Raw genomic sequence first — 121,918 nt, 5'->3', positions numbered from 1 at the left:
TTTTCTTTTTTTAATGAATTGACCGTAAAATGAACTTGTTGATGAGCCTTATGAGCTGTCCACAGAGCCACGCCCCGCTTGCGAGCCGCCTCCTTGGCGTGGTCATTTGCAATAAAAAAGGATTATGAGCTGAAGGACAGTCCCGAAAAAAGAACCACACAAACAGGATGTAGGAGGAAATACACACAAACATGGAGCATATAAATATTTATAAATGTGTGCGTGGGGTGAGGGGTCAAGTGTCAGTGCCATTTAACAACTTGCCACACACCCACACACACATGCAAACACATTCACTGTGAAAAAAAAGGTGCGTCCCTCCCATTAGCCTCGCCATTTGGCCTTGAACCCAAAAACGAGGAGCCAAGACCCCAGAGAAACAGCCACAAAAATATGGCCAACCAACCAATTTACAAAAAAAAAAAAAACAGAAAAATATAGAATAATATAGAATTTTCCAAAATTAGTAATGGTAGTTTTAGGAATGTTCAGGATAATTTATAGATCTGAATACTTGAACTGAAAATAAGGAAACTTTAAGGTACACATAAATATTCTGCAAAACGTACAGAATTTGTAAGGGTATTTTTGTGCATATTCAAAATAATTCATAAATTTGAATATTTAAACTAAAGATAACACAGGAACACAAAATTAAACTTTGTGAAATTTCCACGAACCATTTCAAGTTTTCCATGATATTTGGGAGCTCCTGAGTAAAAGTCCCATACAAAATTATTTTACATCACCTACAGGTTCCGCGGTATAGCTAAGAATACAAAAAACCGATGTTTGTCGACATTTTGAATTACGTGGCCTATATAATTGGACCAACCTTTATTATTTTCGGTAGGACCTACTCTCAATACATCAAGGCATTCCTAAAAAATAGTCCCCATTGTGAACCATTGCCCATGTCTTTGGAATTCGACGCCAAAGTTGAAAATCCCAAAATTGTAGAGATTTTTCTGATGGAAAAACAATTCTGAGGATTAAGTCTTGAATGGAAGTAATTTTAACTATTCATTGTATCTATTGTTCATTGTATGCTTTAATTTCGGTTTACAGCGTTTTCATGAGAACATTTTATTGGATTTCTTATACTAATAAAACCGATTTTTTTATTTCATTATCTACTCCTAAATGTTGTCAAATTTTAAAAAAGTCAAGGCATCCTACAGAATGGGAGTAAACATTTACTTTTCTCTGTGTATGTTCAGTGAACGTATTTTAGTTTCTTAGTTTTAGAGGTTGCCATGACTTATTCAAAATTTGACAACATTTAGGAGTAGATAATGAAATAAAAAAATCGGTTTTATTAGTATAAGAAATCCAATAAAATGTTCTCATGAAAACGCTGTAAACCGAAATTAAAGCATACAATGAACAATAGATACAATGAATAGTTAAAATTACTTCCATTCAAGACTTAATCCTCAGAATTGTTTTTCCATCAGAAAAATCTCTACAATTTTGGGATTTTCAACTTTGGCGTCGAATTCCAAAGACATGGGCAATGGTTCACAATGGGGACTATTTTTTAGGAATGCCTTGATGTATTGAGAGTAGGTCCTACCGAAAATAATAAAGGTTGGTCCAATTATATAGGCCACGTAATTCAAAATGTCGACAAACATCGGTTTTTTGTATTCTTAGCTATACCGCGGAACCTGTAGGTGATGGAAAATAATTTTGTATGGGACTTTTACTCAGGAGCACCCAAATATCATGGAAAACTTGAAATGGTTCGTGGAAATTTTTGGCTGTGTACCTGTGTAATGAAACTTAAGGCTACACATATATATTCACAATTTTTTCTTTACAAAAATGTTTTGTATATAAATGAAGAATTTTAAGAAAGGTCCAAAAGGTGTTTAGAACTTCCCTAATATTTCGGGGTTGGGAAAATTTTCTGCATTTTTTATTAACAAATGTTTTGTATAAAAGTCTATAAAAGTTCCCTCATTTTCCTCATAATAAATTTAAAAAAAAGTTATAGAAAACTTTGATTGTAATAAATATAGTTTACCAAAGAGCATTTGGGTGCGGGGTGGGAAAAAGTCGCCCATTCCTCAAAGTCTCGTGGCCTTTTAACCCCTCAGTGGTAGACTGTGCGTGCTTAAACATTTTGTGGGTCTGAATTCCCGACTCGTACATCACCGCAACATTGTAAACTACAGTTGAGTATTTTTCTGTTATTGAGCAACGCCGCCCCGTGCTCGATCGGCAGGATTTTGTGTTTAATTTTATGAAAATGCCTGCCAACGTCAGCGGCGCTTTCCTCATTTTCCCGCCGGATGTTTAGTGCAAACTTTAGTTTTTCCACACTTTCCTCTTTTTCGGCCCCTGCCTGCTGTTCGGGCTTCAACTTCAACTTTTTGCCGGCTTCTGTCGTGTTTCCTTCTGTTTTTCCCTTAGATTTTCCACTTTTTCTGGCCCTGCGCAAAATTTGTTACGCCTAATGGCCAGGGAAAATGGGCTGGGTGCCACTATATAAATACAATGAGTTTTATAGTTTTTCACCAATTTTTCTCGTCGGCTGCCAAACATGAGCATGAGTTGCTTAAAAATGCAAAAAACAATACCCGGCCGAAGGTAAAAGGAGCGGGCTTAAAGTTGGCGAATTTAATTGAAAATAAAGGGATTTCGCTTTAATGTTTGCCCATTTATAGTAATGTAAGTGAACATATTTAAATGTAATTCCATTTAAATTTATCTCATTACCACAAGTAAAAATCAGTAAAATGAAACAAAAAGAAAATGAACTATATTTTAGATATAAGTAAACCGAATCCAATAATATTTTGTGTTGTTAGAAATTACGCAAGAAGTAAAAAAAGTATGTGATTAAATTTAAATGTAATTTAATCTTAATTTATCTCATTACATCAAATAAAAATCAGTGAAAAATAAATAAAACAAGAATACACCATTAAAGAAAATAAACTATATGCTAGATATAAGTAAAACCGAATGCAATAATATTTAATATTGTTGGAAATTAGGCAAAATGTTAGAAAGTAAGTAAACAAATTTAAATGTAATTTAATTTAAATTTATCTCATCATCTCAAGTAGAAATAAGTAATAATAAAACAAGAAGAATACCATTAAAGAGAACAAACTATATTTTGGGTATAAGAAAAACTGACTGCAATAATATTTTGTATTGTTCAAATGTTAAGCATGCTGAAAAAAGAGTTTAAGGCATTTTTAAGGAACATTTTCGGAGGTTTGCAAACCTGAAAAGGGCATCACACTTTTAATTGGAGTCTATAAAAGCATTCCACATTCTTGGGTTTCCCTCGGCTCAGTGCTCAATCTAGCCAACCTACGATTTTCCATTCCACAAAATTTTCACTTTACTGAATCTCGCTTTTCCCTGTCCCATCGCTTTTCCTTCGCCCTTTCTCAGGCATTCGTTACGTGAGTCACGCAAGTGGAGGCCGATCCAAAAAATCCAAAAATGAGTGGCAAAAATGCATACAGTGCCTGTCATTATTTTTGTGCAGTTTGCAATTGCAACGGAGTTTGCTCCGTAAAAGGTTAAAGGGCGTGATTGAAATTTCCGTTTGCTTAGGCGGGCAAACGGGGCGTATGAGTGCTTTTGCTCTTCGCATTTCAGCAGGCGGTGCGGCCCAGTGTATTAATTACATGGCCTCCGAAAGGAAGGAAATGGAATGGGAACGAGAACGGGAATGCTCAGCAACTCATTAATGTCATCAAGTTCTTGAGAAATCAAAGTTTTTGGCTTTTGGGGTTTTGTAATTATAAACACGAAGCTGTCACTATCAATGTCCAGCATTCATTTGTTTGCCATTGGCTAGATGATGACACCCAGCTGTCCCACTTGGCTCATCCCCCCGGGGAGGCGAGGCAGCCCTGGGATCCCTGACCCCTGACCCTTCTGGTTGATTAATGAATGTGGCGACAGCCAGCGATGACATCGATTCCTGGCACTCTCCGCCGGATCCGCCAGCGGTTTTACGTAATGCGAGGGCAGCCGGAAAAGGAAAAAGGAAAAGCAAGACCAGACGGCATTAAAAGTCAACAAACACAATGACATCTGCCGCAACGCCTTTGGATGCACAGCCAGAAAATGTGGCCTAATTCGAATTTAATTTGTTAATTAAATAAAAATTATGTGCACTTCCTAAAAAAAAAATAAAAAATTGTTCTCTCATTTATTTATAAATTTTAAAGTTTTTTAAATATTTGTATACCCCTGTTAATTGTTCTCTATTTTATGATGTTTCTTATAAAAAATGTATGAACTTTAATAAAATAAAAACTACTCTTACCTCATTATAAAAATTCATAAAATATGCGTACAACATTTTTCAAAAACTATTTTATCCTCTTTAAGTCTTTTTTTCTTTTTTTCTTTGAAATCATTTTTAAAAACTCTCAAATAAAACAGCTCTATAAGCATAAAAAATGTTCCTTTTTATACAAAATAAATATTGTTAGATAGGTCCTAAAAACAAGCTAGGAAAAAACATTTTTTTTCGGCCAGTGTGACCGTGCTCTTGTGCAACTTAATGCCCGGCCACTTGACTCCGCTCCTGCTCCCCCTCGGCGCCCCTTTGAGCCCACTCCGCCCCTGTCTGGACGTGGACATTCATTTCGTCTGGCAATTATTTGCAACACTTGCAGCAAAACAAAGACCAGGATGGAATAGGATGGAGTGCAGCAAGTGGAGGGCAGTGGAGGCCAGTGGATGCGAATGCGGATGCGGAATGGAGTGGAGTGGAGTGCACTGGAGTCGAGTGGAGCGACCACATTGCGCAACAAATCTTTTTGTGGCCGGGCACGTGACGAGGGCCGGATCACGTGGCGTATGCGTAATGCTATTTTGGGCCAAGGCAGCACGAAGATACGGGCCCCCGAAAACCGATCGAAATGATAAATTGTTTAAAGTTTGCACCGCCCCCCTGATTGCCATTCAATTTTGAATTTTTAGTTGCCTCCCTCCTTTTTCTCCTTTTTTTTCTTGGTTTCGGAAATTTGCGACACATTTTCGGTGGGCCACAAACTTTGGCCAAGTTCTTTGCGGTCAAAAAAAGCGATGGGGCAAAAAGGCCCCAAGCCAAAGACAATTAATTTCGGGTTAAATCATTAGAAAGAAGTTTGGCTTTTGGCCCAAGGGCATAAGAAAATTAGTGGTTTGTTTATGGTAGTTTGAAGAGATTTAAGAGATTTAATTATCTTTAACAATAATATTCGCATGATCTATTATTCCCTTCATATCTGGGCAATTAATTCTCCATCTATTTTAAACACCTTATCTTAATTTTCAATATAGCTTTCACCTACACTATTTCCCTTATATATTTCCACCCTTTTTCGCGCTGTCTTCACAGATCGCTCTCAGATTTCATTCGCTTACTTGCCAAGGAGTTTCATTAAATTCCCGCTTGACTTTTATCTCATGGCTAATTATTCTTCTTGTTCGTCTTACTCCTTTGCAGCAAATGAACTTCGTGTAGAAAGAGAGGGGGCTAGATGGGCGGAGAGAGAGGGACGGGGATAGCTCCTCTCATCTGTCTCATTTTGCTTTGTTTTCACTCTATTTTTGTTTGGTTCCCTCATAAAACTCAAGTTGAAGAATCCTGACAAGATTGGGGGCTTTTCAAAAGGAGTAAGAAGACAGGGGGGGGGGGGGTCTTTCAAGACCCCCTCAAAAAAGTAGTGAGAGGGGGGAGGGGGTTTCTTTGAGTGTCTGCTTCGATATTTACGACATGGCTGAGATTTCAACTTGGGCAAAAGTTTGCCTCAAAAACTTCGTTGCCTTCAATTGTAGTTGCTCGTTGTTGTAGTTGTTGGAGTTGCTGTAATTGTTGTAGTTGGTGTTGTTGTTTTCGCTGCTCTTGTTAAAAATTATTGTTGTTGCTGTCGCTTTTTGGTGTTCTTGTTGGTGTACAAGTTGTTGTTGAAAGTGTTGCTGAAAGTGTTGGTGTAATTGTTGGTGTAGTTGCTCTTGTTGCTTTTGTTTCACCACTCGCTTGTGTTGTTGTTTTAGTAGCTATTATTGTTGTTGTTGTATTTTTCACTGTCGTTGTTGTTGTTGTAGTTTAAATGTTTGTTGTTTGACTACAAAGTAAGTGATGGCTCCCGCTGCAATGGAGCCGCCAAGCCGCAACTTGTCGTTCATTTTCTCCCTTATCTCCTTGCGTTTTAATTGTCACACATACTATACTTATATAAATATATATATTCTGTATATAAAGCGCACACCATCGCATATGCACACACATATATGCTTCAGCCACGCCCACACACATGTAATGCCATACGCCCACTTGTTTACCGCTCGCTGACATTTTGTTCGCCTACCCGTTTTCCCCAACTCTCCGCTTTTCTTCGCCGGAATTTTCTTCTTCTTCGAGGTGGAATCAGGAGTGGGCGTGGCAGACCGCCCTCCAGAAACCACCCACCGCCCGCAGCCAAGAATCTCAGTGTCTCAACATGTGTATTTGCACTTGGCAACTTAACGCTGAGGTTTCGTTTTAATAAGTTTAACAAGTTTCTTGGCATAATTTGCGGTACGTCCTCCTCGGCTTCTTCCTCCCCCTTTTTCACTCTCCTGCACGGACTTTCCATCCACCATCCATATCCACTTCCTGCTCTGCACTGCATTTTCCTGGCCCGCTGGCCGCGGGCTGCGAACTGTCGGAGGATTCTGCAACAGGTCCCAACTCGAGAAGCAAGTCTTGAGTTTCTCACGTAGCCAAACACGCCTGAAATGCGAGACCAGAGCGGGTGGAAAAAAAAGGAAGCTGGAAAAACAATGGACACCACTGTGGGATGAAATTAATGCTGGAAGGCTATCGAAAATATATGCGAATATACGAAAATATTTATTTTAAAGTAGTAGTAAAGTTTAGTGCAATACAGAAATTAATAGGATTTTAAAATCGCTTTTCTAAGGTGTCTAAAAGTATGCAGTATTATTTATTTGTTGCATACTTTTGAACACCTTTATTCGAGTACAATATTTTTTCTAATTTTTCCAACGCTGGAAAGTGTGGAAATCCAGAAAATGTGGTTTTAGCCCGAATACCCTGCTTTAATCTCGCCTCTGGCCACACTGTGTCGGTGTTTTATAATTTGAAAGACGCCACCACCACACCATCCTTGGCTGTTTTCCCCTGATCCCGGTTCTTTGGATCCTGGATCCTGCCCTTTGCCCCCCGTCCACCCCCGCTCCTCCTCCTCCTCCTCATCCGCCTTGTCGAACCAAGGGAAATTCCATGCGGCGAGCATACTTTTGTTCTTATCAGGCTGTCGGGCTGCTTTGAAGTCGCCTCCGCCGCCATAATTCAATTAAAATGGCAGCCGAGGTCCAAGGCAGCCACATCCTGTTTCATGCGACTGCTGCACCCACTCCTAATGTGCCCGCCCACCTACTTCCACCCACTCCCAGTTCGTTTCTGGCGAGGACATTGTTGTCGGCAGGCGATTGGCTTTAAGTCTTTAAAGCAATTGCAAGTGCTGGCGAAGGGGGTGGGGATTTTTGGTGGGAACTCCAGTCGTACATAGGCTGCTCGGAATTTGCATGCAAACAATGACATGCATAAACAAGTAGCAGAAACAAGGACCAACGATGATGGGACGCCGACATCCTCATAACGGAGGAGCCACGCTCGGACACGCCGAATGGTAGACGGTAGATGGTGGATGGTGAATGGGAAATGGCAAAAACAGGGCGGATGGGTGGGGAGGTGAGAGGAAAGGAAAAGCCGGTGGTCGGAAAATGGGGGAAAAGCGTCTGCATCGCATTTTGGCCATTGTCCTTGACCAGACGCTCGGAATGGGCATGTGTCGAATTGCCGGCATCGCGCTTATCACAATTTTTCAGGGCTGACTAGAAATCACAGTGACTAAAAGTGATTTCATAAGGATTAAACAGGCATGCTGCTTATGATCAAAAATAGTAGATAGACTTTACCCAAACATTTACTTCTTGAAATATTCTATGAAACTTATCTATATTTGTATAAAACTGTACTTAAAATTATTAAGAATAAAACTAATAAAGCTTCTTTGTTCCTATTTTCAGGAAATACTCTAAAAGTATGCAGTGAATTATAGATAGAAGTCTTCCTGTATCAATTAATATCACTTTTGGACTAAAAATATATTGTTGCAAACCTTTAAACTATTTTGACATTTAAAGAGGATTTAAACTACCATCTTAGTGCTATTTATATATTTTACAACTGTTTAAAACTAAAATTATTATTTTAAAGTAATTTATTTTTTTAACAGCACATTGATTTTTATAGAGATATTGCATATATTGCCTAAAATTTAAACAAAAATAGAATGCAAAAGTTTTATTTATTTTTTAAGGGCATTTATTTTCTTGACGATTTGTTAATTTTAGCTCATCGCAGTTTCTGACTTTCGTCATCTCTATCAGGCATATCTGAGTTATAGATTCGTACCGGGCCTATCAGATTCCAGCCATCTTCCCTTCAAAGTCCCCGGGATCGAGATTAGTTGGATGAATGATGGCAACGGAGAAGGACACCTTTGATTCGGGTGATTGGGGGATAATGATAATGACGGCGGGACATGGATGGAATTCGATTTCCAATTTTGTGCTGCGTTTGATTTCGAATCGTGCTACTACAAAGTTGCCACTAGAAACGAGACAATTTTAAAACTAATGTTAAATATTGAAGGATTTACAGTTTTTTATTCTTTCTTTGATATTTCCCCAATTAATTTCTGGTTATTGCATATTAAATGCATATTTGCTTTACGTTTTCCCTAGACTTTTTACTTCTTGTTACTTAACGCTCTCGGTTTCCTCATTCGCCTGTTTTTTTGAATATCAACTTTTTCGTTATTCCACTCATTGCACTTGGCCAAAAGCCCCCACAACTTTCAATTCCCCTGCGAAACTTGAAGAACTTCAATATCAAATCCCTCGGCTGCCATGAAATTCAATCAGGACGTCGGGGGGAGGGGTTCAATGGTTCGATGGGTGGTCGCTGCCCTCCCCCCAAAATTTCTAAGCCAAGCGGAACGCGCCAAAGTCGAGAGCTTAGCGAGAATTTAAATATGCGAGCTGCATACTTTTAGGGGCAGGCAAACAGTGCGTGCGAAAAAGCAGTGGCGGCGGTGGAAATGAAAAAGGGGGTGGGGGCAGGTGGAGCAGCAGGTTCAGCGCAATGTTTTCGGCATTAGAAGGCCACGTGGCCGCTGTGATTGTTGTTGCTGCGATTTTCAAATCAATTGGCAAACAGAACAACAAAAGCGCAAACACAAACAGGGAATTTAGTGTGTGTATGTGAGCTTGTGTGTGTGTCTGGCTGAGTGAATACGGTGTGTCTGTGTGCGTGAGCACTGCCAGAAATTGCTATGAATTTTTTAAATTATTTTCTGTGAGAATGGCAATTTATTTTATAATTTATTGCATTTATTATGTCATAATAATATTTAATTCATTTGTCATTTATTTTCATTAAATTAAATTATTATTTAATATTATTTCATTCTTCCATTTTTTATTATTTAAAATATTAAAAAAATGTTATTTCAATAATTATTAACTTGTAATATTTTTAAAACTGTGAATTATTTATTTCTTTAAATCAATTGCAAATTTTTATTGGCAGTCCTGAAAATTTTGTAATTTCCTAACCAACCACCCTTTTCTCTCAGTGCCGTGTGAGTTGTGCTTTGGCGGCATTTACTCGGTGCAGTAACATAAATTACCGCAGGCGGCGACCGCAGCGGATTCCCCTCCGCTGACCCACACGACATAATAAACGGGACAGGTCGCGACCGCCAAAGAGGGCGGCTGAGGGCGGCGGTGGGCGTGGCTGCGGAAGGGTGGCGGAAAGGGGGAGCGGGAAAGGCAGCCGCAGACGAGCCACTGCAACGTTTTGCGGCTTGCAAATTATTTACTTAATTGCCAACGAAATGTGTCTAATGAGCCAAATGGCGAAATGCAATGAATGCCAATGCGAGGTCCTGGAAATGAAAATGGCACAAAGGATTACCGTTGCGAATGAACACGGCCATAAAAGTCGGCCAAAGGGAAATTCAGGAAAATTGTGATTTCAAGGTTTTCGGAAATTTATTATTTCAACTTACAGGATTTATTTCCAAGATCCAAGCAATTATGTGTATCAAACATTCCTAGTTCACACATTTCTATTTTCCCCGCAGAGCATTTAAAGTTCGTTATTTCGCTGCGATTGTTCCGCTTTTATTCTTTGCTTAGCTGCAAAATAATTTCCGGTAGACAATGGACAATCGAGAATCGAATTTTTCGGAACGTCAACGGCAAGGACGAAATAAAGGAGTGACTGGTGGGTGGAAAGGCGGAGGGGTTCTGGTGGCATCGTAGCAGGACGACGTTCAAAATGGTCATGTTTGCATATGTCGCTTGTGTTCCTGCTGCACACAGGGGCGCCGGAGGAAGGGGGGCGACGGCTTGCCGGGGGGCGTGGCCATATCGAACATTAGCTAAAACTCAAGTGAGCCGCAACGAATTGAAACGAATCGAATTTCTAGCCGGGAACGATGCAAGGAATGTGGGGCACACCAAAAGAGACACCCCTCTTTTTTCGGCCCCCTTCGATAGCCCCCTCTAAGCGCTTAGACACTGGAAAAAATATCCAAAACAAAGGTGCAAATAAAATAATTGTATTTCCTTAATTTAATTTTATTCTCTTTTAAAATATATTTAAAACGTTGGGGATTTTACCGGCCATAAAAAATATATAAATAAGTAATAAATTAAAACCTAAGTTAATGTATTTTTATAATAATTACTTAATGCTTACTTAACGTATTCGCAATACTAATTCTTAGATACGTATACGCACTGTATAATTTTATTTAATTTTAGTCTCTGCTTCAATAAATAAAACACATACGATTTTTACCATCTTTTTCAAGCCATAAAAAAATAAGTATAAAATTAAAGCCTTATTTAATGTATATTATAAAGATCACGTATTTTGTATATGGCAAGTGGTAACAAAAATAATAGTTCCTTTCTCCTAAATAACTTTTTACATTTTCTAGTCTTATTTAATTTATTTGCCACTATTCTCTCAGTGCATTGGTGGGGCGCAGCATTTTGCGGCGTGTTTGTGCAGTGACAGCAACAGCGACAAAGTTGATTTATCAGTTTGCTGGCCATTAATCATCGCAGCGACAAGTTGGACAGCCAGCGGACCAGCTGGGGTCAAACACGCCCCCCTTGATCCCCCCTTGAACCACCTAAAACCCCCGCCTTAACCCATGTTGCCCATGGTCAACAATGTCGCTAACGCTTCAGCGCTTTGCCATTTTCTCGCTCGTCTTGTTATCGTTTTTTTGTTTTCCAAAATTTCCTTTATATTTTTTGTTGTGCGGAAGATAATAAAACAAGTGCTGGGAGATAGATCGATGGGGGATATTTGTTTGGTGTGGGGAGGGGAAAGGCAGAGGGGGATTTCTTAATAACCTAGGAGGACACTGGCTTAGCAGGTGACACCACACCCACCAACGGTGCCGCCCACTTTTTCACCTCCGCCTCTCCGCCCTTCGGTGTGGCTTTGCATTAGAGCATTTTCTTGGCTGCATTTCAATTCACAGCACATAAATCGACAAATCGCCGTTGGCTGCGAAACTTTTGCGGCACTTACAGTGGGAGCCTTTCTGGCCCTTCATGATTTCCCCCCCTCTTTGTCTCGAAAACCGTCAACCCTTAACCCACAGTGATCAACAGTTTCTTTGCTAAATTGTTAATATTTTTTAAAGGCCTTGAAAAGCGAAAAACAAATATATTAGAATATTAAAATAAATAATAAGATATTTTCTTAACTAATTTTCATGAGAATTTAAATATTTCGTTTTAATAATTCTAATGTACCTATATTTAATTCTTTTATAATAATTATATTACAAGATATTTAATTCTAATAATTTCAACTGCTCACTGTTATTTAAGTATTGCCTTAACTTGTAATATTTAATGGTAAACGGTTACAAGTAATTAATTCTAGGCTTAAAATTGGATTATTGGTTAATTACAAAATTAGTAAGAATCAATATATGAAATGTTATTTAACTTGGAATATTCCCAATTCACCTAAATGGGTTAAACATCCTTCGTGTCGTATCCTAAGTTCTTGGCCATTTATCTGAGCTGCACAGGTGACACGCAGTGGAAAATGTGCAAAATTGCTGGACATATATATTGATCTGCTACTGCTGCTGCTGCTTCTTCCCCCGCTTCACGCCTTAACCCTCTGCTGCCCGAAAACCCGAGGCGATAGATGTTAAACGGCCAAATCGATGGCAACACATGCGAGCCAAAAGCCAAAGAGAATTCGCTGCCATGGGAGTCGATTCCTTGGCTTGGCTTTCGACGGTATCCTGCTGCTTTTCAGCTCACCCCCCTAGACTCTCCCCCGCCGCCCCTGGCAGGCACGCCCATGCCAAGGCCCCCTCCCCCCGCCGGCAGCAATTAAAGCGGCGCCAGTTAAAGCCGACAAAGCGAATGCAAACAAGGAAATCAGCCAACGATCTTGGCCAAAACGGTTTGGGAATGCTCTATAATTGATATCAGTTGATTTTTTAAATTATAATTTAGTATACTAATATTTTTAAATTATTTTAATTATTTTATGGAACAAAATAAATCTATTCTAGTTTTTTATAAACATACATTTACATACAAAAAAAATATAGGAAATTCTCGGGGTTTAAATTTATGTTCCAAACAATTTATTTATTAAAACTTAAACTTAAGAAATAAAATAAGATGTTATAATGTGGAATAAGATGTTATAAGATGTTATAAGAATAAGATGTTATAATGTGGAATATAAACCTAACAAAATTAATGAAATTTAATTTTAGTTGTTCTAAAATATTTATTAAGATATATCAATAAAAAAGATAATAAAGAATAAAATAAGAAATTATAATAATGAAACTTAATTATTATAATATTAATATTGAAAACCAACAAAATCAGTTGGATTTGATATGTATTATTATATATTGTGAAAAACAACCCATATATTTTTCGTAAATCAAAATCTGTGAGATAAAGCTGATCTTCGCAATATCTCAGGGCTCGTGCTCGATGGATGACCCTAGCATCTTTGGCACGGACCCCTTGCAAAGAGCATATGCTAAACCAGCTCATAAACCATTTGTTATTCGCTGCCTGAAAAAATGTGGACTCCGAGTAAGTTATTTGCCACCCAGCGAGAGGGGGCTCTGGTTTTAGTCAGTTAGTCTGGTGTTTGTGCTGTGTGCCAGGCATAAATAGCACATGGCTATATGGCCATATAGCCATATAGTCGAGACCCATGGCTATCCTGACCCGTCCTATCCTCCCATGACATCCTATCTCCGCACTCGCTGTGTGGATATTGCGTATGTTTACACAGGGCCACAACCACTGAAAAGGCAGCCGATTGCGAGTGGTGCAAATGCCAGTGGGTTAGTGGAGTTACAGCCAGAGTCACAGTCACAGCCAAAACTAACACCACACATGGGCACTAACTGCGTGGAGATGTATCTTTTGTGTGCTTAGTGTAATTTCAACTAATTGCTTAATCAATAAATACATAGTTCAATTACTTTTATGACAGCCCGCCAAGAGGTTGAGCGGGCCTATCTCTGGGGATTGTCCCTATATCACTTTTCCGTGGAACTGTTCGTGATATAGAGAATACTCCTTATTTTTAGTCTTTTTTCTAACTTTGAGCCATCTTAAAAATCTTTAAAAATTATTGTTATATAAATTATTAAAACAAACATTTCTGTAAACTTTTATTTATATTTACAGAATTTATTTATACTCTTTTCCCTTCAAATATTTTTTTTTTATAATTTTTGATTTTTCTTTACAAAAAGTTCAATATTTTTTTGTTCAGCAAATGAGGCTGTCAAAATTTTAAGCTGAGCCTGCCTAATTTTTGCCCCAAGCGTGTTGCCTTTAATTTTGGTCAACGTTTTTAGTTTTTCCCTTATTTTTTCGTGGGGTTTTTTGGTTTTTGGCGAGGGGCGAACAAGGGGTTTTGGCCGTGTTTTTGGTGTGAGGAAGTTTTGGTCAAGCTAAGCGGCTTAAAATTTCGAGCACACCAGTTGGCGACGTCAAATGGCTGCCATCAACGGGGATTTTCGGGCCCGCGGACTTACCAATTCAATGAACCCGCCTCCTGCCCCCTCCAGCCCTCTCCCCGCCCTCGGAGCAGAATTTTCCAGCCCCCGGAAAATTCCCTAACCCCCTAAAGCAAGCCTTAGCCAAATGCGATCACACAAAAACCCAATTAAAAAGTTTGCATTTTTATGCCTCAGCCCCGCGGAAAAAAAAACGAAAAAAAAGATGTTGCGCCAAAAGGGAAAAGCGCGAGCGGTGGAAAATGAAGGGAAAGCGCCAAGGAAAAACGCGTGCGGAAAACTGTTTGTCAAATAATTTTTCACAGGCCAATCGAGAGCTTACGCTGGGGATGTGGTATGCTGATAAGGCGGCGAAATGATAGAGAGACAGGAAAAGTGCCGGAAAAGCGGAAAATGGGCGGCCCATTAGGTGGGCGGGGCGGGACTTGGAGGCGGGGCCAGTCGAAGAAAATATAAATACGAAAAATAAATGGAATTGTGACGTTTACGCGTTTTGCGAGCTTAGAGTGAGTTAATACTTTGGCACGTAGCGCGGAAAAGCGCGAAAAATGGTTGGAAAAATCATGGGGTGTGGGTGGAAAGGGGGTCAAAAGCAGCTGTCACCGAGCCGAGTGGAAAGGCGGAAAAGCGGGAAGACGACATCTCCAACTTACTTTTCCCAATTTTAATTATTTTTCTTCCCGTTTTATTATTTTAATTTTTTGTTTTTCGCCTTCTTCATTTCATTTTGGTCTTGTTTTATTTTCATTATTTTTTTGTAGTGTTGTTTTTGACTCTCGCTTGCTGTGTATTTTATTTTTACATTTTTAATTAAAACGCAATTTGCACTTACTTAGAAAATCATTTGGACTCTGTTTCTTTTGCCTTTGTGTGTCTTTTGTTGTTTATTTATCTTAGCTGGCTCACTTCGTCGCCAATATATTTCCCTTCCCTCTTCATTATTTTTCTGCAAGTACTTGGGATTTTTTCAAAATGCAAAAATAAACATAAATTTTTTTATTTAAAAATATACATTAAATGTTTATTGTTCTAAAAGAACTTACAAAGAAAGTATGAAGATTTTTGTAGTACTGGAAGCCACAAAAATGAATAACCACTGCATGTTGTAAGAAAGTAATAAATATTAAAAGATAAAGTAAGTCTCTTTTGAGTCTCAGAGTTATGGGAATCATAAAATAGTTATAGCTCCTATTTTAACCCATTTTAAATGGCCTGCGACTTTGGTCCACTATTCGTTAATCAAGCTTTATGACCAATGCCGGAATCTAGGGGCGTTGGGATGGGCAATCAAAAAATTGGCAAATGCAATAGAGGGAATTTCCAACTGTTTATTACACTGTTGGCCATCAAATAATCACAAAAGCCAACAAATTTAATAGCAGCTCTCCCTCTTTCGATGCCCAAAAAGGTTGGCCTTTTAATTGTTCGTTTGCCGAAAGTGGCAAAATGTTTGAACACTGCGAATTTAGCACTGAATGCGAGTGCATAATTAATATCGAGAGTTGCCACGGAAATCGGGGAAGTCGGAGGCAAACGGGGCACTGCGGACCTCTCATAATTCTCCTAATATTTGGTCGGGTCTGTGGGTCTGTGCGTTCATGGCAATTGGTATGTGCCCCTTTGTTTTGCTGTGTACATAATAAAATATATTTTATCTCATTGATCGCAGCATGGGTGCATGTCGAGAAAAATAAAATGAGTTTCAAAATAGTTATAATAATTAAACCATACATACTGGAGATATAAATTAAACTAAATTAAATTAAATTTTAAATTTGTATATTTCAATTAATAAGTATTATAATTCAATTTGTATATAGTTTTCTTTAATTTATAATAATAAAGTTTCTAGAGATATTACATCATAAATATTAATTTGACAGATAAAAGTAATATTTTTTTGTATACATTTTCTTTTAAATTCCTACTGCATATTAATCTATAAATTCATAATTTTTATAAAATTTCCATATTAAATTGCTGTTAATTTTCTTTTAGTGTATTGTCAAACAATGGAAAATGCCAGAGGTAAATTCCGAGGGGAAAGGTGATATTCTTGCTATTCAAAACGGCCGCGAAAACTGAAAAATATAGAGGGAGAACGGAGTAAGTACAGATAGCATGATAACAATGGCGCAGACTGTACATAAATGGAACAATGGAAAGATGAAGCGGAGGGGTAGAGAGAAGAGAAAAGAACGCAAAAAAATAATTTAAAATTTAAGTCGGAAAAATAGGCTGATGTGTTGGGAACAATTGAAAAGGAGTTTTTACTAAATTCCAAATTGTGAACATGTCTTAAAAAGAAAACAAATAATTATATATTTATTTAAGTGTACTGATTAAAATTCCCTGAAATTATGACATCCTTTAAGCCAACCCTATTTCATTTTAGGTCTATCCCAAGCTCAACTTGAAAAACAGCCCCTATTTTAAACCAGCAAAGTCCCTTAATCTTCTATAACTTATTTTTATCAGCAGGCCTCTTACTTTCTACACTCGCAAAATAAAATAAATCCCTCTCATAAAGTGCTGATGATTTTCGGGGATCGTTCGTGAGGCGTTCAACTCGGCAAACAATTTAATTAAAATATGTCAGTAAACCAGCCGAAAGGAAAAGCTCCACCCACCAGCCATCAACCCACCACCCGAAAAACAAAACAAAAGCGAGACAAAACAACAATTGTCGCTGGGATAAAATGGCAAATTGAAACATTTTGCAGCCGTGACAGAAACTGGTGACAATTTTGCGACTGGACAGGACGAAGGCCTCCTTTCGGTGTTGCCATAAAACTTTGCAGCCACTTGCTCCACATTTTGAGTTGAACCCCCTTCACAGGGCGGCACCCATTCCAACCCCCGTACACCCCTCTTCCCACCCAATCACCAACAGAAAAAAACCCCCTTTGTTTTTGCGTTTTTAATTTTGCTTTGAGACAATCTCTCTGTTACTTCTCAGGATCCTGCTCCTCATCCTGCTCCTCATCCTTGGCACTTCTTTATTTTTTCGCAATTGTCAACTGCCTGTCGGAAACGCCCCACCCCCACCCGCCACTTGGACTACACCCTTGTGTTGTCTTCATTTGTGCAATCTTTTCTTTTTACTTCGCGTCGCCATTTGATAAGTTTGACAGCGGCTACTTCTCAGCCTCCCCTCGCTGCCAGCCACTCCTCAATGGCTGCACTGGCAGAAAATTTTCAACCCAAAAATAATAATAACATTGGTTCAACAGATTATTATATTTAAATATTTTAATTTTTTTTTAAGATTTTCCTTGATTTTTACTTTTGGGGATGTTTTACATATTTATTTGGATTTAAAATAAAATAATACTTACAAAAAAGGTAATAGTTAAAATAAAACCATACAGAATATATTATTATTTTGGTTATTACTTAAGTATGTAAAGTCAAAGCATTTTTATTTTTTAACTAGTTTGTAAGCATTTAAAAATGTTCAGAATATATATTCCCCAAATATGTTTTTGAATTTAGTTTCATTTTTTATTTTATCAATTTAATTTAATAATTTTATTAAAGACATCTAAAGTATTTAAACTATAGGTTATATTTTCCATATAATATTCCCACGCTTTTTCTCCCAGTGCCTCCTTCGACACTCTTTCTGCTGTGTATTGTTGTGCAAATAAGCAGCGCTCAGGCGTCAAACTGAAAATAAATGAGCCAAAAGTGGTGAGCGACTAAGGGCCAAGGAAAGTGGTGGAGAAAGGAGAAAGGGGCCGAAAGGGGGTGAAAGTGGGCAGCCAGGGGATTGTGGATGATATTCTTGTTGCTGAAGTGAAAACAAATTAACTATCTCACGCTGGGTTTTTGTTACCAGTTCGGGAGACTGAGAATAAGAGAATAATAGGAACGGGGAAGAGGGGAGAAAGGACTTGCCAGGATGCGGGGACAAGGACGCAGTAGCTAGGCTCAGGGAAACGGGCAAACACTCGCCGAAATGGCTCCGAGAATTGTCCAAGTTGACAGCTCTGTTGATTCAGCATTACGCTCGAAAAAAAGTATCTCGGGGCGGGAATCCTGAGAATACGTCACTATTAAAATATCTGGATTATGCCAGTCAATGTTTAAGATCAAAAAGGATAAGGGAGAACAGTATCCCGACAGCTAAGGCTATCCACATATTATTGGTACTTGTAAACCTAGATCTCTTCTTATAAAGACCATAAGCCCATAAATAATTTAATACTTGAGTAACTGAAATAAAATGAAAGTTCTGCTATATTATTTTGTTCATTTTGATTTGGGTTTATACATTTAAAAACTTAAGGTATTCCATATTTATTGCCATATTTGTTTAATCGATTTCTCTTCCACAAAAGCTCAGTGTATTTTTAACATTTGGACATTGCTTTCTTTGCTCGTTCTCTCACTTTTATTCCGTTTGTCTTTGGCACTTTGCCTCATTGCTTTGAGCTGTCGTAATACTCTATTACATTCTTGGGTCCATAAAAAAATTGGGCATATAAAAACATCTAAATTGTTAACATTTTTCCCTGAATAAATAATTTTATAAATGTATGGCTGCCCTAGAAACTGAAAACATTTCCATCAGCACTTCGAATTATTGTTTAATTTGCTCTTTAATTTCCTGTTTTTAGGGCATTCAAAGTCGAACTTTCGATTCGACTTCTTCGCTGCTCTTCTTTTGTTGTTTGCTGTCCAATTTCGCTGTTCGCGATTTGGTATCTTTTTCTACTTTTTAGGGACTGCACCTGTTGATGAGCTGCAAATGAGATTTGGCAAACACTGAGGATGATGATGAAGCGAGTCCCAGAAACGAGATGACGACGGGTAAGGGGAGCTGGCAGCTGAAGTGGCGTTTTATGTGCACAATTTTATGCTAATGCCTTGCCATGGAATTAGCAAACAAATCTACGCACAACTTTAAGCCAGTTGACACTCACACACACACATTTGTTGGGGGGAAAAGAGGGAAAATGTAGGGTCTTTCAAGGAGACACACGAATAGAAAATATGGAGGGTACACTGGGATAAATTTGTAGCGTAGTCCAAGCCAATTTAAAGATAAAGTAAAATATTTAAATAAATTATTGCCATTGTAAGAAATTAAAATTAAAATATATTTAAGATTGTTATCCAAAAATCGCAAATATTCGCCTAAAAGTATGCAGTAAAAAAGGAACTTATATCGTTCTTTCGGATTCAAAATATTTTGTGGCATACTTGTAGACACTTTTATAAGAGATTTCCAAATTGTAGTTTTTGTTTAAGTACGACAGCAATACGTATTCATAACTCTGTTTTTTCCCCATGTACTCACACAGGACTGCCGACTATCCAAAGGGGGATTTTATGGACAAGGGTGTCTGGGTGAGTGGGAGGGGGCTGTAAGGTGGGTGGTACTGCCACCCATCCAAAAGACGAAGTCAACTCGCTAAGCCAGTTGGCACCAGTAACAATAACTTAACAGCCAGCAAACAAGGAAAATCTGCTGACGAGCCACCCTCACAACCACCCCCCTTATCCCCTTTTCCACCCACCCATGTCCACCCTCGAATGTAACATTTCAATTGAAAGGATTTACATTCTGTTGTTATGCTTTTCAACATTTTTGTTTTACAGCTAAGGTCGCCCAAAGACAAGTCATAATTGTGTGGTCTGCAGTTTCTGTTTTTGGATTTGGATCGGGATTTGGGACTTAGGATTTAGGGGACTGTGGCCCCCAAGACAAGCCATAAATGGAGGGTTTGTCAGCCAGTTGTCCCCGGCTCTATTGTGTGGGCGAGAATATTTAAAAGTAATTGGGCAGTTGAGTGATGTCGAAGTGAAGTGCATATAAATGTATTTAAATTGCAGGGGGAACTTAAGCATCTGAAATTATGGTTGACAAGGAAATTTCGTAGGGGACTGACTCTATAAATAAATCGCACGAAATATGTACTTATATTTATTTAAGTTAAATATCGAGAAAAAATATTTAAAAGTATTTCTATTACCTGTTTTAGGCCGGAAAATACGGAAAATATCCGCCGCCATTCGCACTTCATTTTCGACTGATTCGGCGATGATTTAAATCCATTTTCCGACAGCTTCCACGCTCCGTTGGCCATTCATTTGGCTCAGCTCGCCCGGATTCATCTGAACTCGACTCGAAAATTTAGCCCCGGGCCGCTCGACTGATTCACTCATTTATGCAGTTGCTTGTCTAATGGCATTTTAATTGTCTCATGCGAGTTTGCCCGTTTGCCATAGCCATAGCCATAGTCATCATCGGCGCGCGCCACCTAGCGGCGGCAGCCCGCACTCGCACCCGCACCCGCAAAAGTTCCGCCCACAAGTTCGCAACCAGAAGTTTTTATTTCGAAAATAAACTCATTTTAAATACTTTTGCCAACAATTTGCCATAATTTGGCTCATTTCCTACAACACACGACGCTGCCAGCTTTGTCACCAGTGGTGGGGATTCGGTGGGTTAAAAGGGGGGTGGAATGGAGCGGGGCGAGGGGGTTAAAGCGGTGACTACTGCAAACTTTTGCGTGTGCTGTGCCAGGGGGCGTGGCAGAGCCACCACTCCGCCCCCTTTTGTTGCTTGCACATTTTGGCATTGTGTGTTAAGTTCTTAAGCGCTGCCAAAAACTTGAGCCCGTGCAGGCAACCCTAAGGCGGCAGCCCCAGAAATGCCACGCCCCCCTTCCACGACGCCCGTCGCACATAAAATAGTTAAAATGCGACAGTGGCGAGTGGGGCAGAACCGACTCAGAAGAGACCCTCTAAAGAGGGGGAAATATTAAGAAATATATTGATTATTAAAAAATTATTTTTGTTTTAAAATACTTATGTTATTCGGTGTTTTTATAATTTTGTAAATAGTAAAGTCCTTACAAAAACTTGGTATTAGTTTACTTTCGATAGAATTTCTTTACATAAATGAGATTAGGTGGCTACCCTGGCCAAAAATCCATAGATTTCACTTGCGAATTCCTTATTTATTAGTCAAATTTTTAGTCAGGTGAACTTGGGAAGATATAGGTGAATTTATTACCGCTTTTTCCAGGGTATCCAGGGCACAAAAAGTGCCGCCTATGCAGTTATAACAAGGTGGGTGGCAAGACGATTGGGCGGCGGTGCAGTTGCTACTTTATTACAGGGCAAAAACCGAGTCCGGCGGAAGGAGCAGGAAGAGACATCTCATTCTTGTCTAAGGCCCCGTCGTTTTTTGGCCTGTTTGCATAATTTCCCAAAGAGAAGCAACAATTGGGGGTGGCAAGGGGTTAAGCAGGAGCAAGAGTGGGTTAAGGACAGTGAAAGAAAAAAATGTAACGGGCAGATTGTTTATAAATATTTTTATGAATTAATTTTTGGTAATTATGTAAGTTATATTTTCTTCTTTATAAAAAATCTCCTTAAAATTGATTGACGCCTTAATATTATTTAGATAATATTTTTCCCAAACCTAAATTTTCATAAAAATATACAAATATTCTTTTCTCTGCAGTTGACTGGGTCTGGCTTGTATATATATTGAACCATCTATCCAGCAGACACAAGGGTTTACTTCGGAAGAAGTTAGGAGGCCAAGTTGAAAGGAAAAAGGGACAAAGAGGAGCAGGAAACAAAACGCAGGATAAGGGTGGCGATGGAGAGGGGGAGGGAGTGCCACACAATGGACTCCCTTATGTCTTCAAAAATTACATTTTAAGTTCTGAAATTACAATACAAAATTGAAATATCTTATTTCAGCGCTGCAGTTGGAGGCAATTTTTCATGCGTATAAAGGGGGAAGGACGCAGGACGAAGGACGAGAAGCTAACGAGCCGCATGGCAGACAAAACTTTGCTGAATTTATCAACGAGTGTGTGTATCTGTATCTTTTGCATTTATGAAAATGTAATAATAACAAAAGACGCAATGCAGACGCGGCAGAAGTAAACTGGAAACAAACACAGGACCTTCAGGAGGAAAGCGAAGGAGCGGCAACCAGGATGTGCGGCATATGTGTGCGTGGCAACCCTAGACAAACATATGGCTCACCGAATGCACAATGTATCTGCATCCGCAACTGCATTGGTATCTCTTTCTGTTGCCGTTGCTGTCTCTGTGTCTCCGTGTCTCCAGCTCGCAAACTTCTGCCAACGAAATTTGCAACTTAAAAAATTTGTCAAAACAAATTATCATAAAATGCTCATCAGTCGGCGGAAAATAAAACAATGGAAAGGAAAGTATCTTGGGCAGGCCAAACAAAAAGAGCAATTAAGCCCGTGCGTGTGAGATGAAAAATCCCGTGGAAAAAATCAATGAAAATATAAACGTCAGATCCAAATGATATTTTATTAGAAAACAAATTACTTTGCTCCTTGCTTATCTTGTCTAATTGGGCAATTTAATTATACTTATTTAACACAAACAAATTTTAAACAATTAAACATACCTTGTTAATTAAAAAACAAATATGTAAATCATCTTCTAAAAACATTTTTTAAGAGTGCAAAATTCAATAGGTATTTAATCAAGGCCAAAGCTAACAGATTAATCATTTTAATATAATAGATAATCCATAAAATGTTCAAAAGTTATTTTTGGAATTATTTAAAAACGTAGAAACTGATGTTTTAAATCAGAAAACAAAGACTAACAATTTCTTGGTGGTTTTCAATTGAAATTTATTCAAATATAGTTAATTTAAGAATGTTTACCAATTATTAAAAAATAATGGCATTGAATTAAAATTTCTTATGTTCAGGATTTAAGTAAAATCGAATAAGTAGTGAAGACTATTATTTCCAAAAAGTATTTAGCAAACTAGCGAAAAGCTTAAGGCCTTTGAATGCAGTCCAACATGAGCATTACTTAGAAATTAGAAATTCTAGTTTAAGGCATTAGGTGGGAATGTAATTAAATTGAACTTGCCCTGAAAGGGAAAGCACTCAGAGCGCAGCACCAAAGTGAATTCAAATAAACCCGTGTGTGTGGGACGTTTACCTCTGCTTCCTGCTCCACCTCCTCCTCCTGAATATGTATATATACATATGTATATGGGTGTAATATATGGTCCCCCCTCGAAAGCAAATGGAACTCCAATTAGCAGCACAAATCAAAGTCAGACAGTTACGTTGGAAGGACAAGTGGCATCAAGAACATCGGGAAATGAAACCAAGCCAAAAATAAAATATAAAAATACAAATACTAAAAAAGTTACAAAAAGTTAAAGCCGCGTGTCCAGAAAAGTTGCGGGCATTAAATTGATAGAAAAAAAGAGGGGCAGAAATGGAAATGGAAGGGGTACTTTTGAGAGTTTTGCTGCGATATTTTGCCTTTGATAGAAAAACAATTTTTCTACTCCATTTCACGCGTTCAAGGCAGAACCATAAAAGCTGGCCAGAAAGAGAGGGGGAGCTCGGTGGGACAGAGAGGGGTATATGGGGGTATTTCGGGGGAATGGGAATCGTCAGCGTAAAGATGCCGCCAGACCGATAAACGCTAGAAATGAAATAACAATAAAAACCAATTTTTTATATCGAACACCAAACTGAAGTTCAGCCCCCTCTTTTTCCCGCTCCCCCTTCCCCACACACATACAAACTCGCTTTTCTCTTTCCCTTTGGCGAAAGTTGGTGTGTGTGTGTTGACCCAATTTACTTTGGCCTTGTTGTTGTTACCGTTCACTGGTTTCTTGCAGTGTACAAATTTCGATTCGCAAACAAAATAGCAGGCAGAAAATATACGGCTCACCATTGGCCACTGCGATTTTAAGTTAGGGATGCGTAAAACGATCGATAAGAAAGCTAAACTAATTTTCATAAATGTACTTACGTTTTGAAACAACAAATTAAATAATAAATACAATTATTAAATGAAAAAATTGTATAAAATCTGTTTTTTAGAATATAATAATAAACCAAAAAATTATTAAAAAATATTACGACCCTTGTTTCTGTCTGAGATATTTAATAATACTTTATATTTGTTAAACGATATTTAGTACATATATTTTAAATAAATATTTCTTTATATCTAAAAAAGTACCCCCTGTCGCAGGTGTAAGTCCCATTGTTTTGCCTGTCATTAGCAACTCAATTAATTCATAAAGGGAAGCTGAGGCTGCCCACCCGAAATATACAGATGTATCTACAAGTTCATTAGCTAGAACCTGCTGGCTTAATTTTATTCCACACACTCGCACACTTTGTTCTGGGGACGGGTTTTTGCCAGCCCCTTCTGCCCGAAAAGAGCGCTAAAAACTTTTGTCAATAAAAGAAAACATTAACAAATAAAGAAAAAAGAAGAGTTAAGACGGGTTTTTTGTTGATGCTTCTATTTGTTTGCCTGTTTGCTGACCAAATGTGGAGGCTGCTGTTATTTTTTTGCCCAAAAGGGGGGTGGCAGATGTCCAAAAAAGGGGCAAGAGGGGCGGAAAACGTGGCGCCCAGCGAATGGACTCCAATTGACCTACAGCGCGTTCATTTGAAGTTCAAAACTTGACCATGAAGTGGCAGATGCTCGGCGGAAATCAAAACCGAAACTATGAGACGGGGATTCATCCGAATAGCCACTTGTGCCGAGGTCGATGATGGGAATTACCCAGAAAAATTAGAGTCATTCAGAAGATTTTAGCAAACACATTTTTACGGTTTATTTATGGGGTGTTTAAAGCGAGATTTGTTATCAAAAAAAAATTAAATTATAAATTATGTTTATATAAGGAAACTATTATACCCTTAAAATAATATAAGGGTGTGTTTTTTTTTTGAGCTCGTAAGGTAAAAAGTGGTAGTTACGCAAAATTTTTGAAAAAAAGAAAAATATAAAAAAAAATAATTTTAAAAATAATAATATTAAATTTTAAACATTTTTCCAAGCTTTTTAAATTATTTATTTATTTCAACAGATGGCCTGGGTTTCACAGGTGGGCTTTCTCTGTTCGAATGGAGAGTCTTTTTAAGTAATTCAAATATATGCCCGGATAATCAACAAGCCTTTCTCTCCATGCCAAAAATCCCCGGCGATAGAGATAGAGAAAACGCTCTAATGATGCGGGGAAGCCTCCAAAAAAATTACCAATTCGAACTTGTGATCGAGACAGGAAAAAACCAACATCGAAAAGTGATCAGTGTTCGGTTATTGTGTTCCCCCCTCCCAAACGAGTTAAACGTGAATTTTGTTTATCTATTTTCGGGGGTCTGTCGCATCGAACAATGGCCATTTTGACGGCTGGACGTCAAGTCGGGCGTTAATTATTGATTAGTTTAAAGCCCGATTAACAAACCGGCAACGGGCTTAGAACGAAACGGAACGTCCGACGCCCAACAACTTCCATCGCGCTCTCCGAAAAACGCGTTAAAAACAAGAAAAATCAAGAGAGGTACACGGAGAAAAATAACAAAGTGTTATATATATTTTTTTTTCATGTGACTAAACGAATATACTATTTTGTTTTTTAATTCGTCATAAAAAAAATTGGGATTATCCCTAAATAAATGTCAAAAGCTTTAAAGAAAAAATGCAACTTAAATGCCTTTTAGTTATGCATTTAAATAAATTGTTCTGCATTTTAAAATAATTCAAATAAATAATATTATGCGACTCATTAAATATTTATTAAATTTAATGAAAGTTCAAGAGTGATTCGGTTTTTTTTTAAATTAAATGAAAATTCGAATAAGTTTAAGAGTATTTCAAATTCAATTAGAAATAAAAGATGACAATATAAAACTAAAATTATTTTAAAGCATCAACAATTTTTCGAAGTTCTTAAAATAAAATAAAATATCTTTTTTTTGGGAGAATAGATATTTTTTTTATCGATATAGATCACCATACATCTATATGGAGTGAATAGCTTTTTTCAGTGTAGCCAGAGAGGAAGAGTTGTAGAGAAGAACCGGCGGAACAACAAACTGAACAGCGACACGGCGAAAAAAAAACACGGCGGAGAAACAATAAAAGTCGGCCAGCGGCCAAAAACGCGCTCATTGCGTGCGCTGTTTTCGCAACGGCAACGGAAAATTAGCCACCCAGTTGAGGTGCGAGCGAGATAGCCAGCTAGCGAGTGTAGTACGGCAACGGAATACGGATTTTCCGAGTGACGGGAAAAGTACGGAAAAGCAGAGGACAGGAGCACGGAACACAGAGTGCGGATACGAAGCCAGGATGCGACACGCATTTGTTGGATTAATTGTGTGCTGGCTGGCAGTTTGTCAACCGCAAGGTAAATATTTTTGGAATACGCCACGGCATTTGCCGGGAATCGGGCATAGACAGGATAATGACAGGATATATACCCCCACGCACACACACACACACAATGACACAGACACACACTCGCACACAATCACACACACGGCCTTTGTTATTACAGTAATAATTGCAAAATTATCGCTGGATTTTGCGCCTACGTGCGTTGCATTGTCAACAGAAAAAACATAGGAAAGCCTTCCTTAGCGAACGGCGAAAGAGACGGCAATACGGGAAAAATAAGAGATAGCTGATAAAGAGATGGCATCTAAGGCCCAAAGGTTTATTCATGTTCTAAGCGCCTTTTGGGCCAAATTACCGGGTAGACTCTGCGCTTTCGATGATCAGTTTAATATGTTTATAATTTTACAATTAAAAGCTTAATGGCTTACAAGTTTTTTAATATATTATTCCATCATTTAAAGACCAAAAAATTAATATTTTAAAGGTTTCTTTTAATAAGAGGCAATAATAGATACATTTTTAGAATTTATATTTATGCAAAGATAAAAATTACAAATGAATTAAAATAAAAAAGCCCAAATTAAAAAGAGATGCCAATATCAGTTTAATTTTTTTCTAGTTATTACGCTTAAATTTAAATATTTCAAGTTTTATAGCTGACAAGTTTTCAGTATTTTAGTCCATCACTTAAAGACAACAATATATTTTTCAGAATTTAAATTTATGAACAAGTAGGGATTACAAAAATATTATAATAATGAAGCTCGAAAAAGAAAGAGACGCCAATATTCTCCTCCATTTGTTTCTGCCGATACCCGTTTGCTAAATTTTTTTAGCATCAACACCATCTTTTGAGATAAACATTCGAAAACCAGTTAGAGATCTTTCCAGCTTTCATCTCTTTCCCGCAGCCAGCCATCTCTTTCGTTTCTGTGCAATCTAACAATCTAACAGTCTAACAATAAAAACAAAAAAAGTAAAACGAACAATAGCCAAAAAGTGTAAGGGAATCAAGTAGAATGGAATAAAATGTGTGGAACAAGTTTTGCGAAAAGATTATAAATGCATGCCGCTGGGGGATTTGTGTTTACTTTTGACTGCTGTCAGGGCAACTTGCGGAACTTTCCACTGATGTTTGTTACCACTTTTTTACGCTCGCTTAAGTTGCAAGCAAAAACGTTGAAATGTCTTTTGCACCGACTGAATCGCAGGGAGCCCGAAAACCGATTACCCTCTGATGGATTTATTTTAAATTTGCATGCCAGTGCGAGGCAAAGTGCCTTATGAAAATTATACTTTGGTCATAAATTTGGTATAAATAACATTTATTTTAATATTATGTTTTTAGTCCAAAGCTGAGTCGTGGTAGAGACAACATGGCGTATGAGCGTTGAATATTACGTATACGCAGAGTGGGAAGAAAAAATATAAGAATTTGCATTTTTTCAGTATCTGTTTTCAGGAAAATATTAAAATAATTGCGAAAAATCATTTTAATTTACACAAATCAGGGACTTTAAAATGTATATTCCGAACTTTATTTAATATATTTATACACTGAAAAATAAATGGAGTACTGAAAACAAAAATTCGAATTACATATGGGCATTTCCAGGATGTCGGACGTATTCTCAATCTTATTTTTAAAACTGCCACGTCCGACATCCCGGTAATGCCCTTATTTAAGTTAAACACAAAAACGTAACAATTAAGGCAAAACAAATTAAATTACATTTGAATAATTAAACAAAAAAATGTAACCCTTAACTTTATTCAAATACAACGTTTCATATTAATATCAAAGTATTAAAATCTTTAAGTTAACTAAAAGTGTTAAATTACATATTTCCAAGCAAAGAAAATATAAATTTAATATGAAATTTTTGGATTCACTACTTTTATTTTATCATATACATTTTATTGCTATTATTTTAGTGCTCTGCTGCTTTTGCTAAGCTAGCCGAAAAAAAAATGTTTTAAATTCGTATAAATATATATTTTAATTTTACATATTTTCTTAACCATTTTTTCAGCTGAGGCGCAGTTCGGAGGCTTTGGGTTCCAGCCGCAGTTCCAGCCGCAGTACCAGCCGCAGGTATATCGGCAACCGCAGGTGTACCGCCAACCGCAGGCTTACCAAGCTCAACCACAACCTCTGGTTTATTACCAACAGCCCCAGCAGGTCTACCAGCAGCCCCGCCAGCGACAGGGATCCGTCTCGAAGGCCAACACGAATGCCTACGAGCGGCAGGTGGACTTCGGGAACAATCTGGAGTACACGCAGGGCCTCTCGAACTCGCGGGCGGTGACCAAGCAGAATGGGCAGCGCGTGGTGACCAAGAGCCAGGCGCAGACGAGGGACGTGGACCTGGGCGGCCTGCAGCTGGGCAACACGCTGACCCGCACGCGGACCAATGCCAACGGGCAGGTGTCCCAGGGCATCGCCGATCAGTTCAGGATCGGAAATGTCGGACTGGGCGCCTCCCTGTCGCCGCAGAACCTGCAGAACGGCTTCGGCCTGCAGCGCGGCGCCGACGGTGACCTCCGCTTGGGCCTGGGCCTCCTCAATCTCGACCTGGACCGCAATGTGGCCAACTCGAACACGCTGTCGCAGGCCCAGGTGAATGCCCAGGGCAAGGGCGCCAAGGCGGGATCGAGCAGCAATTCGCAGTCGAATACCCAGCAGTACGGCGGAGTCACCGTTACGGATACGCGCTCCAACTCGAATGCCTTTGGCAAGACGCGCAGGGGCCAGACCTCGGCCACCACGGGAGGATTCGGAGGCAGTGCGGCCACCAATGGCCAGACCTTCGGCGCCGCTCCCTTCCAGCGGGTGGTGCGCCAGAACAGGCCGCGGCCCAAGAGGCGGGCCCAGTTCGTGCCCTTCGGCTATCCGGGAGGCGGCTTCGGTCCCGCCCCCGGACCCTTCGGCCTGGGACCCTTGGACAGGCCAAGGAGGCAGTTCGGCGGTGGCTTTGGCGGCTTCGGTGGCTTCGGAGGAGGTGAGTCTATTTGTTGTCATTATAAAACATTACTATTATTATTAAGAAAACTTAATAAAATATTCAGTGGCTTAAGTATTAACATTCCGATCTATAGAATTTACAATTTATTATTTTAAAAACTTTTACCTACATTTGGATTCAAATAATTTTCTTATTTTTACTGAGTAAAAAATTTTATAAAATTTAGTTCGAAGTTTTCTTTTTATTTATTAATTAAATTCCAAAAAATTAAATTCGAAATCTAAAAATATGTATCTCCAGTACTTATACAACGAACATCTTTTTTTTTTTTTAAAGCTATAGGAGTCCGAACAAGCGACTTAAAAACTAGCTGAATTATAATAACATAACATGGGTATAAATATATCTATATTTATATATATTTATTTATATATTTCTATTAATTTCACAAACATATTTACTGTCCACTTAATTATATAAACAAGAATATATAGTTTAGGTGAACAAAATATATTAAATACACAGACAAAAAATTACGGATTGAGCTTTGGTTATAACTGAAATAAGTTAGTTAGTTAGAGCCATTAAAAATATGGATATTTATATGTAAAACATATATTTACCCAAAATTAAAAGCTTTCAAAAACATACTTAGTTTCGAAAAAATTTTTTAAATTTATTTTCTAATTTTTTGCTTAATATTTAAAATTTTTAAAATCAGGAGTTATGTTTATTAACGCCATTAGTAAGCTAAAAATACAATTATTTAACGAAAACTTTGATTTATTTTATGTAGAAAAGACAACAGTCGTATTAAAAATGGTTTTTAAAAATGTTGCTCATACGCACTGTGGGCCCTGGATTTTCTGAACTTTACTGTCGAACTTCTACACCACGTCGGCTTCTTAAAAATTCTATGCTCACCAATACTATAATTATTTTTCAACCCACTTAGGCCCGCAATTCGGGGGAGGACCACAATTCGGAGGCGGTGGCTTCGGAGGACCCGAGTTCTACGAGCAGCCCCAGCAGCAGCAGCAGCAGCACAAGAAGAAGGGCAACAAGAACCAGGCGCATGGCAATGCGAATGCCCAGGGCGGACCGGGCTTCAACCAGCAGGCGTCGACGAACAACCACGCGAGTCCCGGCAACACGGGCAGCAGCTCGATCAGCTCCAATTTGGCCCAGGACGGCAGCAGCGGGCAGGTGAGCTCGGCCAACACGAACACCCACCAGGGGCAGACGGCCAACGGGGGCTACGAAAGTGATCAGAACTCGCAGAGCCAGGCCCTCAACTTCCGGCCCGGCGAGCAGCAGGCCTCCAGTGCGAATGCCAACACCCAGCACACCCAGCAGGGCGACCGGGATGCCTACTCCTCGAACAGCGGCTCCACCTCCACGAACAACAACCAGTTTGGCTCCGCCACCAACACCGCGAACACCAATTCGCAGGTGGTCAAGGAGGGCAATCGCCAGGATGCGACCAGTGATGCCAACAGCCAGAGCATCTTCCAGGGCAACAACGGCCAGGGAGACGCCTCCGCCCAGACGAACGCCCAGACGAGCAGCCAGCGGGGTCCCAATGGATTCGTGAGCAACTCGGCCTCCAGCAGCGCCACCGCCACCGCCCAGAACGGCCAGTCGGCCAATGCGAACGCGAATGCGAATGCGGGCGGTGGTGCCGGTGGTGCGGGAGCCGGCGCAAATGCCGGTGGCTTCGGCGGTGGTGCAGGTTCCGATGCCAATGCATCCGGTGGATTCGGAGGCAACGGTGGTGGTGCCGGGGCAAATGCCGGCGGCTTCGGTGGCTTCGGCGGCGGCGGCGGCGCCAATGCCAATAGCAACGCCTTTGGCGGCTTCGGCGGCTTCGGCTTCTACGGACGTTAGTTTTACACATTAGTTTTCCCACCAACCCACAACCCTTTTTTTTGTCACCCACGAAAAGCACGAGAATAAATATGCATTTTGTTAATTTAAAACACGCACTCTGAGCACCAAGTCATTTTATTTCCCTACTTGTTTGCACCGAAAAGTTAGTGGCTTTCTTTAAAGATAACCCAAAATGTTTCTAGTTAGTTTGGACATGAAAAGGATCAGTTTGATATTCATTTATAAAACATTTATTTTGATTTAAAAATAAATTTAAAAATGTATACTCGAAAATATTTACAAAAAGTATTAAATTTTAATTTGAAACATCTGTATCACTTATTAACAAGTACATTTATTATTACCTTTTTAAATACCTATATTTTTTTTTAATATTTATTTATATGTTTTAAATACATTTATATTTTTTTAAAAAACATTTATATATACTTTAAAATATATTTATAGATTTTAAAAATACTTTTTAATTTTTTTTGATATACAAAATAATTTTCTTTAAAATACATATTTTTTTTAAATGATTTTTGTTTTGTATGCCTAATATGAGATGTAAAATTCGAAATCTAAAAAATATCTTTATAGAGAGCTTTCTGTGCGTAACTTTTGCAAGATATTCAACTCACTCTTTAATTAGGTTCTCAATGGAAAAGTAAGCACATAGTTCGGATTAATGGAGTGTAGCACAAGAGTCACATTACTTTTAATATTATTATGCTAAATAATACATATTTAAACCCCTAGTTCGCCATCGAGCCCAGCAACAGATTCGCTTGCAGCGCTGGCAGCCACGCCCCCAAAACGGCACTTCATCCCGGAGCTCGTCTACCTCATCCACCTCCTCCTCGATAAACGATAACTTTGAGTACGTGTACTTCAACCACTCGTCTTCGTCACGCCTTGAAGATCTGCAGCCCGGGAGTTCTGGCCAGGATCGGGATGGGAATGGAATGGGTAGGGTGCCGCTGAACACCTCGGTGGATGTGGATGCCTTCGGGCCGTACGATAGAACCCAGCGTCAGGGGCGGACCTTCGGTTTGATCTACGACTGGATCAGTGGCCTCTTCAACTCCTGCGTTTCGCCCTGCACCCTGGAGGCCTTCCAGAAGCAAACCTGCTGCGAAACGTATGTGGTGGATCCCTCGTACCCCCTTCCTCCTCCTCCTCCGCCACCCCCTCCGCCACCACAAAGCTGCTGTGCTCCTGTGAGACCACCCTACCCCTCTCCACCCAGACCACTGCCCCCTCCTCCTCCACCGCCACCCATGGCCTACCCCTATCCACCCATTTATCCCAATAAGAATACGCCCGTGATGGTGGTGGCCACGCCCATCAACTGCTGCACCGTGTGCACATTCACCTACTACGGACCTCCGCCCTGTGGGCGGCTCTACAACAACAACACCAGCAGCGGGGATGGCAAGAAGGTCATCTATGTGCCACCACCCTATTACGGCCGCTAAAAGCACCAGCTAACCATAGTTATAAGTCTTTTTTTTTCGACAACCAAAAATAAATAAAAAAAAGTAATGATCTGGATTCTGTGTTTCTTTCATAAGGCAAAACTTAAATTTGTTAACATTTTTTATATAAAAACTAAAAAACCATTAAAATGCGTAAGCAAACACAAATTTTTAAAATCAATTACATTATATTGGTCGCATAAAACGTAAAATAAAAATCTAAAAATTTACTTATATCGATAAAGTGTGAAATATATTTACAAAGCTTGGTATGAGCTTCTGTCTTGGTCGGATATTTGGCTGTTTTGAAATCCAATGGAAACTTAAGAAAGAAATTCATTCGTATTATAGGCAACTATAGTTGCATATTAATTTCTCTACTTTTAGGCTCTTTAAAAATAGTGATTAAAGGCTTCCAACATTCGGGAATGCCCTACATCGGGTGTAATTAATATTTTTCATTACGAGGAAATAATGATTTCCTAAAATAGAGGACAACACAGGGAATTTTTAAAGTTTAAAACGGAAGTCCTTTGAGTGTGGCAATATTTTTACCGTATGTCTGTCCCACGAGGTTTTGTCCCTTTGTTTTGTTTGTTCTTCGCCTGGCTAATTCGGAAAACGCTTGCATAATCTCCGTGGGGGGAGGGGGGCTTTGTTGCTTGGGGGAATCCTGTCAAAAATGCGGCAAATAAGACACACGACAGGGAAAACGAGAGGGGAGCGGGGTATATAGGTAGCTGCATGGGCAAAGAAGTAGAGTTTTGATACCCTTACCGAGATATAAATGATCGTTAAGTTTTCCGCAAAAAATATGTATGAAAATAGGTAAATAATAAGGGGTATTTTTAAAGAAAAGGGTTCTTAATATTTTGGAAATTTTATATAATAAAATAAAAACAAACAAATAAATAAATAAAGACAGAAAGAAAGAAAGAAACAAAGAAATAAATAAATAAATAAATAAAGAAATAAAGAAATAAAGAAATAAAGAAATAAAGAAATACAGAAATAAAGAAATAAAGAAATAAAGAAATAAAGAAATAAAGAAATAAAGAAATAAAGAAATAAAGAAATAAAGAAATAAAGAAATAAAGAAATAAAGAAATAAAGAAATAAAGAAATAAAGAAATAAAGAAATAAAGAAATAAAGAAATAAGAAATAAAGAAATACAGAAATAAAGAAAGAAAGAAATGAAGAATACAAATAAATAAATAAATACATACACAAATAAATATATAAATAAATAAATAAACAAACAAATAAATAAATAAACAATGTATAAACTTAAATCACTTTTGTGTTAGAAACATATTTTTGCATATTTTTAGACACCTATATTTATTTTAAAATCCAGAGCTATTAATTTCTGTGAACAATTGGAGATCCTCCGAAGGACATTCCTCATTCGTGGTCGCAACTCGAAAATGGCAGGTTAACGTGTCCCATCTTTCTGTCGCTTTTGTTGTGCGGCTGCCTTTCTTTGGGCCTCTTGTGCCGTTGACTTTTGCGCCTAAGCAAAATTTGTGCCATGTGTTTTGTGGCTGCTTTGTTTGTTGGCTCAAATTTGCTGGCAGGCTGCCACACGAGGACTCTTTGGGACTGCGATTTGGACTGGGACTGGGATCGGGACACCGAAACTGAAACTGAGACTGAGACTGAAACCGAGGATTGGGGATGGAATGAGGCCGAGGATGGGGACAAGGATGAGGCACAGACAGGACATGTCACGTCAGCGGCACAAAGCCCGAGCACAAAGGCCTGATAACTGCAGTCGCCTGATAAGCAGCACCCCAAAGAAGGAACTGCCACCCACTCGACGACACTCGAAAAAATTTAGGATGAAAGTCAACTTTTTTTTTGCGTTTTACTTTTTACTTTTTAAAAATACATAACTTGAATTTTAAGAATTCGGAGATATTGTTGCATTTCTTCTACATTTTACATTTTGCTTTTTTTTACCCCTAAAGCTGATAAGAAATTTTTCTTTTGAAGATCAATTCATTTTTCAATCTACCAAAAATGTATATCGTAGATATAGTAAATTCGGCTTAGTATTGGAACTCTATTTTTAATAAGTCTTATTTCTTTCTAATTTTTTTAGCTGTTAAATAACAATTTTTCAGAGGCATACAAAAATAGCTCTAGAAATGTTGTTATTTGTTTTAGGATTCTATTGACTATTTTTTAAGTCAAATTTCTTATTGGAAATTATTTTGCTACCCTTATCGCAGACAGTGCTCTGCCATTTTAAACCCCCGATTTCTCCGAGTGCAGCCTTTTTTGCTGGCGCCCCTCTGGAGACCCTTTGCCACCCGGAAGCACAAGTCGCCCCTTTTGTCATTTCGCTCATAACGTTAATTTATATTCAGTTCAGTCTAAAAAAAAAATGAATAGCCAGTGGTAGTGGTAGGTAGGTACAGTGAAGCCCGTGTGACAGCCATCGAGAGGAGGAGTGTGGAGTGCGGAAGGGGACAGATTAAGTTAAGTTAAGTTTAAGTTAAGTTTTAAGTTAGATTTAGTTGTAGAACTGCTGGCGACGACGCTGCGCCGGGGCGGCGGCCACGAAGCGGCGTCCCGAGATGCCGGCCGAGAGTCCCGAGGAGGAGCCCTCGTTGGCGGAGTACAGGAGCAGGGGGATCTCCTCCACGCTGGTCTGCTGCTGCTGGGCGGAGTTGCGGACGCCGGAGCGGAGCAGCTCGTCGGCGGACAGGCGGCGCAGGGCGGCGGGAGAAGCGGCGACTGGAGCGGCTGGGGCGGCGGAAGCTCCATCCAGCAGCTGATCCTCGTCGTTCTCCGGCTGCTCGAGGACCAGATCCTCGGGCTGGGCCACCGCAATGCTGTTGCCCACGGGCGCCTCGCCCTCGTTGTCGGCGGAGGAGATGGAGCTGCTCTGGAGCAGGGCCTCGATGTTCTCCAGGTTGGAGAGGCCGTTGATCTGCAGCTGGTCGTGCAGCTCGGCGGGAATGGCGATGGCCTGGACGTCCTTGTGGCCCGAGATGCCGTTGGGCGTGGGGATGAACTGCACGTTCTCGGGAATCTGATCGGTGGGGTAGACGGGCACCAGCTCGGCCTCGTTCTCGTTGCTCGACTTCAGCAGGATGAGGGAGATGGGCACGATCTTCTTGAACTTGAGCAGCACCAGCTTCTTGATGGCCACCGCGCCGGGGAAGACGCGTCCCTGGGGGCCACTGTGGGGCTTGGCTATGAGCGCCCGCTGCTCGAAGTGCTGCCTGCGGTGACCACTGACATGACGGGCTGAAGGGGAAAAATAGAGGGATAAAATATAGGATTTAAATAATATTTATTTGAATTTTTAAATTATATTTTAAGTCCCCAAATAATTTCTTAAATTGAAAAACAATTTTTAAAGCACTTTAAAACTTTCCAAAAAAATGTAAAAAAAATTATTATTGATAGAACGACACTCCAGGCAGTTAATTAATTAATAATCGCTGGATAATTAAAGCCCCACAGCGAATAATTCGATAATGACCAGTCGAAACAGAACGAACCAAGATCATTAAAGTCTAAACTCACCTTCGCTGAGGGCCAAGATGGCCAGGCCGATGGTCAAAAGGGCTACCAACTTAATTGCCATAATGATGGGATCTAGGAAACTTGAAAAGCTTGGGTGACTGGGATGTGGACTTGGACGAGGGCCTCTATTAAATGGTCCATCAAGTGCCCGGCAAAGACATTTTATACAGGGGAGGAACGTTCACCTGGCAGTAGAGCAGCAGCAAAATGGAAGGCGAAACAGCGGAGACACATAAAAATCACCCGAAAAACAAAAGAAATTAGGTAGCCGGGCAGCAGAACAAAGTAAAATGTGGCGAAATTGGAGGGGATTTGGATTTGGACGATTGGCAAATTATTAAACTATGCAAATGTCCAAATGTCGGCTGATTTATGCACGAAAACCAGAAACAGAAAATCAGAGAGTCGCAAAACCTCCGACTATTCCATCCCAGAGATCCCAGAACGTTGACTTTTGGTGGCTTCGTCTCCGTTTCCATTTCCATTTCCAGTTGCAGTCTCAGCCTCTTGCCAGAATCGAGAAATTTGCATTTTGGGTCGACTCGAAAATACGGGAAAAATACAAGCAAGAAAAAAAAGCCAAACGAAAGAAAGAACCGTCTGGCCAATTCTTGAGCCAATTTTGAGGTCAAAAGTGAGATTTTCAATAAGTCAGGCCGCTTCCATTTGTCACTGTCCGAAGTGGGCGAGGTCCCACTGTTCTTCCCCCCACATGTCAGAGTTCGGGGCTTATTTGGGCCACACTACATATATATATATATACATATTTAGCCAGCATGTGTTCCCCATTCGGATCGGTCGAACAACGGGCATTTAAATCAATCAAATGGATCGAGTCCATGGTGCGAAATTTATTCTCTTCTCCGCCTTTCCATTCTCCCCACTGAAAGTCGGTCCAACTTAGTGCCAGCGATTAAATGGTTAACCCATCGAACTATGAGTTGCGGGTCGGGCGAAATAATGGCAAGACGGATTATGATTTTATGGGATTTATGGCCGTTTGCTCACTATCTTAGTTTCCCCTCATTGTTTGCTAATTCAAATCAATAATCCTTTGTTTGCGGCGCTTTGTTTTGCAGCCAATTGAAATACAAGAGATTATGAGACCAGCGGAGTGCCATGCGTCTTAAAATAGTTTCGAAATGGCGCCTAAAACTTTGCTGTGAAAAATGTTCAAATCAAATGTTGATAAATTGCTTCTGAAACTTCCTCCTAAGTGACTTAAAACCGCAATAGATATTCTTGAAAATAATGTATCGACTTTTTAAATTTATTTTACTGCGTTAAAATTAAATGTGATAAATATTTTACCACAAACTACTCTATACCATAAATAAATAATATAAAAATAATTTAAAATGTTGAATTTAATTTAAGACAATAGGTATACAGATACAGATATGTAAATAATTTAACTGTGCAATGAAAATATATTTAGTGTTTATTCTCATTTTTCATTTTCAGTACGTTCTAAAAGTTCTCCTCGCAAAGTTATATTAAATCAGAATGCTGACTCTTCTGTTTTTCTTGATCATCCTAAGCTTTTTAGGACCTTTGAGCGGCTTCCAGGATAGTGGTTCTTTTATCTGCCAGCTTTCCGATGCACCAACTCAGTGTGGCATTGCGGCCACTATTCGATGATAAATACATAAGTCAGAACAAACTAAACTGGATTGAAGAAGGAGTGGAATCCCTGAAGAAGACCAATTCGAGGGAAGAACGACAAATTGTGGCGGCAAATTCTGAAATGAAGAGTGCATTGCAGATGCTGCACGCCAAAATGGAAAATCTGGAGACCAAGAGTGCAGCCCTACTTCAATCTTTTGAGACGAGAATGAAGGAACAACTGCAGAGCTTTGCAAAATGGAAGCCCAACTAAAGGAGCTTCCAAACAAATCAAAAACAAACAAACGTCTGAAGCTGAAGCAACAATCGACCACTCAAAAGACCCCTCCCAAAACGCATTCCACAATACAAACCCAGAAGATCATCCCTCCGAAGTTTGAGCTAATTGGTTCCAGATATTTTTATATCGAAAATGATATTGAAAAAACCTGGGATAAGGCTGTAAAAACGTGTCGTGAAATGGGCGGCTATTGGGCGGCTTTCAAAACCCAAGAGGAACTTGCAGACATAATACAGAAACTTAACCAAATAAATTATCACTGGTTCTGGACTGGCATTAAGCATTTGAAGAAAGATGGCAAGATCATATCTACGGCCTCCGGGAAGCCTGCTACCGTGCTAAAGTGGCACGAAGGAAAGCCCAGTAATGATATTTATTTTAAAGACGGGGGAATGGCTGATTTCGATTGTAGTTTTGATTTTTTGTTCATTTGCCAATCAGATAATGTTTATGTTTCCATGTAAGTAGTAAGCTAGCACAAACAAATTTTAAAAATCAATTTAATTATAATGTTGGCATAGAATGTAAAATCGTACAAATGTATTTCCATCGAAAAAGTGTTTAATATATTTACAAAACCTAAATGGTCCGACTGATAACAAATATGGATATTTTACCGATTTTCATATAACTTTTGGAAACATAAGAGCATCAATAAAAATTATTTGACAACTAAACAAACTTTAATCTTAATTTGGACAAAAAATGTTTTTCTTTAATAGCTTATTTTTTACGAAAAACTCCCAAAAACACAAAGTTTCTGATTTGAATGCGGATCGTAAGAAAGTGAGTTTAAATCAACGAAGAACTAATTGTGGACTGTAATTAAATTGTTAAGAAAACCATACATTTATGTGACGCGCAGTGCATGTAATTCTAGTTAGGAAGACTCTCCCAAAGCGGTTGAATCGAAATCGAATCACTCCCGATATCGATCCCCTGGCCTGAATATTAATTAGGTTCCTTTGATGGCGGACAGAATCGGGAAGCAATCGATTTTCTCAGCCCGATCTAATTCCGAATTCGGGCCACTGACCACGGGTGGTATGATTAATTTATGTGCTGCGTTTTTTTCGCGCTCCACTTTTTGCCAGCCTCTCCGATGGTTTATCTAATTTATGTTATTGCCGCGGCAATTATTTAAATTTTCCACAGCTACCGTTGGCAGTTCTTTGTAATGACGAGGGCGGCCTGGGAAAAAAGGAAAACATATTTGCTGCCCATTATGGGCGACATAAACAAATGTTTTAATAACCAAATTATGCGGCCAAGAGCGCAATGTATTCATTAGCTTTGAGGTCTGGACGAGCAAAAGAGATCCGAGCCAAGTTATTTGATGCTAATGGAAATGCATAAAAAAATCATAAATACTCATTAGCAAAGTGTTTTTTTCGTTTTTTTTCTGGTTTTTTGGTATTTTGCGTATATGACGAAGAAGAAAGTTGCCCTCAAGTCGGGGGTCATCTCATCTCACCTAATCATTTGCGGGGTCAACATATTTGGAAAGTTACTAAAGTAGGGAAAGTTCTATTTTTGGACCGTGGCTAAGAAAGATTCCCGGAATTGGCACAATGATCCACATTCGGTGAATAGAAATCGCTGGGCGGAAATTGCTAGTGAGTTCGGGGGATTTACTTGACTTCGATCAATCAATATCTTTAAATTACAATCGGAACTAGTTTATGTCCGTACGAAAAATTGAAACGTCAATTTTAATACGGAAACATTTTTTAAAGTACTTACACAAAATTTCTGGTATCCAGACATAACATAAAATTTTTAGTTAACAAAACCTATCTAAAATGTTATTTTCCAATTTAATTGGTTTAGTTTAGGTAAATTTATTTATAATTCGACTTTAAAGAACTTTGGTAAGCTTATTAAAATAAAACTAAATAGTAATCACACAAATTATATATAAATATACACATTGAATTACACAAACATATTAGTTATTTCTTTCTTTTTTGTTTCTAATTTAATTTATTGCTTCTAATCGTCTGATCAGGGGTTAAATACCAAAAAGAAATTATGAAAATGACCATAAATATTCCTAAACCATGAACATATTAGTAAAGGAATTTCAGTATACCCTTGCAGAGGGTATAATGATTTCAGTTAGAAGTTTACAACGCAGCGAGGGAGACGTTCAGACCAAACAAAATAAATATATTTTTGATCAGCATCACTAGATAATCTAGCCATATCCGCCGTTCCGAACTAGTCTCCCCATTTTGCAGCTATCCGGATGTAACTTTTCCAAATCCTTTTTTATTTTAGGTATGATATAAGTCTTCTACTCTTAACAAAATCACTTAATTTAATATAATATTTCTAAAGTTGGAATTTATTTTAGAAAAATTTTACAACAATATTCCATAGGAGCGATGGTAAAATTATTGGGAAACTAATAGGTTAAATATTTAGTCTTTATCAATTTTTAAAAAATTTCGTCTTGGCCAAGCTAGCTGCCTTTCTTGTTTTAAGTTATATTATAAAGATGACAATTAAAGTTACCAAACCAGCATTCTTTTTATAGCCCGCTAAATATCTAAAATAATTAAACAGAAAAAAAACTATTATAAAATAATGAAGTCTATGCAAAGATTATTGAGAGAATGGGTTTTTATCAGAATTAGTAATCAAACTTAAGTTAAACTTAAAACAATAGAAATAATTTAAATAATAGTCCAACAGGCAATGTTAAATAATAATACATGTTTCAATTATGCCGATATAATTAAAGACAAAAATTTTATAATTTTGGTTTTAATTTACCGAATAATTCTTTAGGATTTTTTTAAGTAATCAGAAAAAGCTCTTTCCGATTCTATGAGTTTATGAAGTGAAATACAACTTTTACACTTTTTGTTATGCCAGCTAAATGTGGAAGAGTACCAATTTAGTTGATGGGATAATCAAAAAGAAATTCCAGCCTAGGCGTGGCCCTTTAGACCAGCATATTTATGGTTCTGGGCCCGAACTAGTTTCGAAAAACTGAAAATATTCCGGGGCAGCGTTTGGCAGCGCGACCTGCGACCCGCGATCTTTTTTGGCCAGCGGTCAAGAAACCGCAAATTGATTTACAGCATTGCTGTTGCCGGCAGAAGAGAGAGCTTTGCCGTTGGGATTCTGGCTCTCTCTCCAGATCGCTCGGCTCACTCTTCTGGGCCTTTCGGCTAATACGGGCTTTTGGCCAAAACCGTTTGTAGACGGCACATAAAAAGCTCGGGTCGCGTCGCTCCCCCAACAGTTCGGCAAAAGAAACCTCTGTCTGTGGACCCCCAGAAAGCGAGGTCTCGCATCATATTTGAAACCCAGTGCGTGATAGTGATAGTAGAGACTCAGAAACCCCGAGATCTGAACCTGAACCGAAGCCATGACCAAGTTCGTGGTGGTGGGCCTGTGCCTGCTGATGGCCCTTGGCCAGATGGCTTCCGTTTCCGGCGTGACCGAGGCTCCGGAGGTGGAGCAGTCGACGGAGTCGCCCATCGCCGACATGGCGCTGATTGGTAGGACCCCTCCCCCAGAAAACAACCCCCTAGAAAACAACCCCCCAAAAATCTAACCTCTGATCTCTGTGTTTCTCTTTTTTTTCATGTGCCTTGTGTTTTGTTTGTTTGGTGATTTTTTGTTCTGTGATTTGTGGTGATTATTTGCCTGCTGCTGTGGCGAGCAGAAGATGTATCGCCCATGGCCCCCAAAACGCCCACGGAGAAGCCGCCCGTTGTCCAGGCTCCCGCTCCCTCCCCCGTTGCAGTTCCCCTGGAGATCCTGGAGAAGGCGGCGAATCCCCAGCCCCACACGGTGGCCGACTTCATCATCCATCCCCTGATCGCCTTCAAGCCTCGCCAGGCCTCCCTCGAGGAGATCCAGGGCAAGCAGGCCCAGCAGGGAGCCACTCCGGCGGCAGCTGGAGGATCGCCCGCCTCCCCGGGCACCTGGCTGTTCGGCATGAATCCCGCCCAGCAGCTGGGCTCCTCCTTCTCCACGCTGGCCGGTTCCGTTTCCGGTTGGTTCAACGATCGCCTGCAGGCCGCCGGCCAGCAGCTTCCCGGTCTGGTGGAGACCCCCGTTAGGGAGTCCACCACCAGCACCAGTAGCACCACCACCACCACCACCCAGCGACCAGATATTGTGGTGCGGGTGCAGCAGCGTCCCCAGAGGAATGGCAATCGTAATGGCGGAGGAGTGGGTAACCTCAATGGAGGAGGTAACCAGAACAACCTGAACAGACGTCGCCAGCAGCGACCCAATCGGTTCAACAACCGACTGGACTCCTTCGAGGACGACTACTACGAGGACGACTACTTCCAGGGCAACCGATTCGACGAGGAGTTCGACGACGACGAGGATGAGCAGAGCCTGGAGCAGTTCGAGGATGAGGATTCCCTGGAGCAAGTGCGTCCCCAGAGGCAGAAGAATAAGAAGAACAAGGTTCAGGTAACCCAGAACCAGCGCAGGAAGTTCCAGCAGCAGCAGGAGGAGGAGCAGCAGCTGGTCAGCCAGAAGAGGCGTCAGCAGCCTCTGGCCGCCCAGAAGAAGCCCAAGGTGCAGAAGAAGCCCATCCAGCCAGTTGAAGAGGAGGAGGAGGAGGAGGAGAACGACGAGGACGAGGAGGAGAACGACGACGAGGAGGAGGATCAAGAGCAGGACTTCCAGCCTGCCGCCGGCGGCTCATCCTCCACCAGGCGCAGCCAGAACCAGCCCAACTTCATCCAGCGTGGTCAGCAGAGCATCATCAGCCAGATCCGTCAGTTTACCAGGGGTCAGACACCCGGTGAGTTGGCCACCACGCTGAGGAGAAACCCTGCTACTTCCTCCTCGGGAGGATCTTCCAAGACCCGTCGTCCTCAGCAGACGACTCTCCTGGTGAATCGCAATGGTCAGACCGTTTACCTGGCCCCCGAGCTGCTCAGCTCCCCCTATCCCTACGCCTATGTGCAGGGGGGTCAGGCCAAGAAGCAGCGGGTTCCGGTCAGCGGCTCCTTCCCCCAGCCCCCCCTCACCGTGCCCGTGAGGCGGCAGGGCGGCGGTCGACCCACCCAGTACATCACCATTCCCTGGAGCCAACTGGGCCTTTCGCCACCCGACCAGCAGTCGGTGGTCTCCCTGGCCGAGGGCATCCAGGCCCAGCCGCTGATCCTCAACATCCCCCAGAGCGCCATTAGTCCGGTGAGGGGAACCTCTGCCGGTGGTCAAAAAAAGAAGCAGCGTCCCCAGCTGACCGCCTCGGCGGTTCCCCTGCTGGCCGACGCCTCCCTGATGGACATCTTCCAGCCCCCCCAGATTCCACCCTCCAGGACAGGAACTCCCTCCCAGGGAGGAGCCTCCGCCGCCGGAGGAGCCTCCATCAAGCCCATTTCCGCCCAGCCCGTTCTGATTGCCGCCAAGCCCGTGAAGGCCGGCGGTCTGCTGCCCACTCGCATTCGTCCCGGAACGATTGTGGAGAAGGCACCTGCCATGGAGGAGAAGCAGCCCATGGAGGCAGGAGCCAGCGATGTGGTGAAGCAGGAGCAGGAGATGATGACCCCGGAGGCCACACAGACCATCCCCGAGCAGCAGCAGCAGCAGCAGGAGTTCATCCTGGTCGGCGAGGATGACGAGCCGGGCCTTTCCCGCCATGTCCAGCCCGCCTTCGGGGATGCCCGCTATGTGTCCTACGGCGACTTCCATCCCTACTTCGATCTGCTCACCCAGAACAGGCGGTTCGCCCTGAGGAAGAGCGGTAGGTCGCTGGAGAGTCCCGAGGAGCACCAGAAGGAGGCACCCAGGGCACTGAGCACTTTCGGAAAGGCGCCAGAGGTCCCGAAGGAGGAGGTTAAGAAGGAGGAGCACCAGAAGGAGGAAATCCACAAGAAGGAGGAACACCAGAAGGAGGAGGAAAAAAAGGAGGAAGCCCATAAGAAGGAGGTTGAGAAGGAGCACCAAAAGGAGGAGCACCAGAAGGAGGAGCAAAAGAAGGAGGAAATCCACCAGAAGGAGGAACCCCATCACCAGGAGCACTCCGCTTAATTTTGTAACACAAAAAAGCCTCCCGAAAAAATCGAACCCAAACGAAAAATGAAAAATATTGAAGATAAAACAAAAAAATAATGACAAACAAAACCAAAACCAAAACGATTTTCAATCCCCGTGAAAACCACAAAGAAATAAATTTTTTTACCTTTTTTTTGCGTGTGTTAATGCCTAACCAAAAAAGTCGAAAAGCCATCGAGAGAGAGAGAGAGAAAACTATTAACATAACTAAACCTTTTTTTTTATTGCCGCTTTCGGCCAGTTGAAAGTTCAAGTTTTCACGGTCCAGATCATTGACCCCCTCGAAAGACCGAAAACCTGATCTCGAACCCCCAGAAAACGATGGCTTATTAATGAGGCCCGTGCGCTTTGACCGATTTAAATATGCATATCTACCATCTTGTCGCGGTTTATTTTCGCTGGCCTTTCCATAATTAATATTCGCCCGGCGACTAAAGAAATTCGGTGCTTGGGGTCAGGCGAAAAGAATTGGCAGATTAAGAAAGCACCTTATCGATATGCAAATGGGTTGACCGATTAACGGTATTCGGCGTAGGTACAGTTGATCGATTGGAATTGCTTATCGATCGAAGGCAACTCTGCGCTGGGGTTTCGCAACAGGTAGCTTTTTGTGGATTGTTAAGAAGCTATGAAAGTTCAAAGGGGTTAAAAAGTGTTAGGGAAGTAAATGAGATCCGAGAGCTTTGAGCTTAATGGAAGGACTCTTTTTGTATGTAGATCTGGAAACTTAAAAGTTACTAGCTAAGGATCTTGGAGCTTAAAGCTTATTTTTAGGATAACAATATATCTTTCTTTTAAAGTTTGATATAGGATCTTTGAGCTTAGTTGAAGGATAAAATATAACCAGAACAAGCTTTTCTGTGAATGTCTTAAACATATTTATAAAAGACCTATTTTTATTAGGGTACTTCATTTATTTTCAATTACATAGATGGACTACAAATCATACCCATTTTTTTCGTGAATTGTTTGTATGCTTTCAAGTTAATAACCCAATATAATGTCTAAAGGTTTTTTTATACCCAAGATCATTAATGACATTTTGTTATGTTTACACATAGACTGAATATTGCTATAACATTTTTGACTAAACTTAATAATTTTTTTATTTCTTTACTATTATTATAGAAAATATTTATTGGTCAGCAAACTAAACAGTTATTAACGCCTAGGGAATTGGAAAATAAACTAACAGATATATTAATGTATTTAAATAATTGAATATATTTAAATATTAGTTAAATATAGTATTAGTAGAAAGGTGACACTCAGACCCCCTTTACAATTCTCTCGCCGGCACACTCGACTCTTGGTCAGGGCAAATAAAGTACGCACAGCAATTCTTCTTCCAGCCTAAAGACCCCGGGCAACGTTTAGCAAGTCAAGCGGAGCGGGAACCCACGATAACGATCCATTCCAGATCGATGAGATGCGAACGAGATGATTTGGCCCTTGGGCCACAAGGTGGAAATTTGCATAATCATCCCCGAGAGGAGCGGACACTATTGGGCCAACATGCGAGCACTTCAGCTTTACATTCGGCCTCAGCCGGTTGACAACATTATTCCGGCATTATTTTGATATTTAATTGTGCCCCGACGACAATGGGCCGGGGTTAACGCTCAGGCAAGTGGCCAGAAAAGGCGGCTGGAAATAACTGGATGGCCGAAGAAAGAGTTTCGAATTCCCATTCTGCGATTCAGGCATGTGTGTGCAGATATACGGTCGTAAATTCCCCCGCAGGCAAAGGTCAGCACCTGCCGAATCGGATTTGGCCATATAATTAAAGAGCAGAAGAACCGAGGAACGGCCAATGAACTTTCAACTCGATCGGGGCCCAGCCCATGAGCTTAAGACCTGGGCCAATTTATTAGCCAAAATCCAAGAGCCAAGAGCCAAAAATCAAAAACTGGACAGCAGCTTTCTTTGTGCCGTTGCCGTCGTTTGAATATGATTTTCGCTTCTGACCCCGTTGAACTTCTCCCTCGGCACATTCTTATGGAAATTAAGTTGGCGTTTTAGAAATTTTTCGCAGTTTCCGCGGACTGTTGCCAGGCGGATTTTGGCTTTAAATTTCACTGTGACTTCTTGAATGTCTCTAATAAAGTATATATGTTTGAATTTGAAATTGACCCAAGTGCGTGTGGATTTCTTTTTTTGCGGGGCGGTGGAAAAGGCGACTTTAAACTAGCGGATTTATGAAATTTCTCCCAATCTCCAAATATATATGGTAATTTTTCGCGCTGACCCAGTTTTTGTCTAACAGTTCATCAGAGTTAAAAGTTGAACGTCATGAGAGAACCAAAAATTAATTTATGCGACCTGTTAGAATATTTCAATTTCCATAATTAGATATGAATGAAAACATCTGGATCAGTTGAAGAACAGTTATCCAAAGACTGTACTCAATGATCTTCAGGCTTCGGAATTCTTTCTTCAAAAGCTCGGAAATCCTTACGAAATTAGCTACCGTTTTAGAAGTTTTATTGCATTATGAATATTTATGACATTGGGTAATCTGGGAATTTGTTATAGGCAAAATGACTAAATTCTTGGAGTGAATGAACTAAAAATACCTCTGACATCTTTGAATTTTTGCCGATGAATTTTGCCTAGAAGAACATGAGCATAAGGAATGGCACAAAGCGAGAATTCCACTTTGCCATCAACAAAAAATTAATAAATTAATTTAAATAATTCAGATATGACTACATTTATATTCGAAATCAAATTATTAATTAATTAAGTAAATATTTAAATAATTTTCAATTTATTTTATATATTCTGAAGTCAGTTTTCTTAAGCCTTGAAGTTGTATGGGAAATCAGAGTTTGGAACCTTTATTAATTTAATTTCTTTATTTATTTATTATAATAGTTTCTGTAGAATGGGAATTGAAAGTTAAGTTAATATTTAAAAACTTGGATTTTCATATAAATTGTTCTAATAATTTTCAAACAAATTTAAGTATAAATTTTACCTTCAGCTTTTCAAGTCACTTTTAAGTCTGAAAACTAGAATCTCGAGAATCCGGAAAAATGAGCCAAGCTCAGAACGCCAGCACCGATAAAGTGGTGATCTATGAGTTCGCTTGGCCACTGCTGGTGGCCATTTACCAGGTCAACCTGTACAGGATAATCCTGGAGCTGGTGGCCCACATTCTGCTGATGGTCATAGCCGTGGTGGTAGTGAGGAAGTCCTGGCGAATGGACGACTCCCGCAGCGGCCGGCACGCCCTCTACTCCGTCCTGGGACTTTTCTGGTGCGTGGGCGAGGCCCTGTTGGTGTGCCACTCGTGGTGGTGGGCCGACCTGACCTCCAGGAGGCGCCTCAACCGACTGCACATGGTCCTGGGCATGGTGGGGCTCTGGCTGGGCCTGGTGGGCATCTTCTCCAAGTGGCTGGCCAAGCGCAGGGTTCACGAATCGCACTTCAACTCGAAGCACGGACTGTGCGGCCTCCTGGGCTTCCTGCTCCTCGTTGGATCACTGGTCACTGGATTCGCCCTGGTCTTCGTTAGCCACCTGGTTCTGCATCTCACCCACCGACTGGTGAGTCTGGTGGCCTTTGTCTGCCTCGCCTGCAGCCAGTGGTTCGCCCTCAACTTGGGTTTCTCCCGCCGCGAGTGGGACGGCAGGAAGGTCAAGTGGCTCAAGATCGCCACCCTGGGAGCCATCGTTTCGACAACTGGCTATGAGCTCCTCTGCCTCTCCAGGGACATTGTCCATCTGCTGCCCGGCCAGTGGATCACAGCCATCGGACTGAACATCAGGGATAGCCTCATTTTGGATTAATGAGCAGTGAAATCAGGGGACCGTATTATTGTATTATTGTTCATTTTTCCGTTGAACATTGCATTTAAATAATAAAATATATTAAAACAATGTTTTCGTTATTTAGATAATTTATTTTTATTTAAAAGGATAAGAAAATTATATGTAATTATACCCGTTACTCGTAGAGTAAAAGGGTATATTAGATTCGTGCAAAAGTATGTAACAGGTAGAAGGAAGCGTTTCCGACCCTATAAACTATATATATTCTTGATCAGGATCACCAGCCGAGTCGATCTAGCCATGTCCGTCTGTCCGTCTGTCCGTCTGTCCGTCTGTCTGTCTGTATGAACGCTGAGATCTCAGAAACTACAAAAGCTAGAAGGTTGAGATTTCCCACACATATTCTTTGGCTTCCTACGCAGCGCAAGTTTATTTTAGCCGAGCGCCACGCCCCCTCTAACGCCCACAATCGCCCACTAACGATTTTAAAATGGGTCCTGCGCCCACATCTTTAAAGATTTCCGAGAAGTTTAAATGCAATTTTGTTGTGTATATTTATACCTATCGAAATGTAGAAGACTTTTTTCAAATCGGACCATTCATTAAAAAGTTATACGCAATCAAAATTTATATATCTATCTCCCTCGCACTCCCTTTAGCTGAGTTACGATTATTAGTCGGGATACAAACCCGAGTACAGCGTTCGCACTCCCTTTAGCTGAGTGACGGGTATTAGATAGTCGGGACACCAACCCGACTATAGCGTTCTCTCTTGTTTTTCCTATATTTTATATGTTTATCAAATTTAAGGGTCTTTTATCAACAAGATTACTATGATTGTATGTTCGATCAATGCATTTCTATATTTGCGTACTAGGAAATAAATAAGAATAATAAATAAATATACAATTTAGAAATAAACCGAAAGTTGATATAGTTGTCTTGAAAGTGGTGGGCATGCTTAGCTTAGGTTGTTGACTGCTTAAAAAACAGTCGGTCTTTCAGATGTGTTTTTTCCAAATTACGATTGAAAACCCGCTGTAAAAAGGGTATTTTTATACCCTCGCAGATGTATAAGTAATAGATTAGCAGTTAAGCCTTTTTAATTTTTAATACTACTCATTTTATGTGTTTGCCAACCTTAGTAATCCTTAAAAATGAAAAAATGTTTCAAAATAATTATTTCTTCTAAGTCAGCAACAAGTTTAAAAGAGCATGGATTTTTGAATTGGGTCATAGGATACCGAGGTTTGATAATTTACAATTATAATATTGATTAAATAAAATCAACGAAAATGCCAATCTTGCTAAAATAAATAATTCTTCTAAACGGTTTAGTTATTATAAATTGAATGGGCTTGGAAAATGAAAAATGTGCTGTAACCTCAGCCAAAGTCTGCGAATTGATCGCATGTGAAATATTAGCCGACTTTCAGTCTTTCACCTGCAGAATTCGGCACTTTGCTTCGCTATTAATCACGCGAACAAAGCCCAACGAGGGGGTCTATCAATCAGGCACATGGCCTTATACCGAACCATCCCATACTATTCCATATTATCTCACCACCCCATTGGGCATTGGCTATATGACCGGTGGCCGGTTGATGGGATGCGACCACTTCGCATGCGTCGCTGACTCCGAGAGCAGGTCCATCATGAGTTCGGATGGGATTGTTTTGCGATGGGATCGTCAGCGGCCCTTGACTTCTTGACTTCTCCGGTTTCTTCTCGTTCTTGGGAGCCTGGGTTCTTGGTTCTTCGGTTCTTTGGTTCTTTGCGTGTCTCTGATTGTTTTGTCATTAGCATGACCGCCGCGCTTTTTTGGGCCTTTGGTGATCTTCGACTTTTCGATTCGGACTCAAACTCGGACTTCTGATTTATTCAGCGCTCTTTCTTTTGTCCCGCCATCGCCCATCGCCCATCGGCCGGCGGGTCACTGACTCTCGATTCTATTTTTCTACTTTTCTACCTTTTCATCATCATATTTTTCTACGACTTTTTTCCACAAATTTCGCCACTTGAAATTATGCCGACATCGACCGCAATTATGCCCAATGTTCTGAGTGGGCTCTCTCTCCGCCGCTTTCATTTGGATTGTGGACTGTAGATTCTAGACTTTCTGGCCAGAACTTTTTCGCATAAAAACCTAATGCCGCCGCCGCAGATCGTACAGTTCTGTTTGGGCCTTGCTTACAATTAGGATCCGGTCGGCAGTAAATCTTCAATAAATATTTCTCTCCCACACTGATTACTTGCGAGTCGAGAATGTCCAAGTTGGGTGCTATCTTGGTGATGGGCCTGTCCCTCCTGGTGGCCCTCGCCCTGGCCGAGCCACGCCTCCAGCAGGGGCGCGGGGGTCAGCAGGTGCAGCAGGTGCAGGGTCAGAGGTCGCAGCACCCCTACCTTTTCCTGACCATTCCCAAGGGTCGCGCCAATGCCGGCGCCGTTGTCCAGGGCTTCGAGATTGTCGAGGAGGAGGACGAGGACGATCAGGACCTCCAGGACGATGATCACCACAATGACGACGACGAGGACGAGGAGGAGGAGCTGGAGCACCAGCTGGGTCTGAACTTTGCCCGCAGCGGCCTGGTCTACAGGAGGAACCAGCCCATTGCCGACGAGGAGCAGGACGACGACCAGGATGAGGGACATGATCAGGCTGATCTGCCCAAGAAGCAGATGATGGTGCAGCGGGATCAGGCTGGGGCCATCATGGTTCCCGACGGCATCATCGAGATCGAGGGCCAGAGCGTCCTGGACGAGAAGACCGGCAAGGCGGCGCTCCTGGTGCCGCGTGCCGCTTTGGATGCCATTCCCGATGGCGCCGTCGTCGCCCTGATGGAGCGCTCCGCCTCCCCCTCCGCCAACGATGAAGTCGAGGAGGAGCGCGCCAATCGCGTCATCGTCCGCCGGCGCAAGAACAACGGTCGCCGCAACATCCGTCGGCGGGGCATCAGCAACAACAACCGACGTCGCCGTCGTCCCGCCCAGAGGCGCCGTCGCACCGGAGGCAACCGCCGACGCAACGTCCGCGTCATCCGCCCCCAGGGAGGCGGCGGCGGCAACCGGAGGCGTGGCAACCAGCGGCGCCGCGGCCAGGTCGTCCTCCAGGGCTAAACGAGCAGCGCAGGAAAAGGGGGGAGGCGGACGCCACCTCCCTCTATATAGTATTATAGTTAAGATCCACTCCCGATCGAAGGACACGAACCTTGAGACACTTGACCACGATGCGACAAATAAAATGTGATATGAAAATTATACATATATCTGTTTTTGGGTTTTATGGGTTTATCAACGGGGGTGCCTTTTTTATTATTTCCTATGTTGATGGTTTTCTGAGGAGAAAATAAAGCGATTTTATTATTCTTCATTTATAATTCAACACACACAAAAAGGAAATGTTAAATATTTTTGAAATAAATTAATTTTTAATTTGGCTTACTCATTTTTAGAAACTAGATTTGCGAAGTAAGTTTAACAAATTAATTAAAATTACATGTACAAATATGTACCACGTTTATGGCTGATGATGTCTGAAAACTTATTTTGTCGAGCAATTTTTTTGTAAGGGGTCGTCAGATCATTAAGTTTTGCGAAAAATATCACAAATTTAAATGTCCAGATTTGAATGCCAATTTATAGGGAATTTTTATACTGGTTCAACGATGTATGACATCCCATATTTGGACTATTGTTTTCTTGGTTTCCGCTAAACTTCTGATTTGTTTTAATGGAAAAGCAGGATCTGGGTTTTTGCCAAGAACAGGTTTTTTCTTGTGCTTTCTTGCTGTAATTTGGCCAAAAATTGCGATAAATAAATCATTTATTTATTTTACTCATTTGCTGACTTAAAAAAATTAATTGTCCGACCAATTTGTTCATTTTTTGTAAGGGGTTACATCGCGATTTTTGGCAAAAAATGGCAAAGTGTTAAAATGTCCAAGTTTAAATGCCAATTAATTGGGAATCCCGAGTTCAATGATGTATGAAATTCCATATTTGGACTATTACTTTCATTGTTATGGACATAATACTATCTTGATTTGACATCATTTTTGAGGCCCACTTTTCCTAATATTTTAAGAATGTTTAATTTTTTTTTTCATTTTTTTAATTGGTTGTAGAGTTCTTTTGTACTTCAACTATCGGGTTTATTGATTGTAAAATATTTGACTAAAGTATTTGTTTTTATAGCTTAGTTCAACTTTTAAACTCGAAATAAAATTTGAGGTAATTTATTAAGATGCGACAAATAAAATGTGTAATAATAATTATGTATTCCTTTAATTTATTTTTTTAGTGTATGATATGAATAAATGATATGAATATGGGAATTAATGATTTTGTTTTCAGAATGGCTTTAATTGCATTAGCACTCACAGCATTTTTTCTTACCTCAAAAATTCAATTTAATTAAATTTATTCACTAAATCTTAAGACACTAATGTATAATTAAAATAATAAAAGGTGCAATATCATTTTAATAATTATTTCCAGGAAATTAGCAGTTACATTATATTGAATCTATCTCACTGTCTTCTAAAGATCTTTATAAAAAGAAAGTGCACTCATTTCGGAAACCTTTTATTTGGAGCAAGAAAGTTTTGTTGACAAATAAAGTAATTAAGATGTATTTTTCGCCAATCGATAAAAAAGAATTTATTTAGAAATATTAGAATCAATACATTTTTGAATGTGAATATATTTTGTACTACCCCTTGACCTTTTTTACGATTAATACGAACGAAGATATGTTATAATGTATTGTGTAGATGTACTTTTTTATCTTTTATATTAAAGAATAAATGTTATTATCCCAAGTACCTTGAGGAAAACATAATTCCGGAAGAAAGAATATAGAACGTTTATTTTAGATTCCTAAAATATGAGTAACATTTTTGTGGGACAAGTAAAGTGTTTCCTTGTGGATTTGTATACACTGGCAGGTTGATTTCAAGTTTTCAGCGTAAATGAGAATCATTGACTAGTAGCAGCATTTTTACACAAATACTTCTTGTAACTCTGGTTAATTGGTCCACTCTGTGGGGAGGAGGAGATGCCGGGCAGAGACTTCTGTGAGCCGAGAAAAACTGAAAACCGAGAACTGACAGCCAAAGAACTTCTGTTTGGGCCAGATTCCGGGGGTCAATCTCGACTTGGCTTGACGTCAATCAATCATCGGCTGCTCGGCGATGGCTAGAAGAATGTTTTTGGCGAAAGAGATGGGAAATTAGCATAAAATTCGTACGCCTCTGACCCGCGACCCGGTTCACTTTGACCCCGGGCGAACTTTGGCTAATAGAGCTGGCCAAGAAAAGGCGAAAAACGGGGGGATGGGGCTGAGGGGAGGATGTGACAGCAATCGATCAGCTGGACGGTCTGCCAATCCCAAGTGGCTATATAATCCCGGGTCGGACCCTCAGTTGTCAGTCAGTTGTGAGTGCAAACTCAGAGCCAACAAGTGAGTTAGGAAGCCACCGATCCCCCAGTCAAGGAAATCCTCATCCCGATAAGGAGAACCATCCGCAGAATGCATTGCCTGCTTCAACTGAGTCTGGCTGTGGCCCTTTGCGCCCTCTTAGCCCCAACCGCCACCTTGGGTGAGTCCAAAGTTCTGGTTACAAAGTAGAGATAGAAGGGGAGAAAGCCCTCTAAAAATTATCTATAGAGAACCCTCTGTTCTCCGCTTTCACAACACAAACTTGTGACCCTTTGCATCATAATTATCAGAATTTCTGAAAAGCCTTTTGTTCATTTTTTTAAAGGTTTTTAATGATTCCAAAATATTTTAAAGTTGTAGAAGAATATTTATTAACCTTTTCAGTATATTTTTTTGTTCAATTTTTGGATCTTAAAAATTACCTTTTAGCTACATTATTTTTGTTATTTATTACTCACTATTTAATTAACTTAACTAACTTTTCTGATAATTTTCTAAATATTAACATTTTTTATTAAATCTTTTTAAAAATCTAAAAAAAAGTTTTTGTGTTATATTTAATTTTTGGATCTTAAAAATTACCTTTTAGCTAAATTATTTTTGTAAACTATTACTTACTATCTAACTAATTATTTTATTAACTTTTCTAATCCATTTCTAAATCTAAACATTTTCTTTATATTAAATGTAATCCTAAAAAATCTTTTAAAAAATCTAAGAAAATGGTTTAATATTATATTCTTATGTATTTACTAATTCTAATTTACAATTCACAGCCGAACGCCGCAATGTGTACCGCGTGGGTGCCGGGCAGCGCTCCTCGGAGGCCGCCCAGGAGGCCCGCTTCACCTCCTCGATTGCCAACAAGCTGACCTCGCTGAAGGGCTCGACCACGACGACCACGGTGGCGCCCACCACCACCACAATTCCCTCCTCCACCACCACCACGGAGACCACGTCGCCCACGGGACCCACCACCTCCACCGGCACCTCGACGAGCACCACCACCCCCACCACCACCACCTCGCCCTCCGGCCGCGAGTTTGGAAACCAGCACGAGGAGATCGCTGACGAGGACGACGAGGAGATGCCCAGGTCGTTCGAGGAGGAGGACGACGACGAGGCCGGCAGCCTGGAGGACGACGACAACGACGAGGACGACGAGGAGAGCTTCTACGTGGCCGCCCCCTCCGCCGGCGGCAGCAGCAGCGCCGTCCAGCAGTCCTCCGCCTCCGACGCCTCGGTGGTCCGCCCCTCGGAGCTCCAGTGGCGCCAGTTCCAGCAGGAGCAGCGCAACCGCCGCCGCATCCAGCGCCTCCAGCGGGAGCACAACCAGCGGATCCGGGCTCTGCTGCGCCGCCAGCGGGCCGCCGACAAGCGCAGCCAGCAGCGACTGAGGCGCCAGCGCCAGCAGAACCGCCGCCGCGTCTCGCAGAAGCAGCGCCGCAACCGCAACCGCTCGAAGGCCCAGCGGCAGCGTCAGCGCCGCAACAACATGAGCCGCCGCCGCCGGCAGCAGCAGCAGCGCCAGCGCCGCCACCGCCAGCAGCAGCGCCGCCGGCTGATGCGCCTCCTGCGCCGTCGCGGTCGTCGCGGCGGTCGTCGCAACTGAGGAGCTGAAGAAATCCCGATCCTGGTCTTGATCCGGGTCTAGGTCTAGCAATAGACGTAGATCCGGGGCAAAACAGTTCCGGTCCACAGCCCCCCAACCGATCCGAGAACCCCCGAATAAACTGAACTTGTATGCAAAACAAAAGTTTTTTTTTTTCATTATTACCTTGGGAGGAAAGGGATTTCTGGGATAACTGGGGAATATCACAAGGGATCATAAACATTCCATTTTATTACTGTTAAAAAAAATATTCCAAAAAGTCTCATAAGTTATGTAAAGATCTATAAAGGTCTTTGATAGTAAAATACATTAAAAACTATAGAGGAAGAATCATAGTAAATATGATGGATGATCAAAATCTCAAAGAGAAATATCAAAGGATAAACCATATTTTAATAATAAATAATATATCATGGGTGATTTTTTGTTCCTAAGTTAGGATTTCCCATTTTGATGAAGAATGCCCTAGAAATCTTGAGGAACAATTCCTCTTGAGGAATTAGAAGATTAATATTTTAAGCAAATACTTTATTTAATATCCTAACAACATTTTATCGCTTCAAATCAGAAATTCCTCAGATACGAGTGTATGAGAACCAAATAACATATTTTTTATATGGTGGTTATTTATTTAACAAGAATGTTGTTTAATGGAATATTTTGAGATGCCTTGTAAGGCATCATAAGTGCAAATAATTATATAACGCTAAAAATCAAAATGCAAGTTACCTAAAGATAACTGAACCTTAAGTGGATACTACAAAAGTATTATTTTTATAACAAACGTAATATATTATTTCTTATTTATAGTCATTATTTCATTGCCAAATGTAGTAAGTCCCCAAAACTCTTTCGTTGGCAACCGTGCGAATTGGCACTCTTTCTACCAATCCGAAAGCCTTTCTTCGCAGAATTCTGCGTGGGGTCAGCGCTTCGGTGGTTCATTGACACCTCGCCTCCACTTTCGCCCTTTGGTACTGAGAATCGGAGAATCAGAGAACCTGAGATCAGAGAACCTGAGATCAGAATCGAATATGAATATGCAAATGCTGGCGATTCGCGAGCCGTATGCAAATGATTAGCGGCGATCGATCGGATGGTTTGGATGGGGTTGGGGTTACGGGTCAGCTCGCGATTATTTATGGCATTATGCAAAGCGCTTACAACGCCGAAAAAAGGTGGGCATATTCGGGGCCCTTTCTTCGTAGGCCCACTAAAAACCCAGAAACTAAATGATAAAACTAACTCCGTCCCTTTTTCTCGTTCGTTACAAGTGTTCTCCTCTCTCTTTTCCTCGCTGTCCACTCGCTGTAACCTCTTGTAACCCGAAAAGGCCCTTGGTTACATATAAATATGGCAGTTTGCGACCCAAGAAGTCAGTCACAGCAGCCCAGCCATCCAAGAGTTACTCAGAGATCCCAGCCCAGCTAAAGGATAACAATACCTCGAGATGCATCTGATGAAGGGACTTTTATTGGTGGTGTGCCTGGCGGCCTTTGCCAGCGGTGGGTGATCTCGAGTCCCCAAAAATATATATCTCTATAATATCTAATATTTATAAACCCACAGCCAAGCCCCAGCAGAACTTCCAGGTCTTCGGCCGCCAGCGGGATGAGCCCGCCGCCCAAGGACGCCTCAGCGCCACCCAGCTGACCGACCTGCTGAACAGCCTGAAGGGCAGCAGCACCAGCTCCACCACGGCCGCACCCACCACCACCACTGTGCCCAGCACCACCACGGTGACCACCTCGCCCACCGGACCCACCACCTCGACCGGCACCTCCACCAGCACCACCACGCCCACCACCACCTCGCCCACCGGCACCACCGCCCGCCAGCTGCAACCCATCGACGAGGAGAACGACGACGACGAGGAGGAGCAGGAGCAGCACTTCCAGCTGGAGGACCAGCACGACGACGACGAGGTGGAGGAGGTGCAGCACCACCAGGCCGCCCGCTCCCAGAGCAACCGCCGCCGCCAGGTGAACGCCCGCCGCCAGCGCCAGCGGCTGCAGCAGAAGCACCGCCGCCGCCAGCAGCAGCAGCGCCGCCGTCGCCAGCAGCAGCAGCAGAAGCGCCGCCAGCAGCAGAAGCGTCGCCAGCAGCAGCGCCGCCGCAGGCAGCAGCAGCAGAAGCGCCGCCAGCGCCGCAACCGCCGCAGCAACATGCGTCTGGTCAACCGCTTCCGCCAAGCCACCCCCAACCGCAACCGCGTCATCCGCGTTTCCGCCTAGGCGCACAGACCCCGGACTGCCTGGAAACCGATCTGTAATGATTCCGAATAAACTGCAATGATACAAAAGGTGCCCTTGAGTTTTTGGGGGGATGGGGATTAGGGAAATCGGGGTCACCACCACACAGATCTCCTTCCATGGATAATCAAAGCATCACTAAAACACTTAAGCCTATTTGAACAATAATAGAGGAACTTAAGATTGGTTAACTGAAACATTTCTTAAAGCAAGAAGAAATCGGGGTCACCACCCTACAGATCTCCTTCTATGGATCATTAACGCATCACTAAAATACCTAAGACTATTTGAACAATAATGGAAAAATTAAGGATTGATTAGCTCAAACATTTTTTATAGTAATAGGAAATCGGGGTCACCACCCCAAAACTCATCCTTCGTATCACTAAAAAAATTAGAAATATTTTTAAACTATCGAGGAACTAAACTAAACGCCGGAACTCCTTTAACGGATCACCAAATAAAAGTCGCGCAATTACAGATCTCGATTATTTCTTTTTAGATCATAATCAGGCTTACCACCCCCTTCATGGATCATTAAATATATAAGACATGGATCATTTTGATTATATCTCATGTTAATTGCAAATTCAATAGCACATTAATTTTTTCGAAATACTTACTAGTTTAACAATTTTATCCGATTTCTCATTAATATATTTTCTGTGTTGGCCCAACACATTCAAATATATTTGAATGTGAGAATTGGAATTCTTTCGCTGATTCTTAATGTGCTTCTCGGCAGGATTCACCGATTCTTTGATTCTCCGAACATCATTATGAATATAATTAATATATACGGTATTATGCAAAGTCTGTTATTTGAAGGGCTATAAAAAAGAAAGCTAATTTAGTGCATATTCCCCATTTACTTATCGTTCTTCGAAAATGTTCCTGCCTTTTTTTGGGTAAACCAATATAAATATGACCGTTCTTTACTCCCCGAATTTCAGTCACAGCAGCTCAGCCATCCAAGAGATATTTGAAGCTAGGGAAGGCTAAAGGAAGAATACCTCGAAATGCATTTGATGAGGGAATTAATAATGGTTGTGTGCCTGGCGACCTTTGCCAGCGGTGGGTAGCTCCTTAAGTTTTATATGTATGGTATTTTTGAACATTCTTTGCTTCGTAGCTTCCCCAAACTTTCGCATCCTTGGTCGCCAGCGGGAGGATTCCGCCCAGATCGCCTCAATTTTAAACGCCCTGGCTGAAAATGCAAATGCCCGTGCCCAAAGCACCACGGCGGCACCCACCACCACCACGGTGCCCAGCACCACCACCGTGACCAACTCGCCCTCCGGACCAACCACCTCGACCGGAACCTCCACCACCACCACCACACCCACCAACACTAGCCCCACAGGTAACGAAAAAGTCACTGCCCCCTTTAAACGCCGCTCAGTTGATCCGGAGGACTACGATGATATCGATCATCGTTTCCAGCTGGAGGATCCCTACGATGAGGAGGAGCAGCACCACCGGAAGCGGATGCAGCAGAAGAGGCGTCGGCAAAATCGCCAGAATCACAGATCCCAAAGGAGAAGACCGATTAGGAAACACATCATCCGTCGTTTAGCTTAGGACACCAATAAAAGAGAATAATTAAAAAGTAGTTTTAGCTGACTTTTAAATGGGTTGGGAAAAGAGATCAAGGGGACCAGTTACAACCCTAAAGCTATCTGAACTCCATTTATGGATCATACACTATTTGAAAAACATAGACTGATCGAAGCGATCACTTCCATATCAGCCAAACAATTAAAATATTGAACATAGCTTAAGGCCCCGTAGCTATAGCTAAGTTTAAGTTCGTCTGTACATTTTACATTATATATTATTGGGCTATTAGCCCAATATCTTTATCGTTTAATTATGCGCCCTTTCTTTCGTGTCAATGTATGGGAAGCCACTAGAATCCATATAAATATGCCCTGCCCTAAACCCTAGAAGTCAGTCATAGCAGCTCAGGCATCCAAGCTAATTTTGGGAACTAAGGAGCCATAGGATAAATACCTCGAGATGCATCTGATGAGGGAATTACTCATTTTTGTGAGCCTGACTGCCTTTGCCAGCGGTGGGTAGCCCATTGAGTTTTGTAAAAGAAGAAATCACTCTAAAAAGTATAACATACAATTTTTTAACCCGTAGCTTACCAACACTTTCGCATCCTTGGACGCCAGCGAGATGATTTCGCCGCCGAAGGACCCATTTTCTCCTCCAAGGTCTCCGTAATCCTAGAATCAATGGGTCGCAACAACAAAGCAGCAGCAGCACCTACCACCGCCGGCATTGAATCCTTTGTCACAACTTACCCTTCCCCTACATCCCCCACAACAAGCACAGATGCCTCCGCACCCACCTACACCGACTCCTCGCCCAGCCCCTCGCCCAGCCCCTCGCCCACCCCCTCGCCCTTCGCATCCACCGCACCCTCCGCACCCTCCGCACCCAGCACCCCCACCGACCCGTCCAGCCCCTCGCCCAGCCCCACGCCTGACAGTCTTCAGCAGCCCATCGATGAGCAGGAGGACGACGACGAGGAGGAGCCGGAACAGCAGGTGGAGCAGCACCACCAATTCCAGCTGGAGGATCAGCACGACGACGCCGAGGTGGAGGAGGTGCAGCACCACCAGAACAGCCGCCGCCGCCAGGCAAACGCCCGCCGCCAGCGCCAGCGGCTACAGCGGAAGTACCGCCGCCACAAGCAGCAGAAGCGTCGCCAGGAGCAGCGTCGTAAAAAACAGCAGACCCAGAATCGCAGGCTTAAAAACCGCCACAATCACAGATCCCAAAGAAGAAGCAAATATGGGAAGCGCATCATCCGCCGCCTAGCCTAGGATACTAAGAAAAAGAATAAATTCAAATGATACTACCTATACCTATCATCAAATATTTAAAAAAAAATTATTTATCGTATAAGCTAGCTAACAAGAAATTCAAAAATAGAAGGAAGAGTTTTCGAACCTATAAAGTATATATATACTCTTGATCAGGATCACTAGCCGAATATCTCGAGATCTCGGAAACTGTAAAAGCTAGAAAAAAGAATGCAGATTCTAGGGATTCCTGGGCAAGTATTTTTTATCGCGGTGCCACGCCCCCTTTAAAGACTACTAGCCCACTTTAACTCCCACAAACTCATGTATACCTCGCATGGTCAGTGGTAAATTGGTTAGCTGAGTAATATATAAATATATTTTGTGTGTATCTCAAAGCCCTCACTGATATAATATATGTATATTTCTTTTACTTAATAAATTTATTAATTTATTTATCTTTCACCGATTCCGAATGTCTTTCTTGGCAGGATTCTCAGTGATTTTCAGTGGATTCCGATCAGAACGAAATATAGAGATATATATATATAGAAATATAGACGACGAACGTTTCTTCACCGCCCAGATCTCCGCCGCCCTAAACGAAATGAATCAAAACATTGGCACCAATCCCACCTTCTCGCCCACAATCACCACCGTCATCCCAACAACCACCACCACCAGGAGAAGAAGTGCCGGAGACGTGGACCGGACCTCCAAACGACACTCAGTTGATCAGGAGGACGACGATGAGGAGGATCACAGTTTCCAGCTGGAGGATCTCTACGAAGACGAGAAGAGGAAGCGAATGCAGCAGAAGAAGCGTCGCCAGCAGCAGCGTCGTAGAAAACAGCAGGCCCAGAATCGCAGGCAGCTACAGAACCGCCAGAATCACAGATCCCAAAGGAGAAGCCCGAATAGGAATCGCATCATTCGGCGTTTAGCTTAGGGCGGGATTTTCCAGAAACTACAAATAATAAATGACAATGATGCAATAATTTTTCCAGATTTTTAAATGGGTGGGGAGATCATCCCTTTGTAGGTCGAAAATATATAATATATCTTAAAAACCATGTTTAAGGATCACCAAATACCCAAAGCTAATCGAAATGATCATGACCTTGAATAAAATACAGTTTTACAGTATTTCTAGTGGTTTATTAAATAGGCTGGGAAAAGATTATATATTATTATTATTATCAAACTAAAAATATCGACCTTCTTTAATATGCTCTTTTAAACAACAGGTATCCCTATATTTTAAATAATTAAATTTAAGTAAGAGCTATACAAGGCTATGGTTATTAAACCATTGTAAAATAAAAGATTATTTCCACTTGTAAATCTTTTTAATTTTTTAAAAGAGATATTTGTTTTTATCCAATTAATTTAAAAATCTCTGGAATAAATTAAAAAATAAATAAGGAAAGCATTAACGCTCACAAAATAATATTTTATATACCTATTTAATAAAAAAGATATATATATAAATAAAAGAAGTTTTCCCATTTGTAAATATTTTTAATTTTTAAAAAGAGATATTTTTGTTTTCCTTTAATTAATGTATGATTTCTGGAAAAATTTAAAAAATAAATAAGAAAATCATTTATGCATACAAAATTTAAGTTTTAAGAAATCTTCATTTTAATTTCGTACATTTTGTATATATTTCGTAACCATTCTAAAATAAAAGGTTATTCCCATTTGTAAATGCATATAATTTTCAAGAAGAGATATTTTTTTATTTAAAGAATATATAAGAAAAGAATTAATGCATACAAAATTTAGGTCGTTAGAAATTTTTATTTAAATTGTGTAAATATTTTTTACAAGGAAAGAATCAAAACTTTAATGGAAACTGTTTTACGTTCACAGTTTAAGAAAACAACATTTTTGGTATTATCCTTTATTAATTTTTTTTTTACTTCTACTACTTGTAGAAAAATTATTACGAGCTATAAAGACTCAAAATAAGCTTAGGCACTGTTTTGATATATGTTTCTTTGTTAATTGTTGTTCTACAAAATAAGCAGTTACACTCGATTATAATTCAATATTGATAGCACTCCATAACAGCCAAGTAACCAATGGTTAGGCCCAATATGTTTTCTAATCCGAATCGGTTTTTATCAATCACCCGCCAATTGATGCGAAATACTACAGCGAACTTTGGCGAAAAAATGTCGCACGGGTCAAACTAGTTCAACGATCGAACTGTCGAGCGGCCAACGAAATTTATGCAAAATCTTTAGCGAATGTGCAAATTTGCGAAAAAGAAATGATAATGAGAATTATGTTCGCGGAATGGTATCTGGGCTGTTTGGTTGTTGCTAGAACCGTAACTGGAGCGTTGGGTATATAACCCCGGCTGGCCGCTGGCAATATCACAGTCCACCGGCGACCTTCCCCCAGGCACAGTCCACAGTACCATCCCAAAGCCATCCAGTTTCGGTTCAGTTGAGGAAGTCAGGAACCCTATTAGGAAACCAATCCCAAGATGAAGTTCTTCTACGGAGCTCTGCTGGTGCTGGGCACAGCAATGATTGCCCAGGCGGCCGGTGAGTTCTGATCTCCAGAGATCTATTTCAGCCCGAAAAAAATGATTATATTAAATATATACCCTTCTATTCTCCAGTGGCCCGCTCCAACGATGAGACCGAGGAGGAGTCCGCCCAGCAGACCAAGTACCGCCTCTTCAAGCAGCCCGTGCAGATCGAGGCGCGCAGCTTGCAGCAGCTGATGGCCCTGAAGCAGCCCGCCTGCCCTCCGGCCAAGCCCACTGCCCCCACCACCACCACCACCGCGGGACCCACCACCACCACGGTGACGACCACGCCCACGGGACCCACCACCTCGACCGGCACCTCCACCACCACCACCACCCCCACCACGAGTGGAGCTGCCACTGGAACTGGTACTGGCACCTCTCGAATGATCAACCTCAACCACCCGGTGAACGAGGAGGACGAGGACGATGACGAGGAGTTGGCCCATGGCGAGGAGAAGTACCTCAAGGACCAGGAGGACGACGACGACCAGGAGGACGACGACAACGAGGACGATGGCTTCCAGCTGGTGGCCGCCAAGGCCCAAGGCTCCTCCTCCACCTCCGGCCTGCGCCGCCGCGGCTCCTCCTCCTCCTCCTCCTCCTCCAGCGGCAACCTGTCCAACAGCCAGCTGATGCGCGAGTTCGAGCTGCGCCGCCAGAAGGACCTGAACGAGCAGCTGCGCAAACAGCTGTCCGCCGCCCGCCGCCGCACCGTCCAGAGCCGCCGCCGCCAGCAGCAGAAGCGCCGCCAGAACCGCCGTCGCCAGCAGCAGAAGCGCCGCCGCCTGTCCCGCCGCAACCAGAAGCAGCGCCGCAACCAGAACCGCCGCCACCGCAACGCCAAGCGCCGCCAGCGCCGCAACAACCGCCTCAGCCGCCTGCGCCAGCGTCGCCGCCAGCGCCGCAACCGCAACCGCAACTGAGCGTTGACCCCATGACCCCCGAATGAACCCCTTGTTAATCGGATTCAATAAAGCGAATATATAACACAAAAAAAACAACAACGACTCTATCACTTCTCTGGGGGAACTTCCTAATATATCCCTTGTATCCTTTCAATTCTTTTATATCCAACATCTCATTGATATCCATAATATCCAAAATATTTATTTATCCACATCCATCATTTTTATTATAATTCATTAAATCCTTGATATCTATATCCATAATATCCATTTTATTCAATATCAGTTATATCAGTTAACCGCAACTGAACGATGACCCCATGACCCCCGAATGAACCCCTTGTCAATCGGATTCAATAAAGCGAATATATGTATAAAACAAAAAAAAAAAAACAACGACTCAATCACTTCTCTGGGGGAACTTCCTATTATATCCTTTCAATTCTTTTATATCCAACATCTCATTGATATCCATAATATCCAAAATATTTATTTATCCACATCCATCATTTTTATTATAATGCCCATACCCATCATATTCATTAAATCCATTTTATTCAATATCATCATTATCACTTGATATATTTTAATCATTTTTATATATTTTTTATGCATTTGAAGAGAAATATATAGCTTAACATTCCATTGCCTCTAATTACGTTTCATTATCCAATTGGCAAATAAAATACTTTTGATCACTACAATAGAACCTACGCATACTAATGTTATCCATCATAACGCAGATACCATTACTGTCGGGTTCTCCCCCCCACCACTTAAAAGCTGTAGCAGGCTTCCCGGAGGCCGTAGATATGAACTTTCCATCTTCCTTCAAATGCTTGATGCCAGTCCAGTACCAGCAACACACTCTATGAAGTTTCGGCATTATGGCTGCGAGTTCCTCTTGGGTTTTAAAATTCGCCAAATAGCCGCCCATTTCTCGACATGTTCCTGCAGCCTCATCCCAGGTTTTCTTAATATCATGTTCGATATAAAAATATCTAGATCCAATACGCTCAAATTTCGGATAATTGATCTTATAATAAATTGTGGAAGGGATTTCCAGAAGGGTTTTCTGAAAGGCCGATAGTTGGTTATTTAGCTCCAGAAGTTGGTTTTCAGTTTTGTTTTGAAGCTCCTTTAGTTGGGCCTCCATTTTGGTCACGAGCATCCGTAGTTGTCCCTCCGTTCCATTTAATCTCGCCTCAAAGAAATCAAAATGGGCTGTTTTCTGGTCCCCTAGCTTTTTATTTACCTCCAGAAGTTGGGCATCCATCTTGGTTTGCATGGATGTCTCCTGGTCTGTCATTTTGGCGAGAAGCAACTGAAATTGGTTCTTCATATCGGAATTTATCGCGATAAGTTTATCTTCCAGCTTAACCTGAACCACCAAAAGTTGTGCATCCAGTTTGGTTTGCATGGATTTCTTATGATTTTCCATTTTGTTAAGGACCAACTGAAATTCATTCTTGATTTGCGAATTCTTCAGGGATTCCACTCCTTGCTCAATCCGATCCAGCTTCACCTGGCTGTGGAAATTGTCGTCGATAAGAGGATGCAGTGCGGACAGGCAGAAGGCTCCACACTGATTTGGAGCATCGGTAAGTAGGCAGATGGAAGAATCATTATCCTGGAGGGCGCTCAAACGACCGAAGTAATTCAGGACGAAGAAGAAAGGCACGAAATATATCATTTCGATGTATTATTACTGCTCGAAGCGAACATTTAAAGCGTTCTGAAAATGATTCGACTTCTTGCTAGAAAGGAAACCTTAGGAATTGGTGATAGGGCGCCGAAGGCTGTCAACAACTTGTGTCAGCACTGATTAGAATTAGAATTATAGGAAGAGTCAACAACCTGCATATGCTGATTTCAGTGTTTTTGCATGCGATCTATCTCTACTGTACAGTAAAGCCGATAAAGACGAAGTCGCTGGAAATTGGTTTTAGATAACTGCCATTAGATTACTGCAAGTAAATAAAATAATATAAATATTAGAGAGCACTATAGTCGAGGGGCTTCACTACCAGAGATGGAGGGAGATGGAGGTATGGAAGATACAAAGCGACACCTAGCGGCCAAGTCTTTCATTGCTCATAACTTTAAAAAAAATGGTCCAATGTAAACCGTTTTTGGATGTGTATATGGGTAATGATAAACGAAACATATCTTATTTACACTTTTACAAAATCTTAAAAATTTAAAACAGAATTGGGCAGAATTCCAATATTTTTAAATTATATCATATTAAGATATTTTGTTGAGATAACTTCAAAAAAATATATTAAGTCATGTTGCTAAAAAAATTCTCTGATGTCTTCTCTTTCTGTGAAAAATCTAAATTCAAAGAAATTAGTAATCTTCATCCTACTTTTTATAGATTTTTTGAAATATATTTCACATATTTCTGAGCTAGATTGAATGATTATAAATAATATTTATTGCCATTAGTCAATTTTTTAACCCCCTAAAAACTATTATTATTTTCTACATATTCAAAATATATATAATATACATTGAAACCCGTGAGGCGCAAGTTGCGGCACTTTGTGGGTCACTTTCGCAGGCTGTTGTGGGCCACCTTCGACCCATGGGCTTCAATTAGAAATCAATTTGAATGGATTTTCACTTTTTTCAGCCCACTCCAGCGAGAGCCCAAGGCGCTGCAGAGACCAGAGAATCCGAATACGAAATCAGAGATCAGAAATCAGAAATCAGAAATCATAAACCGAAAACCCGAAACCCAAACCGAAACCCAGGCGTTCCGCTTGGTAGAAAAGCCCATGGGATGACCGGCAGAATGATGACGGCGGAGAATTTGGAGAATATGAACAATATAGCTGGCAGCGATCTGCCGCAAATCAATTGAATTTCAATTGTGTACACAGTTTTACCGTTTTGGCACTTACGATCGATTTGCATTCCAATGGATTTGCCGGGACTATAAAAGCGCTCGCTGCCGGCCGATAAAGTATCAGAGCCTGATTGTCCAGCCAACGGCGAGCAACAGAAAGTCACATTTTGGTCCACCCGAAAAGTTCTCTTCTCTAGCCAAGTAGAGTAGTTTCCAAGGAAGATCTAAAGAAAAATCTCGAGAAATCTTAAAACCAAAATGAAGCTGTACTTAGCCTACGCAATCCTTTTGGCCAGCTGCCTGCTGTTCGCACAGGCGGCTCCCGAGAAGAAGAACAGCCTGGCGCAGAAGTCGCGTCAGGCGGAGCAGGCTGATGCCAAGCTGGGTGGAGTGGCCGGATCATCATCCTCTTCCCCAGCTGGAGCCAAGGATCCCTCCAGCGGGCGGCTGTTCCTCAAGAAGTTCCTGACCTTCAAGAACCTGTTCAGCAGCAGCAACCAGCCGGTGATCCCGATCATCATCACGGGCGCCGGCACAGGAACGACCACGGGAACGACCTCGCCCACCTCGCCCACGGTGACGGTGACCTCGACGGGCACCATTCCCTCGGCCACGGGCACCATCACCACCTCGCCGACCACCACCTCGCCCACCACCACCTCCACGGGCCGACGCACGGTGATCAAGGGCGCCCGCTACGGCAGCCAGGACCAGGAGGAGCAGGAGCAGGGGGAGCTGGAGGACCAGAAGGACCAGGAGCAGGCGGAGGACCAGGAACTGGACCAGGCCGCCCAGATGCCCGCCCAGGCCTATCCCGCCGACCTGATGGACGAGCAGGCTCTGCAGGCCGCTTTGGCTGCCGGCGCCCAGGAGTACGAGGTGGTGACCACCGACCACGAGCTGCAGGGCACCGGAGGCTCCTCCGCCGAGGGCGCGAAGGCCACCCAGTCGAACAGCAACACGATTAGTTTGAGGCGCAAGGGCGCCCGCCGCGGCCAGGTGATCAGCGTCCGCATTCCGCCCCGGTACCGCCGCTACTTCAAGAACGGCCAGAAGGTGATGCTCAACACCGGCAGTCGTCCGGGCTCCAAGCGCCGCGTCGTCCGCAAGCGGGTGCCCGCCAAGAAGGTCAACAAGGGCAACAAGCAGAACAACCGGCGGCGCAACGGCAACAAGAAGAACCGTCGCAACCGCAACAAGAACCGCCGCAACCGCCTGACCGCCGTCTAGGGATCGCGATCGAGGGACTTCCACGATATCCGACTTCACGACTTCGGGGGATCCGGATTCGATTCCGGCCATCCACACGAGCATGAGCATTTTTTTTTTCTAATTTATTGTAGCCTAACTTGCGACCGCCACACTTCCTGCGGCAGGATATACCATTAATAAAGCCCTTTCAAAAGTAATACAGCTGTTTTATTACCTATTCTTAAATAATTCATAGAACAAATAATATAAGTGAAAGTACATAAAATTCCAATAGCAATCCTTTCTTCTAAAAAAGTAAAATATTAAATCTTTAACAATTCTGAAAATAAAATAACATCTCTTTATTCTACAACCCTTTCTCATTATACAATTAAATTCTTTGCATAACACACTTTAAGAAATTAGAAAAAGAAATTAAGAAAGATTTTTGTTTATAAAATGTCCCAATTGCATTTTAACATTTAAAAAAATTTGTAGTAAAACAGTGTAAAAATAAACGAAAAAACCAAAAAAAAAATTTTAATGAACAATTCTGAGCTTTAAGAAAGTAAAAGTCAACTTCATAAATTATACAGATTACAGAAAAAATTTTTATTAAAATGGTGCAACCAGCAGCAAACAATTTAACTAAACAAATTAATAAAGGTCGCAAGGAAATCGTGCGTAAAACAAAAATATTATAAAATACATAAAAATTAAAGCTCTAAAATTATGTAAAAGAGCTACGCCCATACAAAAAAGTAATCTAATTTATTGCACAAACTTTCGACCTTAATAACTTTTTAAAGAAAATATAATGTTCTAATTTAAAAATGAAAATAAATAAATAACCCAATTCCGACAAGGCCTATAAACCATATAAACTTTCAATCAAAGCTAGATAAAATATATATTCTCCCATAAACTACAAATAGTTCACATACGTTTTTAACCCACATTTGGGCACATCATCCATAAGATCTGGGGTCACAGCGATCAAGTACCCGGCCAGAGATCAGCGATCGTTGATCTCCAGAAGCAAAAAAAAAAAGAACACTAGCACAATATCTTGTGGCCAGTCTCCTTTATGGGCATAGAAGTAGAATCGGGCAAAAAGTGCGTACTTGACCCACATTTCTGCCCAGAGATCGGCAAAGAGATCAGATCGTGACGAATGATGGGGCACATTTTTTCGGGTATTTAAGCGGCCGTTTGGCCCGCGGCAATGGACAAACATGGCTGGACAGCTGCACAGATTTCTGATCGTACTGATCGCCGCCTCGGTCTGGGCCCCTTCGATTCCTGAGATCTCTGCCAAGAGCTGTGGATCGCGGCTCCAGTTGCGATCCCAGAACGATGCCATCGATCTCAGTCGGCTGAGCGAGAAGCAGCTGCAGCAGCTCCTCCAGCAACTGGCCACCTTGCAGACCCAGAACCCCAAGGAGGAAGATGGCGATCCGTCGGAGGAGGACGAAGATGCAGGGGAGGATAGGGATCAGGAACTGGAGGACCCCGAGAACGATCATCGCGGGGGCAGTCGTCCGTGGAACCGGGTGCAGAGGATCATCCGGCGGCAGCTGGTGAAGATACCCAAGAGATATCTCAAGAAGTTCCTCAGGCAGTTCGGATTGGCCAGGAGTGCAGGATATGACGGATATGTCGGAGTCAGGAGCACCGATATGCAGCCCCAGCTGAAGGAGTACTACCTGATACCCCTGCAGTGAAATATATGAAGGGGAAACGCACACACAACTTGGATTTCGTAGCAGTCTTTTGGGCTTTAAAAGATGACTAAGTATTGGTTGGCTTGGAACCTTAGCTTTAGAATGAAGAAAATAATTTTTAAAAATTCCACAGTTGTAAAACATTAACCTTAATGTTATTTGAAGAGTACATTTAATTTAAGAGAATTTTTTTATAATATATATATTATTTTTATAATATTTTGTATATTTTGTACACTGAATATATTTTGCTTTAGTCAAATGTCTCGACTATCAAATACTCATTAATCACTTAACTTTTTAATGAGTGGTCCGATTAAAAACTCGAGATATAAGTGAATGCACGGACATCCCAAAAAAGAGCTAAAACATAAAATGTCCAGGTTTAAATGCCAATGTTAGGTCAAAAACTAATATTTTTTTTTGTTAAAAATTGAGAACTCGTCGTTTGGTAAAAATTTTAATTTTTTTTTGGTTTTTTTGCTGTAAATTTGCCAAAAATGGTCCTATACCAAAAATACAAACTGTTTGAATTAGATAACAAAATAATAAATAAATCCATGACACTTTCCAGGTGATCTTGAAAAAATAAAATTTTCGCAAATTTCCTATTTTTTTTATAAGGGGGTACATCATGGCTTTTTACGAAAAAAGGCAAAAAAATAAAATGTCCAGGTTTAAAAACCAATCGATGGGAAATTTAATTACGAGTTCAGAAAGGTATGACAATCCATATTTGGATTAATATTTCCATTGTTACGGTAAAAAACGAATTCACGAAATTTGGTAAAAATTTAAATTGTTGTCTTTTTGTTTTTTGCTGTAACTTGCCCAAAAATGGTCGTACACCAAAAATACATACTGTTTTGAACAGATAACAAAATAATAAATAAATCCATGACACTTAATAATTAATTTAAAACTGTGAACAAAACTTGAATCTTATCCGGCTAGCGCAATATCAAATAAATAGATTAAAAAATACAAATCTTAGTAATTACATACTTCTCCTTTTAAAAGAAGACCAAGCCTAAAACTATGTTTGAAAAATAAATGTTTGAAGAGCTTTGCATGATCTTTGTTCTTAATTATCTAGTTATGGTTCCACCGCAAAGCTCTGACAACGATCGTGGGCTGTAGCTTTCCACCACTTATGTTTAGTATATGTATAGCTTATCAGCTTTTGCACAGCTGTTTTGTTGGCCGGCGATAATTTAGTGAGATTATATAGTTGTCACACGACGTTCAGGGGGAAAACAAGTGTTTACCGAGCTATTTGTGGACCAGAAGCCGAGAATGTCAGGAGTGCTAGCCGGAAAAGTGGCCCTGGTGACAGGTGGGTGTGTACCAAAAGTTCCAGGAAAAATGATATATAATCAAATATTAAATTTAAGGTGCCGGTTCGGGAATCGGAAGAGCCACCTGCCGCCTTTTGGCCAGGGATGGGGCCAAGGTGATCGCCGCGGATCGCAATCTCCAGGCGGCCCAGGAAACCGCCCAGGAACTGGGCTCCGATCGCTCGGCCGCCCTCGAGGTGGACGTCTCCTCCGCCCAGAGTGTCCAATCCTCGGTGGCCGAGGCGCTCAAGAAGTTCCAGCAGGCGCCCAGCATTGTGGTCAACTCGGCCGGGATCACTCGCGATGGCTATCTGCTGAAGATGCCCGAGAGGGACTACGATGACGTGTACGGGGTGAATCTGAAGGGCACCTTCCTGGTCACCCAGGCCTTTGCCAAGGCCATGATCGAGCAGAAATTAGAGAACGGCAGCATTGTGAACCTCTCGAGCATCGTGGCCAAGATGAACAACGTGGGCCAGGCCAACTATGCGGCCACCAAGGCCGGCGTCATCTCCTTCACGGAAGTGGCCTCCAAGGAGTTCGGCAAGTTCGGCATCCGGGTCAACTGCATCCTGCCCGGCTACATAGACACGCCCATGGTGGCGGTGGTCCCCGATTCGGTGAAGCAGCAGGTGGTGCAGCGCTGTCCGCTGGGCAGACTGGGCCAGCCGGAGGAGATCGCCGAGGTCATCGCCTTCCTGGCCTCCCCCCAGTCGTCCTACGTCAACGGGGCCGCCATCGAGGTCACCGGGGGCCTTAAGTGAGATCGGTAAATCAGGAGATCCATACATATACATAAACCATCTCTTATAACTCGACAGTTAAATTCCTGTGGGTAAGAACAATTGTTTACAGCTGTTTTCAGCGAGTTATGAAAGGTGGTTTGTGTATTTTTATAGGGGTGGGGCCACAGAACATTGCATTTACTTGTCCAGCCAGCCGATAAAGTTTGTTCCTAAATATACGTAGCAATTTCAACAGGTGGTTTTTATTATTTTTTTTGACTAAAATCTTATTATATATAATCTATATTATCTCAGTTTTCCTACATATTAAGAACTATCAAATTAAATCCAAAAACATGTTCTTCAATCAGAACTTTGACCTTATACCTGTTGCTCTTGTCTCCAAAATGAAATAACGCCATCTATGGGTGATCTTTGTGTTGAATTGCAGAGCTTTTTAGACCATCGATATAATTAATTAACATAATTAAAGAAAAATATATATAAGCCTTAAAAATAGCTTATTTTAGTTACTTTATTAAAATATAATATTATTAATATACTAACTATACTAAATACGCTAAGTTCATATTGGTATAAATAAAACATAAGTTTTATGAAGAATCCTAAAAGTATGCCAATAAAATTACAAATATGAAGTAACGTTCAGTTTTTATGTTAGTTTAAAAGTCAGATCTATTGGGAATTTCGTAATCCAACTCTTAACGATGTATGACAATCTAAATTTCGATCATTATTATTTTTATTTGTTTGCCAAAAATACATTTTTTTTACTAACAACCTAATAGATTAATGGCCGACGCTATCCGGATAATGAAAAAGAATCACAGCTATTTTTTTAAAGACCCCTAGAAGTATTCCTAAAAAAAAAAAATAAAAAAAAAACACCATGTTCAAATATTTGTGGCATAACCATTTACTTGATTGATTATCCTTATCTGCATGGTGTGTACTCACATTCGATCAGCAGTTGGGAATCAGAAATCTATGCTCTACTTGGCGAAACCACCGCGATATCCCATTCCCATTTCCATTCCCATTTCGATTGACCACAAAAGGACCATCGAAGTGGGAAATGGAATGTGCGACACGGCTTGTTGTGGTTTATCGGCGGGCCTTTTGGGTGGCTATTTGGTATTTGGACCCACCGAAATGTACAATATTAATATATTTCACAATTCCCCAGCTGCTAATTAACTCAGTCGCTCACACACACACGCACACAGTCGCACGGGGAGATATATGCATGTCACATGTACATATGTGTTTGAGTGGTTCGGGGTGTTTTGGGGTGGTTTTGGGTGGTTTGGGGCCTCGGTTTTCCGCCTCTGTGGTCGTGCGTGCAATTTAAATAATGAAGACATTTTATTAATTCAAGAAATTCAACTCTCCCATACTGGCCACGCACACAGAGACACAAAGGCACCCACACACACATAGAGCAGCAATTACAGTGGCCACCCGACATTAAGCAACCTCCAACCACCGACACCACCGCATAAAGGCGCACACAAAACTTGCCAGCCATTTTGGGGTTAGGGTCGACGGGCGGAAAAACCACCCACCGAACCACCCAACCACCAGCTGCTAGCTGGTGCGTTTCCCATTTCCTTTGGTTTTTAGTGCATAGTGAAAAACAAAACATTTGCTAATCATATGAAGCGACCCTGGGCTGCCGCTCTTTTTATGCACTCAAAAAAATAAGTATATTTTTAGACCTTTCAAAAATAAGGGAAATTATATATTAATCACTTTTATACAGTTTACTTGTGAATAAATTAACATGAACTATTATTTCATATATCACTATAAAATTGAAGCAATGATTGTTTTGGGTATATTTTCAAAATATGCCAAAAAAACCTAGAATATAAAAATAGTTAAAAAATATTATAGGTAAATTCCTGGAAGGATATATAAAATACCTATTTTTTAAGAATATTACAAATAAATTATAAACAACTAGGCTACCTATTTATTAAGGGTGTACAGTAATTTCTATAGTTTTAAATAAGCTAGTAATAACCAAAAATAAATTTTAATAAAGTATTTATAAATTAAATTGTAATTAAAGAACTTATTTTTTTTTACTTTACTTTTTTTCTCTTTCTTAAAACGAACTAGGTCTATGATTTCTCCGAGTGCAGTCAACCACCTGTCCCTGTCGCTCCTTCGACCACTCTCTTTGTAGCAATTAACAACGCAGTGCGACACAAGCGGCGACGACAAGCCAACACTTGAGCCATAAACCAGCCCAACACGACCCCCGGAACGACCCCAAAAAACCCGAACCCCAAAGCCCCGAGTCCCCATAACCCATAACCCTCAAGCTCCCACCCCCCGCCACCGAAAAAACCCTCGACTTCGGAGCGACCAGCGCTTTGGCACTTGCCATATCTCATGTTAATGAAATCGTAACTCTTCGGGCGCCTCGTGTCCGTTTTTTGTGCCACCTCCAGTCCTGTTCGAAAGCAAAAAACAAAAAAAGAAGGCATCCAAAAAGGAGCCGAGGGAGCCGAAAGCCCGAAAGGATGTTGCATCGCCGAGTGATTAACGCGCCGGCAGAACTCCGCACGACTTCACGGACAATGGGAATTGGAGTTCCTGGAGGCGGCGCCGCAGAACTTGGCCAATTGTCAACGAGTTGGGCTCAGAAAGTGGCGAAAAATATCCCAAAGAATTTTTCTATGCAAGCAAAAAATGTGTAAAATATTCGTAAGGGATCTTGAAAAATATTAAAAAAAATATGTAGTTACATACAATTCGTTAAAATATTGTATTGTTATTTATTCGTTTATTATTATTTTTTATATATATTTATTTTGATTTTTACTCAAGACTTTTAAATGGTTTTTAGTCCCGGGAACTTTTCTAAATTTAAATAATATTAACAATATAATTAATCAAATTTGTATTGGGTTAACTTTAATTTAAAGCGATAGCCCAGGGGTACATTTTCCAGAAAGGGTCCTCAAAAGAAGTGCAACTAATGTCAGGTGCTCTAGCTTTACTTTCACCAGTCTCTTGACATTTGCCGACTCACGTTAGTTTCAGTTTTCGAGAGTTTCCTCTTCGCTTTTCCAATGAAAAAAAAAAACGCTAATTAACACAGCCAACCGCAATTGCAACTTCCTTCTGGCTAAGTGCACGTATGTTCGAGCCACCCCCCGAGCCACCCGAAGCACCCCACCACCCCCAGAAACCCCCACAACCACCGCCCCCAGCGAGCCACGTGTGACAGCGAGGGTCGTTCGGTGACAAAGGGCAACTAATTTAGTTTAATGGGCGTCGTGCGCGACTTTGTTGCCCACAGCCGCAGAATTTCTTGCGGCCAACACTTGCCTCAAGGGGCGGCGAAAAAGGGTCCTGAAAGGGGTAAGGGGAGGGGGAGGGGGTAGTGAAAGGGGTCAGGGGCCAGTGGGTGGATCGGTGGGTGGATGGGCGGTTGGGCCACCCTTACGCACTCTCATTAAGCATTTTTAGTCGAGCTTAGCGAGCCGTTTGTTTGCACTGTCAACTTCACAACTCTGGTCAACGGCACTGAAAAAAAATATTAAGCGCACAACAATGTGTAGAAAACAAAAACATTCAGTTCTTTGGCAAGAAATATTAAATGTTTATCAAAAACCAATTTTGAGTAATGTGAATATTTATTTTGAATATAATTTTGATTATTATTTTTAATGTTTATCATTGTCAATATTCTTGATAAAAACGATTATTTGTATTTTTACTTATGGCGTAAATTCAAATCATTTTAAAATACGAGAAATATACCTACCCTTTGCCAAGTTGGCTCCACTGAAAAGAAAATGTCCCCAATTGAATCCGATTTTTTTTGCAGTGCACTATGGCAGCTCTGACAACTCCGAGGCGACTTGCCATAAATTAACACACATGACTGGCGGTGGTGGTGGTGGTGCAAGTGGTGCCAGTGGTGGAACATTTTCATTTCACTTTTGTTTGTTTGATTTTTGGCTTTTTGCAGCTAGCTGACAGTTGGTCCTTCCGACCTGGGCAAATTAAAAATGTTTTCTGCCACCCCCGCAGGCCATCCCCTTTTATTTGTCTTTCGTCTTTGATGTCCAACTCCCAATTCGTTTCGTTTCTGTTTCTGTTTTTTTTTGTTTTCAATAAATTTTTATTCAGTTTTTTGTTTTTCGTGTTTAACTTTGTGTGTGTTTTATGCTGCTTATTTGCTTTTATCATTTGCATTTTGTAAACAAAAAAACATTTGTATGTTTCGCGCTTAATTGGCGACACTAATAAAATACCCACAGCTAATAAATATAGCAAAAAAGGGGGAGTAATATTTAGTTTTGTGGATTCGGGTTTCGGGATTCCTTAGACGAAATACGCTCGCTTATCAAAATATAATGCTTAGGGCTATGAAAAAAAATGCATGTATATATATCTAGGGCTAGGTCTATATTTTAAATATGCGTGTGTATCTTTAGTTAGGCTACAACTAGGATAATTAGACCGTTATACACTTAGAAGTACACTTAGCACAATTGAACTGACGAATTGAATACGTTTACGCTCTTCTCTCTTTTTTGTTTTTTTTTTTGTCCTTTTTTTCTATTATTTTCATGGGCGTTTTGAGATGTATGGGCGTGTCATAAGTTAAGGCGACTGTCAAGATCTAGCTTCTATATTTATTTAACCGTAAAACGCACTATCGAAGTCTAAGTTCTAGCTTAGAGTTTCGGGGCGAGAAAAGATAATGCTACATAATTCAGAAGAAGTTGATGGGGGGGCGTGGCACCGATCTGAAGGGCTGTCCACCCCCGACTTAAATACTATCAGGTACTTTGGCATTTCGTTTGCTTACTCGCTAACCATTCAACTGAATGTCTTTATGCTTGTATATAGATTCTTTAACGTTTAGCATATACTATATACTATGTCTGTGTATACATAATTGAATTTGTTTTTCCTTTCATTTCTATATTTTTTTCGGGGGTTTCGGGGGCAGTTGCAAGGTTAAGGAAAGAAAAAGTTTAGGGTAGCCCCCTAAATAATAAATAATAATAATAAAGGTTAAGTTAGAGGGGGGAACAAATTTAAATATTAAAGAGTTTAACAATAGATTAAGTAGAAAAAAATCAAATGCTGAGAACAAGTTCAAAACGGTTCTCGCTGCCCCAAAAACCCAATTTTTTAACTGGAGGTTAAATCACCAATCAGTTAACCATTACATTAAGGCGTTTTCTCAACAAGCAGTAAAACTCTCTAATCTTTTTAAGTTTTTGTTCTGTAAATGCTTAACACTCATTCTTTGAAGCTTAGTCTCTCTCTAGATCGAACTGGGTATTAGCCTACTACAAGACCCTTAAGCTAAGAACACAAAAACGACAAATACGAATGAAAAAAAAATAGAGTAGCCTAGATCTAAGGACTAAAGAAATGATGATGCTACGTCGATTACGTCTATATAATCAGATGTGTGTGAGCTAAGTGCCTAAACCTAAGCAATTCGAATTTTTGGTAGCTGAAAGAACGCACCACCAACAGTGAATCCCCCCTAAAGCGGCCCCGGTTCCTTGTGAGATCAGTCTTGGCGTGGCTCAGTGGGTCGTCGTCGTCGTTGTTGGCAGTGCTGCTGGTGGCCTCGCTGGTCCACCCTAAACGGCGGTGGGCGGCGGCAGCAGCGAGGAGTTGGAGGAGCGCAGGTAGGGATTGCCGTAGATGGCGCTGTAGCGGGGATCCACGCTCAAGGCCATCGAGCTGGCGGGCACCACCACGTGGGTGGTGGTGGTGGTGGCGGAGGCCCCGTTGGCGGTGCTCTGGTTGCTGCAGCTGCCGTTCGGCGAGGAGCTCACCACCGAGGCGGTGGTCGACTGCAGGCTGGGCAGCCCGTTGTCCTGGCGGATCTCCCGCGAGCCGATGATGCTGCCCGTCAGGCTGCCGCCGCCGCTGCTGGTCAGGAAGGTCATCGGCAGGGTCGTCGTCGGCTGGTGGTGCTGGTGGTGGTGCTGGTGGCCCTGCTGCTGCTGCTGCTGCTGCTGCAACTGCAGCTGGTTCTGGTGGTTGTTCTGCAGGATGGTCGAGCTGCCGTTCGACTTCGTAGAGCAGGTGGTCAGATACTGCGGCGGCGGACTGTAGTGGGTGCTGTAGTCGCCGTAGGGCACGTAGCCGCCCGAGATGTCCACCTTCAAGTCGCTGTAGTTCGAGGTCCGGTCGCCCGCCTCCAGCTTGCAGCTCACGCCGCCGTTCTTCGTGATCTGGTGCTCGCTTATCACGTCCGCCGGCGGCAGCTTGGTGCGCTTCTTGCACTTGATGTAGACCACCACCAGGATGGTGAGCACCAGCAGGAAGGCCACCACCGAGATGCCGCCCACAATCGTCATCAGCAGGGAGACGCTCTCTGCGAAGGCACAAGGGAGGGGAAAAGCGGAAAATGCGGGTTAAAAATTATGAAATGAAATATAAATCTAAAAAAAAATCTACAAATGCTAAAAAAATTTGAAATATATTTTTTTAATTTTTTGTATTTAGAGAAGTATTTATATATTTTTATCGCATCCCTAGTTCGCTAATTTTATTTTTAAAGTTATAGTCAGAAAAATGTCACGTCCGACATCCTGAAAATCCCCGTATGCCGGAAATAATATCTTTTATTTAATACAATTTTTTAAATATTTATCCCTAAAATATACATTTATGAAATTATAAAGGAAATAATATTTTTATTAATGCAAAATATTTTATGCTTTTTTTAAAGTACTAAATAAAATTTTGTTTGCCGGAAACATGAATGAATAGCCCAACAAAATTGTTTATTTGAAAAAAAAATGTAAATAATATAATAAACAACGAGTTTTATCTAAAAACCAAACAGCTAATCAAATAAAAAATTCAAAAAGGTCTGACAAAATCGTAAATGTTTTTAACAAAAGATTTTCCCATTAAAAAAACCCATAAAATCCCTGATAAAATCCCAAATATTTTTTCAAGTAATAATAATAGTTTAAAAGTATCTAAGGGCTACTCACTCTTTGCCTGCAACTGAATCTCCGCCACATCGTTGCCATAATCGTTGACCACCGTGCAGTTGTACTTTCCATAGTGATAGGCCTGGCTGTCCCGGATGATCAGGGTGCTCTTAACGCCACCGGGAACTGCGTCCACCAGGATGGAGTAGTCGTGTCCCGATTCCGAGCTGATTTCCTGGCCATTGAAGGTCCACGAGACGTGGCGGGCACGGGGTACACTGCTCGCAAAGCACTCGATCCTGGCCGTGTCGCCCACCAATCCGTACTGCGTCCTCTGGGAGCCGATGGCTGGGGATCCCTTTAGGTAGACATAGGCATCCGCCGATATCTCGGCGTAGCCGGGAACATTAGCCTTGCAGTAGTACCGACCGGCCGTCTCGTTGCTCACACTGAATGTGAGATTGGTGCTGGTGCCGACCACCCGGTCGCTGGGATGCTGGATCCACACGATCTCCGGCTGCGGATTGCTGTCCACCTCGCAGCTGAGGGACACCACACTGCCTACGTCTGCCTCCATCGACTGAGGTCGCTGCCGGAAGCTGGGAGCATCTGTAAGTAAAATGGGGAAATTATAAAAATTAAATATTATAAAATACTAACCCCATTAAATATCGGATTCAATGGGAAAATTGTAAAAATTAAATGTTAAATATAAGATACAATTTAAAATAAATATCCTGATAATTTAATTTACATTTAACCCATAGCTTTAATTGTTACATTTAATGTGTGTTTCAATTTCTTGTTTTTCATTGAATGTTTATGTTTTCATTTAATGTGCGGTTCAATTCAGAAAATTATAAAAATGAATTATTAAATAAAAGAAACTAAGTTTTCAAAATAAATATCCTGGTAATTTAATTTCTTTAAATGTATAGTTTTAACTGTTACATATTAAATGTGCGCTACAATTTATATTGCATAATAATTTACAAACAAACAAAAAGAAACCCTCAAATAAATTCAGCCCAAGGACAACTAAATTTACACAATATTTTAAATGTTTTTATATTTTTTCCCCCTATTTTATTAGTTTTTTGACTATTTTAACCACTAAAAGACAACTTTAATTTGATTTTGCCAATAATTTGATGCCCGAAGCAGCACGATGTTGACTTATGGAAATTCACAAATGTAGGTGTCAACAATTTTCGGTCTATAAATATTTGTTTATTTTATTTTAGATTTTTTTTACTTTAACGACGATTTGTAAATACAACGGTGTAGCAATGAAATGTCAGTTGCACAAGTTTCAGTAATATAATATAAAATTTGGATAGGTTATTTATATTTTACATGTATATTTAATATTCACAAAATAATTAAAATGTATGTAATATTATTATTATGCGTTAAATGATTTTAATTTAAATGCCATTAATCAAAGTTATTTGTATTGATTGTTGGCACTTTAATCACAAACAAAATTAAAGCCTTAAATAATTCAAAATTCAGGACTACTTACAGCTTATATCAAGGGTCTCGCTGTCCTCACTTTTGCCCACGGAATTCTGCACCTCGCACTTGACAATCGCGTCGTGGAACTTGCGCGTCACATTGCGAATCACCTGGAAGAGGGGGAAAAACGGGAGAGAGAGAGGGTCGATCCATGAGTTCCAGTTGCTATTAATTGTGGGAACGTTAGGCCTTTCCGGTGGCGATCTAACTGGTTCCAATAATTGCCAACATTATACAACAGCAGGGGCAGCATTTTAATCGCAATAGTTGCTCTAATTATGCGCCAGCCTGCCAAGTGGAATGCGAACCAGTTTTTTCCCCAGCCAACAGAAAATCCCGCGAGAGATGCAGGAAAATCAGAGGAGGAGCGCCACTTACCATCTCTGTCTTCTGGCCGCCGATGATCGGCTCGTCGTTTATGAACCAGCGGTACCGGACATCGCTGGGATTCGCATCTGCCCGGCACTCCAGTCGCACCTGCGAGTGCTCCACAATCCGGTAACCGGTGCCCAAATGCGAACCGCCGCTTGCGCCTCCGAGGGACGCTCCTGCTCCACCGGGCAGCGAACCCATCACGTTCACCTTCACCTTGGGCGCGTATTTAACCTGGAAAGGGAGAAAATAATGGATGATATTTCATTATTAACTATTTTATTTAATACTGGATTTAATATTAATATTTTAATTGAGATACTTTGTTGTATATGTTAAAAACTAATCAAACAATTAATAAAATATATGTAATTTCTTCTATTAAAATTTATCCACAAGTAAAATTTATATTTATTATTTGTGAAAATTTTCTAAAACATTTTTTGAAGTAGAGTTGTGCTACACAATTTCTTTAGGCTATTGTTCTTTGGTCAAGGAATAGCCATGCATTGGCTCCAAGTTGGCCCTCATTCAGCTCAATCAGCTGGGAATCCCGACACTCCTTGGCCCGACATCTTCGTCAGGGATTTGTCAGCGCCATGGACATGTGACGCCCCCTCCTCCCCCGGTATTTCCCCAAAAAACCAGGCCAATGACAAGTGGGCTGAGGTCAGGTCTTTGTTGGCTCCTCACTTTCACACCGCCTGACGAAATGAGGGGTTCGGGACTCGGTATTTGGGGGAATGTGGATGGGCACCCATGATGGGCGCCTTTATGTCCGGGCATGAATTAGCCCGTCAGTGTCGTACCATGTCCGGCACAAAAGCCCATTCAAAAAATACTATCCCCCGGCTTGCAGCTGTCCTCGGGAAAGTCGGAAGAGTCGAAAGAGTCGGAGGAGCCGGGAAGAAAGGGGACCGACACTTCCGCATCGCCTCGCATCACGTAAAACTGATAGCAGGCTCTCACTCTTTCGCCCCGTTCATACTATAGATAAGGTAACCTCAGCCTGCGGCAGCAGGATACACTCGAAAAAGTTCGGATGAACTCGAGGGGGTTTAGAAAATTAAAGCAAGTTTTATTAAAAACAATATTTGTTTTGTAAGTAGATTTTAAATATTATTTTCCATAACTTTCTGGTATTTTTATTTCGGAAAAAAGTCACAAAAATATTTAAAAAATATTAAAAACATGGAAAATATTTTGCTTCATACTTTAAGATATATTTAAAAGCGATTTGGTATTCCTTAAGAATTCTGTAAAAATTTGAATAAAAATGTTTTGAATATCCTTAGGAATTATTAACCAAAACTCTCTAAAATCGTTTGATATTTCAGTTTCAATTGAAATTCAACCCCTTTATCAGTACACTTTTTTCCCCCCAGTGCGGTCATGCAAAACCTGCAATGACCTGTCAGCAGGACGACCATCGGGGGGTCAGCTGCTGGTTTTGTTGGCCGGAGGACTACCACTACTCACCTCGACACGTATTTTCGCCGAGCGATAGGTGCGGTCCGCCGTATTCTGCGCCTGGCAGGTGAAGTTCGTGTTGTGGTGCTCCTTTTTGGGGGTCAGCCGCAGGACGGACTTGGCCGTAAAGCGCCGCTGATCGGGCAGCGGTATCACCGTGTACTCAATGTTATCCGTTAGCACGGTGCCGAGGCCATCAATCCAGGTAATCTGCGGGAGGGGAGATAAGTTGGGGATTGCGGTTCATGGCTGGTTCAATAAGCTGCCAAATAATTGGCGATGAAAGGAGTCATTTTAAACAATTTAATGCCGATTTATAATAACTACAACAAAATCTAAGGCATTGAAAGAGAATTAAATCAATGTATTTTTTAAATCTCTTTAAAAGGTGTTCAAAAGTATGCTACAAAATATTTTTAGTGAACTTTTCTTATTATTGCATACTTTTAGACACCTTAGAAAATTTTCTTTGGCATTTTATAACTTTTTATAAGAAACACTCACCTCTGCAGCCGGCTTTCCGCCAACCGAAACGCACTCGATCTCCACCTTGCGGTCCTCGGTGGCAAAGATGACGTCGCCCTGCGTGATTTTGGGCGCCTCGGGCGGCACGAGCACCGTCAGTCCGGCGAAGGTGGACCTGATGGCCGGCTGGGCCTCGGGACCCGGACTCACTTGGCACTGATAACGCGCATCGTCATCGAGCATCACGGGGTAAATGTCCAGCGAGTAGTCGCCCTCCTCGTCGCTGCCCACCATCGCGTACCGCTCGAATCCGCTGAGATCCCGGGATGTGCCCAGTCCGAAGTCGTCCTTGGTCCACTGCAGCGTTCCCTGTTTGTTGATCACCCGGCAGGGCAATGTGACCCTGGCCCCGACCACCGCCGTCTGGTCCTGCGGCTCCATGGCGAACCGCTGGTTCTGGTAGCTCGTATACGGCGAGCTCCCGACCATCCCCATCCCCACCAAGGTGGCCAGCAGGAGCAGCTGCATCGTCTGCAACATGGTGCTAAAAAGATAGAGAAACTCGATTTAATTTAAATGCAAATAGGGGGTTTGATAAATATAGGAAATGATTATTTTAATAAATATTTAGATTTTAAATTATAATTTATTTTTACATATTTAGCTGAAATACCTTTTAAAATATTGAAATATTAGTGTTAGAATACACAATTATTATATTAATTTTTTTACTTTATGGGTATTTACTACTCTATTTCTTTTATAATCAATTTGCAATATTTCAAAGAATTAATATATTTATTTATATTTTGTACTTTATAGGTATTTACTTATTAATATGGAATATGATATTTTTTTAATATATCAAACACTTTATATATTATTTTATATCTTTTACTTTATCTTTAAAATATTTTTTTAATTAATTATAACAGTTTCTGTATTTTCTCAACCTTAAACTTTAATTAAATTCCCCAAATGTGGATTGTTTTTTTGCGAACCACTTCCCACATCGCTTGGCAATCCGGAACACCTCCGACCCATTGAAAGTCCTTCAATTAGCTGCGATTTGGGTGCAACAGAGGCCGGGTAAACCGGATTGGATTTCTTGGGGGAGGCCTTGAGCAGGCGCCAGTATAAATATAATGGGGCCCCCGAAACAAAATTGTCTTTTCTTCTTGTTCACACATGTATCTATTTGTTTATTTGCTGTGCTTTTTATGCGCTTTGTTTTGCTTTGTTGCGTTTTTTGGTCGTTGTTTTTTTTTATCGCGTTTCGCGTTTTGTTGAACAAATTTTTTGGTGGGGCAGGGGCTCGGGGGCTACAATTGCCTCAGGGTTTTATTACTTATTATTGTTCGTTTATTGTTCGCTGTTGGCGCGCGTGTTTTTTTCTTGTACCGTACCCATTTTTATTTTTATTTTCATTCGCATTTTATTCGGTTTTATTCATGTTTTCCAAGAGCAGACAGCCGTACGTGAGCCCCGAAAACGAATTACATTCAAATTAGTCAGTGGTTCAGGGTGGTTCAGGGTGGTGCAGGGTAGCCACCGCAGAAAAGGCTTAAGCCGCGGGGCAATGCCGCAGTTTACGACAAAGGGCGCCCATAAACGGGGCAAATGTGTAAAAATCTTGCGAAAATATCCCACAAAGTGCCGAGTCGAATATGCAAAGCACAAGTATTAAAACCTCGAAAAAAGCGAGCATAAAAACTGAGGCAGTCGGAATTCGAAACTTAAATGGGACTTTTTTAAATTTATTTTTTAAATATAAAATATATAATAAAATTTCTCTCTTTATTTTTCACAGATCTCTAATGCCAATTGATTGCTTTATTTGCTGCGATTTATAGAAATCACTTGGGTTGAATTCCCCCTGTTAACCACTTAATGCCAGCCACCAAGCTTCAATCCCCACTTTCAGCTCGAGTTGCGTTTCGAGGAGATTTGCCTAATAAATTGCAGCCACACTGCCACTGTGTGTTTGAAGCACAATCTCGACTCTAAGTACTAAACTACACTACTCTCCCTTTCCAGCTATCCACTTTTCCGCCTTTCCGCACCTTTCGTTCCCAGAGCACTTTTCCGAGCAGCACTTTTCCCCCTTTTCCAGTTCGCCGTACAGGTGCCGGCTGCCTTGGAATTTTCTCACGCATTTTTCCCAGTTGTTGGGCAACTATTTTACCATTTCTGTATATTCTCTTGGACTTTTGGGTTTCTTCTATTTTTTTCGGTCTGCTTCCGTCTGTCTAATTTCGTTTTCTTGTAGTTCGTCGCCATTATTTGTTTTTATTGCATTTATACGGAAATTGGCGCCTCAAATTAAACGAAATTATAACAGAAAATGAAATAATAGAAGAGGAGAGATCCATAAAAAAATAACCCAAAAAAGATGCAAACGGAGGCAAAAGATTAGCGGGCTTCCGTTCAAAAATAAAGAAAAGACAAAACGGAAGGGCTAGAAATCCGGGAGGCGGGGCCTGAAAATTACTCAAAATTAGAGTTGTATCCGAGATCCAAAATCCAGTGGAGGCTGTGGGAGAAATCTCCGAATCATCACCGACTTTCGGCTGAAGATGATAATGCCGCGTTTGCCGAGCCAATTAAAACCGATTTTAGACACGCTCACAGGGAGTTTTTCCCTTTTTGCCTTTTATGGGCGATAAAGATTCGGTTTCATCTGTTTCGAGATATCGGTTTTTTTATTTTGGGGGAAAAGAGATCTAAAAAGAGTGTTGATGGCCAGCGTATCGATGGAAGAAATTGACTTTATGGCCTGCAGAGAATTTACGGCAAAACCTGATCTTACAGCTGAGAATTACATATATTTTTGTATGCATTAGCATAATTCCAATTAGTAAAGTAAACAGGAGAAATCGCGTGGTTCTTAAATAATTTTTAAAAATGGATACGAAAGAAATACAGAATATTCCATAATTTATCCAGCTATTCTGATGATTACTTTTCCTCTTTTAATATTTTTTCCTGACCATTTGGGAATACAATGCTCCGTTTTGATCATGTTTTCCTCTTGAAATTCTTTCACTTTTTGGCTCTTTTAATTTGTTTTCCCCATTCCGCTGTCACTGTCTCAATATCCAGGGCATGTCATACACGAAAACTGCTCCGAGTCGCCACCCGGAGGAAAAGTGTGGGTGGTTGTGGGGGTGGGTGGTTCAGGGGGTGGGCGTCGGTTGGCCAACAATACAAATCACTCCACTCATTGGCCAAGTCCGAGACTTAACAGTAGCAGCTGCCATCTGGTTGGAAAGTGCCTGGCCATCTCTCTTTCTCCCCGGGAAACTAAAGCTCAAGTGGGGTGTCTCCCCCCTTTTCCCCCGTTTGCCCACCCCTCTTCACCACCCCTGCCCACCGCCCACCTGCCGAAAAACTTTTGCAAGAGAAAGAAGCAAGGCGAGTGTTCAATATAAATTTTTCAAAGTTATTTGTACCAGGTGGGCCTTTCTTTATTGATTTATGAGAGCCACTTCGACGTGCTTAGAAGGAGCAGCCGTTGCAGCTCCAGGGGCGTCGCCGAGGGGGGTGGGGCTGGAAAAGGGGGGATAGATAAACCGTAAATGACAAAAGTCTCGAAGGAAGCCGCACATCCGCTGCAGCTTGCATCTAATAACCGAAGCGAACTGGCGATAATAATGCGATCGTGGAAACTGGTTTACGTTTTTTACACTGGCCAACAGGGTTACAAAAAAAATAGAAAACAATGAGCGTAAGTGTACCAAATTATATATTTAATGTGACTCTGTGAATTAGTAAGAAATTCTCATATTTTCTTATATATTTATTTTTTGTTTTTATAAAGATCCCTTTACCGCTGATTTTTGCCGATATTCGCACACCTTGGCAACCCTTTTTTCTCGCTCTGGCCTGACAACTTGATCTCGGGCGTCGTCTTAGCACCTGTTCCCCCGATTCCAGTTGCAACTTGCAACTATAAATATCACAACAGATGCTTGGGCTGTGGCATTAAAGGATGCTGTTGGATGCTGGATAAGTGCAGCTGCATCTTGTGGTCAGCCAAAGGGGCCAGAGGCCAGGGGCGTCCGAAAAGGGGGGCAGAAAGCTGCAGAAAGGAAGCCCGTTGGCCGGGGAAGTTGCTGCCAACTGCCAACTGGCAAAACTGGCAACTTCCAACTGCCAACTGCCGACTGACTGACAAAACAGGCAACCATCTACCCATGCAGTCCGCAGTATCGATTGGATTGGATGGGATGGGGATGGGGATGGTATGGGATTGGATTGGTTCAGTTCAGCTCGGTTCAGTTCGGTTCGGTTTCAGATCGGCGGGCCGGGGAGTCAAGATTTATGTGTGATAAGCGTCGCCTGAAAATAATTACTGTATCTCTGTGTTGCTCGAGCTGCGAAAATTGAAAACTGGAGCGGAAAGCGTTCGCAGCGGAAATGTTTTTCTTGCCATCGGAGTTTTCTGTTTGCCAGTGATTGGCAGCGTGGGGTTAAGAGTGAAGCGGAGTGAGGGAGGGGGGAGAGGGGTTAAGTCCCAGATTGTGGCATCGAAATCGGGGGAATTATCCTCACCAATGGCGTGGCAATCTGCTTTTGTCCGTCTGTCGACTGAATAAGCGATCGGCAGGTATTGAAAAGATTCAGCAAAATAAAATTGAATATTATATTTATTTATATTTTTATTCTCTTTCATGGAACTTAAATAACTAATTTTTTTTAAATAAAATTCTTTTTTTCTTTTGACAAAAGCTGATTAACATGAAATATTAAATTTTACAAGGTACAGTCTCGTCCGATTTAAGTAGTTATTTGCTTTTTAAATAAGATTTTAATAAAATAGAAGTTTTCCGCTAGAAAATCAAAGTCAATAACCCCGAAAGCAAGTTTATTCGCTGCAAAGTAAGTGAATGTGTGGCACACATCCTTTGGCTTTCTGTTTGCCTGAGTAAGCTGTCCCAGCAGCCTCCAAGTTGCCCAAAACAAACCGAAAACTCAACTTTAACTGTCAGTTAAAGTGTCGACTGTACTTGAGGACTCCTCCATCTGTCTCTGTCGCACCTATCCCCCCTCTCTTTCGCACACTCACATGCCATCGCCCTAAGGGACCGGTTAACCCTTCACCAAAAAAAAAAGAAGAGAAAAGAGAAGGAAAAAAGCTCGGCCGAAAGGAAGGCTACTTAAAGGACTTTTGCTGACAAAATGGAAAAGGCAACAAGCGGAAGGGAAAAAGGGACAGGAGCAAAGGGTTTGGGGATAACCGGAAAAGGCATAAAGGATATTGGTCGAGGTCCAGGGTTCAGCAAAGATTAGGACAATTAAAAAAGGGAATGCTTAACAATTAAAATCAATTTGTGCGTATGTCTGTGTGGGTGGGTGGGTGCCCCAAAACCCCTTCTACTCCTCCCCCTTCACCGTTGACAATTTGTTTGCTCGAACAAATCAACTAAAAGGCAACGGCTAAGTGGCAAAAGGAGAAAGCCAACGGAAAGTCAAAGTCAAAGGATGATGATGACTGGCCGGGATTCAATTGACCCTCTCCTTCCTGCTCGGCTCTGCCATCTCTGATTACGACACAAATGTGTGTCCTGGGGCAAAATTGGGGCACCAGGACTCGGAATTCGGGATTCGGGACTCCCATTCCCCCCGCTTCAGTGTCAATAAAAAGGCAACTGGCAAAAAATAAACTTAAATCGCCTATTAATGGGCCACACACCAGAAGTTTTTGGCCAAAGTCAGCACAACTTAAGGGAACAGTAAACGCAGGCTAAAAAGGTCATCGCTCATCCTTAAAAAAAGAGTCACTGATAATTATCAATGGGAGTTAAGTGACTATGAGTAAAGTAACAGACAGTGTTGGCCAGTAATTAAGGGGTTCAGTGTTGGAAAATACTTATTACATTTTAAACACTTCATTGAAAAAGTTTGGCAAATTGTTTTTATTTATTTTATTTTTGTTATTAATTATGACACCTATTTGGCTTCCAGTTTTTTACTTAATTACGCAACAAAAGAAACAGTGTTGCAAAACGTGATCAAGCAGTGTTGCCTAGCGGTAGCTGCTTCACAAAACTCGATCAATCCCCTAGATCAACAAACCCAAAAACGAAACTTGAAGCCCAGCTCGGATTTCATAACACTAATCGAATCAATCCGCGACTTCGTCTTGCCCCAATATAATGACCAAGTGCAGCTCACCCAGGAGAACGAGTTAAGTTATTCATCAATTCTTCAAGCTCCGCGGGGTTAAAACAGGGCGAGGGGGTGGAAAAACTTGTTAGCCGTGTATAATTAAAGCATCTCGGCTCGATCGGACTCTCATTAGCATAATTCTAACATAATTCCCGACATGGCCAGGCATAAAATTATGAATCGAACTCCCAGCAGCCGAAACTCCAAATAAAATCATAAGAAAAAGATATATACATACAATATATAGCTATGTATAAAGGAGATGGGCTTGGGGAATGGAGCAGATCGAATGAAAGTTGCTTGGCCACATCGGAGCAGAATTTCAATCAGTAAATTGAACACCTGAACTTAACTGATTTCGTGGTTGTTTTTGTGTTTTTTGTACGCTCTTTTGTGTGTGTGGTTATATTATTTCGATTTTTTCCTCTTTTTTTTCGGCTGACTGGAAAGGGGAGAAGCTGCGAAGAAGCACAAGAAACAAGTTGAAGTCGAGCAGCAGGAAATTAAGCCAGGCCAAGAAAAGACACTGCAACAATGACAAGCCAGCAAGCCAGCTGGCTTCAACTTGGGTTTAGTCGGGGTTTTGCTTTTGGTTTTGGGTTCCCCAGCGAGACCGCAGCAGCTTCTCCACTTTACGTTTAGCATTTTTTTCAAATTCATGTTTATGGTTTTGTATTACAAGCGATCGACACAGCCAGAAAGCCAAAAAGCCAGCCAAGCCGGCCAGCCAGTCGAGATTTGTATAACTTTAAGCCTTATTAACATATTTTATGCTCCATTCGAGTTCCATTCCAAGTCCAAGTTCGCCCACACACCGACATTTTTTCATTTCATTTCATTTCCAACCATCTCGTTTTATTTCTCCCCGCTTTTCGTGTGGGCCGCCACTTTGACATAGATCGATCCAATCCGAAAACCCAAAATAAAAATAAAAGTATAAAAAAGTCAACGAAAACCCACCGGAGGAGTCTGGGCTCAGAGCCCATGCGATGCTATTGGCAAATGATTTCGAAAGCGGCACTTGACCAGACACTATTTGAATAGACGTCAGATGGTAAACACAGATATTTATTGGGCGCCTTGGTGTGGGGATCTTACAGCGAGTTTAGGACTGTTGTTTAATGAAATTACAGTTGGACAACTTGGGGTTAATTGGATGGTTAGGAACCAGTAAGCCATATATCTATAAAATTAAAGGATTTTAATTAGGAGATATTTGAGAATTTTTATGAAAAGCTTTTTAAATTATTTCCTTTTTATTTTATATACTTTTTTATGTTTTAACAAAGTAGCATACCAAATTTCCCCACGAAATCTCCACTACAACTCCAGTTCCTTGAGGTAACTTTCTAACGCCCAGCGACAATTACAACCAGCGTCACGCACTTGTCAATGTGCCGTCTAACTAAACACCATACCACGTTTCGTTGGCCCGAACTCCACAACAAACCGAGTTCCCATAGGCAATGTTTTCATTTCAAATTATCATCCACAACGACAATTGCCTGACCAGGAAAATAAAAAAGAACTAAAAACGAATCCGTAAAACCCTCACCTGACAGCTGTCACTGTTTCGGGATGGGGAACGGGTACCTGTCCCCCAAAACCTAACCGAACCCAAAAAATAAACAATCTCCGCTGGCTACCTCATCTCGGGCTTATTCTTTTGTCCGGCCGTCAGTATCCCCCATTTCCTTCTCCCCATGCAGCTAATTGAGTTATATCCCCACCACATGACACTGCAGTCGCGTTGCAGGCCCCGAAAAAATACACAAAAAAATAAGAAAAAAAGAGGAAAGCGATGGAGAGACGAAACCTATTTTAAATCGTCCCAAAAAAGAAGAGAGGCTCCACACAAATACGAATCAATTCAATAAACAAGAGCGGGACCTTTCCCATACAGGTTTTAGCCCCGAACTTCCCCCTCCGCTCTCTTGGAAAAACCAAACGTGTTAGAATAGAGCGGTAATAATGAACACGAACGGAGAGGTGCAGAGATACAGATACAGATATATAGATGCAGGTACGATCCAGAGATACTGGGACATTCGCAGATATACAGATATATAGTAACGATTCGACGACCCACTCGCCGCTGTCAGTTTTTCTTTCGTTTTCGCTGGCTTTTCCATTTGATTGCCTTGTGGTCGACCGTTACACGATTGGGTGTGTGGGCGGTGTATCTCAATAAGTTCATATATATATGTATTCCAGTTTGGGAGCTCGAGTGGTGGTGGTGTTGCAACCACTGTGACAACAAAAAGATACAACGAGAACAACGACAACTACAACGGGCGACACCTTCGGTCGCTTGCCTCTAACTAAATCCGATTATAACTAATTATTATGGACGCCGAACCCGAACCCAATAGGAGGGTGGGGGGTTACCCTGGTGGGCCAGGGTTGCCACATATTCGCGGGCTTGGCGTGGGCCATTCTTTTTGTATCTGTATCTCTGCCCATTGTACTTTATTATTCTCCTCTTTTGAGGTTGCGACTTGAGTTGGGTTTTGTTATGACCATTGTGTAATGTCAGTCATGTGTCCATATCGAAGTTGTATTGTCTCTGGGAAGGGGGAATCTTTAAAGTTTCGAAGCGTTTTTGGGCAGGATTAAAGATTATTATTGTTATTAAAGCTAAATTATATTATAGTAATATTTTATTTTTATATCTACTTTACCAACTCACCTTCAACACCTTTTTAATGGGAGAACACAAGTCTCAAGTGTCACTTTCTCACTTTTCCTTTTCCTCTCTCTCCGCCTTTCAGTTTGTTTGTCTTGGGGCCTTGAGATCTGCAAAAAGAGGGAAAAACGGGGGGTAAAAACATAAGTAAGATTATTAATTCAATTCTTTTTCTTGTTTTGTTTCTGTTCCCGTTCTTGTGCCGCTTCATTTGTTTGCCTCTGTACGTATTAATTGTTCCGGCTAATGCCTCTGTTGGCCCTAATGTTGTTCGTCTTCATCTTGGCCATAAACACGCACAGGCCGTGTTTGGCAGCGACGTTCTTCCGCATTCATTGCTCTTTTATAGGGCACAAAATGTTTATTAGACATTATGTACCCGCAGTTCCCTCAACCACACACTCCTCACTACTTTCATCCTGGCCGCAGGCGAAAAACTTGCAGGGAATCACGCATATTTCGCATAAAAAGTCAACAATCGACATTTTTATGCAACGTTCTCTGGCTCCCCAATTTTTCCCCTATGGCTGACAGTCCCTTTCTACTTAATTTTCTATTATGATCTTTGGTAATTGTTGCAATGAAAATTTATTGCCGGCAAATATGGCCAGCAGTAGCAATTTATTAATGAAACTTCCCGAATCAAATGGTACAATATGCAGTTCAACATTAGGATATTTTTGGGCTAAAAGCATTTCGAGTGAATGAGGTCATCAATAATAGAACAAACTATTTAACTTAATAATTTATTAACAAATTATGTTGTTTACGACTCTAAATTGCCCGAAATGCAGCCCTGTTAAATCGAGGATGTTATTCCCAATATTTTCGACTGGCGTGCCAGGACTCCAAACAAATTGAAAAATTGATGCCTGCATTTCGGGGGGTCCACAGACCTGTAAATATAACCACAGATAAGGGGTAAACCCCCTTTTCACCCCCCTTTCACAGGGCATTTTTAACCCCCTTTCTAGTTTGATAAAGCGACGGACATGATTCATGGAGGGTTCCGTTGGCTATGCTCTCGATTATATCCTTGCATGCCTAAGGTCTTTCGGCGGGCAGGGGGCAGGAGGCCGAACCCCCTTCTTTTCAGGGGCGGAGGTACACAAACACAGACAGAACATGCAATACAATACAAATAAATACACAAAAAATGAAAAAGTACAAAACGTGTGTGGCACGAAAGCCGAATCAGGCGATTGTCTCTGTGTTGTTTTTTATTTATATATTTTTTTTTGGCTGGTGGGGGGGTGGGTTGGCTCCGTGGGGTGGTGTCCCGTGTCCCGGCTTTGAACGCACTTCAGGAGGCAGGCGGCAGGACTTTCGGGACAGGACAGCTGGAACGGAACGGAGCTCTGAATGTGGCAACAAGCGTTAAGTGGTTGCCTGTTTGTCGCTCGTGTACTTGGAAATGCTTTACAAATTCAGCAGCGTGGATAAAAAATGGAAATAAATAAAGGGAATATCGAGAAATCCAGCCGAGGTGGGGAAAACGAATAAAAAAAGGAAGGAAGGAAAAGCACCCCGTCAGCTGTTTTCTCCGTAGACCAAAGTCAGCTGCTAATCCTCGGCGGGGGTGTCCTGTTTTCTGTTTTCCTGCCAGATGACGATGACTCATAGTGCCATGGGGTGGGCGACTGCGATTCCTTATTTTCGGTGGTTGTCCCAAAAAAAATATAAATAAAATCGAAACTTAAACTAGAGCAGCCGTTGGGGTTGTTGCATAATGACTCATAGTCCCAGGCAAATGAATTATTTATTAGAAGCCCCGCTAAAAGTATCCTTTTTTTGGTACTCCCCCCACTGGGCCACCAAAATGAAGTTTTAGTGTCAAAAGTTCAACCCAACAGAAAGTTTAAAATAATATAATGTATCTCCGAAGGAGATAAATCGGCAAAATATATTATTTAATATCAATTTAACCAGTATTGCATGGTAAAAACGATATGCGTAGTGTTTTTTTTTATGTGTAGTCTTAAGATTTTTCCCCGTGTATTATTAAAAGTTCTTCGAATTCTTTTCCCAACTTTCATTCCTTTTCCCTTGCCTTAAATAGTTAATTTCAACCACCATGCTCTCCGCCTATTTTAATTGTAATTCGAAGCGACTTGGCATGTTTCCGACTGGATTTTCCCAAGATCTCGGCATTCGTTGACCATCTGCCGGCTATCATCGCTCCGGCATTTTCATCTCGTAGACCACAAGTATTTCACATGTAGAAGTAAAAGTGGAGAACTAGAGCCTCCCTCCTCTCTTCTTTACCTCAGAGCGTTGTCCAAAGTTTTCGGGCTTATCTAAATGCCATTTTATTCCGGCTTGTTCTGCTTCTTGGCTTGTTCTTGTTTATCTTGCAGATACATCTGCGAATCTGCGAGGACGGGAACATTCTGCGGTCAGAAGTTGTCAGTTGATAAAAATGCCCCGGCCCAAGAAAAAGCCAGAGTAAAAGCAAAAGCAAAAGCCCGAGCAGAGTCAACGATAGCCCGAAATCCACTTTGGCTAAATGTAAATATTAAATTTGCGCATAAAAATAATACGGCAAAAAGGAGATAGAGATAGTCGGGCCAAGCCGGCGAACTAAAGTGAATTCACAAAGGAAAAAGGAGAGCCATAAAAAGCTGACTGCGGCAGGACTATGAAGTGCCAGCGGAGGCTAAGGTCCTGGACTCGAATTCTCAATTGACGCGCCACGTCCTCGAAGGCAGCAAAAAAGATACATACATATATCCAGATACAGATACGGATTGAGGGAGAAGAGGGAAAGAGAGGAGACCGTGGAGGACGACTCCATAATAATTTTATGCGCTTCCAAAAAACTTCCGTTCAGTCATTGCGTTGTGTTTCCGCCCAGAAGACGGAGACGAAGACATCGCACATGGTTACTTCTTTTCCATTCGAGATGCCAGCGTGAGTGGATCATGCACATATATAAAAATTTTAAACATTTTGGAACATTTTTAAATTTTACCAAAAACCTATTTTGTAAGAATCTCAAGAATTCGCGATCACTTTCTTTCTTTCTGAAGTATAAAACCCACTTTAAATAATGCTAAAGAATTCATGATATCTTCAAACTAATATAGCTGATCGAGCTCAAAAATATATTACATTTAATTTTGTTTAAACCCCAAGAATTCGCGTTCATTTTATTTAATCTCGAGATGTAATTAACATCTTTTAACTCACAAATATATACTTCCAAAAATATTCTATTCTAGAACTACTGAAGAATTCGCAGAATCCTAAAATTGGTTTAGCTGATTAAGCTCATAAATACAAGTCAACACGTCGGCATCTCTAGATATTTTTCACGTTGTTGGCCAAATTGCCATAGAAATTTCGTACGTTCTTGTATTTTTTGCGACTGCCTCGCTTTTCCTTTATGGTTCGCCGTTCGCCGGCTGCCTTGCCTGATTTTTCCCCTTCCGCGGGGTGGTTTTTGGGTGGGGTTGGGTTCTTAGGAGGTTCTCTGAGTGCTGGCTGAATGAATGAGCCGGCGAGCGAATGAATGAATGAATGAATGTTCAACTGTCACTTCCGTCAGGCGGGCCAAGCGGAGTCAGGCCAAGAAAAGGAAACCCGCACCACCACCACCACCCACACGTCGGGAAAGCGGGGTGGAAAAGCGCTGGATGGGTGGATAGCTAGTGGGTGAGTGAGGGGCGACAACGCGTCAACATTGTTGGGGAAAATTGTTGGCGGGGGCCAAACGAGTAATGACATATTCAAACGCAGCGCGAACTTGACGACGCCCCAAAGGAGTGAAGATGTTCTACACTAAGAAGACGCTTAGCGGGGGAAAATCGAGGGGGAAAATGCGCACAAGAAGCGTTGCCAGACATTCTGACAAAGCTGGCGACAAGGACGTACACTTGTAATAACACGAAAAGGATATTGTAAAACATTTTCATAAGTTCTCTCAATTTCTGAGCGCTTTTTTCTTCCAGCTCGCGTCGCGTTCAATTGCTGATGAAAATGCTCCTTGGCAGCAGGAGGAGGGTGCAAATCTGGGGATTTGGCGAGGACTCAAAAGAGAGTGCTGCAGATTAACTTAATTAGCGCCAAGGATCGTTTCTAAAGGGGATGGAATATTTCTGAGGAGTCTTCACATGATTTATAATAGTTATTTCACACTGAACCGGTTTAAAGGACGCAACTATCTTCTATTTATTTCATTGAAATTTAATTAGGCCTGAAATAAAATTGTTTCTCCCATTTCAGACACTTCTATTCATCTTCCGCTCTGAAAATGCCCCTTTTCCAAAATATTTCTTCCTTTTTTGTGCCATATGGCCCATACATCGCTCGACTTTGTCTACTTATTCCCAACTATTGTCCGACAATAAGGAAATTTTATGCCCATTTGAGTTCGGTCTCTTCCCCGCTGCAAATCACCCTCTTTCATTTTTAGACTAATTTGATGTTTGTCCCCATTTGAGATACGAATTTCTTGGGTCTTTTCTTTTTTTCCTTTTGGGCTGCCTGCCAACCACCGAAAAGTCAAGGGAATGGAATCACACATGGCCGCCCGTTTTCCCATTTTGTCCCCCTCGAAACCAAGGGGGATTTCAAACCCCCCCGCAATATTTCCACCCCCCTTTCAAGGCGACGGCACACTTCAGTTCCCCGGTCTTTCCACTCTGGATTCAACTTTTCCCATCAATGACTATTAATTGGCATTCTCGATGGGCGGAGGGTGGTCGAGTGAGAGGGGGTGGTGGAGGGGGAAACCCCCCCTGCATGCTTCACTTGCATTAAGGCGGCGCCATTAAAGCTCATCAAAAATGCAGGCCAAAGTGGCGCACTTTAAAAATGCCGCCTCTCATAGATTTTCATTTTCCATTTTGCCATGGCCCCCTCCCCACTAGAGTGCTATGCTTTTGGGGTCAGAGAACCCCCCACCCCACCCCCCGATAATGATGATGGCTTGACAAATATTTATTGCTTAAGCATTTGAGTGCAAATATTTTAATTAGTCTGGCGACAAGACAACAGATCTGGAGATCTGGAAGTATAGATGGAAATGGAGTTGGATTCTGGACGACCCCCTCCTCCCATTTCTCAAACGCTGATGAGGCTTAATGAACTGCAAAGCGGCTCTCAATTGTCTTCAATTAACCAAATTAACCAAGGGATAAATTGTTTGCCTTTCGAATGCCCTCGTCTGCTTTTCTTTTCCAGCGAGGAGCTGAGAAACCGATGCAAATGGCATTCGAAGTAAGTAAATTCCTAAAATAATATTAAATACCCAGAAGCCTCATTAAACGGAATACTTTCCTTAATCCACGGGGGCAAAAAAGATGAGTGGAGCAGTCAAATCAGTGGAAGCGATACGGCAGAAACTGTCAAAAAGCCTGACAGCTCCGCTCTCAAGGTGAACCAGGGGCGGAGGCGGAAAGGGGGGTGCCGAACATAATTTGTGGCATGCAAAGAACTAACAAAGCGACAGGCAGGCAGCAAGATTAAAAAAAATACAAAATCGCAGGGCGAAATTGAAAAGGAAAAATAAGTTTCGACATGCTGACGAGGACGCGTCAAAACGATCCAACAAATGCGGCCTCGCCAATCGATAGCAACTGCAAAAAGCAGAAAGCAACAAAGCAACAAGAAAGTGCAACAAAAAATGCTGCAAAAACGGGGGGCAACAACAGCATGCGACATGAGCATGTTGCACTTCCTGCCACGCCCCCCTCACCGTCCCTCAACGAACGCCCCTTTCTCCTCCTGTCGATTGTTTCAGACGTTTTTAGCAATTTGCAATGCCAGCAAATTGGGCCAAATTATAAAAACCAAAAACTACGCACACACTCTCGAGTGCACTGAGCGAAATTCTAGAAATTTTTTGAACATTTTTCTTTAAACGAAGCTTAAGTTAGCTTTTTAACTGAACATTAAGTATTACTTTAACTCTTAAATCATTATACTAATTTATAATAATCATTTTAGGTACTCTAACGTTTCTCAATAAATTTAAATTAATATTTAAAAGTTTGAAAACTATAATTATTCAGAGAACATCTAAGATTGATATTCAATTATTTAAAGATATAGGAGTACTGGATTCACCTCTTGGAATTTCAGCTAAATATTTTAATAAATCCCCCAAGTTAGAAATATTTTTACCGTGTTTATATACGACATATATGGAAGATGCGTAAGTAAAAGCTTAGCTTGCCAAAGAAGAAGATTGAAACTTTGCTTGTTTTTTTTAATGACAAGGGACAGGTGCGTGAGTCTGAAGACTCACATATGCAGCTGTGTGTGTGAGTATCTGTGTGCGCCCTTTTGATGTGTTGGTAAAGCTTCTGGGCCTGCAGCTTCTTCAACTCGCATCTGTGTCTTTAACACCGAAGCTGCCAGCTACATTTTCTCGATTCACAGCTGGAGGCAGAGTACTTTTGGTTACACAAGGCAAAAACATCAGAATGAAAATATATTAATTACTAATTTTTGAAACAAATTTTAGAACTTGAATACCGTTTCAAGATCACTTTTAAAAATGCGAATTCAAGAAATTATCATAGGATAAAAAACTCATTTGATTTAAATTGGCTATAATTCAGATAAGAACTCGAGGTTGCTGTTTTATAGTCATTTGAATTAAGTGAATGCCATTAATAATTTCATATAATATCAAAATTTTGCTAACGCTTAGCATATTTTAACAGAAAGCTTATAAACATTTTTATATTTCAGTATTTTTTAACTCTTTAGTTTGTACAAATAAATGTATGTTATTTACGAAAAAAAATATTATTGCAGTGCAGGAAAACACGTTTTCTTTGACCATACAAGTTTTTTCATTTTTTTTTAAATTTTCAACTTAAATGCTCAAGGAATGCTAATCGTTCTCTTGTTTATTACTTTTTCTGTTTTCAACTTTTTTGTTTGAAATCGTAATCATAAATCATGCAAAACCAAGGAAAGCAAAGATCGAATCAGTTAAGCAGAGCACTTTTTGTTCCGAAGATGCTCTTGGGTGGAATGGTCAGAAGAAGTTAATTAGGTGTCCAAGGTCTGGAGAGGAAGATCTATTATTTTAGAGGGGAAAGTAAAGTTCCAATTGGTCGAGCTTCAAAGTGACAAGATTGTTTTCTTATATCAATAAACAATTAACCAAAAGCAAAGATAATGGTTCTTATTTAAAGCTTTAAAGGAATACAATCAAACAATTTTAGTTTTATTTTTATGCCACAATTTATATGGGCACTTCCAAAAAAAAGTCCACCAAGCCAAAAACCTTGAAACTTGAATAAAACATATTTCCACATGATTTTGCCCCGATATTAGTTTCTAATTAGTTGGATACTGAGCTTAACTACAAATTTAGAGTATAGTTTGATCATTTTTATGACAAACCCCACCAATATACGCAAAAATCAGTTTTTGGCTATTTTTTTGTTATTTTTTGGACCTGTCTTCTATTGTTAATTTATCCTATAGGAATGCTAATATGTGACATTTTTCTGTACTGAATGCTTCATTCACATACTAAACTATTAAGTTAAAAGCAAAACATCCAGCAATTGAGAGATAGAGGTAAAGAAATCCGCTTTACAAAACAGTCGGAAAAAATGTCCCGAGCGACATGTCCCGAGCGAATGTGGTTGAAACTGCATAAAAAAAAAACGGCAAAGAATTTTTGAGTGAAACCAAAAGCATTTCACAGCGACATGTTTGAACAACATTCTAAAAAAAATCGCATTAAAATATTCCATCAGAATTCGCTAATTTCTGGTGTTGTATGAACTTCCCCGAAATCCACTTCTATTTTTGTCCCGAGCGAATACGGCAGTTTTTTACCGATATCTTAAAAACTAAAAGTGGTACAAAATCAAGATTTTTACCAAAAATAGAGCTTGGGAAGAGTGAAAAGAAAAGCCCATAATTAAAATTAAAATCCATTGTTTTACAATTTTTTTTCAACTTTAAAGGTGTGCAAATGTCCCGAGCGACATTTTGGAAGTGCCCATATGTCTTTTAATTAAATTTCCTCAATTATTAAAAAATCTATTTACAAACTAATAATTTTCCCCATAGTTTAAAAACCAAATTAAAATTTTTCTTTACAACTAAGAATTTTGATAAATTCACAACCAACTTTAAGTCATGTTTTCTTTAGAGTAAGAAACGGATTTAAAAAATTTAATATAATAAGACAATGATTAGTTGTTAAATCACGTTAACCCATTTTCGATCAGATCTTTTTTTTCCTCCATTTCAACATGAAAACTCCTATTTTTCTAGGACAAAACCACACACAGACCAACACACTGGTAGCCAAAATGTCAAAGTGGCCAAAACGCGAAACTTTTGTGGGGCCAAAAGGGGCGGGGATTTGGCGAACTGTATTTTAAAAACAAAATCAAGCGAAAAGGTCAAAGTGAGGGAGCAGCTGTTGCAGTTGGCACACGAACAAAAATAAACCAAAACAATGGGGTTTTCTTCACATTCAACTAACTACATATTAATTGTTTTTTACTCACATTTATATTTATATATTATATTTATCTCGGGCTCCTTAGTTCTATAAACTGTGTATATTTATATTTTTCAACCGATTCTGAACAATCACAGGCACTAATCCATAATCGTTGAGTTATAATTTTCAGCTTGTTTGGTTTTGTTTGGGCTGTTTTTTTTTTATTTTTATTTAATCCATTTTTAGCACTCACTTTTCCACTGGTAATCCACACCAAAATGTATTTTTTGGCTTGCGTTTGCACCAAAAAAAAAATAATTGTATTTGAATATGTTTCGATTTGTTTGGGTTTTGTATTGAGATTCTCGTCTTCGGGTCTCGAGAAGTATCTGTATCTGCAAGATACTTGGTATTTCCGCCGCTGCGAAGCGAACGGTACGAACGAACGGAACGAAGTGCGAGCTCGATCCAGAAATGCGACTTCTTTGGCCACGCCGGCTGTCCTCGAACAAAACAAAGCGAGGCAACATGTTCGCGGCAGTTCCAAGCCGTCTTTTGGCACTTAACAGCGAGCAACAGGGCTAACAGCGGGGTTCGATGCAACCTCTGCTTACTTAATTTTAAAATGCATAGTTTGAGAAAACTGAAGAATTTTGTATGAGGATTGGTAGATAGAAACCAAATTCCAATTTTCAAAAAACCTGATACAGCAGGAAGGATAAGAAGAATTTTTAGTTACAAAAATAATGTCACTCTTTAAAATTTGCCGAATAAATAAGAGTCTCAAAGTTTTCCGACCTGTAGCTCAAAATATACTCAATGTATCTTTATCATTTCTTTTATTTATTATTTTAATTGTTTATTTTAATTTTTTTTTATTTTAATATAAGCATATATTTGTTTATGGAAATATTGCTGGCTTCAAGGCTATCATTCCGATTAGGTTTAATGAGTGTTGGGAGGCCGATGTGTTTGTGTTATAAATATATTTATTTCACAATCGGAAATTCCAGAAATTTATTCTGTTCCAGAAGGTGCCTATAAGTTTGTTGAAAATTTAACATAACTTTAAAAAGAAAGGAACACATTACTTTACCGTTTTATTAAATCAAGACAAAAAGGGTATTTATTTAAAATTGTATTTTAAAATACATTTAAGGCTTAACACCTATATTGCGCATATTTATATTTCATTGTCTGATTGGCAAATAAAATTATTGTAATGATGACAATCGAAATCACTCATCTCCCCGTAAACCATAGCAATGCATTCACCGTCATGGTCGGGCTCTCCTAAGTTCCACATAAAAACGGATGCAGGCTTTCCGGAGGCCGTAGATATGAACTCATCATACATATTGAGCTTGATGCCAGTCCAGTAATAACCAATCTCAACTTCTGGCTTTATACTTATGGCTTCGAGTTCCTCTTGGGTTTTGAAAGCCGCCAAATAGCCGCCCATTCCTCGACATGCTGCTGCAGCCTCATCAAAGGGTTTTCTAATTGTATGTTCGAAATAAAAATATCGAGAGCCATAACGCTCAAACTTAGGATAGAAAAACTTGTGATAGAGAGCGGAATGTGTTTCGAGAAGGGTTTTCTGCAAGGCCGATAGTTGGTTCTCCAGCACCGCAAGTTGGTTCTCAGTTTTGTTTTGAAGCTCCTTTAGTTGGGCTTCCATTTTTACCTCCGTTCCGTTTAATCTCGCCTCAAAGGATTCGGAAAGAGCTGTATTTTGGTCCTCCAGTTTTTTCTGAACCGCCAGAAGTTGGGCATCCAGTTTGGTTTGCATGGATATATCCTGATCTCTTACATTTGTGTCCATTTCCTTTAGTTGGGTCTTTAACTCGGAATTCGAAACCAAAAGCTGCTCTTCTGTCACATTTAACCGCTCCGCGAAGTTCTTTGTGATGGTCCTCTGCAGGGACTCCAGATTCGTCTGAAGATATTGCAGCTGACTTTTGAGCTCGGAATTTAACCCAATCAGTTTGGTTTGCATTGCTGTATCCTGGTCCTCCATTTTGGTGCTCTGCAACTGAAGTTGGTTTTTTAATTCAAAAATCACCGCCATTAGTTTTTCCTTCGTGTCGCCGAGTTTCGCCCCAAACTCTTCTTTCGTGGTGATGTCGTTCAAGGAATTCTGCATTGAGATCCTTTGGGCCTCCACCGTCGACTGAACTGCCACGAGCTTCATCTGGATGGACTGCTGCTCGCCGAGGACCTTCTTCAGTTTGGAATTGGTTTCGGGAACCAACTCAATCATCGGATGGATCTTGCTAAGGCAGAAGTCGCCACACTGATTTTGTGGGTCCTGCAACAGGCAAGTGGATCGCCCATTATTTTGTGATTTAGCAACAGATTCTTGAGACACCAGGATAACAAGGAGCAGCAAAGATAAATATGTCAGCTTCAGCATTTCGAATTTGTATTACTATTCAAAGAGAACTCTCAAAACGTACTGAATTTAAAATGCTTCTTAAAAAATAAACAAACCGAAAATACTGCCGATAAGGGGCAAAACCCAAAACATTGCAGATTACGGGCAAAACCCAAAAACATTGCAGATTTGGGAATAAACGCAGAAAATAATCAACGCTTAATTTTTATTTTATTTTTAAACACATCTGCAGTGATTTATTTTTCTCTGTGCAGACAATTTTGGGAATATCGCCGGCTCAAGTTCCTCTTTTTTGCCATCTGCCCCATTGGCCTCACCTTAATTGCCCTCTGATTTGCTGTTAGCAGCGCCACCTTCCGCCGAAAGTGTGGACCACCAACTGTTGCCGGAGAAGGTAAAAAAAAAGCAAAGAAGAGATTAAATAAAATATAAGCCCTTTAAGAGCCGCAGATTGAGATAAAGTAGGAGAATTGGCCGTCGAGAGGTCAATGCTGTCGGGACAGCAGCTGTTCTCCATCTCTCCTCTTTCTTCGCACCCACAATTCTTCCCGTTTTGGTAGAAATCTGCAGTCTTTCTTCGTTTAATGCCGGAATGCCAAAGGGCTGCGAGGAGCGACATATGGTCCGCTTCAGCGTTTGCAGAGCAATTTGGTTAAAACTCTAAAACTTTGATTTGACAAAACGAAGGGAGTCCCATGGGAACCAAAACTGAACCGAAATAGTCAGCACACAGCAGGGAATGCTGCTTATATGAAATACATTAAAATGGAACATTACAACAATAATTCATAAATTGAAACTAGATTTTATGATGGTAATTCCCCTAAATTACATTGAAAACTGTGGAATTCTCAATTGATAAGACATTTACAAATATAATGTTTTTGGGAACATTAAAACTATAACAAAATTTGAATAAAAATGAAATTTTAGAAACTTAAAGATTATATTTTTTATTTATAGCTTTGATTTATAGTTTTATCTTAATTTGTCTGTTTTTTTTTATTTTTTATAGATTTGAGCCTGGTTAATATTATATTATATTAAAAATCTTGCGCTGTGGGAGCCATTTACTAGGTGCGACTTGTTAATCAATCGACTGCATGATGGCCTGATTCTAAGATTCTCCATAATTGAATCGATACACAGACGGCGCGATCCATGAGATACGAAGATCCAAAGATAGCTGCAATGAAGATGGACTGCTGGATGGGAAGATTTCGGCACTGGAGACATGCGAAGACCAAAATAAACAAGTTTCGGGTGGAAATTTATGGCACGATTGCTGCGAACGCAATTTAAACTACGCGTGTGAGGGCGGCACAGCCGGAAAATCGGAAAACCCGTGGGGGGAGGGGGAGGTGGTGATGAAGTGTCGGCTCTCTTCCAATTTTCCGCTCTCTCTCTTCGCGCCTATTTCTTCTTTCTGCCTTCTTGTCTTTTCCAAGGGGGACATTTTCCGAGCTCCGCTGATTTTCTACGGTTCCCCAAGTAATTGTCGTGTAATTTATGGCCGCCGTATGGGAATATCAATGCAATACGCTCTAAATTTACACAAAAACGTAGAGATAAAGGGAGCACTGGATAGTTAGGGTAGGGTGTTGTCTCTACTTGACTCCTACGTTTGAGTTTGAGCATAGTTGGAAATTGTTTATAAACACCCCAGCAAACAATAACAAAAAGGCTTTTTCGATAAGAAAGATCACGGAGAGATCCCATAAATTCCAGCAGCGATATTTTGTAGATTGAAACACGAATTAAAATCCTTAAATATTTCATAAAGTTTCTTATCTCGAAACGAGTTTCTTAACCCAACGACAAAATTTGTGTTGAGCTAATTTGTATATTGTATATAAATATATTGTCCCTTGGGCTAGTTTTATATATTTGGTTTATTTTTAGCGCAAATAAAACCAAAGATGCCTTTAAAATCCCTTTTGAAGACAGAATCAATTTCCATGGCACGGCATCAAATCAAATCAAAATGCGATATCTTCCGCCCTGTTTTTCCCCAGCTTTTAGTTGACAGTTTTGGCTGCTCATTAAGGTGGGGGGAAATGGGCGGAAAAGCGAAAGAAAAGCTGGGGGGAAGTGTCGCCCTGGCAACTGCAGATGCAGACGTTCATTGCCATTCCCATTTGGATTTTCCATCATTGTTGCCAGGCAGCTAAATATAAGCACTCAGACGTGTAAGTTACAAGTCCCCTACCTCCGATCCGAAGTCCATATAGCCCCTCCCTTCCTTTTCCACTCCCATTTTCCATCTCCCGGACAGCTGTACTTTGGCACGCTTCTCGGTTCCCGATTCTCCGGGATTCTGGGATTCTGGGATTCAAGGGCAGAAAGACACCGCCAATCTCCAGAAGCCTCGTCCTTCCCCCGGGATTCTCGCAGACTCCTCGAACTATTTTTGAACGTCCGGCCGTTTTGTTTTCTTTATTTTTTGCACTGCGCCGTGTTCCCCTGGAAATTCCCGTGTTTTGTGGCTCCTTTTTTCGGAACGAATACCCTGGAAAATCGGGGGATTATCGACCGACTCTATAGGTTCGACTTGGGATTTTCTATAAAATATTTCCATACCTTAAAAATAATTAATAGTAATAAATAATTACCAGCAATAATTATTATATTTTTTTTAATGAAAATCTAATTTCAAGGGGAATCCTTTTTATCGAGTTTTTTCTCGCTCTAATCCCCGTTTTTATGCCCCACCATCCCCCTCAGTACAGAGGCCAATGCCAGCGTCTCTTTTTATGTGTGTTTACTGTGAAATTTATTTTTAATTTCAACGACGCGACCTGCACCCCGCCTCCTCCACCCTCTAGCCTTATTTTCCCTTTTTTTCCGCCTGACTGTAAAAAGAAGCCGTGGAAAGGGAAAACATTTAAACAGGATGCAGCATTTCCAGGCGGGGCCTTTCGAAGGAAAAAGGGGGGAAAATGTCCCACCCAAGTCATGCTGAAATTGCTTAAAAATTGCCAGACAGTGCAAATATGTTCCAGCCAAAAAAAGGGGGACAGGGGATGCTGACTCAAAGTCCCCCCTTTGAACCGCCCCTGAAGTTGACAGCAGCGGCAGCAACAAATAGTTTTCAGCCCTCCAAAAAAATAAAGAGGAGAAATAAAGCGAAATAAAAATATAACAAAATGCAAAGCGAAAGGGATCAAGACCCCCCGTACCCCTCCCTGCAGGGCAACCCCCGCCCATGGCTGTCAGTCTGGGGCGCATTAAAATGCAGAATGAGGAGCATTTCATTTGCCGCCGTCGCCTGGCGAAATTCAAAATCAGCAAATTACGTGCTGGGCCAGAATGTAACTAACACTTTGCCAGTAAAGCCCCCCTGCTCAATTTCCCCGCCCCCGTCCCTGCCATTGCCCATTTTCCATTTTCCCAACCCCCTTAGCGCGCCTAAGACGACATGTAATTATCGTTCAAAGGGATAGTTCGCAGGGGGTGACAAAAAAATAAGTTTCTCTGAATGGGGGCCAAAAGTAAATAAGCCAAAGGTTACGCAGTCACAGTGACTGGCAAATTGAAGACTACATTTAAAAATTTTAAAATACCTAAAAACTTTAATAAATAAATATAAAGAAATGAGGGAGAAAATGTAATTTTGTTTTGATTTTTATTTAAAAAATATATTTTTATTATAATTAATTATATTGAATAATATTTTTAGTTAAATTAAAATAAAATATCTACTATAATATTTAGGGTACCATTTTCACAATTCACCGTTTTTTTTTTTTAATTTTAGCCTGTAACTTAAGAAGTATATCTTACCGACCAGACGAAATCCCACCCTTTGCATCAGTTAATTGGGAAATGGTCTTAATAAGGCCGGCTGAAAAGCGACTTCTTCGATTCCTGGGGGTCATTGGCAACAGCTGTTGGTGGAAATGGCCCCCCTGTTTCTTAGCCCCCCTCTCGCGATGAAGTCTTAGAGTTTTCTTCGCGAAAATTGAGGGAGGAAAACGGATGATGGGGAATTTTTGTCCCGTCCATTGGCCTCACGTACGAGTGGGTTTTTATTTTCCCCAAGTTCATTTAAATTTCCACCGCCTGTCCATCTGTCCGAGCCTCTAAACCAACTCGTTGCCGATTACTTTCGCTGTCTAAATTATTTGCGAAAAAAAAGTGGGGGCCAAACACTCGGAGCTGACAAACCAAAGTTGTAATACCCTAAAATAAATTTATTTGTATTTTAAACAATTTTAAGCTTGGAAGAAAAATTAAGAAGTAAATATATTAGGGATATTACAAATATTTTGGTTAAAAACACTTCAAAGAAAATAGCAATTAAAACATAAGTATGAATTTTTCTAGTAATACTAAAAACCTTTAGAAAAATGTATCTCTTGAACAAACCTTTTGTAAAATCCATGGCAACCTCTGAAAAAAAGAGCTCAAAAAGAGTTGGCAAATAAGTGGGGGAAAAATACGGTTTTGGGTGTTGGGAGCGACAGGCGGCTCAAGGTGAATGGCGCAACGGTAATTAGTTAAAAAGCAGCTGCCTGTGAATGCGACTGCGACTCGATGAGTCGTGACAGCACTGAGAAAAAAAACCCCGAATTTGAAATTCTCAACCACTAAATGATGTGCTTAATAAATGTTGAATTACAAATAAATTCTAATATATTAAGAAAAATAATATTGAATAATGTTATGAACAATACATTATGATTCAATAATTCGTTATTAAATTTTAAGCTGTTAATATTTTTTAAAACTATAAATATATGTGAATAAATCTCCAAAGAAGTAAAAACTTTAACTTATATTAACTTTACAGTTTAGTTTTACCTTACAAAAGAAATACATTATTATTTATGTTACCTATAAATTTATACACAAAATTAAGTTAGGGTTCGTCAGAAAATATTAAAAAATTTAAATAAATCAAATGTGTACTAAATTCAACTAATTTTTTCAATTACATTTTTGTTTGATTTCTCGCAGTGTAGCTAAAGGCTCGACCGCCTTTGGAGGATTCCAATTGGTGGTGGGAATGGGCGGGGTGCGTGCACCGGTTTATAGCACGTTTGGGAGCCACCTCGTGGAACGGGGGGCGTGGCACGGGCAGGGGCGGATTTCAAAGGGGGGCGCACTTGACCGGCTGCCGTTCGCTTGACAAAAGTGAAATGTAAGTAATTAAAATTGCCAGCGTTTTAGCCCCGCTTCATTTGTAACTCGAAACTGGGCATGTATTTGCCTCCCGTCCGCGTCCTCCGGGGATCCACTGTACAGTTGTCTCCCCCGTCGCAATTGGGATTTTCCATTCACTTTCAAAGTGCGAGAAAAGCGAACAGAAAATAGTGATAAGCAAATTTCCCAGCATTGACTTCAGTTTAGTGAAATTAAATTGAATTTTCATATTTTTCCTCAATTTAATTCGAACTTTTCCTACCTTTTTATACCTTTCAAAGACATCCTTTCGATGCGTCCCCCTTTTTTATTGTGATTTCCCATTGTTGAGCTTGTATTAATATTATTATTATGATATATATTTTTTTTTTTGGATATTTGTTTGTTTTGTCTTTTCTTTTTTGCCGTTCTGTTTTTCATTATGATTATTTTGGGCGGCCGAAGAGGCTGCAAAATCGCTGAAAAGGCACGTAGCCCATTGATGGAATGAAAAGCGGGCAGTGGGGGGCGGCAGGGGCGTCGCAGGGAGGGGGGCTTTGAGACAGGGTCGAGCCACTTCACCACGTCGCCGCCTGCCACTTGGCTTTCATTTCAGAATTTTATTTGGACTCCGAGCGCCCGGCTCTCATCTTTTTCCACTTCGATTTCCCATTTTTGTGTATGAAAATTGCTGATAATCAGGGGCTCCCCTTCATTTCCCATCCTCATTACCCGAAGTGCGAGCAGATCACTCGAAGGGGGTCGGCTGATTGTGATAAGCGTCGAAAAAATAATTGAGGAGGGGGCACCAGGAATCGGCAGTCGGGAATCGAAAGTGACAATCGTCGATGGGATGATTATGGTGAAATTAAATTGGAGCTTAAAAAAGAGTGAACACCTTTAAAATATTCATAGAAATTATTTAAAGTCTTTATCGTACACCCAAAAAAAGCTTGATATAAAACGATGATCGATTTTGACTTGATATGCGGGCATCTCATTTTGATATACTCGAAATATGAGGTGCATATGCAAAACCACAAATTTAATTGTTTTTTTGTGTGTAAGAACTTTATGCTTTTCACACATAAGTTATAAAAGTAAGTAAATCCCCTGCCGAATTGTTCGCATTCCGAGTGAATCCCTTGCTAAAACAACCATTTGTTTTCGAGTGCGTTGAATGATTGATCGAATTAATAGATAACTCAATCAGGCATTCATTAAATGAATGCGCCAAGCAATTTCCATCACTTTTCCTCAGCTTGAGTTTGAGAGATGCATCTGCATCTTTTACCCTTTTGCTCCTGCTCGGGGGATATATGTATATATAAGATATATATATATAAGATGCATGTGCTCAGCCATTGTGACACTCGCTGCGTAAAAATCATGTTAAATAAATGAAATTGTCATACTCGATGGGTTTGATGGGGCAGCTGAAAGCGAAAAATGAAGACGAAGATGCAGACTCAGACGCCCAGATGATGATGATGATGAGAATGGTGGGATGGGGGACTTGGGTTGGGGTCTTGGGATGGGGTCTTGAGATAGGATGGGTTGCAGATGGATTCGAGATGGGTTGCCAATGGAGTGGATGCTGCAGGCTGCAGTCTGACAATGACGTTGACGTTGTCGCCCTGATGACTTTCAATGAGTCAACTCCAGGTTCCCCCTCCCCTCCACCTCGCTGCCACCTCTGAAATTCTGGGGGCAAAGAGCCCCCTACCCCACCCCCCTTCATTGGTTCCGAGAAAAGTCCCCAAAGCCCCCGCCTCCTTTCCAATCACAAAGTCTTTTTTTGAGCTGTAATTATTACCCGGCATTATCAGCTTCTCTCTTGCAGGCCGACTGATAAAAATAAAGTAATCTTGCAGTCTTCGAAATTGTCACCAACTTAAGTTTTTTTTAAGAAGTTTTAATACACTTCAATAGAGTTTAATAACTAGCAAAACAAAGTCCATGAAATTCCTGTTAGACTTAATATTATGTATTATATCAAAATTTCCAAAATAAAAAATAATTAAATTAAGTAAACTACAATAGAAAAAAAATAGATATTGAATTTTTGGGTAAATTTGTAGATGATAATAAGTACATGTAATAAAATAAAAAAAAAATGTAATAAATATAAATATTATTCATATTACCTTTAAAGAAGTAAAAATTTTTTACATACTACAAATAAAGCTAAATAAAAATATAAATATTAAAAAATTTACTTATAGGGTTTACTGACTCATTATAAAGATCATTATAAATATATGCAAATATCTTCTGTATTGCCTATAAAAAAGCTTCTAAAATTGAATTTATAGAACTAAAATAAAAGTATTCCAGAGTATTGTCAAGTCCGCTATTTGAGTCAGCCTTTCTTTTTTCCCATTTCATTAAATCGCTTCATGCACACAATTTATTGTTATTATTAGGAGAGCAATCGCCCCGATTGATAGGGGAATTTTGGTTTTTGGGCGAGGGGACACTCTCGGCTGTTTCCATCAAAAACATATACATTTTGGATTTTTTTTTGTTTTTTCGTCGGGGCTGAGTAAAAATTTATGTGAAAATTCATAATTGGATTATGGCACTCGGAGCTCTTGGTTAGCGGTCGTCGCCTTTGAGGAGGTCCCCGTTTCGCTGTCGACAAGTGACAATGAACTTGAAAATGGGAAATGTGGAAAATGTGGAAAAGCGCTCGAGGGGCAGCGTGACTTGGTGTTGTGGCTTTTGGATTTTCATCGCTTTTTCCACTCTTCCATTTCGCCCAGTGCTCAATTAAGTTTTTCCCCCGGCTGGTAGGGGATTTATTAGCCAGGTGACGACTGTATTTAAAAGTCTGGTCAGGTAGACGGCTTTGTTGGGCTTCGATTGGCGGTCAAGGGTTTCCCAGTTACTACGTTTGTAGAGTTTCGAAAAACTACAAATAAAATATCACAAATTGTAAATAATACCAAATGCTCGAAATAAATCAAAATAGGAATGGAAAAAGCAAATGCCATAATTTTTATGAGTTTAACACATGGAAAATTCCGTGAGAAAATCATGGGGGAAATTCGAACTAACAATTTTATGTTCGGGAATTCGGTGCAATAAGCCGAGTACAAGACTTTGTATATATTAAAGGGATTTTCGCAACCTGTTCGTTGACCTGTCAGAACCCTGTTTATAAATCGAGGCCCATCATCGATTACAGCCCACTCTTTGGTTTTGCAGATGAAATATGCATGTATTTAAATGCGTTACAATAAATTTTTGATTTATTTGCGACGCCATTGACTGAATTTTAAATGACAGCGATTTATTTCAGATTTATACATAACAAAAATGCGATGGAAAAAATATAAAAAACTAGAGCTTCTGCTGGGAGATTTTTTAGGGGCAAGTTGGGGGCCATAAAAACGGTTTTTGTATTTGCGAGAATTTTTTGGCATAGATGGACGAGTTTTTATCACCAGATTTCCAATATATATAGCGCTATCTTTGTCCATCAGTTATTGATGAAAAATCGGTCAGCATTTTTCGCATGTTTCGAAACTTTTATATTCGTTAGATTTAATTCGTGGCTTTTTCTTTGATTATTCTGATGATTGAAAACCCCAATGAAAATCCATAAAAAGTGGCTTTATATACATATTTTTTAAGTGCTAACTCTGCCAGCGACTTAATTAAGCATCGACGACGACGAAAAACACCTAAGCGCAGCTTTTACTTTTGGCCTGGGAAGCTGGGAAACTCCGTGTACTTTGCGCAAGTTTCAATGAAAACAACAAATTAACTGAGACAGAGGGAGGGGGTTTTCCCCTCGGAAAACACAAATTATCAAAGCAAAAGGCGCTTGAAATAAAAAGACTTGAAGAGTAACTGGGGCCTCGTAATTATGCCGTCTTACTTCTGTTTTTCGTTTTTCGCCTTTTGCTCTTTGTTTTTCTTACCTCTTTCGGCTTCAATTTCACATGATAAAGTTTAGAGATTTACTCAGGTAAATAAAAAATTAAAGAGGGTAAGAAAATCGGAATTTATCATAAAGATAAGTGAATATTTATCAATAACTTTTAGATATTATAATAATACGAACCACACTTTGGGTAGAAATGTTTAGCAGAGGAATTAGAGGAGACAACGACCCCCACATATGGCCACTCCCCCCTCCCCACCAGCCGCCCCCACACACAGAGAAATCCTAAGTGCTTTGTCTAAATATACGATTGCCAGCCGAAGCCGCGCTTGTCGGGCGCATAAATCCCGGAAAATCTCCGACTATATAGTTCATTTTCGTTCGGCCGACTCGACTCACTCCCTTAAGCTAAAAATAACTGCAAATTGTCTAGAATTTACGGAGCGCACGGGAAATGGAAAAGTGGAGGAAAAAGGGAAACGGGGAAAATTTCTAACTTGCCTGTTGAGTAATTCTACGAAAGATCGTCTCCGTCTGGGAATTGGTTTTCCCTGCTCGAAGAGCCCTAAAGACATCTAATGAGCATCATTAGGTCGTCTGTATCTTTGTATCTTGTCGCTCGTGGTGTGTGTACATCTAAAGAATGGGATTTGTTTATAATGAAGTCGAAAAGGCAGGGACGTGACCGAAAAGGATGGCTGGAGTGCGAAAGAGAGGGGGCACCAAGGATCTGAAGACCTTTTTTTTTGGGAAAACTAATTTCTAATGGATCACTGGAATTTTGAGGGAAAGTTTGCTGTATTCTAATAATAAAATATAAACTTGAAATAAAAATAAATAAAAATCTTATAACCTCAAAAATTTTGAGGTTCACATCATGATTTTCCGATCATAAAATGGGTTTCCATCCCTAATCTTTCTTGTTTCTCATGATTTTAATGTCAGCTTTAGGGTTTTGTGAATAATCAATGATGATCGATGGTTCTGTGATTAGATCTTTGGGTTCTTGTTCTTGAGTGGGTGTAGCAGCTGAACTTGCCTGGCCTGCTCATATATATCTCCTTTTCTCTATCTGCCTTTCCTGTCTTGTTTTGGTCACCTTTGACCTCCGCCGCCTCTTTCCCTCTTTTTCTCTCTCTCTGTTTTTTTCGGGATCGCATCTTCCGGCCCCGCTTGACATTTTTATGATCGCCCTTTCTTGTTCTGGAATCTTTATTGTCTTTGGCTCTGTTCTTGGTCTCACACACAATCCTTGATATTTTCATTAGTAATTAAATAAAATTTACAATAATTTCTGGTGCACCTACCGCCCTTTTTTGTTCCATTTGACTTTTCCCTGGAATTTGGCTTTTCTCACAGGCTTAACCCTCGTGTCTCCGGGGGGCTATTAAATGCCATCTTGTTGCCTCTTTCACTGTTTTTGTTGTTACAACACACCTAGCGAAAGAGACAGGTAGTGGCTATAGGGAGAAAGAGAGAGAGAGAGGGGGCGACAGCATTTGAAATCTCATTTCACGTTCAGCTTCCGCAGCAGTTAAAAATAATGACAATTGAAATCTGGGAAATATCTGGGGCCCAAAAAGAGGAAGCCAAGATCTGCTTAGGCATAATTTTGATGAAATATTATTTCCAAATATAATGAAAAGCCGGAGTGGAGTTTGAGTTCTGCTTGAAATATACTTGAAATGGGAAAATATTCAATACATGTGGCATCATATAACAGAGGACTTGGGAAACCTATAAGGGGAAAATATGTAAGATTTAATTGCTTTGAAATCATAAAAGAATATAATAAGGTACATATAAATAATACGCGAATTCTTCAGCTATTTTAGTATTTTTCTCAGATAAGGGTATTAAAAGTATATTATATATGTTTTTAAAATTTTTTTATTTATATTTTATTATTATGTTATTATTATTTTATTTATTATGTTAATAACATTAATAGGGAAATTTGTTAGATTTTATTACGTCAAATATTAAAAATTTCAGAGATTATAAAGTCGATTGATATTTCTTTTATCTACGATTTAAATGCCGGATTCAATGGCCCTTTCTCTAATAGCTTCACTCCCATCCATCAAAACTTAGATGTTTCTGTTTCTGCTGGCCGCATTTCCCCGATTCTCAGATTCTCCAGTTCTCCATTTCTCTGGCTCTGTTCACAGTCAATTGGCAACCTTGTCCCGCTTGAGAATGGGCACTCGAACGGCTCTTGTTGGGAGCAGTAAAAGTTATAACATTTCTGCATAATTTGTGGGCCAGAGAACTGGGAAACTGCACTAGCAACTACAGCAGCAACCTTGGCCAAACACAGAAACCAAGTCAGTGGCGTGTGGGAAAAGATACTAAAGTATCTGCGTATCTGGAGCCGGAGCTGTGGAATCTGTGGCCTGGCTAATTGCAGTTGCAGATTTTGCCCATCGCCGGGGTGTCAATTAAATTTACTCGCAGTCGGGAGGTGCAATATCGCAGTTGCAGCGGCCACAGCAGCAACATTGCTGCTACGACAGCAACACATCTGCAGTCCAGCTGCTCCCTTAGAGTTCGTCTGAGGTCACACTGCGCAAAAAAAAGGGAGGGCAAACCAAAAAAAAAATATGAGCGAGCTGTGCAGTGCAGTGCGACAAGTGCAATGATGGCATCCCGTCAATGCACTTCATACCATTTAGTTTTCCATTACAACATTTTCCTTGGCTCTCATTTTTCCAGCATTTTCTGCTCCGCTTTTGCGATGGGAAAAAATGCAGACCAGCGACAATTTGTAATGCGATTAATGCGGCTGATTAAGTTTTGGCTTTCAGAGAATAGTAACAGCCAGCACAGTGGGTCAAAGTGGGCGGAAAAAGTAATTAAAAGTTGTTAAAATAATACAATTATTATTATTATTATAAAAATTATATTCCTTTAAATATTTATTTTAAATTTCCTAATTCAACTTTCAATGTTTATTCCGAAATGAAATCTTCCAATTAAAAATAGAACTCCCTCCAGAAAATGATTTGATATTGCTGGCAGATAAAATCTCTCGATTTCGTACGATTCCCCATGCAGAAATATATATATTCGAAGCATTGGAACCCGAGACAGCTGCGGCTCACACAAATCAGGGAATGAAAATAAAAACGAGAAGCGGGGTAGAAAAAAATGCCAGAACAAAAAAAAATATATATACGGGGAAGCCTGGAGAGTGGAAAAAATCGAGTGCAAACGCACGAACCGCACTCGTAGCTGGATTTTCTGGAGGCCCCCGCACCCTAGAAGTTGATATTGCTGCTGGGTCGACGATGTTGCCGCTGTGGTGCAATGTGCTGCATTTCCGGTAGCCGCTCAGGATCGACGGGCCTTCTTCTTGTTCTCTCGGTGCGTGTCTTTCACTGGTGCGTGTGTCTCACTTCTGCCTGAATTCCCGATTCCCCGATTCTCCCGCTTCTCCAACTCTTCTCCGATTCTCAAACCCTCAATCCCATTCAGAGCGGTCCAGAGAAGACGTGCCTGTTGGGCCCTGCAATTGATTTCTTTGAATTTTTTCGCTCGTTTGTTTTGCAGTTGGTCCTTACTCTTCTGGTGATATCTGTTTTCTACACGGTGAGAAAAAAGTTTAAAATAATTATGAAAATGAAGTAAATAAAAAATTTAGTATGGGTATGAAACTAGCCAAATCATAAGCTTAGTTAAATATTTCCATTAGGAATTTGATGGGCGAATTCGTCCCTATTTCTTTAATATACGCGAATTCTGCAGCTTTTTTCTTTTTTTTTTTTTGATAATAGGTATTTAAAGTATACTTTACTTGTTTTACCTTAAATTTCCGCTATTTATACTATTTATCTTTAGCTTAGTTATATTAGGAAATTAATACTCGAACTCTTCAGTTTTTTAAGTATTTTGTTTTCTGAGAGTAGGTATCTAAAGTATATTATATTTTTCTTACCAGTACTTGCTAGTTATCCTATTAAATTGAATTTTTTCCTATGCATTTGTTTGCTGTTTTCTTATCTACGATTGTGTGAAGTCATTTTGTACCTGTGTCCAGGTAATGGGCAATGTTTGTGTGTGTGTACTGAGCACCCCCCCGTGGCGATGGAAAGAAAAATATTTCTAGTCTGATTTTCTGATTTTCTGACCCTGGGACCTTGGCGACACGGCTTCCTGTGAGCCGGAATGCGTCTGTGATGAGATCCTGTGAAAACTACACACCCAAGTGCAATTAACAAACAGAAGTGAGGCTGCCGTTTCGGGATTAGAAAAGCAGACGTGTGCAGCTCGGGGATATTCGGGATTGTCGGGATCTGCGAGATCTTCGAGCTCTGCGGCTCTTTAACGTGTCATTGCCAGTTTCCCACACGGCGTCGGGACGTCGGGAATCATAATTTGCCTTAATCTATAATTTGTGAACGAGAAGGGAAGGGCAGGATCTCGATGAGATTGGTTTGCGTGTGCGACCTTCTGCCGGCAATTAATGTGTCCACTTCTCGGAGGAGCTGACCCTCCTACGTTTGCCCCTGGTTACCTGTTCATAATTCTCACCTCAACTCAACTCTTTGCTCCTCATTACGAAAACAAGTCGAAGAACCACAAATCAAAGAGATCCGAGCCGACCCAGAAAAAACAAGAGCGATGCCGAAGATCGAGGAGGGGGGAAACGAGGCCCAAGTATTTATAATAATATAATAACCATGGATTTTTTCCATCCCTATTTGTGGATTGTGTTCTCCCCAAACAAGAAGTAATTACTTACAGACCAATACTATCCAATTACCAAAGAAATAAGAGAGAATGCATATTTATCCTTGCCTCAATCAAATCAAAAAATTTGGTTGGAATAGAATAACGAAAAATTTAATAAATTAATTTGAAATATAATTTTATCTTTCGCCCCATCAAACACTTCACTGAAATAATAATGCCGCAAAGTGCCAGGCATGTAAAATTCATAAATATAGATATTTTTGGCTGTTTCGGGCGCAGCTCCTTTATGGTGTTTAATTAATTTTTATTTTTGCTTAATCACTTGAAAACCGAAAAACGAAACCCCAACATTTTTATGCAAATGCCCTGTAATGTGACAATGAGGTCAGCGATTGCTCCGCAAAAACAAGAGCAAAAGCAAAAACAACGAGAGGTTGCGGATGGATTATGATTTGTTGGAATGCGTTGCAAATTTTTCAGTTTTCAGTTTATGGCTGCATTTTCCGCAAAATTTGCGCAGCATTTGGTCAATAATTTCACCATTGGAGGGTTTCTAATTTGCAACTTTTTGAACGCGGGTCGGGGGTTGGGGGTTGCAGCAATTTTTCACAATAAATTCAGTTGACCAGGTTGCAATTTGCAGTTTTATGGCGGACGAACCGAAATTTTACGACATTTTAACATTTATTTGTGGAAGTACAAAGTTCAATTTAAGAGGTAAATAATTTCTTTTATTTAAGGCTTGTTGTTTGAGTTTGGTCCCACTTTTAATGTCTATGTGACCATCTCTTTCGAAATTAAAGAAGGTGCCATTTGATGTGACCAGAACCGGGCAATTTTAGGTAATGGGCTAATTTTTGCCACGTGCCTGGGCAATTGGGAACTCAACTCAATAAACGAATGACTAAGTGATTGACTGACGGGCCCAGTATTTCCCCGAGGAAAGTGTTTTGTAGCTGGCCGGTTGCATAATTTCGTGCTTATCAAACGTTGCCCGAAAAGCCAGAAAGGACACTTTTCGGTTGGCTGACTCACGGACAAGCGGACAAACGGACAATATATATACGAAAAGGGGGTCGCGTGCCCAGGAGCAGGTGCACTGATTACCGCCTGAGTCACTTTTACCCCCGAAATGCCGATCCAGATCCCTTCCAAGGCATTTGTCAACGTCACAGCTCTGCTCCTTGACTCCGGGGGTGGACTTTGGGTCCTTTGTGTTTGCCTTGCCCTTGTTGCTGTTGCCTTTGCTTTGCCTTTTTTTGCATCATTCACTTCCGGTCCGTGGCTGCAACGTGACTCATTTTGGCCGGCAGTCGGGGGAAACCCCTTTGCGTTGCCAGGGCTATTCTAATTTTTACGAATTTTCAGGGGCTACAAATAGAAGAATTTTGTTGAAGTCGTCGAAGAAACAACCCTTTAAAAGTGTAGTAAAATGCGTTGTTAGTCTTAATTCATTAGGGATATTTTGAAATACATTTTCTCAACATTTTTGGAAACAATATATTTTACTTAAACATTTTTAAATATTTTTATATTAAATTGCTTTTATTTTTTATTCACTGGGAATAGGGTATTTCAAATTTGGTTTTAATAAATTCCCAAAAATTCTCCCTTATTTTTGCTTTGCGCTCTGTCAAACTGTCGATAGTCCAAATGCTAATTGGCCACGCCTACGAGCCGCCCACAAGCTTATGGCAACATCACCGCCACCAGAAGCATTAGAACCACCAGAAGTACCAGGAATACCAGCACCACCACCGTCAGCAGCTTCAGCACCACCGGCAGCACCGCCGGGAAAAGTCTGCAAGTCAGTCAAGGCTCTTGAAAGTTCGAGCCGCATGTCACACGGGTTTGTTGCCCCAATCCAGGCAGCACTGTACTACAGAGGATATAATTCATAAAAATATTTTGAGACATGATAAAAAGTATTGTTACACTTTTGAGCTATGTTTATTTTTTAAAGAATACCCTGCAATTTCATCATATTTTTGGTGTCTAAAAAATGCTATTTTAGAAATAAAAAAATTTTAAATAATATCTATATATATATATATATGCGTAAATATAATTAATAAATAATATTTTTGACTTGCTTAAAACAATATAAGTAATATTGAATATTTTAGTTAATGTCACGGAAATATTTTATGATTTCCTTGCTGTTTATAAATTCTATTTAAACAAATAAAAATTAATGTAAAAAATTATTAAATATGCCTTGGGTTTTAGTGCCTAAGTAGAAGTTTTGGTTCCACCACGATATTAATCAGGTTTTTTAATGGCGTCGCGAAAATGTTGCTCAGTGTCGGAGGATGTGGGGATGCCTGCAGGATGCCAGGATGTGGCGGATGGCAAAAATGCAAAGTACGCTTGATTTACAGTCATTAAAAGGTCTCCTCAGTCTCCGCCGAGCGGCAACCCCATCATCATCGCCATCGTCATCGCCGTCGTCATCTTGGCTTCCTTGGCAAATTGCGCTAGACAGGATCGTCGGGTTTTGTGATAGGCACTCTCACATTTGCCTGGCGGTGGCATTTTAATTGGCAGGCCGGGACGAGAAAAACATCGGCAGGAATTCGCCAAAGACGGAAGCGCATATCCTCCTGCATACCGTTGCATGTCCTCGGGTGTACGTGTGTGTGTGTGTGTGCCCTCAAACCCACCCACGAATCCTTTTTCTCCTCTTTTCTTTTTTTTTTTTTTGGTCCTTTCAGTCGTAGTATTTAGCTGGATGCGCGAATGAATGAAATGCCGAGTTCATTCATAAAATAAATCACAGACGAGCGGCGAGTAAGGCGAGCGAGTTCTCTCAATGAAATGGATTAGTCAGAAGGTGGAAAAGCGGGAAAAGTGGGTTGGAAAATGGCCGGGGGCGTGCAGGCCGGGGGAACAAAAGCCAAGACCAAAGCAGGAAGTCGTAGCCGTAGAACAAGGACAATGGGGAGCTGGCAGCTCCAAGACCAAGACGTGGTCTCATTAGCGATGCCCCAGACTCAGACTGACTCCAAACCCACCTACGTTACGACAGAGATATACCTTCAGAAAGATATAAATAAATATAGGATTATATATATATTTTGGGGAACATTTTTGCCAAATTTCTATATAATAATAAGCTGGGACTTTATACATACCAATAAAACACCGATATGATTAATTGCAAATTTATTATTCAAACATATCAACAAGATATTTTGTCAAATCAGTTATTTTACTAAAATTATAATAATACTATCTTTCCAATACTTTAAGATCACACCACTACAGATAACATTTAAGAATGTTTAAATATATTTCAATACTTTTACGGGCCACCGAAATATTTTATTTTTATTTATATATTTCTTTCAATAATTTATTCCTATAGAGTACATATTCTGTCGCTTGTTTTATCCTACTTTTTAACCATTTCACATTTATTTAAACTCTTTTTTTGTAGCGTCTGCCTCATCTGCGACAGGGAAAAAACGAGCTGCTTCTATTTGCCAGAGCGAAATGTTGGTACACTCTATTGACAGTTCACTGCACGACACTTGACTGTTTGAGTTGGCATTCAAAACAACTCACACAGATACGCACGCACACTCACAGGCGCCGAGTGCAAACACAGATACACACACACATTGCAACGAACTGAGCCCAACAACTGCAGCAACACTTTTTAAACAAATACAAACAACAACTGACAGCCACCGCACTTTCTTCTTTCTCGCAACAAAAAAATAAAGGAGAAAAAAGAAATAGAAAATGGAAGCCGGGGGTTAAGGGGGCTCAGGGGGTTAAGGGGGGTCCTCAGAGGGCTAACACGACGCTTTGAACAATGCAAGTTAATTAAAGTGCAATTAAACACAGGCAGACCCACCGACAGATGGACAAAGCCAAGATGCAGATGCAGATGCAGCCAAAGAGACGAGGTCAACTGTAGAAAGGGGAAAAGCCTGGAAAATGGGCGGAAAAGTGGAAGTTCGGTGGAGCTTCCTACGAAAAAAGAAAGATCAAAACAATATTAAATTTTCGAAAATTAAATTATCCTAATATTATAAAAATAAATAACAAGAAATATAATTATTTTATAATCATGCAATTATTTTAATAAAATTTAGAACTTTTTTTTATTTTCAACTTTTCAATTACCAAAACTTAATCTTTTTTTCGAGCCGAAGATGCAGACCAAGGGAACCGCAAGAACTTGACCAGCTGCAAGGACCAAACCCCAAACCAGAGTTGGAAAATATTCTGACCCAAGTTCTGACAGTTGTTTGTAATTATTTATGGCACCTCCAGCAGGAACAGGAAACTCTGCTATCCATTTGTTTGTTAACACTTGCCAAGAATCCCAACAAAACTTTCAGCCAAAGTAAAAAACGAAATCTTTAAGGATGCAAACTGGCTAAATAAAGCGAATTCAGCTGGCTGACAGGTGCATGCGTCATCATTGCTGTGTGTTGTGTGCAAAAGGCCAAAGTTGTAAATAATTTCGGGTTTGTCTCGGCTCGGCTCGCAAAAGTTGGCCAGAAAACAGAAAACAGCGAACAGAAAACAACCTGAGCCCCCGAAATATCAAACGGTGGAAAATCGAAAAGGAAAAATGAAAATGAAAAACTGGGTAATTGGGAGTGGCAACACGCCCCCGTCGGCCAACTGCCATGGCAATTACACGCCTCTGACAGGAGAGGTGCACACAAATTAGCCAAAAAAGCCACCAAGACGGCCGAGACAAAGCCAAAAGCGAGCGAATAAAATACGGGAGAACTCAGACAATGCGATGGCTGAAAGCCCGAGACCCAAAACCGAAACCGAAACCGAAAACCCAAAATAAGGCCCGAAAGTCGGCCGAAAAGATCCCCAAATGTGGAAAATTGAGGTTGGGCCCCTGGGCCGTGGTGTAAATTCAGTGCAAACTGATTAAATAGATCTTTATAGTTAACAAAAGAAGGTTTAAAAAATAACAAATATTTTAATTAACTATCAGCAATAATAAATAATATCATTATCAAACACTTCCTTTTTTAAGTTTGTGTAATCTTATTTTAAATATTACATTTAAGTATGTTTAATAATTTTATTAAAACTAATAAATAGTTTAATTTTCAACCAATTCGTTTTTTAAATATGTTTACGTTTCTTTATTATTTACTTAATATTTTAAAAACTTATTACAATTATGTTTAATAATTTTTAAAATTTGTATTAATTTAGCTTTGAATATAAAAATAAAATAAATATAGGTATATTTTGTATATATTAAAAACAATATTAGTATTTTAAAAATCTCGTTTTATTTATTTTATTTTCTCATATAGATTTTTGCATTCTGATGACATCTCCAATGGCATTGCATTAAACTTAGCCACTGTGCCTGCTGCTTTAGTTGCAGTTGGTTGCAGTTAGCCGCTGCGGTTGCTGGCTTTTAGTTTTTTAGCCAAATAAACCAGTTTCAGCGCCAAACTTTCAATTTCGAAACGCCACCGAAAAAAGGTTAAATGTGAACGGGTCTCTGGTGTGTTTTTCAGGGGGTTTGGGCTTGTGTTTGGGTTTCAGTTTCGGTTTCTGGGTAATGTCTTCGGCGGGCCTGACAAGCCGCTGATAAGAACGGTTTCTGGGTTGGGTTTCTTTTTTTCCGGCCTGTCTTCTGTCTTCCGATAAGATTTGCCTTTTTGGGTTGAGCATAACAAATGATGGTCGGGTGTTTTTTGGTATTTTTCTGGGGATATTTGCACTGGTTTTGAAAGGTGGAGGGAGTCAGGAAAAATATAAAACGGCTTCTACTCACGAGTATTCTTTAATTTTGGCTGCTTTAAATAATAACTATAAAATGCTTTTTCTAAATATTAAATAATCGGCCACGTGATGACTTTATTATTTTGATTTGCCGATATTTCAAATGCTCTTCACCACTTCCACTAAGTCTGAATTAACAAGTGATTTTATTGAGCAATATTTTTTAATTGAGGTCATGTTTATGATTATTTTTTCGCAATTTGTCAAGTGTTCCACCCGCAGATCTGCTGCTATTATTGTCAGCTTAATTCCGGCACGGCACTCGCACACATCATAAATTCTCGCCGCTGCAATTATTCAAATCTCGTTTAAGCTGCGGAAAAAACAAAAAACCAGAGACCAAAAACCGAAAATAAAACCCCAAACGACCTTGGGGCCAAGACAATGCAAAATGCAAGAGGCCCCGCTGATCCATATATGTGGACAAATTCCCACACAAGTCGCTGTGCTACTTTAAACGGTCCACTAAAATATATCTTAGCGTCATCTTAAGGTGCCAAATGAAATATGTCTCTAATCTTTCGGCTTAGAAACGACAGAAAAAAAAGAATAAAAAGAAGCGCGTGAAAAATGTGTCATCACCTCAAAACGCTGATCATTATGATGAAACCGAAACATTTGCATTCTGGATCTGCGAGTGATTTACGATCCGT

General features: G+C 40.8%; 16 protein-coding genes across 17 annotated transcripts; 12 read left to right on the top strand and 4 right to left on the bottom strand.

The window, feature by feature from the left end:
• The first annotated feature begins 25,398 nt into the window (after positions 1-25,398).
• On the top strand, positions 25,399-32,643 carry LOC108065723 (uncharacterized PE-PGRS family protein PE_PGRS46). 2 transcript variants are annotated; one of them, XM_017153856.2, is made up of 5 exons: positions 25,399-25,491; positions 25,969-26,337; positions 28,361-29,329; positions 30,249-31,175; positions 31,925-32,643. In XM_017153856.2, exons 2-5 carry the CDS (start codon positions 26,280-26,282, stop codon positions 32,641-32,643), a joined length of 2,673 nt encoding a protein of 890 aa, XP_017009345.2. In that variant the 5' UTR covers positions 25,399-25,491; positions 25,969-26,279. The 2 variants fall into 2 exon arrangements, with proteins under 2 accessions (XP_017009345.2, XP_070074831.1); XM_070218730.1 differs by lacking the exon at positions 25,399-25,491 and having other exon boundaries at positions 25,939-26,337.
• A 2,349-nt stretch (positions 32,644-34,992) lies between these two features.
• On the bottom strand, positions 34,993-36,312 carry LOC108065539 (uncharacterized). The gene is made up of 2 exons (XM_017153549.3): positions 36,185-36,312; positions 34,993-35,902 (listed from the first exon to the last, which is right to left on the bottom strand). Exons 1-2 carry the CDS (start codon positions 36,243-36,245, stop codon positions 35,163-35,165), a joined length of 801 nt encoding a protein of 266 aa, XP_017009038.1. The 5' UTR covers positions 36,246-36,312; the 3' UTR covers positions 34,993-35,162.
• A 5,018-nt stretch (positions 36,313-41,330) lies between these two features.
• LOC108065734 (neurofilament heavy polypeptide) lies at positions 41,331-44,260 on the top strand. The gene is made up of 2 exons (XM_017153868.3): positions 41,331-41,602; positions 41,770-44,260. The coding sequence occupies exons 1-2, from the start codon at positions 41,470-41,472 to the stop codon at positions 44,103-44,105; spliced, it is 2,469 nt and encodes an 822-aa protein (XP_017009357.2). The 5' UTR covers positions 41,331-41,469; the 3' UTR covers positions 44,106-44,260.
• A 2,864-nt stretch (positions 44,261-47,124) lies between these two features.
• Positions 47,125-47,959, top strand: LOC108065474 (uncharacterized). Its single transcript, XM_017153472.3, has one exon. The coding sequence runs from the start codon at positions 47,168-47,170 to the stop codon at positions 47,921-47,923; it is 756 nt and encodes a 251-aa protein (XP_017008961.2). The 5' UTR covers positions 47,125-47,167; the 3' UTR covers positions 47,924-47,959.
• Positions 47,960-50,090: 2,131 nt separating this feature from the next.
• On the top strand, positions 50,091-51,163 carry LOC108065545 (uncharacterized). The gene has a single exon (XM_017153553.2). It carries the CDS (start codon positions 50,171-50,173, stop codon positions 51,020-51,022), a length of 852 nt encoding a protein of 283 aa, XP_017009042.2. The 5' UTR covers positions 50,091-50,170; the 3' UTR covers positions 51,023-51,163.
• A 2,189-nt stretch (positions 51,164-53,352) lies between these two features.
• Positions 53,353-54,957, top strand: LOC108065567 (putative uncharacterized protein DDB_G0274435). Its single transcript, XM_017153581.2, has 2 exons — positions 53,353-53,505; positions 54,122-54,957. The coding sequence occupies exons 1-2, from the start codon at positions 53,436-53,438 to the stop codon at positions 54,955-54,957; spliced, it is 906 nt and encodes a 301-aa protein (XP_017009070.2). The 5' UTR covers positions 53,353-53,435.
• Positions 54,958-56,341: 1,384 nt separating this feature from the next.
• On the top strand, positions 56,342-57,258 carry LOC108065558 (putative uncharacterized protein DDB_G0274435). The gene is made up of 2 exons (XM_017153571.3): positions 56,342-56,462; positions 56,527-57,258. Exons 1-2 carry the CDS (start codon positions 56,408-56,410, stop codon positions 57,189-57,191), a joined length of 720 nt encoding a protein of 239 aa, XP_017009060.2. The 5' UTR covers positions 56,342-56,407; the 3' UTR covers positions 57,192-57,258.
• Positions 57,259-58,228: 970 nt separating this feature from the next.
• On the top strand, positions 58,229-58,790 carry LOC108065475 (myotubularin-related protein DDB_G0290005-like). The gene is made up of 2 exons (XM_044396162.2): positions 58,229-58,283; positions 58,342-58,790. Exons 1-2 carry the CDS (start codon positions 58,229-58,231, stop codon positions 58,788-58,790), a joined length of 504 nt encoding a protein of 167 aa, XP_044252097.2.
• Positions 58,791-59,228: 438 nt separating this feature from the next.
• Positions 59,229-60,046, top strand: LOC138913799 (MAP7 domain-containing protein 1-like). Its single transcript, XM_070218585.1, has 2 exons — positions 59,229-59,283; positions 59,358-60,046. Exons 1-2 carry the CDS (start codon positions 59,229-59,231, stop codon positions 60,044-60,046), a joined length of 744 nt encoding a protein of 247 aa, XP_070074686.1.
• A 2,476-nt stretch (positions 60,047-62,522) lies between these two features.
• LOC108065578 (putative uncharacterized protein DDB_G0274435) lies at positions 62,523-63,496 on the top strand. Its single transcript, XM_017153591.2, has 2 exons — positions 62,523-62,583; positions 62,661-63,496. Exons 1-2 carry the CDS (start codon positions 62,523-62,525, stop codon positions 63,494-63,496), a joined length of 897 nt encoding a protein of 298 aa, XP_017009080.2.
• Positions 63,497-64,040: 544 nt separating this feature from the next.
• Positions 64,041-65,195, bottom strand: LOC108065534 (C-type lectin domain family 4 member M-like). The gene is made up of 2 exons (XM_044396075.2): positions 64,860-65,195; positions 64,041-64,802 (listed from the first exon to the last, which is right to left on the bottom strand). Exons 1-2 carry the CDS (start codon positions 65,169-65,171, stop codon positions 64,134-64,136), a joined length of 981 nt encoding a protein of 326 aa, XP_044252010.1. The 5' UTR covers positions 65,172-65,195; the 3' UTR covers positions 64,041-64,133.
• A 1,275-nt stretch (positions 65,196-66,470) lies between these two features.
• On the top strand, positions 66,471-67,726 carry LOC108065537 (uncharacterized). The gene has a single exon (XM_017153545.3). The coding sequence runs from the start codon at positions 66,591-66,593 to the stop codon at positions 67,560-67,562; it is 972 nt and encodes a 323-aa protein (XP_017009034.2). The 5' UTR covers positions 66,471-66,590; the 3' UTR covers positions 67,563-67,726.
• A 1,032-nt stretch (positions 67,727-68,758) lies between these two features.
• Positions 68,759-69,248, top strand: LOC108065478 (uncharacterized). The gene has a single exon (XM_017153477.2). The coding sequence runs from the start codon at positions 68,759-68,761 to the stop codon at positions 69,245-69,247; it is 489 nt and encodes a 162-aa protein (XP_017008966.2). The 3' UTR covers position 69,248.
• A 1,183-nt stretch (positions 69,249-70,431) lies between these two features.
• On the top strand, positions 70,432-71,780 carry LOC108065511 ((3R)-3-hydroxyacyl-CoA dehydrogenase). Its single transcript, XM_017153516.3, has 2 exons — positions 70,432-70,583; positions 70,642-71,780. Exons 1-2 carry the CDS (start codon positions 70,544-70,546, stop codon positions 71,346-71,348), a joined length of 747 nt encoding a protein of 248 aa, XP_017009005.2. The 5' UTR covers positions 70,432-70,543; the 3' UTR covers positions 71,349-71,780.
• Positions 71,781-76,856: 5,076 nt separating this feature from the next.
• rst (roughest) lies at positions 76,857-99,816 on the bottom strand. Its single transcript, XM_017153730.3, has 8 exons — positions 99,440-99,816; positions 90,954-91,060; positions 82,133-82,637; positions 81,638-81,838; positions 80,165-80,392; positions 79,794-79,896; positions 78,329-78,877; positions 76,857-77,700 (listed from the first exon to the last, which is right to left on the bottom strand). Exons 3-8 carry the CDS (start codon positions 82,631-82,633, stop codon positions 76,958-76,960), a joined length of 2,325 nt encoding a protein of 774 aa, XP_017009219.2. The 5' UTR covers positions 82,634-82,637; positions 90,954-91,060; positions 99,440-99,816; the 3' UTR covers positions 76,857-76,957.
• A 742-nt stretch (positions 99,817-100,558) lies between these two features.
• Positions 100,559-101,791, bottom strand: LOC108065479 (RB1-inducible coiled-coil protein 1-like). Its single transcript, XM_017153478.2, has one exon. It carries the CDS (start codon positions 101,789-101,791, stop codon positions 100,559-100,561), a length of 1,233 nt encoding a protein of 410 aa, XP_017008967.2.
• Between the last annotated feature and the right edge of the window lie 20,127 nt (positions 101,792-121,918).

The sequence above is a fragment of the Drosophila takahashii genome, chromosome X (assembly GCF_030179915.1).
Source record: "Drosophila takahashii strain IR98-3 E-12201 chromosome X, DtakHiC1v2, whole genome shotgun sequence".
Classification (NCBI taxonomy): Eukaryota; Metazoa; Arthropoda; class Insecta; order Diptera; family Drosophilidae; genus Drosophila; species Drosophila takahashii.
The sequence above is the reverse complement of the archived record's forward strand: the minus strand, read 5'-3'. Positions and strand labels throughout refer to the sequence as shown.

Bases quoted from the DNA above. Each gene is read 5' to 3' on its own strand.
- LOC108065723 (XM_017153856.2), top strand. From the start codon at position 26,280: ATGCGACACGCATTTGTTGGATTAATTGTGTGCTGGCTGGCAGTTTGT. The intron at 26,338-28,360 runs GTAAATATTTTT...CCATTTTTTCAG, and splicing joins GGCAGTTTGTCAACCGCAAG to CTGAGGCGCAGTTCGGAGGC. The intron at 29,330-30,248 runs GTGAGTCTATTT...CAACCCACTTAG, and splicing joins CTTCGGTGGCTTCGGAGGAG to GCCCGCAATTCGGGGGAGGA.
- LOC108065539 (XM_017153549.3), bottom strand. From the start codon at position 36,245: ATGGCAATTAAGTTGGTAGCCCTTTTGACCATCGGCCTGGCCATCTTG. The intron at 35,903-36,184 runs GTGAGTTTAGAC...TTTCCCCTTCAG, and splicing joins CATCTTGGCCCTCAGCGAAG to CCCGTCATGTCAGTGGTCAC.
- LOC108065734 (XM_017153868.3), top strand. From the start codon at position 41,470: ATGACCAAGTTCGTGGTGGTGGGCCTGTGCCTGCTGATGGCCCTTGGC. The intron at 41,603-41,769 runs GTAGGACCCCTC...TGTGGCGAGCAG, and splicing joins CGCCGACATGGCGCTGATTG to AAGATGTATCGCCCATGGCC.
- LOC108065474 (XM_017153472.3), top strand. From the start codon at position 47,168: ATGAGCCAAGCTCAGAACGCCAGCACCGATAAAGTGGTGATCTATGAG.
- LOC108065545 (XM_017153553.2), top strand. From the start codon at position 50,171: ATGTCCAAGTTGGGTGCTATCTTGGTGATGGGCCTGTCCCTCCTGGTG.
- LOC108065567 (XM_017153581.2), top strand. From the start codon at position 53,436: ATGCATTGCCTGCTTCAACTGAGTCTGGCTGTGGCCCTTTGCGCCCTC. The intron at 53,506-54,121 runs GTGAGTCCAAAG...TACAATTCACAG, and splicing joins AGCCCCAACCGCCACCTTGG to CCGAACGCCGCAATGTGTAC.
- LOC108065558 (XM_017153571.3), top strand. From the start codon at position 56,408: ATGCATCTGATGAAGGGACTTTTATTGGTGGTGTGCCTGGCGGCCTTT. The intron at 56,463-56,526 runs GTGGGTGATCTC...ATAAACCCACAG, and splicing joins CCTGGCGGCCTTTGCCAGCG to CCAAGCCCCAGCAGAACTTC.
- LOC108065475 (XM_044396162.2), top strand. From the start codon at position 58,229: ATGCATTTGATGAGGGAATTAATAATGGTTGTGTGCCTGGCGACCTTT. The intron at 58,284-58,341 runs GTGGGTAGCTCC...TTTGCTTCGTAG, and splicing joins CCTGGCGACCTTTGCCAGCG to CTTCCCCAAACTTTCGCATC.
- LOC138913799 (XM_070218585.1), top strand. From the start codon at position 59,229: ATGCATCTGATGAGGGAATTACTCATTTTTGTGAGCCTGACTGCCTTT. The intron at 59,284-59,357 runs GTGGGTAGCCCA...TTTAACCCGTAG, and splicing joins CCTGACTGCCTTTGCCAGCG to CTTACCAACACTTTCGCATC.
- LOC108065578 (XM_017153591.2), top strand. From the start codon at position 62,523: ATGAAGTTCTTCTACGGAGCTCTGCTGGTGCTGGGCACAGCAATGATT. The intron at 62,584-62,660 runs GTGAGTTCTGAT...TCTATTCTCCAG, and splicing joins AATGATTGCCCAGGCGGCCG to TGGCCCGCTCCAACGATGAG.
- LOC108065534 (XM_044396075.2), bottom strand. From the start codon at position 65,171: ATGATATATTTCGTGCCTTTCTTCTTCGTCCTGAATTACTTCGGTCGT. The intron at 64,803-64,859 runs GTTAAGCTGGAA...AACCAATTTCAG, and splicing joins CACAACTTTTGGTGGTTCAG to TTGCTTCTCGCCAAAATGAC.
- LOC108065537 (XM_017153545.3), top strand. From the start codon at position 66,591: ATGAAGCTGTACTTAGCCTACGCAATCCTTTTGGCCAGCTGCCTGCTG.
- LOC108065478 (XM_017153477.2), top strand. From the start codon at position 68,759: ATGGCTGGACAGCTGCACAGATTTCTGATCGTACTGATCGCCGCCTCG.
- LOC108065511 (XM_017153516.3), top strand. From the start codon at position 70,544: ATGTCAGGAGTGCTAGCCGGAAAAGTGGCCCTGGTGACAG. The intron at 70,584-70,641 runs GTGGGTGTGTAC...ATTAAATTTAAG, and splicing joins AAAAGTGGCCCTGGTGACAG to GTGCCGGTTCGGGAATCGGA.
- rst (XM_017153730.3), bottom strand. From the start codon at position 82,633: ATGTTGCAGACGATGCAGCTGCTCCTGCTGGCCACCTTGGTGGGGATG. The intron at 78,878-79,793 runs GTAAGTAGTCCT...TTTTACTTACAG, and splicing joins CGAGACCCTTGATATAAGCT to ATGCTCCCAGCTTCCGGCAG. The intron at 77,701-78,328 runs GTGAGTAGCCCT...GTGCCTTCGCAG, and splicing joins GATTCAGTTGCAGGCAAAGA to AGAGCGTCTCCCTGCTGATG.
- LOC108065479 (XM_017153478.2), bottom strand. From the start codon at position 101,791: ATGCTGAAGCTGACATATTTATCTTTGCTGCTCCTTGTTATCCTGGTG.